This window comes from Entelurus aequoreus, linkage group LG21 (assembly GCF_033978785.1).
Source record: "Entelurus aequoreus isolate RoL-2023_Sb linkage group LG21, RoL_Eaeq_v1.1, whole genome shotgun sequence".
NCBI classification, from domain to species: Eukaryota; Metazoa; Chordata; class Actinopteri; order Syngnathiformes; family Syngnathidae; genus Entelurus; species Entelurus aequoreus.
In genome coordinates this window covers 33,083,450-33,227,628 of record NC_084751.1, presented here as the reverse complement: position 1 = coordinate 33,227,628, position 144,179 = coordinate 33,083,450, and the positions used below count along the sequence as shown (strand labels likewise).

The following is a 144,179-nucleotide window of genomic DNA, read 5'->3' as shown; positions in this document are numbered from 1 at the left end:
AGGTTCCATGTCCATAGCTCCATGTTTCCTGCGCTAAGTCTTTGCCTTAGCTTCAAGTGCGAAGTCTTTTCCTTCTAATAGTTTTCTGTTTTTGGTGCCCTTTTGACTTCTCAAGAATAGATAGATAGTAAACCATGCTCCTACTTGCAAGTCCTGTCCGGAGTGATCCATTTGCCTTCCTGGGAGAACGACCCCGCTGCGAAAACCATGTCCCGACAAATGCAACGAAATTTCGTTCTTATCTGTACTGTAAAGTTCAAATAAGAATGACAATAAAAAGGAAGTCTAAAGTCTAAAATTTTAAAGTCTAATCGCCTCTCATGCTGTGGGGTATGAGGATGATTTTGAGAAAGGTGAGGGATCAGCCCAGGATTACACAAGAAGAGCTTGTCAATGAGCTCGAGGGAGCTGCGGCCTCAGACTCCAATTAAAAACATTGGTTGCATATTTCACCTTCATGCAATGCCCACAACGTCTTGCTCAAGAAGGAACATGTTTAGAACCTTTTGAAGTTTGCCAAGGAACATTTGAAGGATTGAGAGAATCATCAGGAGCATGTGACGTAAGTAAAATGAGGCAACGTTTGGCATCGACTTGACTCGCTGCGTTTAGCGGACAAGTGCTGACTACGACTCCATGAACAGCCTTCAAGAAAAAAAATCACTTATTTCCAAATTTATTTTGCAGATCTTCCACAGTCCTTAAGTAAGACAAAAACATACTTTCCCTTTTCTGGGCTTCTAAATAGTGAAAAACTGCTAGCACGAGGCAGCTACCATGCAGGTTTTGCATTTCACCTATTTCGCCTAGAACAGGGGTCAACAACCCAAAATGTTGAAAGAGCCATATTGGACCAAAAATACAAAAAAAAAATCTGTCTGGAGCCACAAAAAAATTTAAAACCTTACATAAGTGACATAATGAAGGCAACATGAATTGATTACGTGGACCCCGACTTAAACAAGTTGAACAACTTATTCGGGTGTTACCATTTAGTGGTCAATTGTACGGAATATGTACTGTACTGTGCAATTTACTAATAAAAGTTTCAATCAGTCAATCAAAAACACATGACATAAGTGTCTATATTAGCTATATCAGCCTACTATCAAAATGACTATGTGTCGCAGGCTGACACAAATCTTCGTTGTCAGAAATCTTGAAATGTAATATTTATTCTACACATTTTTACAACATTAGAAACCATTAGTAAAACACGGGCTTGTCAGAGGGTGAGATAACTCCTGGAAATGACTGTCTTAGAATGGCCAAAGGTATAAATGTGTGTGTCCAAGTTAAAGGGAATGGCGGGCTGTCTTCTTCTAATGGATTTATTACAATCTATACAAGCAGGGTTACGTTTGCTGTGGTCTGGAACAACATGGCACACGAACAACTATCAGAAATGTAGCCAATATTACATACAGATAATGTGTCATGAGAAATGCCGATATAAATTAAATACACAGAGGACATAGGAAATTAAATGAGCTCAAATATACAGTAGCTACAAATTGGGCATAATGATGCAATACGTACATAAAGCTAGTCAGGTCAAGTCAAGTCAACTTTATCTATATAGCACGTTTATGACAACTTTTAAATTGAACCAAAGTGCTTTACAGGTTAAAAAAGCATAGAGCAAAAAAACAAAAACAAAACAAAAAAACAAACAAAGAACATAAACAATGAATGAGCTGAACAAGATAGTGCAAAAGCAATACGGTAAAAGGGGTCGAATAAAAAGTAAAAATTTGCTAAATAAAAATAATAATAATAAAAGTGCGACAAATTGAAAAATAAAACTAAAGCGAAGGGGAGGGGACGGGGGGGGGACTAGAAATGGTGGCCTTAATGGGCGGACTTAGCTCAGGTCAAAGGCCAGCGAGAAGAGGTAGGTCTTAAGAAGGGTAAATAGCATGTTAGCATCAATTAGCTTGCAGTCATGCAGTGACCAAACATGCTTGGTAAGCACTCCAACAAGTCAATAACATCAACAAAGTCCACCTTTGTGCATTCACGCACAGCATAAAAAGTTTGGTGGACAAAATGAGACAAAGAAGGAGTGGCATTAAATATGTCTTTTTGTGGCATCGTTGAAGAAAGTTGGTTCAAGGACCGCCGAAATTAGTAGGACAAAACTGTGCTCGCCAAATACTCTCACAAGTGAAGCATGTTTAATGTAAACAGTGGGCTTTCTAACAATTACGAATGTTTGTGTTATGTTTGTCCTCCTACAGAAACCCTATTAAAACAAAACTATATATTTTTCCCCCATCTTTTTCTATTTTCATACATTTTTGAAAAAGCTCCAAGGAGCCACTAGGGCGGCACTAAAGACGTTTGTTATTATAGCAGCTAACAAAGAAGATCTACGCTTCTGGCGTAGTAAAACAGTGCCTTGCTCACCGTGTCTCAGGCTACTATTGAAGTGATGCGAGCTACAGCACCGGAGCTGCTTCTGCTGTTGTATCACGTGGGAGTTTTGAAAAGTTAATGTGAGCTTTTAAATCATGACTCACATGTGTTTTGTAATAAACTCAAAACGATAATGATAACTCTGCTGCCAATTACATTTTTTTTTCTTACACTTTCTTACACTACATACAGGTTTTGGAGCAGTGGTTTTTAACCTGGGTTCGATCGAACCCTAGGGGTTCGGTAAGTCGGGCTCAGGGGTTCGGCGGACACACCCGACTCATCGTGTAAATAAAAACTTCTCTCTATCGGCGTATTACGGATACACAACAGCAGAAGTCAGACTGATTTGCAGGTGTGTAATTTGTTGTGTGTTTATGCACTGTGTTGGTTTTGTTGTTTGAACAAGGTGATGTTCATGCACGGTTCATTTTGTGCACCAGTAAAAAAACATGGTAACACTTTAGTATGGGGAACATATTCACCATGAATGAGTTGCTTATTAACATGCAAATTAGTAACATATTGGCTCTTAACTAGTCATTATTAAGTACTTATTAATGCCTTATTCAGCATGGCCTTATTATAAGCCTAACCCTCTAACCCTGGCCCTAACCCTCTAACCCTAACCCTAACCAAATAACTCTAAATGAAGTCTTTGTTACTTAGAATATGTTCCTCTAGTGTCCAAAAAACTCTAAACTAAGTCTTTGTTACTATGTTCCCCATACTAAAGTGTTACCAAAAACATATAACTTCGTCTTGAATTTGAAAAAAAAATAAAAAATTAATTTTTCACTAAAGAAGGGTTCGGTGAATGCACATATGAAACTGGTGGGGTTCGGTACCTCCAACAAGGTTAAGAACCACTGTTTTGGAGCAACATATGTTGCCATCCAAGCAACGTTATCATGGACGCCTCTGCTTATTTCAGCAAGACAATGCCAAGCCACGTGTTACAACAGCGTGGCTTCGTAGTAAAAGAGTGCGGGTACTAGACTGGCCTGCCTGTAGTCCAGACCTGTCTCCCATTGAAAATGTGTAGCGCATTATGAAGCCTAAAATACCACAACTAAAACCCTGGACTGTTGAACAACTTAAAGGCCTACTGAAAGCCACTACTACCGACCACGCAGTCTGATAGTTTATATATCAATGATGAAATCTTAACATTGCAACACATGCCAATACGGCCGGGTTAACTTATAAAGTGACATTTTAAAATTCCCGGGAAATATCCGGCTGAAACATCGCGGTATGATGACGTATGCGCGTGACGAAGTCCGAGTAACGGAAGTTATGGTACCCCGTAGAATCCTAAACAAAAAGCTCTGTTTTCATTTAATAATTTAACAGTATTCTGGACATCTTTTGCAATTTTTTTAATGAACAATGAAGGCTGCAAAGAAGACAGTTGTAGGTGGGATCAGTGTATTAGCAGCGGACTACAGCAACACAACCAGGAGGACTTTGTTGGAGCGCTAGCCGAGCTAGCCGCGCTAGCCGCCGACTTCACCTTGACTTCCTACGTCTCCGGGCCGCCAAACGCATCGGGTGAAGTCCTTCATCCTTCTGCCGATTGCTGGAACGCAGGTGAGCACGGGTGTTGATGAGCAAATGAGGGCTGGCTGGCGTAGGTGGAGAGCTAATGTTTTTAGCATAGCTCTGTGCAGTCCGGTTGCTAAGTTATCTTCAATGGCGTCGTTAGCACAGCATTGTTAACCTTCGCCAGCCTGGAAAGCATTAACCGTGTATTTACATGTCCACGGTTTAATAGTATTGTTGATTTTCTATCTATACTTCCAGTCAGGGGTTTATTTCTTTTGTTTCTATATGCAGTTAAAGCAAGATGCTATCACGTTAGCTCGTAGCTAAAGCATTTCGCCGATGTATTGTCGTGGAGATAAAAGGCACTGAATGTCCATTTCGCGTTCTCGACTCTCATTTTCAAGAGGATATAGTATCCGAGGTGGTTTAAAATACAAATCTGTGATCTACAATAGAAAAAGGAGAGTGTGGAATCCAATGAGCCAGCTTGTACCTAAGTTACGGTCAGAGCGAAAAAAGATACGTCCATTGCTGCCTCTCAAGTCCTTCACTGTAACGTTCCTCATCTACGAATCTTTCATCCTCGCTCAAATTAATGGGGTAATCATCACTTTCTCGGTCCGAATCTCTCTCGCTCCATTGTAAACAATGGGGAATTGTGAGGAATACTAGCTCCTGTGACGTCACGCTACTTCCGGTACAGGCAAGGCTTTTTTTTATCAGCTAGCAAAAGTTGCGAACTTTATCTTCGATTTTCTCTACTAAATCCTTTCAGCAAAAATATGGCAATATCGCGAAATGATCAAGTATGACACATAGAATGGATCTGCTATTCCCGTTTAAATTAAAAAAAATCATTTCAGTAGGCCTTTAGCTGTAAGCTGTAAAGCTGTACATACTGGGGCGGCGTGGCGAAGTTGGTAGAGTGGCCGTGCCAGCAATCGGAGGGTTGCTGGTTACTGGGGTTCAATTCCCACCTTCTACCATCCTAGTCATGTCTGTTGTGTCCTTGGGCAAGACACTTCACCCTTGCTCCTGATGGCTGCTGGTTAGCGCCTTGCATGGCAGCTCCCGCCATCAGTGTGTGAATGTGTGTGTGAATGGGTGAATGTGGAAATAGTGTCAAAGCGCTTTGAGTACCTTGAAGGTAGAAAAGCGCTATACAAGTAAAACCCATTGATTTATTTATTTATCAAGCAAGAATGGGAAAGAATTCCACCTGAAAAGCCTCAAAAATGTGTCTCCTCAGTTCCCAAACATTTACTGAGTGTTGTTAAAAGGAAAGGCCATGTAACACAGTGGTAAAAATGCCCCTGTGCCAACTTTTTTGCAATGTGTTGCTGCCATAAATTCTAAGTTAATGATTATTTGCAAAACAAAAATAAGTCTCTCAGTTCGAATATTAAATATCTTGTCTTTGCAGTCTATTCAATTGAATATAAGTTAAAAGGGGTTTACAAATCATTGTATTCTGTTTTTATTTACCATTTACACAACGTGCCAACTTCATTGGTTTTGGGTTTTGTAATTTAATAGTCACAGGAAGCAGCACACTAAGAATCAGTCTAGAAAGTACAATGATCCAGCACTGAAGGAGGGACCCAGGTGGAACTTATTCATGAGAATCAGGTGTGCTGACAGGACATGGAACAGAAAGTAAAGGTGCTTTAAAACAGGAAATACTGACAAAACAAGAGCACCAGACCTGGAAGGGATTAGAAAACACAGGAAGTAGAAACTAGAAATAACACTGGACAGGAATTAAAACACCAAAACACAGGACAACCCAAACATGACCAAACTGGATCATATCAGTACATTGTTTGATTTCTTTACTTAATCCATTGCATAATTTAATTCCACATACAGATATGCTAAATGTTTTAAGTGTTGTATGTGCATACGAATTATTTAAATTACATTTTTCTCTAAGGTTACATTTTTCCTATTTTGTTGAGATATCGATTAGCCACCATCGCCAATATATAATGTGCAGCTCTAATGGTACTTTCTAACAATATGCCCTGCAAAATAGAGCTGACAAAATATAAGATAAAAACAGTAGATTTAGGGAGAAAAATATTAAAAAGCTAATGAAATTATCCGTCCATGAAGCTAGTTAATTTTACTTGATAAGACATCCAACATTAGGATGTGTATATCATATCATTAAATGATCAAACAAAATGTATGGTGTTTAGTGGTGCAAGGACAAATTGTGAAGCAAAATCTAGTGGAAATTGATAGAGTATATGAAACTAAATTCTTGGGAATAATAATTGATCATAAATTATGTTGGAAACCGCATATTGAATTTATAAAGGGAAACATATCCAAATCCATTGCTATTCTTTAAGTAAAACACATGCTGAATAAGAAATGTCTGCATATTATTATTTTATTTTTCCGTATTTAACATGTGTTGAAGTTTGGGGAAATGTTTATAGAACAAACATAGACCCAATAATTAAATTCAAAAAAGGGTCATTAGAATAATACACAACACGTGCTACTATGAACATACCAATCCATTATTTATAAGTTCTAATGTGTTAAAATTTTCAGATATAGTGTTTTTAAAAACAATGGAAATTATGTTTGGAGTAAAGAACAACAGCCTTCCAGCTTGTATTCTTAGGTTATTTCAATCAAGAGGAGAAAACCATAATTTATGGGGGTATTGATTTTTGAAATAGGTAAAGTAAGAACGAATATAAAATACAAATGTATTTCAGTTTTAGGAGTTAAATGGTGGAACAAGCTCAGTGATGAGCTGGAGACATGTTGTTCTTTGTTAAGGTTTAAGAAAACCTTGAAAGGTGAAATAATTGAAAATTATAAAATATAGTAACAATTACTTTTATCCCACTGATATCTTTTTTTTAACGTTGATGTTCCAGGCAATCTAATTTTCAGTGAATGTATAGGATAGGCAAATATAAGCTTTGGCTTCAGCCTATTTCTTTTTCGGTCATTCTTTCTCTTTTCTTTTCTTTTTGTGTGTAAATGTGTATGATTGTTAAATATGTCTAATCTGTACTGTTAAACTGCACTGCAAAAACTGAAATCTAAGTAAGATTAAATATCTCAAATAAGGGTGATGTTTGATTATTTTGTGTCTAATAAGATAATTCTTCTCACTAAGCAGGTTTTATGTTAGAGTCTTTTACTTGTTTTAAGGGTTTTGGTCCTAAATGATCTCAGTAAGATATTACAGCTTGTTGCTGAGATGTTATGACCTATATTGAGTAAAACATGCTTGAAACTAGAACATCAACTGTTGCAAAGCTGTGGCATCAACACTCCCGAGTATACAACTGCTTTTTTAAAGTAAGAATTTCTTATTTCAAGCATGAAAAAAAAAATCATGATTTTGACACAATTGTGTCTCATAATTAAAACAGATGACAGCCAAATTGACTTTGCTGTTTTATTTTCAATGAAACAATAGAAAATACGTACTCCTATAGTCGTACAGTTGGCACAGTACAGTAAACTGACAGTTAGTATTTAAACATTTAACATGTGACATTTCAAACAATTTTTGAACAGAAATAGTTCATGCACATTCAGATAAATTCTTCAAAATTACAATAAAAAAAAAATTTGGCCGGGGGCCGGGCTGCATATATGCACACTAATTGACTGAAAGAGCACGCACTTGGCGCAATGATGTCATGTTATCGATGGAAAAATGCATTTTTAGACCATAAGATTTGCCTGAGCGGCTAGGAAACCCCGAGAGTAACAAGCAGTTGCCTTGTTGAAGTTCCATTAAAAACAATAAATTAGTTTTTAGTATAATTTTGCTGGTTTCAAGAAATGTAATGCCGAGCGCATATCATTATGTCAAGATAATGGCACTAGCATTTACTTAATTTAAGAATATTTTTCAACATATTGAGCAAAAAGGTCTCTTTTTTTTTCTACCAAGAAAAATGCACTTGTTATTAGTGAGAATATACTTATTTTAAGGTATTTTGGGGTTCATTGAGGTTAGCTAATTTTGCTTGTTTTGGAAAGTCTTGACAAGCCAAATTTTCTTGTTCTATTGGCAGATCATTTTGCTTAGTTAAAAAAAAATACCTCTAATTTTTTTTTCTTGTTTTTGAACACTGACTTTTTGCAGTGTGGTCACACAAAATGGTTTGATTATATGACCAAAATAAACTTATTTCATTCATTCATTCAACTTATATCTAGAAATGAACAGGACTGGAAATAAGTACTTTATTCTGAAAACAAGCATTTTTCAACTTTGCAATTCATAAATTAAGCATGTTGCAGAGCCTTTAAACAGGATTGTCTATGTGGGGGAAACCAAAATATCTTATCTAAATAGTAATTGTCTCCATTTTAAAACTAGAATTGACTGAATATGATTATTCATGCTAACATTAAGTTTATGATGTAAAGTCAATAACTAAAAAAAGGTAAATAGCTCTTAAAACTAAGGACGTTTCTAGAAATACATTTTTAATCTTGGCAAGTGGCAAATAATTTGCAGCGTGGTAAATGACCGTGTTGTTTTTGTTATGCTGAGGGCGCCAATGACAAGGTTTGTCTCGGGGCCCTCAGAGGACCGAATGCTTTAACTGGATCCCGGGGTTCTACGGATACGTTGCCACAGTTGATCAGTGAGAGAGCGTACACAGCAGGAGGTCGATCGATGCTGTTTGAGTAGCACTAGAGGCCGATCTGATAGGACAATCGTTGGGTGTGTGTCAGGAAGGAGCAGGCTGTCACAAAGCAAAACAAACAAGTGAAGGAGGTGAAGGCAAAGCAAGCGGGTTGCCATCACAGATAGAATGCAGGTGCAAATATTTTCCTACGGAGGAGGGTATTACCCAAGATGTCAGAGTGCTACATATTGCAAACATAACTGAAAATTGAGACCCCATGTAGGTTAATGTAAAGTTTAAATGCATATAAAGCTTTAATGATTCCTGATTACAAGCATGATTGACTATAATATTTTCATACTATTTCCATTTTGTCGTAGCTTGCACCGAACCTCGCAGTTAAGACTGGAGTGTGAAAACGACCTGTTGGAAGAGTGGGAATGAACACATTGGCAGTTCACAGTCCTAGACAACTCTAACATCCAGGTTCAGATCTACAGGATGAAGTGTGGAATTTGAACTACACACCACACTGGTAAGTGAGTGTGACTTAAAAGCCAACCTTGGAAAAAAAAAAAAAAAAGAAAAAAAAAAAAGCACGTTTGACGAAGCTGACCCTCTCTTGGTCGTTCTTATAAACAGACAATAGCAGTATTTACACTAAATGTTTCTGGTCAAAATAAAGAGGCTATTGGCAAAATATACTTATACTGGTAACACGCAGTGTATATATAGGCCAAACGTTTGGACACACCTTCTCATTTCAATGCGTGTTCTTTATTTTCATGACTATCTACTAAAGATGTCCGATAATGGCTTTTTTGCCGATATCCGATATTCCGATATTGTCCAACTCTTAATTACCGATTCCGATATCAACCGATACCGATATATACAGTCGTGGAATTAACACATTATTATGCCTAATTTTGTTGTGATGCCTCGCTGGATGCATTAGAATAGAATAGAATAGAATGGACTTTATTGTCATTGTATTTGCATATAACGAGATTAAGGACTCCAATTTAAGGTTCGGTAGTGGGAACAAATATGGGGTAAAAATAAATTACACAACAGGTAATAAAGAAAAAACTAACAATGGAAATAAACAGACTACTATCCAATAAAAATAATAAGCAATCCTGTACAAATACGAAACACTATAGAAATACAAAATATTGTACAATATACAGTACAAGACAAGAGTACCGGAGTAAAAAATAACAATCAGTGTCGGATGTATTGCACTCGAAGGGTAATATTGCACAGTAGGGTATTAGGGTAGGATATTGTATAGGGGTGAATTATTATTATAAGTTAGATTTCAGGGTGGTGACAGCTCTGGGAAAGAAGCTGTCTCTGAGCCTACAATGTAACAAGGTTTTCCAAAATAAATCAACTCAAGTTATGGAAAAAAAAAAGTGCCAACATGGCACTGCCATATTTATTATTGAAGTCACAAAGTGCATTATTTTTTTTAACATGCCTCAAAACAGCAGCTTGGAATTTGGGACATGCTCTCCCTGAGATAATCCTGATACCCACTACAACTATGGGAAATACTATACTTTGGCTTTCACAAAGTGCATTATTTTTTTATTTTTTTTAAACATGCCTCAAAACAACAGCTACAAAAACAATGAAGGCACACAGCTTCAGTCCAGAGTATACTAGAGTAATAAAGTAAACAATAACATAGTCCTCCTTTAGTGCAAGACTGCCTGGCACACTGTATAACAGGGAATTATAAACTGGGCTCAATCTGAACAGTCGATATGGGCATCTACATCAACTATATGATTTGCCTGAGAAGCAGGACAGGACAAAATAAATTAATAAATATACTTTTTGAAACCGATACCGATCATTTCCGATATTACATTTTAAAGCATTCATCGGCAGGCCGATATTATAGGACATCTCTACTATTTACATTGTAGATTGTCACTGAAGGCATCAAAACTATGACACCTGTGAAGTGAAAACCATTTCAGGTGACTACTTCTTGAAGCTCATCAAGAGAATGCCAAGAGTGTGCAAAACAGTAATCAGAGCAAAGGGTGGCTATTTTGAAGAAACTAGGATATAATACATGTTTTCAGTTATTTAATTTTTTTTGTTAAGTACATAACTGCACATGTGTTCATTCATAGTTTTGATGCCTTCAATGACAAGCTACAATGTAAATAGTCATGAATATAATATATATGCCTGACATTACTACATTATCTTTCATTTGCGAATACATTCAGTCGTTATTGCACAATCTTTTCCTTTTTTGGCTTGAATATTGCGTGTTTCATTTTAATGTAATGACTCGGACATGCTATAAAGAAATAAGGACATTGGAACAGTGGTTGGCAAGTCTTCCCACACACTGCAAAAACTGAAATCTAAGTAAGATTAAATATCTCAAAATAGGGTGATAATTCCTTATTTTCTGTCTAATAAGATAATTCTTCTCACTAAGCAGATTTTATGTTAGAGTCTTTTACTTGTTTTAAGGGTTTTGGTCCTAAATGATCTCAGTAAGATATTACAGCTTGTTGCTGAGATGTTATAACCTAAATTGAGTAAAACATGCTTGAAACTAGAACATCAACTGTTGTAAAGCTGTGTCATCAACACTCACAAGTATAAAACTGCTTTTTTAAAGTAATAATTTCTTATTTCAAGCATGAAAAAAAAATCGTGATTTTGTAACAATTGTGTCTCATAATTAAAACAGATGACAGCCAAATGGACTTTGCTGTTTTATTTTCAATGAAACAATAGAAAATACGTACTAGTATACTAGTACAGTTGGCACAGTACAGTAAACTGACAGTTAATATTTAAACATTTAACATTTGACAATTTTGAACAGAAATAGTTCATGCACATTCAGATAAATTCCTCCAAATTACAATCAAACATTTTTTGGCCCGGGGCCGGGCTGTATATATGCGCACTAATTGACTGAAAGAGCACGGACTTGGCGCGATAATGTCATGTTATCGATGGAAAAAGGCATTTTTAGACAATATGATTTGCCTGAGCGGCTAGGAAACCCCGAGAGTAACAAGCGGTTGCCTTGTTGACTTTCCATTAAGAACAATAAATCAGTTTTTAGTATAAGTTTGCTGGTTTCAAGAAATGTAATGCCGAGCGCATATCATTATGTCAAGATAATGGCACTAGCATTTACTTAATTTAAGAATATTTTTCAACATATTGAGCAAAAAGGTATTTTATTTTTCTACCAAGAAAAGTGCACTTGTTATTAGTGAGAATATACTTATTTTAAGGTATTTTGGGGTTCATTGAGGTTAGCTAATTTGACTTGTTTTGGAAAGTCTTGACAAGCCAAATTTTCTTGTTCCATTGGCAGATAATTTTGCTTAGTTCAAATAAAATACACCTCATTTTTGTTTAGTTTTTTTTTGTTTTTGAACACTGACTTTTTGCAGTGCAGTCAAGCTGTCCCGGTTCTAACCGCTTTTCTCTCGGATTGGATTTCGCATGTTGGACCAATCCAGGGTGTAGTCCACCAAATGATCTGAGATAGGTTCTCAGAATCAGAATCAGAAATACTTTATTAATCCCTGAGGGAGATTCAGATTTTCAGCAAAATCGCATTCAAGAGCAGACATACACTACCGTTCAAAAGTTTGGGGTGACATTGAAATGTCCTTATTTTTTAAGGAAAAGCACTGTACTTTTCAATGAAGATAACTTTAAACTAGTCTTAACTTTAAAGAAATACACTCTATACATTGCTAATGTGGTAAATGACTATTCTAGCTGCAAATGTCTGGTTTTTGGTGCAATATCTACATAGGTGTATAGAGGCCCATTTCCAGCAACTATCACTCCAGTGTTCTAATGGTACAATGTGTTTGCTCATTGGCTCAGAAGGCTAATTGATGATTAGAAAACCCTTGTGCAATCATGTTCACACATCTGAAAACAGTTTAGCTCGTTACAGAAGCTACAAAACTGACCTTCCTTTGAGCAGATTGAGTTTCTGGAGCATCACATTTGTGGGGTCAATTAAACGCTCAAAATGGCCAGAAAAAGAGAACTTTCATCTGAAACTCGACAGTCTATTCTTGTTCTTAGAAATGAAGGCTATTCCACAAAATTGTTTGGGTGACCCCAAACTTTTGAACGGTAGTGTACATTACTGGGAGGCAGAACAGGAACGCTGGAGGGGCTGCCAACTTCCGGCGCCGCTTAGAAAGGTGGGAAAAATGTCAACGCTGGGTGGGGGGATGAGTCAAAAAAAAGTTCGGTCTCAGACTGGGCTCTTGGGCAGGGCGTCCAGACTGAGGCTAAGAAAAAAAACTTGATAGCCATAGGTACACATATACATGTTACATAGAACCTACAAAACTTGCAACAGAGGGGGTTTATGGGAGGGGGCGCGCAACGGTGGCAGGCTGCTGCTATCTAAAGCGCTGCTCAGCCGTCCATCACCCCTAAGGCATGGGGTGGGGGGGGGTGGGGGGGGTGTATGCCCATCATCCAGGGTGTAGATGTTGTGTCTACAGGCCTGGAGTCGCTCTGCAGGCGTTACGAGCAAAGTTTAACTCCCAGGTGTTGTATGAAGGAGGGACTGAGGTGTCCTTGGGGGATGTTTTCAAATCAGCCTTCTTCTGTTATGAGCAGCGTCACGGCCGTTTGAGGGAGTCGAAACGTACAAAACCCAAAACCAGTGAAGTTGGCACGTTGTGTAATTCGTAAATAAAAACAGAATACAATGATTTGCAAATCCTTTTCAACTTATATTCAATTGAATAGACTGCGAAGACAAGATTTTTAATGTTCGAACTAAGAAATTATTATTTTTGCAAATAATCATTAACACATTGCAAAAAAATTGCCACTGTGTTACATGGCCTTTCCTTTAAACAACTCTCAGTAAACGTTTGGGAACTGAGGAGACCAATTTTTGAAGCTTTTCAGGTGGAATTCTTTCCCATTCTTGCTTGATGTACAGCTTAAGTTGTTCAACAGTCAGTTGTGTGGTATTTTAGGCTTCATAATGCGCCACACATTTTCAATGGGAGACAGGTCTGGACTACAGGCAGGCCAGTCTAGTACCCATGAATTGATTTACGTGGACCCCGACTTAAACAAATTGAAAAACTTATGCGGGTGTTACCATTTAGTGGTCAATTGTACGGAATATGTACTGAACTGTGCAATCTACTACTAAAAGTTTCAATCAATTAATCAATCAATACCCGCACTCTTTTACTACGAAGCCACAATGTTGTACCACGTGACTTGGCATTGTCTCGCTGAAATAAGCAGGGGCGTCCATGATAACGTTGCTTGGATGGCAACATATGTTGCTCCAAAACCTGTATGTACTTTTCAGCATTAATGGTGCCTTCACGGATGTGTAAGTTACCCATGTCTTGGGCACTAATACACCCCCATACCATCACATATGCTGGCTTTTCAACTCTGCACCTATAACAATCCGGATGGTTCTTTTCCTCTTTGGTCCAGAGGACACGACGTCCAGTTTCCCAAAACAATTTGAAATGTGAACTTGTCAGACCACAGAACACTTTTCCACTTTTGATGATTTCTTTCTTTAATTCAATGTATATCATCCACTTCTTCTTCTCAGCACTGTCTTTCACACTCACTTTCTTCCTTTCCATGGTTGGAAAAAACAAAGTCCGTCTTTAGCTACAAGCCAATGCTAGCAAGTAAAACCAGATGTTTGGATGTTGACCTTACAGGGTTCCCTGGGACATTGTCTACACCAACTAACATAACAATTAACCGAGAGACAGCTCACATCCGGAAAAACTCGTAAGCTGGTATTTGTATCCTGCGGTACCACTGTGTGTTACAAAACCCAAAACTAGTGAAGTTGGCACGTTGTGTAAATCGAAAATAAAAACAGAATACAATGATTTGCAAATCCTTTTCAACCTATATTCAATTGAATAGACTGCAAAGACAAGATATTTAATGTTCGAATTGAGAAACTGAATTTACAACGCCGCTGTAGCACGTGGCTTGGCATTGTCTTGCTGAAATAAGCAGGGGCGTCCATGATAACGTTGCTTGGATGGCAACATATGTTGCTCCAAAACCTGTATGTACCTCTCAGCATTAATGGTGCCTTCACAGATGTGTAAGTTACCCATGTCTTGGGCACTAATACACCCCCATACCATCACAGATGCTGGCTTTTGAACTTTGCGCCTATAACAATCCGGATGGTTCTTTTCCTCTTTGGTCCTGAGGACACAACGTCCACAGTTTCCAAAAACAATTTGAAATTTGGACTCGTCAGACCACAGAACGCTTTTCCACTTTGCATCAGTCCATCTTAGATGAGCTCGGGCCCAGCGAAGCCAGTGGCGTTTCTGGGTGTTGTTGATAAATGGCTTTCGCTTTGCATAGTAGAGTTTTAACTTGCACTTACAGATGTAGCGACAAACTGTAGTTACTGACAGTGGTTTTCTGAAGTGTTCCTGAGCCCATGTGGTGATATCCTTTACACACTGATTTCACTTTTTGATGCAGTACCGCCTGAGGGATCGAAGGTCACGGGCTTAGCCGCTTACATTCAGTGATTTCCCCAGATTCTCTGAACCTTTTGACGATATTACAGACCGTAGATGGTGAAATCCCTAAATTCCTTGCAATAGCTGGTTGAGAAATGTTGTTCTTAAACTGTTGGACAATTTGCTCACTCATTTGTTCACAAAGTGGTGACCCTCGCCCCATCTTTGTTTGTGAATGACTGAGCATTTCATGGAAGCTGCTTTTATACCCAATCATGGCACCCACCTGTTCCCAATTGCCCTGTTCACCTGTGATATGTTCCAAATAAGTGTATGATGAGCACTCCTTAACTTTCTCAGTCTTTTTTGCCACTTGTGCCAGTTTTTTTGAAACATGTTGCCGGCATCAAATTCCAAATGAGCTAATATTTGCAAAAAATAACGTTTTCCAGTTCGAACGTTAAATATCTTGTCTTTGCAGTCTATTCAATTGAATATAAGTTGAAAAGGATTTGCAAATGATTGTATTCTGTTTTTATTTACCATTTACACAACGTACCAACTTCACTGGTTTTGGGGTTTTGTAAAAAACTGTAGCAGCAAATATGCTGTAAACATATGCTCTCAAAGGGAAGCAAATGTGATCCAATAAGAAAAACATATAATTTTTTTCTTATGCTGTCTATGATGTATTTTTTTTAATGTATTTATTTTGCTATCTAATCATCTTAAGAGTCTGATTTTTTTGACATTGTTCTGTGTTTTAATCAAGCTTTTGAATAGATTAAATTGATATGAACCCTTATTTCATCATTATTAAGTATTGACTGCTTTGATATAAATATTATTTTTCTTCTAATTTTTCTATATTTTCTTCTTTTTTTTAAAAATTCCTTTGTAACGTGCCTCTGGTGTTTTCTCACTGGCATTTCCTGGCTCGAGTTTTCATCAACGGCCATATTATTTCAGCTGCAGTGTGTGTGCGTGTGTGTGTGTGTGTGTGTGTGTGTGTGTGTGTGTGTGTGTGTGTGTGTGTGTGTGTGTGTGTGTGTGTGTGTGTGTGTGTGTGTGTGTGTGTGTGTGTGTGTGGGTGGGTGTGTGTTCTTGTATTTCTACCCTTCTTGAGACATCAACAAAGAAAAGTACCTTCTATATGAGGACCAAAATCATGGTCCTAATACAGAAAACCATTGCATCTAATAGAGAGCCAAATACAAGAGTCTGTGAACATTGCTCCAAAGTTAGGATTTTTTGTTGATTTAATGTGCATACAAAAGTAAACATTGACAGGTGCAAAGGCAGCATTATATGATAAAAGAAGACGGCAGCTAAAGAAGGACTTCCCTATTCATCCCCGAAAAAACCCGCCAGGTGAACAACTGATTGTACGACTTCCGGTGCTGACGTAAGACAACCCGCGTCCCATATGTGACCATAGGATGAACAAATACACTACGGTACTAAGACTATAGTGGCCAATAAAAGTTAGCTTCTACAGCTGGGTTGCCCAAAGTGCGGCACAGGGGCCATCTGTGGTCCGTGACTCGTTTGTCATCTGCCTTAAGCACATTACAAAAAAACAAAAAATAGACAACGTCTCATTTGGACCCCTGGTGGTGAAATCTATCAAAATTAGGGTGGTCCCAAAAAAGGAGGGATTTTTCAAATTGTCAAATGTCAGTTTTAAAAGTGCTCCCCCTCTGGTCAACATATGAAATAACAAGTGTGTGTAGAAATTTGAATTGCTCCCCCTCTGGCCAACATATGTAATAACAAGTGTAAGAAATGGAAATGCACCCCCCTTGGACAAAATTAATAAAAATAATAAAATAAATATGTATATAGAGACATGCTGTAATAACTTGAAGTAAATAATGAAGAACCAATTACAATTAAAAAAAAAGCTTACATTTTTTATATTTGCATAGTTTGTATAAATTATCAATGTTGTAAATACAAATATTTATATATCTAGAAAAGGTGGTCCTAAAGAGGAAGGAATTTTTCGGAGGTCTCAAGAAGGTAACAAATACAAGAATGTGTGTGTGTGTGTGTGTGTGTGTGTGTGTGTGTGTGTGTGTGTGTGTGTGTGTGTGTGTGTGTGTGTGTGTGTGTGTGTGTGTTTGTGAGAAACATCTGTACTCACCCTGCTTTTATTGTGACAAGCACTACGATGTTTTGTATGGGTGGTTCTAGTCATGGGCCACATGGGTAATTCTCTAGGGGGCGCTGCAAGGATAAAAGGGGGGAAAAAAGATTAATAATCTTAACCTTTTGGACTTTGGGGCCCAACTTTTCCACTACAGGGCCCACTCAAATATTAACACAACATTTGTAATCTTACTCTTGATTTTAATAATATTCAATAATTATATCTAACCTACTTACAGTTTAACGGTGCTAAAATACATAAATGATAACTAAATTAATAGTAAACTAGATGAGGCAATTCCTGAAGGAATTGCGTGTGAATGCGGAAGTTGAACTGAAATACTGACAGAACGTAGTATGAATGTAAGAATAGTTTGAATGTTGGAATGGTTTGAATGTTGAAAAGCTGACCATGAACTGAAATGCTAATGGAATGTAGGATGCATGTAAAAATGGTTTAAATGTTGAAATCATCTAAATGCTGAAAACAGTTTGAATGTTGGAATGGTTTGAATGGTGAAGAGTTTGAATTTGCAGGGAAATCGGAATTTGGTTTGGAACTTGAGAAAGTGTTAGTTTGAATGTCCAGGATGAGTGGAATGTGTTGATGTTGGAATGGTTTGAATAGGTTGAAAAATGTGGGAATTGTGCAACTTGGAAAAATGCCCCATTTATTTCAATGGGAACTTCCTGGAAATTTGGGAATTTGGAGAAAAGCGGGATTTTTTTGAAAATGATTAGGAGCATGAATGTCCTGAATGAGATGAAATGGTTGGTGTTGAAATTGTTTAAATCAGTCAAGAAATGTTGAATTAGTAACAGTTTTTAATTGAGAAATTCCTGGAATTTCTTGAAAACCAGGAATTTTTCTAGTTCCTCAACCAATTTGGTTTTTTTTCCTGAATACGAGAAGTGTTTTGATGGTGGAATGGTTGAAATGGGTTGAAAAATGTGAAAGGAGTAGTCGAACTTAAGGGTGGAATTAGGTCACCAAAAAATGGGAATACCTGGAAATTTGTTGAATGTAGAAAAATGGTAGTTTGAATGTCCAGGATGAGTTGAATGTGTTGATGTTGGAATGGTTTGAATAGGTTGAAAAATGTGGGAATTGTGCAACTTGGAAAAATGCCCCATTTATTTCAATGGGAACTTCCTGGAAATTTGGGAATTTGGAGAAAAGCGGGATTTTTTTGAAAATGATTAGGAGCATGAATGTCCTGAATGAGATGAAATGGTTGGTGTTGAAATTGTTTAAATCAGTCAAGAAATGTTGAATTAGTAACAGTTTTTAATTGAGAAATTCCTGGAATTTCTTGAAAACCAGGAATTTTTCTAGTTCCTCAACCAATTTGTTTTTTTTTTCCTGAATACGAGAAGTGTTTTGATGGTGGAATGGTTGAAATGGGTTGAAAAATGTGAAAGGAGTAGTCGAACTTAAGGGTGGAATTAGGTCACCAAAAAATGGGAATACCTGGAAATTTGTTGAATGTAGAAAAATGGTAGTTTGAATGTCCAGGATGAGTTGAATGTGTTGATGTTGGAATGGTTTGAATAGGTTGAAAAATGTGGGAATTGTGCAACTTGGAAAAATGCCCCATTTATTTCAATGGGAACTTCCTGGAAATTTGGGAATTTGGAGAAAAGCGGGATTTTTTTGAAAATGATTAGGAGCATGAATGTCCTGAATGAGATGAAATGGTTGGTGTTGAAATTGTTTAAATCAGTCAAGAAATGTTGAATTAGTAACAGTTTTTAATTGAGAAATTCCTGGAATTTCTTGAAAACCAGGAATTTTTCTAGTTCCTCAACCAATTTGGTTTTTTTTCCTGAATACGAGAAGTGTTTTGATGGTGGAATGGTTGAAATGGGTTGAAAAATGTGAAAGGAGTAGTCGAACTTAAGGGTGGAATTAGGTCACCAAAAAATGGGAATACCTGGAAATTTGTTGAATGTAGAAAAATGGTAGTTTGAATGTCCAGGATGAGTTGAATGTGTTGATGTTGGAATGGTTTGAATAGGTTGAAAAATGTGGGAATTGTGCAACTTGGAAAAATGCCCCATTTATTTCAATGGGAACTTCCTGGAAATTTGGGAATTTGGAGAAAAGCGGGATTTTTTTGAAAATGATTAGGAGCATGAATGTCCTGAATGAGATGAAATGGTTGGTGTTGAAATTGTTTCAATCAGTCAAGAAATGTTGAATTAGTAACAGTTTTTAATTGAGAAATTCCTGGAATTTCTTGAAAACCAGGAATTTTTCTAGTTCCTCAACCAATTTGTTTTTTTTTTCCTGAATACGAGAAGTGTTTTGATGGTGGAATGGTTGAAATGGGTTGAAAAATGTGAAAGGAGTAGTCGAACTTAAGGGTGGAATTAGGTCACCAAAAAATGGGAATACCTGGAAATTTGTTGAATGTAGAAAAATGGTAGTTTGAATGTCCAGGATGAGTTGAATGTGTTGATGTTGGAATGGTTTGAATAGGTTGAAAAATGTGGGAATTGTGCAACTTGGAAAAATGCCCCATTTATTTCAATGGGAACTTCCTGGAAATTTGGGAATTTGGAGAAAAGCGGGATTTTTTTGAAAATGATTAGGAGCATGAATGTCCTGAATGAGATGAAATGGTTGGTGTTGAAATTGTTTAAATCAGTCAAGAAATGTTGAATTAGTAACAGTTTTTAATTGAGAAATTCCTGGAATTTCTTGAAAACCAGGAATTTTTCTAGTTCCTCAACCAATTTGGTTCTTTTTCCTGAATACGAGAAGTGTTTTGATGGTGGAATGGTTGAAATGGGTTGAAAAATGTGAAAGGAGTAGTCGAACTTAAGGGTGGAATTAGGTCACCAAAAAATGGGAATACCTGGAAATTTGTTGAATGTAGAAAAATGGTAGTTTGAATGTCCAGGATGAGTTGAATGTGTTGATGTTGGAATGGTTTGAATAGGTTGAAAAATGTGGGAATTGTGCAACTTGGAAAAATGCCCCATTTATTTCAATGGGAACTTCCTGGAAATTTGGGAATTTGGAGAAAAGCGGGATTTTTTTGAAAATGATTAGGAGCATGAATGTCCTGAATGAGATGAAATGGTTGGTGTTGAAATTGTTTAAATCAGTCAAGAAATGTTGAATTAGTAACAGTTTTTAATTGAGAAATTCCTGGAATTTCTTGAAAACCAGGAATTTTTCTAGTTCCTCAACCAATTTGTTTTTTTTTTCCTGAATACGAGAAGTGTTTTGATGGTGGAATGGTTGAAATGGGTTGAAAAATGTGAAAGGAGTAGTCGAACTTAAGGGTGGAATTAGGTCACCAAAAAATGGGAATACCTGGAAATTTGTTGAATGTAGAAAAATGGTAGTTTGAATGTCCAGGATGAGTTGAATGTGTTGATGTTGGAATGGTTTGAATAGGTTGAAAAATGTGGGAATTGTGCAACTTGGAAAAATGCCCCATTTATTTCAATGGGAACTTCCTGGAAATTTGGGAATTTGGAGAAAAGCGGGATTTTTTTGAAAATGATTAGGAGCATGAATGTCCTGAATGAGATGAAATGGTTGGTGTTGAAATTGTTTCAATCAGTCAAGAAATGTTGAATTAGTAACAGTTTTTAATTGAGAAATTCCTGGAATTTCTTGAAAACCAGGAATTTTTCTAGTTCCTCAACCAATTTGGTTTTTTTTCCTGAATACGAGAAGTGTTTTGATGGTGGAATGGTTGAAATGGGTTGAAAAATGTGAAAGGAGTAGTCGAACTTAAGGGTGGAATTAGGTCACCAAAAAATGGGAATACCTGGAAATTTGTTGAATGTAGAAAAATGGTAGTTTGAATGTCCAGGATGAGTTGAATGTGTTGATGTTGGAATGGTTTGAATAGGTTGAAAAATGTGGGAATTGTGCAACTTGGAAAAATGCCCCATTTATTTCAATGGGAACTTCCTGGAAATTTGGGAATTTGGAGAAAAGCGGGATTTTTTTGAAAATGATTAGGAGCATGAATGTCCTGAATGAGATGAAATGGTTGGTGTTGAAATTGTTTCAATCAGTCAAGAAATGTTGAATTAGTAACAGTTTTTAATTGAGAAATTCCTGGAATTTCTTGAAAACCAGGAATTTTTCTAGTTCCTCAACCAATTTGTTTTTTTTTTCCTGAATACGAGAAGTGTTTTGATGGTGGAATGGTTGAAATGGGTTGAAAAATGTGAAAGGAGTAGTCGAACTTAAGGGTGGAATTAGGTCACCAAAAAATGGGAATACCTGGAAATTTGTTGAATGTAGAAAAATGGTAGTTTGAATGTCCAGGATGAGTTGAATGTGTTGATGTTGGAATGGTTTGAATAGGTTGAAAAATGTGGGAATTGTGCAACTTGGAAAAATGCCCCATTTATTTCAATGGGAACTTCCTGGAAATTTGGGAATTTGGAGAAAAGCGGGATTTTTTTGAAAATGATTAGGAGCATGAATGTCCTGAATGAGATGAAATGGTTGGTGTTGAAATTGTTTAAATCAGTCAAGAAATGTTGAATTAGTAACAGTTTTTAATTGAGAAATTCCTGGAATTTCTTGAAAACCAGGAATTTTTCTAGTTCCTCAACCAATTTGTTTTTTTTTCCTGAATACGAGAAGTGTTTTGATGGTGGAATGGTTGAAATGGGTTGAAAAATGTGAAAGGAGTAGTCGAACTTAAGGGTGGAATTAGGTCACCAAAAAATGGGAATACCTGGAAATTTGTTGAATGTAGAAAAATGGTAGTTTGAATGTCCAGGATGAGTTGAATGTGTTGATGTTGGAATGGTTTGAATAGGTTGAAAAATGTGGGAATTGTGCAACTTGGAAAAATGCCCCATTTATTTCAATGGGAACTTCCTGGAAATTTGGGAATTTGGAGAAAAGCGGGATTTTTTTGAAAATGATTAGGAGCATGAATGTCCTGAATGAGATGAAATGGTTGGTGTTGAAATTGTTTCAATCAGTCAAGAAATGTTGAATTAGTAACAGTTTTTAATTGAGAAATTCCTGGAATTTCTTGAAAACCAGGAATTTTTCTAGTTCCTCAACCAATTTGTTTTTTTTTTCCTGAATACGAGAAGTGTTTTGATGGTGGAATGGTTGAAATGGGTTGAAAAATGTGAAAGGAGTAGTCGAACTTAAGGGTGGAATTAGGTCACCAAAAAATGGGAATACCTGGAAATTTGTTGAATGTAGAAAAATGGTAGTTTGAATGTCCAGGATGAGTTGAATGTGTTGATGTTGGAATGGTTTGAATAGGTTGAAAAATGTGGGAATTGTGCAACTTGGAAAAATGCCCCATTTATTTCAATGGGAACTTCCTGGAAATTTGGGAATTTGGAGAAAAGCGGGATTTTTTTGAAAATGATTAGGAGCATGAATGTCCTGAATGAGATGAAATGGTTGGTGTTGAAATTGTTTAAATCAGTCAAGAAATGTTGAATTAGTAACAGTTTTTAATTGAGAAATTCCTGGAATTTCTTGAAAACCAGGAATTTTTCTAGTTCCTCAACCAATTTGTTTTTTTTTCCTGAATATGAGAAGTGTTTTGATGGTGGAATGGTTGAAATGGGTTGAAAAATGTGAAAGGAGTAGTCGAACTTAAGGGTGGAATTAGGTCACCAAAAAATGGGAATACCTGGAAATTTGTTGAATGTGGAAAAATGGTAGTTTGAATGTCCAGGATGAGTTGAATGTGTTGAAGGTGGAATGGTTTGAATGGGTTGAAGAATGTGGAAGTTGAAAAATGGGCTATTCATTTTGAATGGGGAAACCGGGAATTTTTCCAGTTCGGAAAAAAACTTTTTTGTCCTGATTAAGAGGACTGTTTGGACGGTAGAACGGTTGAGGTGGGTTGAAAAATGTGAAAGTAGTCGAACTTAAGGGTGGAAATAGGTTACCAAAAAACGGGAATCCCTGGAAATGTGTTGAATGTAGAAAAATAGTAATTTGAATGTCCAGGATGAGTTGAATGTGTTGAAGGTGGAATGGTTTGAATAGGTTGAAGAATGTGGGAATTGTGGAAGTTGAAAAATGGCCAATTCATTTTGAATGGGGAAAATGCAAAAATAAAAAAAAATAAAAAAAGGAATTATCGGAAATCCGGGATTTTTTTTTGGAATTGTTAAAGTAGAGCACACAATTCCTGAACAGGCTGAATATTTTGAAGTTGGAACAGTTTGAATCAGATGAAAAATGTGGGGATTGTGGAACTTTGAAAAATGTCCCATTTCAGAAAACATTGGGAATTTCGGGAAAAGCGGGAATTTTTTTGAAAATGCTAGAAAACTTCAATGGCCTGAATGAGTTGAAATGGTTGGTGTTGGAATTTTTCTAATCGGTGGAGAAATGTTGAAGTAGTAACATTTTTAATTGAGAAATGGTATTACAGAATTCCTGGAATTTCGGGAAAACCGGGAATTTTTCCAGTTCGGAAAAGAACTTCGATTTTTTTGTCCTGATTAAGAGGAATGTTTGGACGGTAGAACGGTTGAAGTGGGTTGAAAAATGTGAAAGGAGTAGTCGAACTTAAGGGTGGAAATAGGTTACCAAAAAATGGGAATCCCTGGAAATGTGTTGAATGTGGAAAAATGGTAGTTTGAATGTCCAGGATGAGTTGAATGTGTTGAAGGTGGAATGGTTTGAATGGGTTGAAGAATGTGGGAATTGTGGAAGTTGAAAAATGGCCAATTCATTTTGAATGGGGAAAATGCCAAAAAAAAAAAAAAAAAGGAATTATGGGAAATCCGGGATTTTTTTTTTAGAATTGTTAAAGTACAGCACGCAATTCCTGAACAGGCTGAATATTTTGAAGTGGAAACAGTTTGAATCAGATGAAAAATGTGGGAATTGTGTAACTTTGAAAAATGTCCCATTGATATCAATGGGAATTTCAGAAAACATTGTGAATTTCGGAAAAATTTGGAATTTGGAAATTTGGAATTTTTTTTTAAATGGTAAAAAACTTGAATGACCTGAATGAGTTGAAATGGTTGGTGTTGGAGTAGTAACATTTTTAATTGAGAAATGATATTACGGAATTCCTGGAATTTCGGGAATTTTTCCAGTTCGTAAAATAAGTTTGCTTTTTGTCCTGATTAAGAGGAATGTTTGGACTGTAGAACGGTTGAAGTGGGTTGAAAAATGTGGAAGGAGTAGTCGCCGGAAAAAAGGGTCAAAAAAGGGGTTTGAAAAAACAGGAATTCTGGGAATTCCTGGAACTTTTTTTTAACTTGAAAAAGTGATCGTTTGAATATCCAGTATGGTAGAATGTGTTGAAGGTGGAATGGTTTGAATCGGTTGAAAAATGTGGAAATGGTGGAAGTTTGAAAAATGGCCAATTCATTTTGAATGGGAAAAATGTTAAGTTAAAGTTAAAGTGCCAATGATTGTCTCACACACACACACACACACACACACACACACACACACACACACACACACACACACACACACACACACACACACACACACACACACACACACACACACACACACACACACACACACACACACACACACACACACACACACACACACACACACACACACACACACACACACACACACACACACAAATGTGGAAGGTAGAGCGCGTCAAAATCAAAATCTGGAGAAGAAGAAGAAGTTGAAGAAGTTTAATAAGAAGATGAATTTTGCTTTAAAGCATTCACACAATAATGATAATATAATAATAATAATAATAATAGATTTTATTTGTAAAAAGCACTTCACATTGAGTAAACAACCTCAAAGTGCTACAGTGTATTAAATTTTTTTTTTTTAATTAAAAAATAAAATAAATAAAAAAACTACAACAGCCAAATAGTTAAAACTAGCATGCATACATCTAAAAAAAAAAAAAAAAGTTTTTTTTTTTTTTTTTTTTTTTTTTAAAGATGGGTTTTTAAGCCTTTTTTAAAAGCATCCACAGTCTGTGGTGCCCTCAGGTGGTCAGGGAGAGCATTCCACAGACTGGGAGCGGTCTCCCATTGTTCATAGCTTTGTCCTCGGAGGTTGGAGGAGGTTAGCCTGTCCGGAGCGGAGGTGTCATGTGGAGGATTTGGGGGTGAGTAGTTCTTTGAGGTAGAGGGGGGCATTTCCATGGAGGCATATATGTTTCTTACCTAAACTGTCAATAAAATTAAAGTGCAGTCACCACTTCAGTCCTATTTTTTGTGCCTAATAAACTTCCGTACGAGTTCAGCTTCACACTTCTTCTGTTTGTCTGATAGTGTCGTTACTGCCACAAGTGGTGGAAATGTGTATTACAACTGAGTAATACACTTGGGCCCATACGAACCACAGTTGAGAAACAGATATTTTTTGGCAGCCCTATGGTTAAGAAACACGGATTAGCAAGGTTAAAGAAGGTCAATTATAACAGAAATTGCTTCGAAATAATATGTATTTCATTTAAAAAATAAAAAAAAATCGATTGAAAACAAGTTTAGTACAGTGCGCCACTGAAGCTAGAACTACTACTGGCTATGTATTGAGCCGGATTTTGATTGATTGATGGAGACTGCATGGAGAGGCAAATGGGGTCAGTTTTGAAAGGGATATTTTGAAGGTCAGTGTTTTTCATTCATACACCATCCTTATTTGTTTGGCTGATTGCAAAAATAAAAAATTACAAAAAAAAATCTAAAGAAGCTTGTCTTCATTTGACATGCACGTTTGTTCTTTGACGGTTTCTGAATCATCACCTGCTCGGTAGGTCGGGAGTTCGAACCAAAGACTATAAAAATGGGACCCATTACCTCCCTGCTTGGCACCCGGCATCAAGGGTTGGAATTGGGGGTTAAATCACCAAAAATTATTCCCGAGCGCGGCCACCGCTGCTGCTCACTGCTCCCCTCACCTCCCAGGGGATGGACAAGGGGATGGGTCAAATGCAGAGGACACATTTCACCACACCTAGTGTGTGTGTGACAATCATTGGTACTTTAACTTTAACTTTAATTAAGCGAGTGAGACCTGAGAGAAAAGGGTCTGACTATGAGCTATAAAGTAGACATAAATCAAATATATTTTTACTACAAAAGGACATATTTACACACATGCTGCATTGCAGCTGAACTGTACCTTGAAGGGAAATAACATCCATGTTGTCAATTTTCTCTTTGAAACGCAGTCGCCCTCTGCTGGACATTATGAAGAATGCCCATATAATACAGGCAAGCTAAAAAAAACAAGAATACTGTAATAATAATAACGAGTGAGTATACACATGAAAAACAACAGTATGATTTAAGTCAGTGTCGGTGTAGGATTTGGTCATTTCATTTTCTTTTCATGAATGGAAATTGAAAACAAAAAAACAAAAAACGATGGGTTTGTTTTATTTTGAAATACAAAAAAAAAAAACCCACAACGTTGTTATTGTTTTTTGATTTGTCGAAGAGCAATAACTAGATCATAAAAACGGTTTGATGATTATTTTATATTTAATACAATCCCTAACATACAGAAACGGAAAACAGAAAATATGTATTTTTTTCCCCATAGTCCGACACCGGAACCGGAAGTTGTGATATGAAGACAAGGCAGTGTCATGCCAAATGTCTTCCCCCCTACCTTTTTTTAGATGTATGCGTACTAGCCCTAGCTATTAGGCTGTTCTAGTTTGGGTTTTTTTATCTTTTAATTTTGTATTTTTTATACACTGTAGCACTTTGAGTCTGTTTGCTCAATATAAAGTGCTTTTTACAAATAAAATCTATTATCATTATTATTTTAACGGTGTGGTTTTATTTTGAAGGCCGGACATCAACAGCGGCAGGATGCGTTAAACCTTTTTGGCTTGTTACGTGTTGAATTGATTGTGCAACAGTAGCCAGTTTAACTGCGTTTTTGAACGCCACTCACATTTGTTTGGCCCAAAACTCTGCAGGCTGATTAGCAATTAATAGTTGGGTTTTTTTGGTAAATATAAGGTTCAGGATATTAGGTTGTGTTGTGTCAGGATAATTTGTTTGTGTAGTAGTTACTTAAAACATTTTTTTTTTAAAATAAAATAAAAATATTTAAAAAAGCCACTGGATGACAAAAGGAATACTCAATGCCCGTAAAAAGAAAAACAATCTCTACAAACTGTTCATCAAAGTAAAAACAAAAGAAGTCAAACAAAGATGTAAGAGGTACAAAAAAACCAAAATAATGATATTATAAGAACAAGCAAATAAAATGATTTTTTGAATAGCTGAATCCAGGGATCGGCTATTCAAAAAATCAGATTTGCTTGCAGTCATGCAGTGACCAAATATGTCTGATTAGCGCTCCACACAAGTCAATAACATCAACAAAGCTCACCTTTGTGGATTCACGCACAGCATAAAAAGTTTGATGGACAATAGAGACAAAGAAGGAGTGGCATCAAACACGTCTTTCTGTGGCAGCATCAAGGAAAGTTGTACATGTAAACAAACTACGGTGCGTTCAAGGATTTCCGAAATTAGGACAAAATGGCACGCGCCAAATACTCTCATCAGTGAAGCATGTTTAATGTAAACAGTGGGATTTCTAACAATTAGAAAGGTTTGTGTTATGTTTGTTCTCCAACAGAAACCATATTTTAAAAAAAAAATCATTTAAAAAAAAATTTTTTTTTTCATTTTCATACATTTTTGAAAAAGCTCCAGGAGCCACTAGGGCAGCGCTAAAGAGCCGTAATCAAACAAGGATCTTCAAAGTTGACATATCCTGATTACTTTATTGATGAAAATTGTGAAGATATGAGTAATGTAGTGAATAAGTTCAATATTTTTTGTTGTAAATGTTGGTCCTAAGTTGGCTGTCGATATCAGACATTGGAGTCGCAAAATCAACTATTAAACAGAATTCTTCCACTCAGCTACAATTGAGCAGGAAGTGACAAACATTGTGCGGAAGTGTCAAAGTAAGAGCTCCACTGACACGCTTTCTACCTCTAACAACCAAAAAGCTGTGAAAACTATGATGCTGTGCTCCAAATTTGGATTATTTACGGAACTTGTGTGAGCCTATGGCTTTACACATTGCTACATACATATACATTATGTATATATACATATATATATATCAAACCCCGGCCGGGTCATACCAAAGACTATAAAAATGGGACCCATTACCTCCCTGCTTGGCACTCCGCATCAAGGGTTGGAATTGGGGGTTAAATCACCAAAAAATGATTCCCGGGCGCGGCTACGCTGCTGCCCACTGCTCCCCTCACCTCCCAGGGGGTGATCAAGGGGATGGGTCAAATGCAGAGGACAAATTTCACCACACCTAGTGTGTGTGTGACAATCATTGGTACTTTAATTTAATTTAAATTTAATATACACATACATACATATATACATATATATTTTGCATTCTACTTTAGTTGCTTTATTGAGTTTCCAACCCCCTAGCGCTGTGTTGTACTATTTTTGTACTGTTTCTGTACTTGTTTTGATTATTATTGTTTCTTTGTTTGTTTAAAAATTTTGAATATTATAAAGGTTTATAAAAAATAAAAAAAATAGTGCTCCACTGACTGCCATGATATCAACATGACATTGGTTCAAAAAGTTATACTGAATATTGTAAAACCCTTCATTTATATATGTAACCTGTCATTCCAGACTGGCCGCTTTCCAAGTAAAATGAAAATGGCTTAGGTAACTCCGCTCTTCAAAAGTGTTAAACAGGTTTTTACTAATTACAGACCCATTTCTCTTTTGTCTCAGTTCTAAAAAACGTTTAAAAAACTATTTAATTCTTGACTTGAAACATTTCTTAAGAAACATCATATAATCAATGAGGGCCAGTATACTTTTAGGTCCAAAAGAACAACCTCAATGGCGATAACTGAAGCTATTAAAGAAATGACTAATGCACTGGAGCATAAAAACTATGCAGTTGGTATCTTTATTCATCTAAAAAAAGCCTTTGTTATCATTAATCATTAAATCCTACTGGATAAGATGGAAGGAGATGGAATTAGGGGGCTGGCTGGAGACTGGTTAGAAAGTTAGGGAGGGTAGTTTGTAAAAATGGGTCAATATGTATCAGATACTCTTGACATTGCTTGTGGTGTTCCCCAAGGGTCCGTGTTGAGGCCAAAACTGTTTAATGTGTAAAATAAAGATTTTTTAATACATCAAAGTACTGAAATGTATACTATTTGCAGACAACACAAATATATTCTACAGTAGTGATGACTATAATGAGCTCATAAATACAGTAAACAGGAAAGTAAACATAACAAAAAAAATGGATGGACACAAATAAATTATCCTTGAATATAAATAAAACTAAGATAGTGATGCTTGGTCATCGCAACATAAAGTCTGAACAGAAAATAAATGAGAATACATTTTTGGGAGAAATAATTGATAGCAAACTATCATGGAAAACCTCATGTCTGACACATTAAAACAAAAATCTCCAAAAGCCTCTCAGTTATAAACAAAGCCAAACTACACCTTAATGAAAATGCACTCCGTACTTTATATTGCACCTTGGTACTCCTATACCTTACATATTGTGTTGAAGTGTGGGGGAATACTTACCACAACACAATTAATCCTCTGATCTGTGCTCTGTCTTATAATGTTTCCTTACCATTATTGGTATATTGTCCATTACCATCGTTGGTATTGTTCTTTCTTCCTACATTGTTGCTACAAATTATTGTTAGTGTAATAATTATTGATACCTGTGGTGACGCCACCATGATAAAACATTGGTATAATAATCCTTTAACAAAGTAACACTGAAGCTCAATGTAGTAATCACTGCGGGGTGGGATTAAATACATTTTCTTCTTCCCGCTCCCTTACAGGCAAAACTATATCATCATGTTTACATACTGTGCATTCTCTTCTGCATTATACATTATTATATGTTGTCTACCTTGTACTTTTTGAATTGCCTGAAATAAAAGAAAAAAAAAACCTTATAAATATTGAATTTACAGTAAAAAAAATGTAATAAAAGTTACACTCGACACAAGAAAGTAATTGTGTACATGTATTTTATTGACGGACAAACTTATTTATTGTGAAAATGTTTAGTGTGTAGCTTTTAACAAAGTGCGTGTGTAGTTCGTAAAATGTGAAATAACTACGTCAAAACTCGGGGTGTCCCGATAGAACTGTTTCACCTCCGATATCCTACAGATATTGGAGCTTTGAGTGTTGGTCGATATCGATCCGATATCAGCACAAATCATACATACCTTTATTATTAACCCTCCAGAATGGACCTATGCTGCCTTTCAATTGAAGTTGAGTGGTAATATTATTTTTTTCGGGTGACACCGAGTGGCCACAATAATTCATTTAGTCAAGCTTATGACACAGTAAGTTGAATGATGCGGACACGTTTGTTACTGGACACTTTCTAATGCCTTGGAGACTTTGTATGTGTAATTAATATGCAGCTAGAAGTATTTGATACTTAATATTGACTTCATATTTTAGACTGCAATATTGTACAACTAAGGACACTTATTACACATGTCTAGCTTGCGTGCTAGTGTGTGCTTAGCTACTGTATAGCTCCTAGTAGCCTGTAGTACCATGTTGACCTTTTGTGAATGATTTCAGCAAATCCTATTTTTGCCGATATTGTATTGGATCAAGACACCCCTCGTCAAGACGAGCTAATTCGTTATTTTAAGTGCTCGCATGTGTGTCAACATACGCTCATTGGAAAGTGTTATAGCTTGCGTTCTCCACAGACTATACTCTGGTATATTCTGTCTGTCAAAGGTACGTAGCTGTTCTGCTGATAGTCCAACACATAAAGAGGATCCGCTATTGCTGAGGGGTTAAAGCCGCTCTCAACCAGTTGAAACTTCTGCTGCTTTAAAGTGCTCGTCGTTTCCATGACGACCTGAGGGGACAAAGACAAAATGCTGTCAGCGTGTTGACAATGTACAGTGTACTGTTTCAAAAGTTGTAGAACAGGTTTTTGCGTACTTTTATTCATTCTTCACTTTTGGCCGGAAAAGAAAACATGACCAAAATACAGTGGTACTGTACTTGTACTTCGGTCAGACCAAGGACAGAAATGTACAAAAACTGAAGCAATTTTTACCATACAAAATAATGCAAATCTATTTAATCTGTTCCAAAATGATGTAGTCTGATGAGACAAAGCTTGAAGTCCTTATAACAGATATCGGGATTGCGGGGGTAGCCCAGCTGCATTTGGCGGTAGGCGGGGTACGCCCTTGACAAGTCGCCACCTCATCGAGGGCCAACACAGATAGACAGACAACATTCACACTCCTTATCAATGTTTTAGGTGTTCTTTACGAATTTAACCCTTAAAATGCATACATTAGAGATGTCCGATAGTATCGGCAGTCCGGTATTATCGGCCGATAAATGCTTTAAAATGTAATATCGGAAATTATCGGTATCGGTTTCAAAAAGTAAATTTTATGACTTTTTAAAACGCCGCTGTGTACACGGACGTAGGGAGAAGTACAGAGCGCCAATAAACCTTAAAGGCACTGCCTTTGTGTGCCGGCCCAATCACATAATATCTACGGCTTTTCACACACACAAGTGAATGCAATGCATACTTGGTCAACAGTCATACAGAACTTTAACACTGCTACAAATATGCGCCACACTGTGAACCCACACCAAACAAGAATGACAAACACATTTCGGGAGAACATCCGCACCGTAACACAACATAAACACAACAGAACAAATACCCAGAACCCCTTGCAGCACTAACTCTTCCGGGACGCTAAAATATCCACCCCCCCCCCACCTCAACCCCGCCCACCTCAACCTCCTCATGCTCTCTCAGGGAGTTTTTCAGCATGTCTCAAATTCCATGCTGCTGTTTTGAGGCATGTTAAAAAAAATAATGCACTTTGTGACTTCAATAATAAATATGGCAGTGCCATGTTGGCATTTTTTTCTATAACTTGAGTTGATGTATTTTGGAAAACCTTGTTACATTGTTTAATGCATCCAGCGGGGCATCACAACAAAATTAGGCATAATAATGTGTTAATTCCACGACTGTATATATCGGTATCGGTTGATATCGGAATCGGTAATTAAGAGTTGGACAATATCGGAATATCGGCAAAAAAGCCATTATCGGACATCTCTAGCATGCATCTAACAAATTATGCTCAATATGCACTGATTTTCTAAACCAATTATCAAATTATAGTATAGGTATTATAAAAACAAACATTTCTTTATTGTCCGCTGCCTGCACTTATTGTTCACAATTTGCAGACATATTTTATGGTTGAAAAGTGTTTGTCGATCATAAACTTTTGTTTATGTTCCAACACATTTACGAACTGTTGAGAGTCACCTATAGCGCTAGTCCTCTCCAAGGTTTCCCATAGTCATTCACATTGACGTCCCACTGGGGTGAGTTTTTCCTTGCCCGTATGTGGGCTCTGTACCGAGGATGTCGTTGTGGCTTGTGCAGCCCTTTGAGACACTTGTGATTTAGGGCTATATAAATAAACATTGATTGATTGATTGATTGATTGATAGTTTAACACCCCGCTTTCGTTGAGAACTGTGGAGGTAGATGTTGTCAGCGCTGCCTGCAGGAGCAAAGGTCACCGCCTCTGTCCATGGTGCTGAGGACAGAGCACCATCAGACGGGGGCGTGGCAGTGCTGACGGCGAGACACAGCTGGCAGGTGATTAGATTTCACAGGTGGTACGTGTTAATCTAACCATCTGTTGTCTTTAACAGTAAGCGGCCGGGAGCAGGAGGAGAGAGAGGATACGGACTTGACTGAAAGGTCACGTTCTGCTGGAGAAAGACTTTTGATAACTATACTGTATGTACATTAAAAGTTTGTTAAAACGGCACGCTTGGCTCCTGTGAAGTGTCTGTCAGTGGGACCGCTAGGAAGCGACTTCCACAAGAAAATTTAGGAACTGTGGAGCGCTGAATGTTTCTGGGTCTTTGCTTAGAGCACTGGTGTCAAACTCAAGGCCCGGGGGCCAGATCTGGCCCGCGACATCATTTCATCTGGCCTGCAAACACCTGTATATGATATGTGTCAATAAAGTACGTAATATTTTCTCACTAAATGTAATAGATTTTTTTCATTTTGACAGAAAAAAAAAATGTACTGCTTGAAATTGCATACCTTTAATTGTATCCAATATTGCAACAAATATTACAGTATATTATCATACTTTCTAAACAGGTTTTTGTTTAAATAAAAATACCTAACTTTACAGAAAACTACCCGTTAAATTAATACAAATTACAATCAATTTTTCGTTGCTCTTTACAGCATATTAGTAAATTAATAAAAAACTACAACTGTTTCTAGCGTTAAAAGTCTGTTGACTGAGCTGCCAGTTTTTGACTATAAAATATGCGGTTGTTGTTTTTAACAGTGTATTACTGTAAATAGAAATATGGTACATTTGTTTTTACGGTAGAAAAACTGGCAGCTAAGTTGCCAAAATAAAAACTTGTACCGTTTTTCCATTAACAATATATTGTTGTAAAAACTTTAACACAAAAAGTCTGGCAACTAAGCTGCCAGCTTTTTCCGTAACTGTCCATTTTAAAAGCAAGGACAGGGAAAGTGCTGATAAGAATAAAGAATACATTTTAGCAATATATTTATGTAAATAATAAATAACAGCAAAAACAACAAAGCTGAGCTTGAGCTTTTAAACAAAAAAGACTAAAGTGTAATACATTGGATTGTATTAAAAACTTAAAATAGATCGGTCTAAGTTACACTTATTAAAGATAAAAAACTTCAATCTAACTGGGATTAACTACGGACAAAATGTGATTGATCGCATTTAATATTTGAATGTGGGATCTGAGCCGAGTATGTCGTCGAGGATTGTGCAGCCCTTTGAGACATTTGTGATTAAGGGCTATATATGTAAACGTTGATTGATTGATTGATTGATTGATTGATAATCATTTTACAACCCTATTATTATGTTATCATTATTATTTAATTATTTAATTGGCAGAATTTGCGAGAATTGGCAAAAAAAATCGCAAAATTCTGGAGGGCCTGTAAATTTGAAAGAAGACAAACAGCAAATTGAAACGATTTGTTATAAAAGGCCAACAAAGAATGCATATTTTGCATTCTCTGATTCTTACCTGAAGTCTTATAAAAAGGGGTTGAGCGTAAGTGGGTAAATCCGTCACCACATGCTTAAAAAGTTTGTTCCCATCAAAAGTGAGGCCTGTTCTTAAAATCATGGCAGCCATTCCTGCTCTTCCTTCATGTCCTGTTAAAAAAACAAAAATATGGTTTAGTGTTCTTATTATCGCTCTCCGGCGTAAATGTTTTAATAATCCTCAAACGATCTTGTGACTTCTGTCCCGTTTCACTCAGTGTCCTATTTAGCAAATAACTACTCCTCGTTATTGTTATTGTTATTTGATTGGGTTTTTGATGCCCCCATTAAACCTCCAGATGAATGAGCAGTAATAGAAAGGGCAAATCTACTCTGGCAATATAAGGCATACAGTTCTGATGTATTACGGGGCTGAGCTACAGAACAGGACAGGAAAAAGAATCCCTTCTGGGTTTGCAAATAAACAGATAAGCAATCCAACATTTCTGGTTGTGTTTTTTTTGACATAGCTATACAATGTACCGTATTTTCCGGATCTTAGGGCGCACCGGATATAAGACGCACTGCCGATGAATGGTCTATTTTCGATCTTTTTTCATATATTAGGTGCACCGGATTATAGGGCGCATTAAAGGAGTCATATTATAATTTTTTTTTCTAAATGGAAACACTTCCTTGTTGTCTACATAACATGTAATGGTGGTTCTTTGGTCAGAATGTTGCATAGATTATGTTTGACAGTCAAGCCGCTTTCTGACAGTCGCTTCAGGATGCGCCGTAAAATACACATTACCGTAAAATATCAAATCATATTATTCAGCTCATTCACGTAAGAGACTAGACGTATAAGATTTCATGGGATTTAGCGATTAGGAGTGACAGATTGTTTGATAAACGTACAGCATGTTCTATATGTTATAGTTATTTGAATGACTCTTACCAGAATATGTTACGTTAACATACCAGGCACGTTCTCAGTTGGTTATTTATGCCTCATATAACGTACACTTATTCAGCTTGTTGTTCACTATTCTTTATTTATTTAAAATTGCCTTTCATATGTCTATTCTTGGTGTTGGGTTTTATCAAATAAATTTCCCCAAAAAATGTGATTTATACTCCAGTGCGACTTATGTTTTTTTCCTTCTTTATGATGCATTTTCGGCCGGTGCGACTTATAGTCCGAAAAATACGGTATATTGGGTGAACCGAGTGTAATGTTCAAGTTTAGAGGGATTTGATGATTAAAAAAACATATTTAGAAGGTCATTAACAATTTATTTATAATCCAAATATGAAAATATTCCTTTAGTAATAATTATTCCTACTTTCCGGAAATTTGTTAGCACCAATTAAGTGTGATAAACAAATGACGACTAATACTTAGACACATTTTTAGATTGGTTTCATGTCAGATGTAAACTATATTTTCATAAATAATGAGTGATGAGTGAATATTAATTTATGATTGGAACTGTACCTGGTACTGCCACGCCATACACATTGACTTCCTGAACAAAATCCAGTAAACCGAGAGTCTCTGCCACCTCTGTTGTTGCTACATTTTCACCTTTCCACCTGAATAAAAAAAACCAACAAAAAAACAATTTCAATAAACAGAAAAAGCCATTCAATAACTGAAAAGGTGATAAAATACAGTCAAACTAGTCGAAAGAGGCCACAAAAATGTACCCCACAGAGAAAAGTAGGGTTATAAACCTTGTCTATAGCAGCCACTTATTTTGCATCTTGGAACACTTTTTTTTTTTTGAACTACGTATAGCGTCCAACGGTCCAATAATATTAGTTTAGTTTAGTTTATTATTTCTTTGGTCAGTGGTCAACAAAATAAACAGTTTTACATTCATAAATTGACAATTTTACAGATCGAAAGGCTTTAGGCTGAAGATATCGGTATCGGCGATATTAGCCCTGTATCTACTTAGTATCGAATCTGTCATGATCCCACATGACAGTTTTGGTCCCTGTCACATTGTGTTTTGTATTTTTCTGTTTCAGTGCTCCTTCCTTCCTTGTTGCCCACTTCCTTTGGAAACGCTGATGAGGCACACATGTCCTTTGTTGCGAATAAAGACGCTGTATATATGCCAGTCCTGCTCTTTGGATCATTTTAGCATTTCTTGGTGTTTTCATGTTTTTGCCTGACTTCAAATGTTATGTTTACCTGTGGTAGACTGTTCATACCACACTGGTGCTGCCTGCTTTTGCTGCTTCTAAAACAATTGAATTAGCATTTTACTTGCACCTCGTACCCTGTCTCTGCCCCCTGGGCTCACGCCAACAACAGCCATGCGAGTTCCTCACAGGATCGATACCAAAATCCCCAGCAAATACATTTGCGGTACCGTAAGTACTACACTTACACTTACATGTCATATTTGCCTACACCAGTAGTTCTTAAACTTTTTTCACCAAGTACCTGCTCAGTGGCCTTGGGGTTAGAGTGTACGCCCTGAGACTGGAAGGTCGTGAGTTCAAACCCCGGGTCATACCAAAAACTATAAAAATGGGACCCATTGCCTCCCTGCTTGGCACTCAGCATCAAGGGTTGGAATTGGGGGTTAAATCACCAAATGATTCCCGAGCGTGGCCACCGTTGCTCCTCACTGCTCCCCTCAACTCCCAGGGGGTGAACATGGGGATGGGTGAAATGCAGAGGGTAATTTCACCACACCTAGTGTGCGTGTGACTATCGTTGGGACTTTATCTTAACTTAACTTTACCTCAGAAAAATGTGGCTTTCCATATACCACCATTATGACTACCATTAATATACAGTAGCGTAGTAGGCCTAAGTTTTCATTAAAAACAAGGCAGAGGTTTTATTTAACAAGTATGTTAAAATTTTTGAACAGTAACACTGTGATTGAATACTTAAGTGATTATTTGGCGTACCACTCGATGCGTACCAGTTTGACAATCACTGGCCTATGCCAACGGGCACTACTCTCCCTCGTTTGTTCTAAAACTTTCAACCAATCAGCAAGCAGCAGGTCTTTACTCTCGCCGTTTTAGTACCATTAATAACATCTCATCCCTCGTGTTTACCAATTTAACACTTTCCATGTCCGCTTTTGCGGTTTCACTTGAATGGTCGCTACAGACAGCTTCAACTAAATACATCAGCTAAGAAATAAACGGGTGATGAGAAATAATGAATCAATATTTTCTATTATTTGTATTGTATGCTACTGTACCTAAAGGTGTCTCCCACTCTGTCTTTGAAAGAGATGAAGCCCTCGTGGTCCTCAGCCATCAGGTCCCCTGTGTTCATGTAGACGTCTCCCTTCACAAACACGTTCCTTATCAGCTTGTTCTCGGTCAGCTGCTTGCTTCCGGCGTAGCCAAAGAAAGGGCTGAGGGCGCTTACTTTTGAGAGTAATAGCCCCGTCTCACCTGAGGAATCAAAAGAAAATGAATAATATGGTTGTTAGCAATATTTACACTACTCACAAAAAAAGTTAGGGGTATTCATCTTTTGGGGACATTTCAAGATGTAGCCGCAATGCACTAGCACCTTCAAGGTCAAATTTAATCAAACTTGAGCTCAACTTTTGAATTAATATTGCAGTACTTTTTGCAAAAACGTAACAAATAGCTGAACGGCAAAATTCGAAACAGGTTTGTGATCCATGACTAAAACTAGAGATGTCCGATAATATTGGACTGCCGATATTATCGGCCGATAAATGCTTTAAAATGTAATATCGGAAATTATCGGTATCGGTTTCAAAATTTTCGGTATCGGTTTCAAAATTATCGGTATCGGTTTCAAAAAGTAAAACGTATGACTTTTTAAAACGCCGCTGTGTTCACGGACGTAGGGAGAAGTACAGAGCACCAATAAACCTTAAAGGCACTGCCTTTGCGTGCCGGCCCAGTCACATAATATCTACGGCTTTTCACACACACAAGTGAATGCAAGGCGTACTTGGTCAACAGCCATACAGGTCACACTGAGGGTTGCCGTATAAACAACTTTAACACTGTTACAAATATACGTCACACTGTGAACCCACACCAAACAAGAATGACAAACACATTTCGGGAGAACATCCGCACCGTAACACAACATAAACACAACAGAATAAATACCCAGAACCCCTTGCAGCACTAACTCTTCCGGGACGCTACAATATACACCCCCCGCTACCCCTTACCCCCTCAAAATTAAGAATTGGACAATATCGGAATATCGGATATCGGCAAAAAAGCCATTATCGGACATCTCTAACTAAAACACACTCCTTCCAGGCTTTTTTTGTGATTGTTGATGTGACGGTTAAAACACCTGCCGCCACACACTGCTCTGCGCTCCGCTGAGCGCGCCTCTGGACACGCCCACGGGCGTTCGTCTCCTGCCGCGCAGCTCCACGCACTCTGTAATCGTCGCACCTGACGCTGATGAAGACTCCACTGCCTTCTTAAGCCAGCACGTCCTGCGTTCCAGTGCCAGAACGTAGCTACTTGTACCTGTACAGTAAGCCCTACACGTCTCGCCTATGTGCTTCCTCGTTCTCAGTGTTTCCCCTCCTCTGTGCTCATTGTGTCTCGTCCTGTGTCGTCATCCCGCAGCTCCTCTTCGTTCCCTGGTTTTGAGCTGTGTGTCTCGTCTCCCTGGATTCCCTCTGGACTTCTTGCTGCCTCCCTGGATCTCGACCTTTTGCCTGCCCCCGGACTACGACGCCTCGCTCCAGCCCTTGACCTCTTGCCTGCCCACGGACCTCCGAGCCTGCCTTGCCCTCTCTGGACTTTCGCATCTTTCACAACACGCACCATCAACACCTCCCGGTAACACTCACCAAGTAATTGCTTCACATAGTCACACACCCCGTATTTGGGTTAATTTCACACGTCACTCTCTTGTGTTCATAAACACGCAGCAAGCTCAACAACGTCCCTGTCTCAGTGCCGTCTCTTTCCTCACTGTACCGTTACAGTTGAGGCCTAAAATACTTGAATTTGCGTCAGTTATCCACAAGGTTGCCTACAAAGTTGTGATGTTTTGAGGCCTTTCAGAGTGGGAATTTCACAATTTGTTGACATAACTGTCAAGGCAATTATTATGACAAATACATCTGGGTTAAAGCCTAACAATTCACGTTAATCAGTTACAGACTTACACTCGCTAACGCCCATGAACAGACGCATGCACACACACCATTTGAAACGCAAACAAATAAGAATGTCCAGTATTCCACATTTATACGTAAATTCTAACTAGTGCTGTCAAATTATGATTTTTTTTCCCTTTTTTAACAACTTTAGTGATATTATATTTATTTATACAATTATTTGTGTTGGTGTTTATTTGAAGGTATATAACAATACATGGTCTAAGAGGGAACAGTGATAGATAAGAGCCACGCTCACATGAACGTTCACTGGGATTAGGTGAGGGCAGAGAGAGAGAAGGGGCTGAAATTCAGCAACATATGTTGAAGACTTATGGTAAAAGGATGTCCCGATCAACACTTTCGGCCTCAAATCCTGATCTGATTTATTGGCCTCAAATCCGATCCGATACTTTGACAATAGATTATGGAACTGAATTTTTTTTACAGCAAGTAACCAAAGTAAACAAAACAATACATTATCAAAAAAAGTATCCTACTACTGTATTTTCCGGACTATAAGGCACATTTAAAATCCTTTTTTTTCTTCTCAAAACTCGACAGTGCGCCTTATAACCCGGTGCGCCTAATGTAGGGAATCATTTTGGTTTTGCTTACCGACCTCAAAGCTATTTTATTTGGTACATGGTGAAATGTGAAGTGTGACCAGTAGATGGCAGTCAAACATAAGAGATACGTGTAGACTGCAATATGATGGTAGTCACACACAAGAGATAGGTGTAGACTGCAATATGACTCAAGGAAACAACACCAACATTTTATATGTTCCATTGTAAATATATAACATTACACACGACGCTCAAAAATCTATAAAAATGTTTTAGTACGACTTTGGTAAGCTATGAAGCCGCACCGCTTGATGGATTGTACTGTGCTTCAACATACAAGTATTTTTATGGTGTGTGTATAAGGTAAGACAAATAATCTGCCGTTTTGTTTTGCAATATTATGCAAAATCAACTTTTCTGACCTTCTGATACCTGCTGATCTGTGTTTGGGATCTGCATAAGTCCTGAAAAATTGCGCGCATCCGCCTTTGTAGTCCGTGGGGACACCGTAGTCGATAAGCTTCTTCTTTTTCTCTATCTTCTTGTTATGTGACATTCATCCTCCGCTGTTGCCATTTCTAATATAAAGTAGTGTAAAGTTCTTACTTATATCTGTCAGTAAACTTGCCACGAAAGTGCTAAAACATACCGGTGTAGTGAGTTTACATTATTCACCGAAGGAACTTTAGTTATTAGAGAGTTACGGTCGGACGTTTTTTTTACGGGACACATTTCCGGCGGATGAGCCACGGATGAGGAGATGCTGCTCCGTTATTGATTTAAGTAAAGTCTGAATGTCATTAAAACAGTTAGCTCCATCTTTTGACACTTTTTCCACTGCCGTCCTTGCACGCTACAACAAAGATGACTGGGAGAAGACGCTGTCGAAGGTGAGCCACGTAAATAAGACTGCCCACAAATCGGCGCATCCTGAAACAAATGTCAGAAAGCGGCTTGAAGATGATCTGTAAAACATAATCTTTGCAACATTTTGACCAAAGAACCACCATTGCATGTTATGTAGACCACAAGGAAGTGTTTTCCATTTAGAAAAAAAAAGAAGAAAAAAAAAAGACTTCTTTAATGCGCCCTATAATCCGGTGCGCCTTATATATGAAAAACGATCAAAAATAGACCATTCATCGGCAGTGCGCCCTATCGTCCAGAAAATACGGTAAATTTCAAATTTGCAAGTATTGTTGTAACTCTGATGATGTATTAATAAATGTGTGGCACTGTTTGCTACGTACATTTTTTCAACTAAATAAAGTGGTTAGTGCACAGTACCTAATCAAAAACTACAATTGGCGCCTATTTAAATCATTTGGATTTTGCCCTAAAAGCCTTCCTGTATCCAGAAATTTACTTCTTGACTTTGTAAACAATAACAAAAACGACCAAAACACCGGGACACAGCTGTGGTAAACATTTTTTCAAACATAATTTTGGGACATTAAACAAATACATATTTTTGAATACATGTCATTTATTTCCTAAAAACTTGGTACTAGTTTTAGCAACCCTTCCGCCTGGTTTTATTTAAAAGAGAAATTTGCTAGCGAGCAGACCAGTAGGAGTCTTTTCACTCATCTTTACAATGGCATATGAATTTATGGGGCACTCTTACCCTTCTTCACACGCTGACAGAAACCAAACTGATCTTTCATTGGCTGGTCTTTCTTCATGTCATACTTCACCAGATCATACTTGAACAGGAGCTGTGCAAAAGAAAATGGTATTATATTAGGCTGCGACATAATCTAAATATGTCATTCTTGGTATGATGGAACACATTTAAGTCTACATCCTTCAGACTCATGCCAACTAGGGATGGGCAATATGGCCTAAAATCTACATTGTGGTATTCTATAGCCTCCTGCGACATGTGTATGTATATATGTGTGCGTATATAATGAAAAAGGAGGATTACCTCCAAATTCTTTAGGACAACCTAAAATCATCAGCCCGGAGGTTGGGTCTTGGGCACAGTTGGGTGTTCCAACAGGACAATGACCCCAAACACACGTCAAAAGTGGTAAAGGAATGGCTAAATCAAGCTAGAATTAAGGTTTTAGAATGGTCTTCCCAAAGTCCTGACTTAAATGTGTGGACAATGCTGAAGAAACAAGTCCATGTCAGAAAACCAACAAATTTAGCTGAACTGCACCAATTTTGTCAAGAGGAGTGGTCAAAAATTCAACCAGAAGCTTGCCAGAAGCTTGAGGATGGCTACCAAAAGCACCTTATTCCAGTGAAACTTGCCAAGGGACATGTAACCAAATATTAACGTTGCTGTATGTATACTTTTGACCCAGCAGATTTGCTCACATTTTCAGTACCCCCATAATATATTCATAAAAGAACCAAACCTCATAAAGGTTTTTTGTGACCAACAAGTATGTGCTCCAATCACTCTATCACAAAAAAAATAAGAGTTGTACAAATTATTGGAAACTCAAGACAGCCATGACATTATGTTCTTTACAAGTGTATGTAAACTTTTGATGCGACTGTATATATATATACAGGTATATATATATATATTTTTTTGTATATATATATATGTGTATATATATATGTATGTATATATATACTGTGTATGTATATACACAGTATATGTATGTATATATATATACATATATATATAAATAAATATATAAGTATACATAGATAGATAGATAGATAGATAGATAGATAGATAGATAGATAGATAGATAGATAGATAGATAGATAGATAGATAGATAGATAGATAGATAGATAGATAGATAGATAGATGGATAGATAGAGTATATAATCGAGTATGTAAATAGTAATAGAAGCATTTTAAAACGAGTAACACAAGCTTCCAATTTAGCTGCTGACGTATGGGGTGACATATTGCGTCTTTTCCAGTTGTATTATTTTATCAAAACTATAATTGATCTACTTGCTAATTTACTGTTAATAGCTGGTTACTTTCTGTTGTAAGATGTTTCTATCTAAACCAGGAGTGTCAAACTTAGGTACAGGTCTTAACCAAACGCAAAATGAGTTTGCTAAATATAAAAATGAGAAAAATAGTTTTAATTAAAATAAACTGCTGTTCTAAATGTGTCCACTGGATGTTGCAATAGCAATTTCTGTGTATCCTCTGCTGCAAGAGTGTGCATGACTTCAGAGGGGGCGGAGCTATCTATGTGCAGTGTTTGGACACTATGTACTTACTTACTATTACCCCAATGGGAGAATTTAAAAACTCTGCCAGACTCAATTCCACCTATTTGACTGATGAATATTATCACATAATTTATTCAGAAAGTATAACTAACCATAAATGAAGATAGAATACCATTAACCGCAACATGTAAAGTGTAAAAAAACAAAAACCATTATGATTTGTATATTTTTAGAATGTGCTTGGTCTATTTCTAAACAAAGAAAACTATCTGAAGTTGAAGCTATATTTATTTTTAAGTTATCATGCCATGATTTTACGAGTCCCGCTCACTAGATTTTCCACCATTTGGCCCCTAAGATCAAATGCGTTCGACACCCCGATCTACACTTATGTTTAAATGTAATAAAGTTGGGCCTTTTATTAATTAAATAAAAATTATAATGAGTGACCACCTTCCTTAAAAAATCTGAAAGGGGTTCCAACTGTTTAAGACTAATGTCCACACATATTCAATCCATATTTGATTAGAGGACACGCCTACCTTTGAAATACTAAACAGAAACCATTGTGTTTAACAGTAACTTATGGCCCAGAAAAGACGGTCTAAGAATAGCTGCGGTTAGAGGATTTAAAGCTAAATACATCCTTGTAACCTCCCTGGCTCAGCTTTAGTGGTGGTAATACCTATAGCTTTGTTGTCCATGACTTCCACATTGACCTTTCTTGCTTTATCAACAGATAGTATGTACTAAATATGCCATGATGTCCAGTTCAAATTAATAAATGTGCTTCCTTATGATATAATCCCTTTTTAAAGAAAATGTCTTAAGTATTGTGTCCTGCAGAGAGTCCATTACGCATAGTTGAAATACTGATATGATACAGTGCTACCTCGTGATACGAGTTTAATTGGTTCGTACTTTGAAAAACCTGTACTGCGCAACACTGTTGCAAATTGAAATTAATTTAATCTGTGCTTTTTAGATGAGAAATATCGTATGAAAAACAATACAATAAAATGTAGTACAAACAAAAAACAGTCGTTGTATGAAATAATGTAATAGTAATGTACTTGGGGAGCGGACTTCTGCGGTACCTCTTTTCAGCTGCTTCTTTGTCAAACACACTATCAGCAGCTTCTCTATATTTTCATGGGTAAATGTCTGCCGTTTAGATATTTTAACAACCTTGGCTGGCGTTATCTGCTTCAGTATGGTGCAGACTAGAGATGTCCGATAATATCGGCCTGCCGATATTATCGGCCGATAAATGCTTTAAAATGTAATATCGGAAATTATCGGTATCGGTTTCAACCTCCCGATATTCCCGGTAGACTCCCAAATTTCAGTGCCCCTCCCGAAAATCTCCCGGGGCAACCATTCTCCCAATTTCCACCCGGACAACATTATTGGGGGCGTGCCTTAAAGGCACTGCCTTTAGCGTCCTCTACGACCTGTCGTCACATCCGCTTTTCCTCCATACAAACAGCGTGCCGGCACAGTCACATAATATATGCGACTTTTACACACACATAAGTGAATGCCTAGCATACTTGATCAATAGCCATACAGGTCACACTGAGGGTGTCCGTATAAACAACTTTAACACTGTTACAAATATGTGACACACTGTGAACCCACACCAAACAAGAATGACAAACACATTTCGGGAGAACATCCGAACCGTAACACAACATAAACACAACAGAAGAAACACCCAGAACCCCTTGCAGCACTAACTCTTCCGGGACGCTACAATGTACACCCCCCCCCCGCTACCACCAAACCCCGCCCCCCCAACCCCCTCAGTTACATTGTTTAATGCATCCAGCGGGGCATCACAACAAAATGAGGCATAATAATGTGTTAATTCCACGACTGTATATATCGGTATCGGTTGATATCGGAATCGGTAATTAAGAGTTGGACAATATCAGAATATCTGCAAAAAAGCCATTATCGGACATCTCGAGTGCAGACCATAGGCGCCGATCCCGTGGGTGCTTCGGGGCGCAAGCACCCACGGACAATGCCCAGCACCCACGTGGGATTTACGGCAACTTTCAATCTTTAAAATAATTTTTGGAAAATCAATCTTCTTGTTGTTAAATTTTTGGCGAGTTTGGTGTGTTTTACATAATAAAAAAGTCTCAACTCTTATAGTCTATAATTAACAAAGTTCAACCAAGATTTCATTGTCCCCGATAATGAACTAATGACACAATTATCTTGACTTTGAACACAGTGCACATGAGCGAATGAAGCGCATACTTAGTCAACAGCCATACATGTCACACTAAGGGTGGCCGTATGAACACCGCCAACACTGTCATAAAGATGTGCCATATAGTGGAAACACACTAAACAACAACGACAAACACATTTTGGAAGAATATTTGCACCGCAACACAACATAACACTACAGAACAAATTCCCACAATTCCCTGCAGCACCAACTCTACCGGGACGCTACAATATAAACAAACGCCCTTGGTGGATCTACACTTAACATCCACTGTAATGATACCACGTACAATAGCATATCTAGTTAATACTATGATTACATCGATATTTTTTAACATCACAAAATCTTCTTTCGTTTTTTTCAAATGTATATTATGTTTATAAACTCAGGAAATATGTCCCTAGGCACATGAGGACTTTGAATATGACCAATGTATGATCCTGTAACTACTTGGTATCGGATTGATACCCAAATTTGTGGTATCATCTAAAACTAATTTTAAGTATCAAACAACAGAAGAATCAGTGATTATTACATTTTAACAGAAGTATATTATATATATATATATATATATATATATATATATATATATATATATATATATATATATATATATATATATGTATGTATATGTATATATAATATACAATATATGTAATATAATATAATATAATGTATATTATATATAATATAATATATAATATATATATTTATATAATAAGGCTCTTTCAACATTTTGGGATGCCGACCCCTGCTCTACACCAACTAACCAACTAGTGGTGGGGAGGCTTGGAATGTTGCTCGCACCTAAAGCATAACAATAAGCCTCAGAGACAGCTCGTATCCTGAAAAACTCGTAAGCTGGGGCATTTGTATCCCGAGGTACCACTGTATAGTACAATGTGAATTAAAAATTCCCTGGATCTGTACCAAAATGTAAAGAGTTCCTCTTTGCAATACTTAGTGGAAATGCGTAAACTAGACCATCATCTATTTTATCACATTTGCAATAGATGTAGGAATCCACTCACCCTGTAGAAGAAGTTTGAACGTCCCACTGTGCCAATCTTTCCAATGTGGTTCATGAAACACAGGTTCCCCTCTGTGGAGCCGTACACCTCACACATTTGAATTTTCCCGAAGCGTCTGTGGAACTCTTTCCAGACATCCTGACGCAATCCATTCCCGACTCCCATCCGCACTCTGTGTACTTTGTCCAGCTCTGTCTTTTGGTGACAAAACGAGTAAGAGTAAAAACTTGTTATTCAATTATGTCACAGGTTTTCAATACAGTTTGCATTCAGCATTCGTATCCCCACAAATAAATGCATTTAAAAAATAAATCATTTAAGTACCGCTCATTCAACCTAGGTCGGTAATAATTCATACTATACGAGGGGTGTAACGATTGTCGACAAAAATCGCAAATGCTATTTGTTGCCGACACATTTATTTTCTCGAAAATAGTTGTCGCTCGTGTTTTTTCTGAACAGAAACGAAACATAAGCAAAACATAAGCGAGTGAGCGCAACCGGTGGCCGGCAAGCAACCTGACAGAGATGTGGGAGGATTTGAAGCGAGCTCATTAGCTGGATAGGTAACAACACGGTGACGTTCAGTTCAAATTCAGTTTATTTCGAACATGCATACGATACAATGTAATTCATCACACATGTCCAGTTGCTTCATTACAGCACGTCCGAAAAGGAGAAGGAAGAAGCAGAGCTTATTTAATCTTACACCTTTTCATACCATACCTTGTTCTCTGTAACAGAACAGTGAACTAATAAATAATAAATAAATAATTTACCTCAGTAAGCAAACAAATATTAAATACATAAATAATCTTTCTCTTAATAAAAAATAAAAACAAATGGTGCCTGTTCTGTGTACTTTGTGAACACTTGTAGTTTGAACAGTCTCTTAAACTGAATCATATTGGTGCTCTGTTTGATTTCTTTGGTTAATCCATTCCATAATTTAATTCCACATACGGATATGCTAAAGGTTTTAAGTGTTGTACGAGCATACAAATGTATTAAATTAGATTTTCCTGTAAGGTTATATTTCTCCTCTTTTGTTGAGAATTGTTGTACATTCTTGGGTAGCAGCTTATAGTTTGCTTTGTACATAATTTTAGCTGTAGTGTTAAAAAAAAACCTCCAGCTAAACTTTATATAGTATACAGTACGTGTGTGCAGTTTTCTAGTCACATCATCATCATCACAAAATACTCTTAATCTTATAAAAGTTAGCCGGTAGATATCTTTGGTGTCGTTTTGTTGTTTGTATTTATTGCTGCCATTTCGACTGTCCTTTGTTCACATAAATATTTTTTTTATACTTTGGTCCATTCTAAAGCAAGGGAAAGCCAAGTGCTGGTAAAAACAAAGTTTGATAATCAATTTTAATTTTATTTTTGTAGTAGCCTAATCAGCAGCACACTTACATTATTAATAGGTATTTCTAAATGAATACATAATTGTATTGCCTTTATTGTTTGTTTACACATACCTAAAGATATCTCAATATGAATTTAAAAGCTGATGACTAGAGTAGAGCCACTAAAGAGGTGTACGCTTCATGAGCCTGTGTGTCATGTCATGTTATATACCAGGGATGTCAAACTCATTTGAGCTCAAGGGCCGCATGGAGGAAAATCTGTGCACACGTGGGCCGGACTATTAAAATCATGGCATTGAAACTAAAAAATGAAGACAACTTCAAATTGTTTTCTTTGTCTTACTTTGGCCAAAACTAGAACAAACGCATTCTGAAAATATTACAATAAAAATACAGAAAAAAATACCAACAGCGGTTAAGTTTAGATCCATGAAGGAAAGAAGAAAGTGAATGAATGTTTATAACTAAATACATTTACATATGCATAAAAATGTTTTCTTTTGTATTATTTTTTTTATGAATTAAGCAACGTTTATGACAACCTATTTCCAAAACACAATATAGAATGTGAGATAACAGGATAATGCATATATTTATCATTTGTTTTCAAAACGGTTAGAAAAAAGTGGGACCCCAAAAATTTACTGTGGGACTCCATTTTTATGACTTGATGGGATCCCAGGGACCCCATTTTGAACATTCCTAGCGCCAACACTGATGGAGTATTGGTGCGTGCAAAACAGCAGCAGGCGGCTCTGGCCTGCGGGCCGGTTCTAATACTAATCAAATATAGATAATTCATTCGTGGGCTGGATCTGGCCCGCGGGCCTTGACTTTGACACATCTGCTATATACCCATGTGTAATGTGCACGCTTTGTTGATGACCTTATGTTGACTTGTTTTTTATGCTGATATTTATTAAAGTTATCTTGTAATGTTATGTATGACGCCGTCCTAAGACAGCGTCATACATAACATTACAAGATAGATAACATTACCTGCCTTAGGACAACAGAAGCAAATTTGTTATTGTAGCTAATTCTGGCATATTTATTGTGATTATTTTGCTCATATGTTGATCACCATGCATTTTCCTAATTAAATACGTTATTCAATTAAACGCAAGTCAATGCGACTTGTCGATGATCTTAACATTAGTCCACTAATCGGATTTTGAAGAGTACACCTACTGTAATTAGTGGCTCTACTTTAGCAATAAAAATAGTAGTTAGTTGCAGCCCAACTGTAATTCATACATGCATGCATTCATTAGTGTTACAGGTGTGGCGATAGACTCAGCTCACGAGACGAGACACAATATTACTTTGAAACTGGTGGAATGGGACAAAAATTTGGGGATCATGATGGGGGGGCAGTACATCTAAGAAGGACAGCTCCAGACTGGAGAAACTGATCAGGCGGGCCGGTTCTACGATCAGAATAAAACTGGACTCACTGGTGATGGTGGCAGAGAAGAGGACTGTGGGAAAACTAGTGAGTCACCCTCTGCATACCGTTATCAGTAGCCAGAGGAGCCTCATTGTTGCTTTTTATTTTATTTTATTGTAATATTTTTCTATTTTGTTTCCATTTATACCCCCATTATTTACTTTTTTTTTTTTTTAATTTGATCTCAATTTTGTACACTGCTGCTGGAATTTAAATTTTCCTGAGGGAACTCTCCTGAAGGAATCAATAAAGTACTATCTATCTATCTATTCTTTTTATATTTAAATATGTGCTTGTAAAACTGTAGGAAATGTTCGTCACAGTAATGTCAACTCATCACCGAGTAAGCATGCATGGGTCAAAAAGAAAAACATCAGAGCTAAACAATTTCCCAATGACTGATAATCAATCACAAAGGATGGTAGTGCCATGGCCAAGTTTTCACCCACTCAACCAAATAAGAGAGGGACAGTGAACAAAGGGGACCTTCAGTCCTGCATCAATAACAACAAAAGCTCTGCCATCATATTATGTGTGTGTGCATGTCTATGTGTTCACTGTGCAAGGAGGCGAACACTAAAACAAAGACCTAGTTTTCTTTTGGTTGGCAATGCACAGCCTGATTCACTAATGAGGGACTGTGGACTTGTAAACTGTCACAGATCGCTATACAGCAGTGCAGTACATTTGTTTTCTTGGTGGGCAAAACTTTTGCTCAGTGTGCAATACGGGTGTTAAAATAGTGCTTTTGTTTTATTAATTATCTATACATCGTGCAACCGTTTAGTGTGCAATATGTATTACTTGATACTCATTTTTAGTTTTTCATTAAGTTTTATTTTTGTTACTGTATGTAAAAAATCAGTACTGCAACCACATAACTTTTCCATTCTGGGATAAATTAAAGTACCGGGTATCTTAGTAATGACAAAACATATAAAGTTAAAGTAATAAGTAATAAGTGGCTACTCTGCACTTCTAATACTGTAAAAAATAGTATGTGGTTTAATGGTTAAACAGAAGAATTAACCTGCAGAGAAATTAAATACTGGTAATATTCTGAATAATCAAATATACAGTGGTCCCATGGACTTTGGTCTAGTCATTATAGTGGTACTAACATATTAGTAATAGTTCGGGATGTAATGATAAACAGTGTTTCCCACACATTCATTTATTTGTGGTGGCCCGCCACGAAAGAATTAAGGCCGCCACAAAAATGTTTTTTTTTTTGTTTTTTTAATTTATTTATTTTTTTGTCCTGTCCAGCTTCTCAGGCAAATCATATAGTTGATGTAGATGCCCATATCGGCTGCTCAGATTTACTTTACAAAAGAGAAGTGTAGGATCAAGATTTTTGGAGCTCTTTGTTCAGTGGATCAGATGTTTGATGAAGCTTTGTGTCTATCTACCACCACTACTGTTTTCTGTTTATTTGTTACTGACTGTGGTAGGACACCTCTGCCTCTGTTTCACTTTATGTTGCTGGTAAATAATATGGTTGTAGTAGTAGGCTAAAGTTAAATTATTTAGTATGCACTAATAAAGTGGCAGAGCTTTAAGAGACATTTTAGCTTTTATATTTTTATAAGATATATTTTTTGTAAGAACCACAATGAATAAATATATTTCAGTGAATAACTTATTGTTCAAATCTGTATACAAATATGTACACTACCGTTCAAAAGTTTGGGGTCACCAAAACAATTTTGTGGAATAGCCTTCATTTCTAAGAACAAGAATAGACTGTCGAGTTTCAGATGAAAGTTCTCTTTTTCCGGCCATTTTGAGCGTTTAATCGACCCCACAAATGTGATGCTCCAGAAACTCAATTTGCTCAAAGGAAGGTCAGTTTTGTAGCTTCTGTAACGAGCTAAACTGTTTTCAGATGTGTGAACATGATTGCACAAGGGTTTTCTAATCATCAATTAGCCTTCTGAGCCAATGAGCAAACACATTGTACCATTAGAACACTGCAGTGATAGTTGCTGGAAATGGGCCTCTATACACCTATGTAGATATTGCACCAAAAACCAGACATTTGCAGCTAGAATAGTCATTTACCACATTAGCAATGTATAGAGTGTATTTCTTTAAAGTTAAGACTAGTTTAAAGTTATCTTCATTGAAAAGTACAGTGCTTTTCCTTCAAAAATAAGGACATTTCAATGTGACCCCAAACTTTTGAACGGTAGTGTACATAAAGTGTTGTAATTATATTGTAAAATGGATGGATGGATGGATGGATGGATGGACGTTTAAAACAAAACTGTTATTATTAATGAGTAAGTATACATTTTTTTAGCCTTTTTAGAGAAAATCATATCATTGTAGTAAATTATGCAAATTACTCGATGATGTCATGGTGACCACGCCCATAGCCACGCTCATAGCCACGCCCCCACCGCCACAGGTATCTTGGCAATTTATGGGAAACACTGATAAACCTTAGTTATCCGAAAAGTAATCACAGCACTTCACTTTTGCAGACATTTTGTTATGTTGCAAGCCTTATTTCGAAATGGAAATGAATCAATTTGTGTCCTCATAATTTTATACACAATACCCCATAATGACAATGTGAAAAAGTTTTCCATCCATCCATCCATTTTCTACCGCTTGTCCCTTTTGGGGTCATGGGGGGTCGCTTGAGCCTATCTCAGCTGCATTCGGGTGGTAGGCGGGGTACACCCTGGACAAGTCGCCACCTCATCGCAGGGCCAACACAGATAGACAGACCACATTCACACTCACATTCACACACTAGGGCCAATTTAGTGTTGTCAATCAACTTATCCCCAGGTGGATGTCTTTGGAGGTGGGAGGAAGCCGGAGTTCCCCGGAGGGAAAACGTTTTTATGGAGCTTTATCAAATGTACTTAAAAAAAACAACAACTAAGAAATCACATGAACACAAGTATTCACAGCCTTTGCTCAATACTTTGTTGATGCAATTACAGCCTCAAGTCTTTTTGAAAACGATGGCACAATCTTGGCACACCTATCTTTGGGCAGTTTCTCTTTGTAGCACCTCTCAAGCTCCAACAGGTTGGACGGGAAGTGTCGGTGTGCAAGCCATTTTCAGATCTCTCCAGAGATATTCAATCGGATTCAAGTCTGGGCTTTGGGTGGGCCACTCAAGGACATTTACAGAGATGTCCTAAAGCCATTTTTTTACTATCTTGGCTGTGTGCTGAGGGTCATTGTCCTGCTGAAAGATTAACCGTTGCCCCAGTCTGAGTTCAAGAGCGCTTTCATCCAAGATGTCTCTGTGTATTGCTGCATTCATCTTTCCCTCTATCCTGACTAGTCTCCAAGTTCCTGCGGCTGAAAAACATCCCCGCAGCATGATGCTGCCACCACAATGCTTCCCTGTAGGGATGGTACTGTCCTGGTGATAAGCGGTGCCTAGTTTCCTCCAAACATTAACGCCAAACACTTCAAGCTTTGTCTTATCAGACTAAAGAATATTGTTTGTTATGGTCTGAGAGTCTTTCAGGTGCATTTTTGCAAACTCTAGGCGGGCTGCCATGTACTTTTTACGAAGGAATGGCTTCCGTCTGGCCAATCGACTATACAGGTGATTGGTGGATCGCTGCAGAGATGGTAGTCCTTCTGGAAGGTTCTCCTCTCCCCACAGAGGAATGCTGCAGCTCTGACAGATGGTCACCCCCTTGACTTGGGCCCTTCTCCCCCGATCGCAGTTTAGAGTCCTGGTGGTTCCAAACTTCCATTCTTCCATTTACGAATGATTGAGGCCACTATGCTAATTGGGATCTTAAAGGCAGCAGATATTTTTTGTACCCTTCCCCAGATTTGTGCCTCGAGACAATCCTGTCTCGGATTTTCAGAGCATTCCTTACACTTTATGCTTGGTTTGTGCTCTACCATGCCTTGTGGGACCTTATATAATCACGAATAACCAAACCATATCCAATCAAGTGAATTTACCACAGGTGGACTCCAATTAAACTGTAGGAATATCTCAAGGATAATCAATTGACACAGAATGTTCCTCGGCCTGGGGCTGATAACAAATTTTGCTCAACAATATATTGATTTACAAATTATTGCAGATTAACAATATTATTGCCATTCATTTTTGAGATCAGATTAACCACTGATATAATGATAATACATAATTCATGTACATCCTTTCAAATGCATTAAACTTGCGTTCTTTGTATATTTTAACGTTGTATTTGGAATTTAACCTTTTAAATCTCCAAGTTCAATAAAACAAACAAATAATAACCATAATACATATAAATATATGTAAAACAAAGTAAAACAGAATAATAAAAACAAAAACTTTTTTTTCCTCATTGTCAATTAGTTCTATTTATTTTCACTTTATTCCCTCTTTTCTTTCTGGTTCATTATCTTCTGTATGCCAAAATGTTCTTTTGCTTTCTAAATTCCTGCTAGAATTGATTTACTTCTATTCTGCCTTCTACCTAATAAAGGGAACTCCTTCTTGAACCTTGTCGACCTTCTCTGCATTGCGGGATTCACACAAGTTTCATTTATTTTTGAAAACCTCATAAAAACATTTACACACATCCTGCTGTATATTTGTCAAAGATAGGTTGTTTAAATCAGCCGATTCCAAATATTTATAAGTAAAATCGACCAATATAGGTCATATTTACTAACCGTCATTTTATTTATGGTAGGTTCTATTGACAGTTTAACAATATAATTTAAATGAAGTACACAATAATAGTACACAATAACTTAACAAAAACAACTATTGATTTAAATCCTTCATTTTTTTGTCGTCAAAGTCCTCCTGTGTCCAGGGATAGTGTCGATCTTATACTGATACACACATGTGAAATGTCTATCGTATACTGATACTACCTTTGGTATCCAACACTACCGATTTATGGATCCATCTTGCCCGTACGTGTGTTCCTGGCAGCAGATGCTAAACAACAATAGAGCAGCCCAACAGTTTATCCTCTCTCGAACTCTTATTAATATACTTGCTAATTTCCTGTTAAGAACTGATTACTTTCTGCTGTCACGTGCTTCCATCTACACTTCTTAAACTTTATTAAGCACTTATTTCTTGGGTTGTTTTAAGTTACTTTAGCAGCTGGCTTAGCTATTAGCTCGCCTGCTTCTGCATGTTCGTCTTCTGTGTGTATAATGTTTAGCCTCAATCTCCAGTGATATTAATTATTATAGTATGTATGTATGTAGTTTGTTTGCCATAATGGAGGATTACTAAGGAGAGCGGCTCCACAAGTTCTATCGAGATACAGTTAGCTGCTAATTCCCTCTGTGGCAGCTTAATTCTTCCAGTAAAAGCATAAAAGTACGAATCAACGTTTAAAAATGTGGACAGTTCTGGGTGAATCGTAATGCAACACCCTGTACCCATCAATGCCCAACACTACTTTTAAGTGAAATACAATGCTGAACTGCAGGATAGTTTTACCTTTGGTTGGTTGCAGAGGTATCTGCAGAGTTCACCAATATACTGGAAAACTGTCACATTATTCTTTCGACAGTCACTCCAGAACTGTGATGCTGAGAACTTCTTCTTTAGAACGCAGGTCGCACCTGTGTTGAAGACATTGAATCCACCATTAGAATAACAACTTTTCCATGTCATGGTCATGTCCACACAGACACTTTTAAAAATACAAATTTTCCCCATTCTGGTGTTCCATTGAAAACATATTTAACTTGTGTCATGCACATTTCGACAAGTCAGAAACTTGAAAAAGGAGCCACAGTTTGTTTGTTTGGTCATGCATCATCACGCCTGTTTCACGTTCATATTCACAATTCGTCTGCATTTTTAACAATAAATTTGTCGCAGACAAAGTAACACATTGATAATACTCGATGGCTATTTCCGGACAAAAACGAACAAGTGCGACTGGTGACCAGCAGCAACGGAAAGAGAAAAACATCTCAACGGAAAGAGAAAGGCATCTGTTGCCACTGGCAACAACCCCGAGAGCAGGCCTGGGCCAAATTTAGAAAAAAAAATGTGTCTGGGGGCCGGTATATCCATCCATCTATCTATATATAAATATATACAGTCGTGGCCAAACGTTTACATACACTTGTAAAGAACATAATGTCATGGCTGTCTTGAGTTTCCAATCATTTCTACAACTCTTATTTTTTTGTGATAGAGTGATTGGAGCACATACTTGTTGGTAAAAAAACAAAACATGAATGAAGTTTGGTTCTTTTATGAATGTATTATGGTCTACTGAAAATGTGACCAAATCTGCTGGGTCAAAAGTATACATACAACAATGTTAATATTTGGTTACATGTCCTTTGGCAAGTTTACTGTAATAAGGCATGCATACATGCATATATATATATATATATATATCCTTTGGCAAGTTTCACTGTAATAAGGCATGCATGCATACATACACATATATACATATATATATATATATACACACACACACACACACACACACACACACACACACACACACATACATACATACACACATACATACATACATACATACATACATACATACATACATACATACATACATACATACATACATACATACATACATACATACATACATACATACATACATATATATATATATATATATATACATATATATATATATATATATATATATATATATATATATATATATATATATATATATATATATATATATATATATATATATATATATATATATATATATATATATATATATATATATATATATATATATGCATGCATGCATGCATGCATGCATGATTACAGTGAAACTTGCCAAAGGACATGTAACCAAATATTAACATTGCTGTATGTATACTTTTGACCCAGCAGATTTGTTTTTTGTTTTGTTTTCTTTACCAACAAGTATGTGCTCCAATCACTATCACAAAAAAATAAGAGTTGTAGAAATGATTGGAAACTCAAGACAGCCATGATAACATAGAGCACTATATATATATATATATATATATATATATATATATATATATATATATATATATATATATATATATATATATATACATATATATATACACATATATATATATATATATATATATATATATATATATATATATATATATATATATATATATATATACATATATATATACACATATATATATATATATATATATATATATATATATATATATATATATATATATATATATATATATATATATATATAGATGTGGGGAAGTAAGGGAACTTGTCAAACTTAAGAACAAATAGGCCACCCTAAGAGTACTCTGGAGCACTCGTAGATTTTGTTCTTACCTACGAATACAAAAATCTCCTTAAAAACTTCGTAAGTGGGCCTAAGAACAAAATTTGTTCTTAAGAACGGTTGCTGAATGGGGCCCACTGTCCTCAATCTCTTATGATCTCTCTTCATCTTCCAGTGTTGCCAACTCCTCATTAGGGATAGTAGCTATTGGCTGTCATAAAAGTTGCTAGAAGTTGATGTTATCACCTAATTTAAATAATTGATTACAATGGAGCTGTAGGAGAGCGGAATAAGGTGGTAAGAGACATACAAAGTGAGTTAAAAAACTTAAATTATAATAACTGTACATTAATTTTCTTCAGTTGATTGTTAGTTTAGTTGTATTTTTAATGACACCTTGACTGAGCGATATTGTCAAGCTAATAATGGCAAAGTGTATACAAGTTCGAGAGCACAGTGCTCAAGCAGCTGCAGTGCCTTTCCCCATATCCTGTGCCACTTAGTTTGAGTACTTTGGGACAATGACCTCTCTGTGGTTCATCAGATCAACAACTCTGGGCATTGACCACCACCACTCAGGGATATTGAACTTTAGAATCAACAAAAACATGTGGTTGAAATGCGTACCTTTACTAGGACAAGGGTACTATTTACTGGGTGTTGTGAAGCAACATAATTGACATTCCAGGGATTGATTGATTGATTGAGACTTTTATTAGTAGGTTGCACAGTGAAGTACATATTCCGTACAATTAAGGCTGCAACTAACGATTATTTTTCAATCGATTCATCTATAGATTATTTTTTCGATTAATCGGTTAATCTATAGATTATTTTTTTCGATTAATCTATAGATTATTTTTCCTTTTACCGATTATTTTTTTATTCAAAATGAAGATGAAAAAATAAATATAGGCCGTTTTTTCAAAAGGCATGGCTTTTATTTACAAACAAAAAAGAAGTTTGGCCACTCAGTCAACATTGACAACAACATGACTAAATATTCAGTAACAATGTAAACATTTAAAACTTTTAACATTTAACAAAATTAAAAGTAGCTTATTTGCTTTTTAATGTGCAAATATAAAAGTCAACATCCAGTGCAAATCTTAATATTCTGCAATAGTATAAGCATTTCAAAAGTAAAAGTATTGCTTATTTTGCTTTAAAATGTGCAAAAATAAAGATAAACATCCAATACAAAAAAGTGCAAAACGAAATATTCTGTAACAACAGTGTAAACATTTCAACAAAAGTGAAAGTATTGCTTATTTGCTAAAATGTGCAAAAATAAAGATAAACATCCAATACAAAAAAGTGCCAATCTAAATATTCTGGAGCACTGTAAACATTAAGTATTGCTTTTAAAATGTGCAAAATAAACATCCAGTCCAACACAGTACACAATAACCAATTCTACTCATTCCAGTGAGTGACTAACAGTTGTAATGAAGAAAGGTTAGCATGTCTACATGCTTTGGTTCTTTTCTTGTTTACAATATTCCCAGCAGCTGAAAATAGGCGCTCAGAAGGGGTCGATGTGGCTGGAACTGAGAGCTAATTAGCCTTCACCTCAAGCCAGGATTGCGAGTGAGCTGAGCTGCAGTTTAAGTTTCTAGAAGGTCAACGGGCTCATAGTGATGTTACTAGTAGTTGACTGGGAGGTGTTTATTATCATTTGGGGAGAGTCCGCTGCCTGATGCTCACCTGCTAAACACCTATCTGCTCCACACTGAAGCGCTAACTACATGCGCTCTGAATACGCACTGCTGATTGGCTGATAATGCTTCGTGTGTACCAATCAGATGGTTGTGTGGGTGGGACAATGCTGCGTGTGTACCAATCAGATGGTTGTGTGGGTGGGACAATGCTGCGTGCTGAGACAGAGGCAGACGGAGCAAAGCAGCTTGTTAAGACTTTAGCTTTAGCTTAGAAACTCGTTCGGTACACCCCCGTACCGAACCAAAAGCCCCGTACCGAAACGGTTCAATACAAAACACGTACCGTTACACCCCTAGCAGATACAAATAACACATTCATGTTTTTGTGTAATGATGACAACGTATGCTCGCGCGGACGAATGACTAGTTGATGGTTTTCTTTTAAAATGTTCGTTCATAGCCGTTGTGCTGCTATGATAGGCCATTTCCGCTCGACACAGTGTGCATACAACAACATTATTAGGCCGTTTATTGAAATACTCCCACACTTTTGACCACTTTTGGCATGCTTTTCCCCCCTCGCTCGCACCGCTCGCATAGTCTTCTTTGATCGTCTGCTTTGCGCTTCGCCATGACGGTAGTGTGACGTCATTATGCGACGCGTCGACGCACAAAAACGGCGTCGACGTATTTACGTAACCGATGACGTCGACTACGTCGACGCGTCGTTTCAGCCTTACGTACAATTGACCACTAAATGGTAACACCCGAATAAGTTTTTCAACTTGTTTAAGTCGGGGTCCACTTAAATTGATGCAGTCCACAGGAGCATACTTCATCAAAGGAATGCATGTATGAATGTGTACATTGGGCACGAACGTGTAGTCCTAGAAGAACTTCAAAATATTGTCACCGACTAATAGCAACACAGAGGGATTTGCTGTTTTATATCAACGTTAGTCAGTATAAATCTAATTTGTTTGTACAAGTCTAAAACCATCATGAGAATAATTTTCATTAGCCTGTCAATCCGATCATCCATTGTATGTACAGATACCTTTATAAATGCATATTAGACATAAAGTCATGGATTTTTTTTTTGTGCAAATTTTGTCCATTCATACATCCATTTTCTACCACTTGTCCCTTTCGGGGCCTTTCTCAGCTGCATTCGGGCGGAAGGCATGTACACCCTGGACAAGTCACCACCTCATCGCAGGGCCAACAGTGTGTAAAAATTAAAAAAATAACATGTACATAAGTATTTATCGCTTTTCCAGAATACTTTGTTGATGCAGTTTTGGCAGCAATTACAGCCTCAAGTCTTTTTGAATACAATGCCACAAGCTTGGCACACCTATCTTTGGGCAATTTCGCCCGTTACTCTTTGCAGCGCCTCTTGAGCTCTATCAGGTTGGATGGGAAGCGTTGGTTTTCATCAAGCATGTCTCTGTATATTGCTGCATTCATCTTTCCCTCTATCTTGACTAGTCTCCCAGTTCTTGACGATGCTATTGACCTGGGGATGAGCAGTGCCTGGTTTCCTCCAAACATGACACATGGCGTTCACCCTAAAGAGTTCAATCAATGTCTCATCAGACCAAAGAATGTTGCTTCTTATCGTCTGAGTCTTTCAGGTGCATTTCGGCAAACTTTTTACTAAAAAAAGGCTTCTATCTGGCCACTATACCATATGGGCCTGATTGATGGTTTGCCACAGAGGTGGTTGGCCTTCTGGAAGGTTCTCCTCTCTCAACAGAGACCCCGACTCAACAAGTCTCTGACAGAGTGACCATCGGATTCTTGGTCGCCTCCCTGACTAGACTAAGATAAATTCAGCTATGTACAGCGACATCCTGGATAAAAATCAACACTTCTCATCCAATCTGATGGAGCTTTGAGAGGTGCTGCAAAGAGGAATGGGCGAAACTGTCCAAAGATAAGTGTGCCAAGCTTTTGGCATCTTATCCAAAAAGACTTGAGGCTGTAATTGCTGCCAAATATGCATCAACAGAGCATTGAGCATACTTATTTATGTACATATCATTTAAAAATGTTTTTACATTTTTAATACATTTGCAAAATTGGAAAAAAAAACATTTTTCACATTGTCATTATGGGGTATTGTCTGTAGAATTTTGAGGACAAACGTTAATGTATTCTATTTTGGAATAAGGCTGTATCAAAACAATATGTGAAACAATACTACTCAACTATGTAACAATATCAAGATTGTACAATAATGACTTGTGTAAAAAAATATGAACATACATATTAGCCATTTCACTTCTGCTACCCTCAGACATACTGATATAAAAATGCTGAGAATAACAACTGTGTGCCAGCCTTGTACAAGGCCAAAGGACAAAGACAAAGATGCAATAACAATTCTTCACAATGGTGTTCAGTCTTCTGCTCCAATTCAAAAGACCCTTGTTAAGCTACGAGTCAAAATGAAAGGTAGGTCATCAATCAGAGTGTTACACGTTTTGGCCAGTGGACATTGTGTGCCACCCACTTGACTGATTGACAAGAAATTGACTACTGCGTAAAAAAAACATTCAGAGGCAGTAAGAGCAGAGTAGGGTAGGGTATAAAAATTGTACTCAAGTAAGAGTATTATTTTGGAGCCGAATACGGCCCACCAGCGTTCAAAATCCGGCCCGTGGGAAGTCTCAAGTTTGTTTTTTTGATTTGTCCTTTTTAATGTATTTTCTATCCCCTGGTTACTTTCGGGGTCTCCTAGCCGCTCAGGCAAATCCTATAGTCAAAAAATGCATTTTACCATCGATAACGCTGCAGTGTCGGGCGAGCGTGCGGCAAGTGCGCACTCTTTTAGTCAATTAGTGCGTGAGGAATATATACAAACCCCGTTTCCATATGAGTTGGGAAATTGTGTTAGATGTAAATATAAACGGAATACAATGATTTGCAAATCATTTTCAACCCATATTCAGTTGAATATGCTACAAAGACAACATATTTGATGTTCAAACTGATAAACATTTTTTTTTGTTGCAAATAATCATTAACTTTAGAATTTGATGCCAGCAACACATGACAAAGAAGTTGGAAAAGGTGGCAATAAATACTGATAAAGTTGAGGAATGCTCATCAAACACTTATTTGGAACATCCCACAGGTGAACAGGCAAATTGGGAACAGGTGGGTGCCATGATTGGGTATAAAAGTAGATTCCATGAAATGCTCAGTCATTCACAAACAAGGATGGGGCGAGGGTCACCACTTTGTCAACAAATGCGTGAGCAAATTGTTGAACAGTTTAAGAAAAACCTTTCTCAACCAGCTATTGCAAGGAATTTAGGGATTTCACCATCTACGGTCCGTAATATCATCAAAGGGTTCAGAGAATCTGGAGAAATCACTGCACGTAAGCAGCTAAGCCCGTGACCTTCGATACCTCAGGCTGTACTGCATCAACAAGCGACATCAGTGTGTAAAGGATATCACCACATGGGCTCAGGAACACTTCAGAAACCCACTGTCAGTACCTACAGTTGGTCGCTACATCTGTAAGTGCAAGTTAAAACTCTCCTATGCAAGGCGAAAACTGTTTATCAACAACACCCAAAAACGTCATCGGCTTCGCTGGGCCTGAGCTCATCTAAGATGGACTGATAAAAAGTGGAAAAGTGTTCTGTGGTCTGACGAGTCCACATTTCAAATTGTTTTTGGAAACTGTGGACGTCGTGTCCTCCGGACCAAAGAGGAAAAGAACCATCCAGGTTGTTATAGGCGCAAAGTTGAAAAGCCAGCATCTGTGATGGTATGGGGGTGTATTAGTGCCCAAGGCATGGGTAACTTACACATCTGTGAAGGCGCCATTAATGCTGAAAGGTACATACAGGTTATGGAGCAACATGTTGCCATCCAAGCAACGTTACCATGGACGCCCCTGCTTATTTCAACAAGGCAATGCCAAGCCACGTGTTACATCAACGTGGCTTCATAGTAAAAGAGTGCGGGTACTAGACTGGCCTGCCTGTACTCCAGACCTGTCTCCCATTGAAAATGTGTGGCGCATTATGAAGCTTAAATTACCACAACGGAGACCCCCAGACTGTTGAACAACTTAAGCTGTACATCAAGCAAGAATGGGAAAGAATTCCACCTGAGAAGCTTAAGAAATGTGTCTCCTCAGTTCCCAAATGTTTACTGAGTGTTGTTAAAAGGAAAGGCCATGTAACACAGTGGTGAACATGCCCTTTCCCAACTACTTTGGCACGTGTTGCAGCCATGAAATTCTAAGTTCATTATTATTTGCAAAAAAAAATAAAGTTTATGAGTTTGAACATCAAATATCTTGTCTATGTAGTGCATTCAATTGAATATGGGTTGAAAAGGATTTGCAAAAAATTGTATTCCGTTTATATTTACATCCAACACAATTTCCCAACTCATACGGAAACGGGGTTTGTATATACTGTATATATATATATATATACTGTATATACTGTATATATATATATATATATATATATATATATATATATATATATATATATATATATATATATATATATATATATATATATATATATATACATATATACACACACATACTAGGGTTGTACAGTATACCGGTATTAGTATAGTACCGCGATACTAATGAATCATTTTCGGTACTATACCGCCTCCAAAAAGATTCCGTTCCGCATCCCCAAATCTCCCGCGCCCCCGTCGTCGTCACGTCATGACATTGCTGGTTTACGAGCAGAGGAGCATGTTGCGCGGCACACAATCACGGAGTACTTACAAGCAGACACAGTGTGTAGACAGAAAAGGGAAAACGGACGCATTTTGGCTTAAAAACTAACGATAAGGTGTTTCAAGTTATAACAATGAAACGCCCTCAGGAAGAGGTGCTTTAAGACATGGCTAGTTAAATAGCGGCTTAAGTCCAGCCCCAGTCGGCAGTGTTGTAGCTACTTCTAAATCTCTAATCCTCGCCTCCATGGCGACAAATAAAAGTTTCTTACAAGTATCATCCCTGCAGGATGAGGAATAGCTAAACATGCTTCATTACACACCGTAGCTCACCGGCTTCACAATGTAAACAAATGCCATGGGTGGATCTACACCTGACATCCACTGTAATGATACCAAGTACAGTAGCGTATCTAGTTGATACTACCATGATTACATCCATATTTTTTAGCATCACAACATCTTCTTTCATTTTTTTTAAAATTTATATTATGTTTATAAACCCAGGAAATATGTCCTTGGACACATGAGGACTTTGAATATGACCAAAGTATGATTCTGTAACTACTTGGTATCGGATTGATACCCAAATCTGTGGTATCATCCAAAACTAATGTAAAGCATCCAAACAACAGAGGAATAAGTGATTATTACATTTTAACAGAAGTGTAGATTGAACATGTTAAGAGAAAATAACCAGATATTAACAGTTAATGAACAAGTAGATTAATAATTCATTTTCTGCCACTTTTCCTTAATAATTTTGACAAAATAATAGAATGGAAAATGACACAATATGTTACTGCATATGTCAGCAGCTAAATTAGGAGCATTTGTTTGCTTACTTACTACTAAAAGACAAGTTGTCTTGTATGTTCACTATTTTATTTAAGGACAAACTTGCAATAAGAAACATATGTTTAATGTACCTTAAGATTTTTTTGTTAAAATAAAGCCAATAATGCAATTTTTTGTGGTCCCCATTATTTAGAAAAGTACCAAAAAGTACCGAAAAGTATCAAAATAATTTTGGTATCGGTACCAAAAGTATCTTGACAACACTAATACATATATATACACACACACAGCCCGGCCCCCGGCCCAATTTTTTTAACCCAATGCAGCCCGAGTCAAAAAGTTTGGGGACCCCTGCTTTAGAGTAATGTGACTCAACTAAAAGTAAAAAGTAGTCATCCAAAACATTACTTGATTAAGTATTAAGTGAAAAAACTACCCAAGTAATGAGTAACTGGAGAGTACCTTCTCTTTTTATTTGATGGTACTCACACTACAATTGTAGTTGGTTTGTGCGTGAGAGAGACAGAGAGACCCTTCTACAAAACGTCACTTATGACGTTAAAACAGGACTAATGCTGGCATACAGTATGTGTGGCTAAAACATAAAAAAACCATCTACAACTTACGGCAGCACAGAGGACAGTGCATGATATCAATGTTCTTTTTGATAGTTTGTAAGTAAACATTGAAGAGTTGTGCTGCCTCGTCTGACATCATGTAGCTTTTAACAGTGTGTAGTTTGAGTGCGGTCATGTGACCGCCAGGCTTCGTTTCGTTGGTGAAATGGAGTCAAACGTCACTCGTGCTTGTGTTGGATTAGTGCAGTGTTTTTCAATCTTTTTTGAGCCGAGGCACATTTTTTCATTAAAAATATCCGGAGGCACACCACAAGCAGAAATCATAAAAAAATGAAACTCAGTTGACAGTAAAAAGTCGTTGTCGCAATTGTTGGATATGACTTTAAACCATAACCAACCATTCATCAATATAGCTCTTGTCTCAAAGTAGGTGTACAGTCACCACCTATCACGTCAAGCCGTGATTTATTTTGAGTTTTTTGCTGTTTTCCGGTGTGTATTGTTTTAGTTCTTGTCTTGCGCTCCTATATTGGTGGCTTTTCCTGTTTTGTTGGTATTTTCCTGTAGCAGTTTCATGTCTTCCTTAAACGCTATTCCCTGCATCTGCTTTGTTTTAGCAATCAAGAATATTTTAGTTGTTTTTATCCTTCTTTGTGGGGACATTGTTGATTGTCATGTCATGTTTGGATGTACATTGTGGACGTCTTTGCTCCACAGTAAGTCTTTGCTGCCGTCCAGCATTGTGTTTTTGTTTACTTTGTAGCCAGTTCAGTTTTAGTTTCGTTCTGCTAAGCCTTCCCTAAGCTTCAATGCCTTTTCTTAGGGGCACTCACTTTTTGTTTATTTTTGGTTTAAGCATTGGACACTTTTTTACCTGCACACTGCCTCCCGCTGTTTCCGACATCTACAAAGCAATTAGCTACCGGCTGCCACCTACTGATATGGAAGAGTATTAAAATCACTATTTCCACATTCACACATACGTTCACACACTGCTGGCGGGAGCTGCCATGCAAGGCGCTAACCACGATCCACCAGGAGCAAGGGTGAAGTGTCTTGCTCAAGGACACAATGGACGTGACTAGGTTGGTAGAAGGTGGGGATCGAACCAGGAACCCTCAGGTTGCTGGCACGGCCACTCTCCCAACCCCGCCACGCCATCCCATGTATTACACGGTTACTCTGCAGAGCTCTAGACAGCACCGACACTCAACAACACATAATTTGCAGACTATAATTACTGGTTTGCAAAATAATATTTTTAACCCAAATAGGTGAAATTAGATAATCTTCCACGGCACACCAGACTGTATTTTACGGCACACTAGCCACGGCACACTAGTGGTTGAAAAACACTGGATTAGTGAAACAAAACCATGTGACAGTGCCCGGTGAAAAAGTCTCTTACAAGCCAAATGCATGTCTTTGCAAACTCCAATTCCATCCATCCACTTTCTACCTCTTGTCCCTTTCGAGGTCACAGGGGGTGCTGGAGCTTATCTCAGGGCGGTAGGCGGGGTACACCCTGGACAAGTCGCCACCTCATCGCAGGGCCAACACAGATAGACAACATTCACACTCACATACACACACTAGGGCCAATTTAGTGTTGCCAATCAACCTATCAGCAGGTGCAAGCTCTAATAGAAATAAATATGATGAGTGTTTCCCACACATTCATTTATTTGTGGCGGCCCGCCACGAAACAATTACGTCCGCCACGAATAATGTTTTTTTCTTTATTTATTTTTTTATTTATTTATTTTTTGTCCTGTCCAGCTTCTCAGGCAAATCATATAGTTGATGTAGATGCCCATATAGGCTGTTCAGATTTACTTTACAAAAGAGAAGTGTAGGATACTTCTCTTGTTGCCTTATTTGTATTTGACCACTACTGTTTTCTGTTTATTTGTTACTGACTGTGGTAGGACACCTCTGCCTCTGTTTCACTTTATGTTGCTGGTAAATAATATGGTTGTAGTAGTAGGCTAAAGTACAATTATTTAGTATGCACTAATTAAAGGGGCAGAGCTTTAAGAGACATTTTAGCTTTTATATTTTATAAGATATATTTTTTGTAAGAACCACAATTAATAAATATATTTCAGTGAATAACTTATTGTTCAAATCTGTATATAAATATGTACATAAAGTGTTGTAATTATATTGTTAAATGGATGGATTGATGGATGGACGTTTAAAACAAAACTGTTATTATTAATTAGTAAGTATACATTTTTTGAGCCTTTTTAGAGAAAATCATATCATTGTAGTAAATTATGCAAATTACTCGATGATGTCATGGTGACCACGCCCATAGCCACGCCCCCACCACCACAGGTATCTTGGCAGTTAATGGGAAACACTGGATGATATACTGTAAATAAATGTAGTGATCAAAATGAAACAGAATGTAGTGGAGTAAAAGAAGTGTTTGTTCTTTACACAAATAGTCAAGTAAAAGTAAAAAAGTATGTTTCATTAAAACTACTCTGACAAGTACAATTTATCCAACAAGTTACTTTAATTAATGTTGCGCGTTACCGGCCATGTCTGTGTATGAGCATACTTACTTTTTTCCTCACCTTCTCCTCCTATTTGTATCCTTTTCAGAGGATATACACATCTTATCACAAAGACTTCTGTGTGTAATCATTCAATTACACCAAGCCTTCAGGCATATTTTCCTGGTTATTTATTTTTTTGTTCAGTTATTCTACTATAAATGATATGGAATAAGAGTAAAACATGCCTGCACATTCCTTCTTTGTTTCTCTGCTCAATCTAAATTTTTTAAATGTGCTCTTACGTTCTGTTTTTATGTTGCAATTTGTGTTGTTTGCATGTGTCAGACAGTCAACTTCTTTCTTTCCCTGGCATCTTCCTCAGCTGTCTCTCGTCATGTGATTAGACTGCGTATACTTCGTTACTACTCCTCCTCCGTTTCTAGGTTCGATCCTTGTCAGGGATTACGTGATTTGTTGTTTTTTTTGTTTCTTCTAAAATTGTGTCCTTTGAAAATTACTTTTTCTTGGATTGTTTGATGATGAAGTATTTTTGAGTTATCCTGACTAATCGCTAGTTTAGCGATTAGCATGCCTTCTTGTCTTCTTCTGCTTGTTCTTACTCTGTGTGTAACATGTTTAGCCTTGTCCCCCAGTCTTCCAATGAAATGCAATTCATTGCTAGCCGGCTCTGTCAGCCAGGGTACCAAAAATAAATAAAGTATTAGCCAAAAGGGGATAATTTCTTGTGTTCGGCAAGGAAAAGGCACTAGAAGGGCTAGGACTGCACAATTAATCAATTTGATATCAAAATCCAATTAATCAATTATGACCATCCATCCATCCATTTTCTACCGGTTGTCCCTTTCGGGGTCGCGGGGGGTCACTGGAGCCTATCTCAGCTGCATTCGGGCAGAAGGCGGAATGTTTAAAAAAAAGAACATTGTTGAATCAACATTATTCTCTATTATGTCTTGCACCCCCAAGCTCAGTTCCTCCACTCCAGTCCAGTCTGCATAGACCAGGGGTGGCCAACCAGTCAGAGACCAAGAGCCACATTTTTCACTTTGTTACCGCAAAGAGCCACATCATACACATGGGCACAAATGAACATCACCCCATCCATTACTCTCACACACACATGCACATACGCCATACTTGCCAACCTTGAGACCTCCAATATCGGGAGGTGGGGGGGCGTGGGTGGGGCGGGGGCGTGGTTAGGGGCGTGGTTAAGAGGAGAGTATATTTACAGCTAGAATTCACCAACTCAAGTATTTCATATATATATATATATATATATATATATATATATATATATATATATATATATATATATATATATATATTTATTTTATTATATATATAAATAAAAGAAATACTTGAATTTTAGTGTTCATTTATTTACACATATACACACACACACACACAACACTCATCTACTCATTGTTGTACTTGAAAGTACAATGCTTTGTTAAGGGTTGAATTGTCCATCCTCTTTCTATTCTCTGTCACTATTTTTCTAACCATGCTGAACACCCTCTCTGATGATACATTGCTGTGTGGCACGCACAAAAGTGCTTTCATCAAATGCACGAGAGTGTGGAATCTTCCATCTCTCCCTAGCATGGCCCAAAACCGGTCAATCCTTGCTTCCTGGGGAAGATCTTCCCTGGCAAACAATTGGTACTCCAGTACTTGTACCCGGAGGCTGGTCAGGTCCAATCGCAGCTGCGGCAGACTTTTTTTTTTGGGGCGTGGCCTCCAGCTCGGGCTGAATACCGGGAGTTTGTCGGGAGAAAATCTCTGTCGGGAGATTGTCGGGAGAGGCGCTGAATATCGGGATTCTCCCGCTAAAAACGGGAGGGTTGGCAAGTATGACATACGCACACACACACGTCAGTGTTTATTAAGTTAAAGTTAAAGTAACACTGATAGTCACACACACTAGGTATGGTGAAATGATCCTCTGAATTTGACCCATCCCCTTGTTCCTCATTTTGGTGATTTAGTACCGTATTTTTTGGACTATAAGTCGCAGTTTTTTTCATAGTTTGGCCGGGGGTGCGACTTCTACTCAGGAGCGACTTATGTGTGAAATTATTAACACATTACCGTAAAATATTAAATAATATGATTTAGCTCCTTCACGAAGAGACTAGACGTATAAGATTTCATGGGATTTAGTCATTAGGAGTGACAGATTGTTTGGTAAACGTATAGCATGTTCTATATGTTATAGTTATTTGAATGACTCTTACCATAATATGTTACGTTAACATACCAGGCACGTTCTCAGTTGGTTATTTATGCGTCATATAACGTACACTTATTCAGCCTGTTGTTCACTATTCTTTATTTATTTTAAATTGCCTTTCAAATGTCTATTCTTGGTGTTGGGTTTTATCAAATAAATTTCCGCAAAAAAGGCGACTTATACTCCAGTGCGACTTATATGTTTTTTTCCTTCTTTATTATGCATTTTCGGCCGGTGCGACTTATACTCCGGAGCGACTTATAGTTCGAAAAATACGGTATACATTTTTTTATTTGTGGCTACAAATTAACTCACCCAATGTACATTTGGCGCTTCTGGGTTCACCATTGTTCATAAACAAATAATAATGAAACTGTGGATGATGTATTATAAATCCACTCCACCACACACCTGCTTTGCCAGGAAAGAAGACACAGCAGAAGGCGTCTGCGGTGCCAATTTTGTGACTTTGGTCACAAAAAACGTCTTTTTCCAAACACGCCCGCCCTGGAATATACGTGCCGACTTTTTTATTTCTTGTTTCTTGTGTATTTATTTTACAACAAATTGCACAACGGACAGAAAGGAGAACGAAAGGAGCTTTTGAAATGCTGTAACTATTGTGGGGCATCTTTGTGCTAAAGAACGCTAATCAGTGGAATTATTTTGGAATGTTTTAACTTAGCCGTAGTCTTTAAACTTTATGCATTTTATTTTTGTTTATTAGTTTTTACAGACTTCATGTCATTACACAAAGCTACAAGAAATGGATGGACTCTTAAACGTATTTACGAAAGAGTATGAAGCCGGACTCAAAGCGGCGACTTCAGCTGCTTACTACTCTGACTTTGTTAGATAAATGTGGGAAAAAAGGTAATGAAGATGACTAACAATAACTTTCAGGAACCTAAATAATATCGATTTCACCTCTTTCAATCATCATCTCCAGCTTCTTCTCCCACCTACATCCTCCTCAGTCTCCAGCCTTGTGGATTTTTTCCAGTAACAGTCAATCCTCCATCCTGGACTTTCATGCACCATTGAAAAAACATACAGTCTCCTTCTCCCGATCTTCCCCATGGTACACAGAGGAGCTGAGGCAAATGAAAAGGTCAGGCCGTGTCCTGGAGCGAGCCAACGTAAAATCCGGCTTGACGGTGCACAAGTTGGCCTACTGGGAACATCAACGGTCTTACGCAAAAGCCCTTTTCTGTCCGTGTCCAGGTCAGAACACTATTCCACAATCATCAATATTAACCCAGGTAACTCCAAGCAACTCTTCTCTACAGTCGGTCACATTCTCAAACCTCAGATCACTCCACACTACACTCATGCAGACAATAACTGCAACAAGTTCCTTTAATTTTTCACCTCCAAAATTGACAATATCTGCTCATTTGTCATACAAATGCATAGTCCCATTCAAGACATCCCAGCAACTTTCAGCACACAAAATTTCTCAAACTTCATTTCTACATTGCAGCAGGAGGTCGAGAAGATCATCTGCAGATCCACACCATCCATATGCTCCCTTGATTCCCTCCCTTCTCTTCTGCTCAAAACACACAACCTCTCCATTACCTCTCATAAAAAAATAATTAATCATACTCTCCAAACAATCAACGCTCCCTTAAAACAGCTCGGATAAAACCCTTGCTTAAAAAAACAACCTTAGACCCGATCACTTTGTCAAATTACCGACCCATTTAAAATCTCCCATTCATTTCCAAAATTCTAGGAAAGGTTGCTTCCATTCAGCTTCACAACCACCTCATATCGAATCACCTTTATGGAAAATTCCAATCCGGTTTCCACCCCTCCCACAGCACAGAAACAGCTTTTATCAGAGTCACCAGTGATCTGCTGAAGGCCTCTGACTCCGTCTCCAGCACTTCATCGGCCTCTCTGACACTGCCCTTCACTGGTCCTACACCTACCTCACTAACAGGACCGACCACGTGGTCCTGGGGGATGCTACATCTCGTCCTCACACTGTCACCTGTGGGGTCCCCCAGGGCTCCGTACTCGGTCCAACCCTTTTCACCATCTACGTGCTTCCCCTCGGGTGTGTCGTCAGCAGACATGGAATTAATTTCCACTGCTATGCTGACGACACACAACTCTACCTTAAGGTCTCCCCTTCTGGGTCCCCCTCCCACTTTTGCTCGTCTCAGCTCCGGCCTGGAGGAGATAAACGCATGGATGAGTCCAAACTTCCTGCAGCTGAACGGCTCAAAAACAGAAGCCATCCAAACTGGTACTTCTCAACAACTCAGTTCTTCCCACATAGCCTCAGTTTAATTTTTTGGCCACAACTTTCCCTTAAGTTTGACCCCCACCTCTCCATCTCCAAACTCTGCCCCTTCCTCTCCTTTTTAGCTGCAGAGAAGCTTGTCCATGCCTTTGTCAGGTTGGATTACTGTAACACACTCCTCATCGGGATCTCTGGCATCAGCCTCCAAAAGCTCCAGTATGTTCAGAACAGTGCTGCCAGAGTCCTGATAAGGGTGCGGAAGTATGAGCACATCACCCTTATCCTCCGCACCCTTCATTGGCTCCCCGTCACCGCCCGCATTGAGTACAAAGTCCTCCTGCACACCCACCACTGTCTGCACGGTGATGCCCCCACTTACCTCACCGACCTCCTCACACCACACACCTCAACTAGGACCCGGTCAGGCCAACCACACTGTCTGCTCGCGCCCAGGAACAGAGCTTTTGAAGCTGCCGCTCCCCGTCTGTGGAACACCCTTCCTTATCACCTCAGGGCCCGACAGATGGTGGACGCTTTTAAAAAAAGGGCTAAATACCTACCTTTTTAAAAAAGCATATATCTAATTTTAACATAGTTTTTTTTTTTGTCTTGTTTTAATGCGTTCGATGTTTTTAGTTTGTAGCACTTTGATATTTGTTATTCAAATGTTAAGTGCCATACAAATAAAATATAGTATTATTATTATTATTATTATTATTATTATTATTATTGTGTTTATTTACTACATTATTTATCTATTATTTATATATTGTCATCTACAGATAAAATGGACCAAAATTAATCGCCCTACCCTCATGAATTCCTCATTTACCGATTTTCTGACTGTTGGACATTGCGTATAAAAGCCTGACTTTTTTTAAGAACAATTCGGTACTTAATTTTTTAAATCATAACGTTTTGTATATGATTGCTTTGTATTTCAATCACTTACTTTTTAGTAAAATATCTCTGACCAAGTATTGTCTGTTTATTCACATGGTATCAGTATAGAAATATCAAAGCTGCCAATTGTAAAACTTTAGTCTCACGATGCGTTCCAAAATGTGGGCCCTTTTTTAACGCCAATGTATAAAATGGTAAATGGTAAATGGGTTGTACTTGTATAGCGCTTTTCTACCTTTTTAAGGAACTCAAAGCGCTTAGACACTATTTCCACATTCACCCATTCACACACACATTCACACACTGATGGTGTATACATTTAGACTGATGTCCTCACCTTTAGCGTCTCTCACTAACTTATTTGTCATTATTTCCCTATCTTGATTATATTTCGTACACTGTATTAATTCTAGGTGGGGGAAATAATCTATATTTAGATGCATTGCATTTCGGACATGAGCGATTGTAAAATTGATCAGTAAACACCAACAATTGAATATTTATTTACTGTTAAAAAAAAGTAATTAAAACAGTTCTAAATGCGGCTGACTGCAGCGAGCCACCACACCAAGAGATCCAACTGACTGCTTTATTTTAGGGCACTTAGGTTCCAGTTTTGCACATATTTCCATTAATAAATGCAAATAGGAATTCAACTTTTTCTTATTACAAATGCACTGTTTTTAAAGTGCATTTAAGTGATGAATGCTTATTTAGTGAAACGAAAAAACATTTAAAGCTGCATCAATTTACACAAATTAAAGACGCATTAATAATAGATTTTTAATCGAATCCTAGCTCCTGAATTGTAATCGTAATCAAATCGTGAGGTGCCCAAAGATTCATACCTCTATAATACATGCTCTACATTTTCTATTTGATTACAAAAATCACACAGTCCTGTGTTATGTTGAGGTGGGAATCTTTGGTCACCTCACAATACGATTACGATTACGATTCAGGAGCTACGATTCGATTAAAAATCAATTATTGATGCCTCTGTAAGTTATGTGTATTGATGCAGTTTTACATTTCTTTTCGTCTCACTAAATAAACGTTTATCACTCGCAACTTTAAAAAAACAGTGCATTTGTAATGGGAAATGAATTCTTACATTCACTAATTAATGGAAATGTGTGCAAAACTGGAACATACAAACTATGATAAAGGAGCTGGTCGGATCTCTCGGTGACATGGCTCACTGCAGTCAGGCAAATTTTAGAACGGTCTGCATTACTTATTTTACAATAAATAAATAGATTATCGATTATTGACGTTTGCTACTCGATTTGGTAATTGTCCATATCCGAATTGCGATGCATCTAAAAATCTATTATTTCCCCCACCTCTAGTGTTATGTTTCATATTAATTTCAAAGAGCTATTTCGATTTTTATATCATACCCTCAGTGATATCTTCCTATTTCCTAGTTCCATTATCTCCTCTTATTACTCCCACACTCCTCTAGGCTTTGTAATACCGCTTACCTTTTCTTTCTTTATTCCAATTATCCTGCCATTTTTTGTATTGACTTAACCACACATTTACCACACTTCCAGCTTTATTCATACTAAAGATTTTCTGAACTATTTCCTATATTGAATCCTGTCTTGTTTCTGAAGCTATGTTTTTTATGCTGATTAAATGCACTGCTGCAGTTTGAGCACACAACTTGACTTACTTTATTTACCTCTGTCTATTTAACTGCCATGTAACTTGCTATTAATTCCCCTGTAAAAAAACGATAACTTGTCACTAATTATTTCATTCAAAACTATGTTTTCTTGTGGAATGATTGCTGAAGCTCCTTTATTATTTAAAGTTTTATATGCATCTGTATATATTTTTACATATTCTGAATACTTTTCCTCGATAGTTTTTTTTATCTGATAATGCTTTAAACTTATATTCTTAAATAATTGGATTTTAGCGTCTGGGATGTTATTTTTCTGCAGGAATTGGTATTTTGTTATCAATTTGATCTTTTTTTTAATACATGGCGGTGCCTTTCGTGGTTGGTTAGATTCGGGCTCAAGGGACTGATGAGATTGGTCTGCTCAGTCAGCAAGGGCCAAAGTTTATCATCATGAAAAAAATATATATAGATTAGTGGATGGGGAAATATAAGTGTGAGAAATGTCAAATGTGTGGCGTGAGAAAGGGTTAAATTGCGGGACTGTCACACTTAAAGCATGAGGCTTGGCAGCCCTGAAATATACTAAACCACTCCTCCATATATCATCAGCCTGATTTGTATAAACTACCCTGAACTGTGAAATGTGGTGGAAACACAAACCACACACTTCAACAGGAACCTATAGATCTAGGAACCAGAGGTGGGAAAGGGCCTATAGATGGCCTTTGAGCAAAGTTCGGAATCTTTTTGCACACGCTGCGGAACGCCTCTCTGGGTTTAATATAGACAAGCTTTAACCTGGTTTTTAAAAGTTAGCCAGCCAGCCACTTTTGCTGAGATTTGCAATTTCCCATTTCATTTTTTCGACATGTATTCATTTTCTCGCTTTTGCTACAGGATCAGCACGTTCACACGTTGTAGAAAAATTATTAAAGGGGATCTGAAATTTGGGGGGGAATTTTGCCTATCACTCACAATCCTTAAGTAAGAGAATAACGTGATAGAATATACAAACAATGATAGCTAATGTTGGTTGCTAAACGTTGCTAAATTCCAAAAAAAAAAAAAAAAGTCTGCGGGCTATAGAGCGTTTTCTATTCGGGCTCCAATACTCTGGAATGCCCTCCTAGTAACAGTTAGAGATGCTACCTCAATAGAAGCATTTAAGTCCCCTCTTAAAACTAATTTGTATACACTAGCCTTTAAATAGACCCCCATTTTAGACCAGTTGATCTGCCGTCTCTTTTCTGCTCTGCCCCCTTCTCCTACGTGGAGAGGTTATTAGGTGACCACAGATGACGCGCTAGCTGTTCAAAGTCGGGACCCGGGGTGGACCACTTGTCTCCACTCAAGAAGATCCCCTACTGCCCCCACTATGGACTGGACTCTCACACTATTAACTAGATCCACTCGACGTCCATTGCACCGGTTGCCCAGGAAGGGGGGGGGGGGGGGTGCGGGGGGGGGGGGTTCTCCACATCTGCGGTCCCCTCCAAGGTTTCTCATTGTATCCCATTGGGTTGAGTTTGTTCTTGCCCTGATGTGGGCTCTGAGCCGAGGATGTCGTTGTGGCTTGTGCAGCCCTTTGAGACACTTGTGATTTAGGGCTATATAAATAAACTTTGATTAATTGATTGATTGCTCGCACAAGCAAACAATATACAGGCTACGACATTGCTGACACACCAACAGTTGCTGTTACAGTGCATCCGGAAAGTATTCACACCGTTTCTCTTTTGCCACATTTTGTTATGTTACAGCCTTATTCCAAAATAGAATACATTAATTTTTTGTCCTTATATTCTACAGAGAATACCTCATAATGACAGTGTTTTTTTAAATTTACAAATGTATTTAAAAAAAAAGGGAAAAAAAGTCACATTTACATAACTATTCACAGCCTTTGCTCAATAGGATGTATTCACGTGAAGTCATGTCCAGCTCATTAAGTATGCGAGGCTGGAAGTGGTGGGTCAGCGAGCGTCTGCTGTCATAGCATTAGAGGCGGCATTTTGCCTTTCTTGAAGAAAAAATGCCCTATGCTTGCATTGTTTTTGGATGCTGTAACCGTTCAAATCGCAAAAAGGATAAAAGTGTCTTCAGATTTCTTCGACACGTAATCAAGAAGGGCAAAAGATGTTGAGATTTTACAAAAGACGACAGAAAAGTGGCACACACTCCAGACCAAGCAGAGTCGAAAAACGCACTAGTTTGCAGTGATCACTTCGTTAAAGGTTTGTTTGATATACTTTTAATGTTTATTTTTTCATATTTAAGTATTATATTATTTGTATTTTGTCTTGTTTTGTAGATGTTAAAACCACCAACAAATGTAGATGAATTGCCGTAGTAGAGGTGATTATTATTATTTTATGGTATGGAGACACATAATTAGCAGCTAGCTGGTCAGCCCGGGGACTAAAAATAAATTAGGTGTCAGCCATGGGGGATCGGCATTTGTGAATGGCATTAAAAAACATTAATTGGCAATGGCAATCATACTTATTCACGAAAATTTGCCAATATTGATGGGAGACCGATCGATAAACACATCCCTTGTTTCCCTTAGTTCCTGACTTCATCTGAACTACAAAACCCAAAACCAGTGAAGTTGGCACGTTGTGTCAATCGTAAATAAAAACAGAATACAATGATTTGCTAATCCTTTTCAACCTATATTCAATTGAATAGACTGCAAAGACAAGATACTTAACGTTCGAACTGGAAAACTTTATTTATTGCAAATATTAGCTCATTTGGAATTTGATGCCTGCAACATTTTGCAAAGCTGGCACAAGTGGCAAACAGACTGAGATGGATGGGACGAGGGTCACCACTTTGTGAACAAATGCTTGAGCAAATTGTCCAACAGTTTAAGAACAACATTTCCCAACGCGCTATTGCAAGGAATTTATGGATTTCACCATCTACGGTCCGTAATATCATCAAAAGGTTCAGAGAATCTGGAGAAATCACTGCACGTAAGCGATGATATCACGGCTCTTCGATCCCTCAGGCGGTACTGCATCAAAAAGCGACATCAGTGTGTAAAGGATATCACCACATGGGCTCAGGAACACTTCAGAAAACCACTGTTAGCAACTACAGTTCATCGCTACATCTGTAAGTGAAAGTTGAAACTCTACTATGCAAAGCGAAAGCCATTTATCAACAACACCCAGAAAGGCCGGACTGATGCAAAGTGGAAAAGTGTTCTGTGGTTTGACGAGTCCACATTTTAAATTTTTTTGGAAACTGTGGACGTCGTGTCCTCAAGAACAGAGAGGAAAAGAACCATCCGGATTGTTACAGGCGCAAAATTCAAAAGCCAGCATCTATGATGATATGGGGGTGTATTAGTGCCCAAGGCATGGGTAACTTACACATCTGTGAAGCCACCATTAATGCTGAAAGGTACATACAGGTTTTGGAGCAACATATGTTGCCATCTAAGCAAGTTATCATGGACGCCCCTGCTTATTTCAGCAAGACAATGCCAAGCCACATGTTACAACAGCGTGGCTTCATAGTAAAAGAGTGCGGGTACTAGACTGGCCTGCCTGTAGTCCAGACCTGTCTCCCATTGAAAATGTGTAGCGCAATATGAAGCCTAAAATACCACAACTGAGACCCCGGACTGTTGAACAACCTAAGCTGTACATCAAGCAAGAATGGGAAAGAATTCCACCTGAAAAGCTCCAAAAATTGGTCTCCTCAGTTCCCAAACGTTTACTGAGTGTTGTTAAAAGGAAAGGCCATGTAACACAGTGGTAAAAATGCCCCTGTGCCAACTTTTTTGCAAAGTGTTGCTGCCATTAAATTCTAGGTTAATGATTATTTGCAAAAAAAAAATTTGTTTCTCAGTTCAAACATTAAATATCTTGTCTTTGCAGTTTATTCAATTGAAAATAAGTTGAAAAGGATTTGTAAATCATTATATTCTGTTTTTATTTACGAATTACACAACGTGCCAACTTCACTGGTTTTGGGTTTTGTACATTTTATTATCTGCTCACTTAAAGTAAGAACCCATCCTTGTGCAAAAATGATGTCCTCCACCCCGCAGAGTTTTTTCCCACTCAAACTATATTTTGAAACAAGTAAACTCACCAAGCTCAATGGTTCCCCCTATACCAACCAGTGAAGCTGCACTGTGGTAAAGAGGCAGAGGGATGTACACAACATCATTGTGGGTCACTCCGAATGCCCAGAACCCTCCTGATGCCTTCAAGCTTTGGAGGTGAGTGATCACTGCTGCTTTAGGAAGCCCTTGGGGGAAAAAACACATAAAAATATGACCATAATATCAAACACACACTGTTGAATTCCTTAACAACGGTTTAGAGATAGGATTTAAGGCTCTTTAAAGGGAGCCAGTCTTTGAGGAACCAATCAAAACACTCGTTCGTTATTATAGTTAATTTTATTTAATTAGGAAACAATCACTTGCAGCAGTTATAAGATAAACTGTAGATCAAAATATGTTAAATTTACACCAATATCCCAGCAGGCACAAGAGATAAAAACAACGTTGAGATTTACGTCATGACGTTGAGCAACTCAAACATAACTTTGAAACAACATGCTTTTTGACGGCGTTTGTTCAATGTCAGGTTGTGACGTTGATTTGACCTTTGAAATTTGGTCATTTCCCAACCAACAACTTGGATCCAGTGTTAGACATCAATTTACAAATGCAACTATTTTGCAACGTTGTTTCAAAGTCAGTTTTAAAGGACATGTATGTATAATCAACACTGTGTAAATGTCTTGCGCCTGCTGGGATTACTCTATAGGTCAAAAGAATTCTGAAAAATTTAAAATTTTTTACTGTTGTTGTGTTTTTATTATAAACATCCCATCAGGTTGTGCCATATGCCCATGCTTTGACAGTAACATCACTTCTTTGAATTTTTGGGAATCGTAGCACAAGAGCATTTCAACAAAACAGAAAAATACATAAGTAAGTAATAGTTAAATGTATATTAAAAGTATACATTTTTAAAAAAGGACATACAAATGTTATTACAAATTTGTACTACCCTATATGGTGTGTGTACACTTCAAATACTTTACATGACTTTACATGGACCACAATAGTGAATCCAAATGCTGCTACATTTCTAGTCCATTCGCAAGTCGGGTGAGGCGTACAACTGTGTGTAAATTAGGAGTGTAACGGTACACAAACATTTTGGTTCGGTACGTACCTCAGTTTAGAGGTCACGGTTCGGTTAATTTTCGGTACAGTAAGAAAACACCAAAATATAAATTTTTGGGTTGTATATTTACCAAATTTGCAAAATCTTCCACCAAAAATATTTTTCTTGGTGGAATATTTGATGTGAAGTAATCGGAACCTTGGAAAGGTCAATAATTCATAATAACATTGATTTTGATTCAATATTATGTTTTGAGCAATGACAGTTTGAAAGAAAAAAAAACAGCTTTGTTTTATTAGTCAACATTGCAACTTTTTCTAAGTTACATTTAACCTTTAAGCTTTTTTATTTCACTTTTGTTATGTTTTTGTTTATTTTAATAGTATTTTTAGAATGTGCCGTGGGCCTTTAAAACATTAGCTGTGGGCCGCAAATGGCCTCCGGGGCACACTTTTGACACCCCTGCTATAGATAATAAAAAATTTAATCTGATAAATCTATGGATAAAAAGCAGAACCTGGCGACGCATGCGCGTTTATCATAACTCTCTCGCTCTCTCTGTCTCTGCCCCTCCCTCACGAATGCTGCAGAGCGCACAATTTGTTTCGTTTTTAACCCCTTCTTAACCCTGAACGTACATTGAAAATACACGCAACCCTTACTCAAAATGCCTGACATTTGAGGCATTTAAGAAACTCTGCCCTGACAGCTCCGCAAAAGAGGACATGTCCGGTGAAAAGAGGACGTATGGTCAGTCTATCGTAGCCCGTTAGCTGCTAGCATGCCGTGTGTTGTGCCTCGGTGTGCATTGTTTACACAACGCCCGTTACGCTACTTAATATGTCCATGTGGAAACTCGTTCGGTACACCTCCGAACCGAACCGGAACCCCAGTACCGAAACGGTTCAATACAAATACACGTACCGTTACACCCCTAGTGTAATAAAAAAATGGCTTGCAACTGCCAATCGGTTCTCTTCGTTCACTTAAAAGAGCTGTTGTAAATACTCGAATCGTTCGCAAACGTCACATCTCTATAACAGTGCTGCCTTGTTGGAGATAATGCAGACTAAGGCCAATGTTTCGCGTGCATTCATTTATTTGTGGTGACCCACCACAGATACATTTAGATCCCTACAAACACAATATTATTAATAAATAGAAAAATCCCGCAGAAATTTTGATGGGCCTGCTATCTGTGCCCTGGACCTCTGGCCGGGGGTCGCCGGAAGCCGCCGCACTTATTAGATGGTGCCGAGTGTCTGAATCTGTGAGTTTTAGGTGTAACGGAAAAAATGAGCCACAGAGCTAGCCTAAGTTAGTAGCATGTTTACATAAAAATGCTAACAAGTAGCATGTGTGCTAACGATAGCATGATAACAGTCAGCATGTTTCATATACCAAGTTATATAACTCAAAGTTGTATGGCTGTGGAAGTAGGAAAAAAAAGTGTAAAATTTGATGAAAAAGTTAGCAAGCCTATGTTAGCTTACTAGCATGCTATCGTTTGCATGCTAACAGTTAACAAGTGTCACATATCAAGTTATATGACTCTGGGCTAAACGGTAACAAAAGTAGCTCAAAAAATTAGCATGCTAATGTTTGCATGCTAGCAAGCTAACGTGGGCATGATAATAGTTAGCTTGTTTTACAGACCAAGTTATATGACTCTAAGGTGTATGGCTGGAGAATTAGAGAAAAAAAAGTAAATTTAGCAAAAAAAAGTTGGCACTTTAATGTTAGCATGCTAACGTTTGCATGCTAACTGTTTACGCAAAAGCCCATTCACTGCTGCTTAGCAGCACGTGAATGGGCTCTTGCATTGCAGAAGGCCCATAATTATTTTAGTATAAAGTTTTGAATTTTTTTTCTTTACATTATGCTATTTTGCTCTTCTTTTGCTTTTTACTTTTCCTGTTCAATTGTATTTTCAGAAAGTGTCATTAAAAAGCTAAATCATTGACTGATTGATTGATTGAAACTTGTATACCGTATTTTTCGGACTATAAGTCGCAGTTTTTTTCATAGTTTGGCCGGGGGTGCGACTTATACTAAGGAGCGACTTATGTGTGAAATTATTAACACATTACTGTAAAATATCAAATAATATTATTTAGCTCATTCACGTAAGAGACTAGACGTATAAGATTTCATCGGATTTAGCGATTAGGAGTGACAGATTGTTTGGTAAACGTATAGCATGTTCTATATGTTATAGTTATTTGAATGACTCTTACCATAATATGTTACGTTAACATACCAGGCACATTCTCAGTTGGTTATTTATGCGTCATATAACGTACTTATTCAGCCTGTTGTTCACTATTCTTTATTTATTTTAAATTGCCTTTCAAATGTCTATTCTTGGTGTTGGGTTTTATCAAATAAATTCCCCCAAAAAATGCGACTTATACTCCAGTGCGACTTATATAGGTTTTTTTCCTTTATTATGCATTTTCGGTCGGTGCGATTTATACTCCGAAAAATACGGTAAGTAGATTGCACAGTACAGTACATATTCCGTACAATAGACCACTTAATGGTAACACCCGAATAAGTTTCCACGTTAATCAAATCATGGAAATTAAAGGCCTACTGAAATTAACTGGACATTCACAGTGACTTTTATCTCCACGACAATACATCGTTGACGCACTTTAGCTACGGAGCTAATGTGATAGCATCGGGCTCAAATGCAGATAGAAACAAAATTTTAAAAAACCCTGACTGGAAGGATAGACAGAAGATCAACAATACTATTAAACCATGAACATGTAAATACACGGTTAATAATTTCCAGCTTGGCGAAGCTTAACAATTGAAGCTAACTACGGAGCGGCAGCGGGCGTTGTAGCTTTCGACGACACCCCGGCCGCCATCAGAGTCGGCAAGAAACATATTTCCCCAAAGTTACGTACGTGACATGCACATAGCGACACGCACGTACGGGCAAGCGATCAAATGTTTGGAAGCCAAAGCTGTACTCAAGTTAGTGCGTCTGCTATCCAGCTCAAACACAACACAACCTCCTGATTGTGTTGCTGTAGTCCGCTGCTAATACACCGATCGCACCTACAACTTTCTTATTTGCAGTCTCCATTGTCCATTAAACAAATTGCAAAAGATTCACCAACACAGATGTCCAGAATATTGTGGAATTGTTCGATGAAAACAGAGCAGTTTGTATGGTGACACATTGGGTACGAATACTTCCGTTGCCGTCATGACGTCACGCGCATAAGTCATCATACATAGACGTTTCCAACCGGAAGTTTAGCGGGAAATTTAAAATTGCACTTTATAAGTTAACCCGGCCGTATTGGCATGTGTTGCAATGTTAAGATTTCATCATTGATATATAAACTATCAGACTGCGTGGTCGGTAGTAGTGGGTTTCAGTAGGCCTTTAAACTAATCCAATCTTTGTAAACCATAAAAAAATAAAAACATTTTAAAAGATAATATGCTGAAATTTTGAGTCAATTTGAAAGCTTTTTTGGAAAACTTGCAAGCTATACAGAGCAACACATCACCTTAATTCCAATTGTTTGTTTCAAACAAACCCCTCGCGACCTCAAAAGGGACAAGCGGTAGAAAATGAATGGATGGATGGATGTTTCAAACAAATCAGAGGATTTAAGTTCACCCTATAATGATAATTTTAATAACAAAAGGCTGGTTGATACTTCTGTGTAATTATGCATGACATCTATGAATTTTCACAATGTTACACAAGAATTAACCTCACCACTCACCAGTCGTTCCAGAGGTGAAGATGTAAAGAGTTGGAGTTTTGAGGGAGGTGGCGGCGCGTAAAATTGCTGGCACGGGTTTGTCGGAGGCAGCATCGACGTGTGCCAACAGGCTGTGCACCTGTGTGTTCCTGCACTGCCCACTCATGGACCACACCTGAATGTTGTCCTCCACTAAGGTGCTAATGATGCCATCAACACATTCAACATCTGTAAAGAAGAAAATGTCACCATTATAAGAATATCAACTGTATATTATTCCCTGTCCGTCTTAACACTATTTATATTAATGTTAGACAACAATGAGAGCAAGGTAGATATTGTAAAGAATATTTTGCATTCTTACAACCCCCTAAGCACATGACAATTAAAAAGTGGTAGTAGACTTATGGCTGTGTCTAAGGTCCAATACTTCCATCAGTACTTTGGAATCTAGAGACAGACAACTTGCGGCCTGCGGGCCAGATGAAGCCCTTGCCATTGATTAATCTGACCCACGGATTCATTTCCAATTGAAAAAACCCTGAAAAATAATATTTAAAAAAAAAACATTGTATCTTTCTGATACATGTCTTGCTGGGATCGACCTCCGAACTTTTGCTTTCAAGTTTAGCATTAACTCAGCACTAGTGTTGTCCCGACACCATGTATTTCGATACTTTTCGTTACTTTGACTTTTCTAAATAAAGGGGACCATAAAAATTTGCATTATTGGCTTTATTTTTAACAAAAAGTCTTACGGTACGTTGAACATATGTTTCTTATCGCTAGTTTGTCCTTAAATAAAATAGTGAACATACAAGACAACTTGTCTTTTAGTAGTAAGTAAGCAAACAAAGTCTCTTAATTTAGCCGCTGACATATGCAGTAACATATTGTGTCATTTATCATTTTACTATTTTGTCAACATTATTAAGGACAAGTGGTACAAAATGAATTATTAATCTACTTGTTTATTTAATGTTAATATCTGCTTACTTTTTCTTTTAACATGTTCTATCTACACTTCTGTTAAAATGTAATAATCACCTATTCTTCTGTTGTTGTGATGCTTTACATTAGTTTTGGATGATACCACAAATGTAGGTATTGATCCGATACCAGGTCGTTACAGGATCTTGCATTGGTCATATTCATAATCTTCATGTGTCCAGGGACATATTTCCTGAGTTTATAAACATTTTTTTTTACAAACAAAAGAAGATTTGTGATGCTAAAAAGAATCGATGTAATCATAGTAGTATCGACTAGATACGCTCCTGTACAGACTAATTAGTTAAGCACAATGTTTGCAATAACACTCATTGTCTCTCCATAATTGCCATTGTTCACTGATAATGAAGGAAGCTAAGAAGTTTGTTAGGTGTTTTACCATCTCACATTACACAAGTAAAAATTAATGTGGGGGGAAAAAAACAATCAAAGTTTTGTATTTCAGCCAAGAGGGATTTGGAGCACTTTTTATTGACCTTAAAAACAAGCCCATGTGTTGAGTTTATTTGGCGACCTTATTAAAAAATAGACTTAAACTTTAGGTACCACTAAAACACAAATCATAACAATAACTTCTATGCTGTCATAATTGTTTATTTCAGGTCATGCTTTTTCACGTCATATCTAATGCTAAATACTTGAGTACTGCATCCAAGAGCCACAAATGTGTTTTGCAGTGAAACTTGTATTAGAAATATTTTTTCCTGTCACTGAAATGTTGTGATTCACCTGTTTTGTATTCTTCTGAGGTGAAAATAAGATTAAAATTGAGTCTTCTTAAGCGGTCATTTAGTTCACTAAAACAGTTCAGTGAGTTCAATGTCATAGGTTGGCCTGGCCCTTGGTCGCAGACGGTCAGTGTTTGATTGGCCCTGTCCGTCAAGTGTACACTGTGTACTTTAGTTCCTGAAGACGCAGAAGTTGACTGTTTCGTGCTGTCACAAATCAAATACTGTCATTGTACACTTGCCAGAAATGAGAACCGCAATACTTACTTTTTTTTCTTCTCTCCTTTTTCATTGTGAATTGCAAAAATATCTGTTAGGGACATTCCGATGAGTGTTTTATGCTGCAGATTCCCATACCGTTCATCCATAAGTAAGATCGGTCGATACCAATATGGATACGAATGACATGTAATAACTCAAAATTGTTATACCGTATTTTTCGGACTATAAGTCACAGTTTTTTTCAGGAGTGACGTGTGAAATTATTAAACACATTACCGTAAAATATCAAATAATATTATTTAGCTCATTCACGTAAGAGACTAGACGTATAAGATTTCATGGGATTTAGCGATTAGGAGTGACAGATTGTTTGGTAAACGTATAGCATGTTCTATATGTTATAGTTATTTGAATGACTCTTACCATAATATGTTACGTTAACATACCAGGCACGTTCTCAGTTGGTTATTTATGCCTCATATAACGTACAATTATTCAGTCTGTTGTTCACTATTCTTTATTTATTTTAAATTGCCTTTCAAATGTCTATTCTTGGTGTTGGGTTTTATCAAATAAATGTCCCCAAAAAATGTGACTTATACTCCAGTGCGACTTATATATGTTTTTTTCCTTCTTTATTATGCATTTTCGGCCGGTGCGCCTTATACTCCGGAGCAACTTATACCCTGAAAAATATATGGTATTTTTGGTGAGTACCAAGAGGGACAAGCGGTAGAAAATGCATTGGATGAATGGACTATATACAGTGTAACAAATTCAACACAATATTTAAATAGTACCTTATTCTCTTTTATTACAGTACACAATGACTAAACAAAAGTAAAAACTACAATCTATCACTCCTTTGAATTTAGATTTTTGTATTCAAAATCCTCTTTTCTCCAGGGACTTATTGTCTGAATTTGTAAACAATAACAAAAATTAGAAAACAAATATTTAAAAAATATATATATAAAATCGACCTAATCACTCCAGTCTCGATCATATACTGATACGGCACTTGGTATCGACATCAGCAATTTATGGATCGATTTGCCCTCATTTTGCATGTCGTGTACTGACTGACAATGATGACCCACCAACAGTTATATTAAACTCTCTCTAACTCTTAATAATCGACTTGTTAATTTCCTGTAAATAACTGCTTACTGTCTGCTGTAACAAGGTTTCATCCACACTTCTTAAACTTTACTAAAGACTTATTTATACTGTTGTTTAACACTAGCTTAGTGGTTAGCTTAGCTATTAGCATGCCTGCTCCTGGCTTGCTCTCAGTGTGTAACATGTTTAGCTTCGTCCTCTAGTAATAATGAGACTTGATGAGGATCGATCAGCACATTCGTAATATTTGTGAGCACACCTTCCCTCCACCACAACTGGTCGTTTGTACAATAATTTTAAAAATGTACTACTTTTTCTTGCTTGGGTAAAGGGCAGGGGTCAGCAACCCGCGGCTCTTTAGTGCCGCCCTTCCTGGAGCATTTTTAAAGAAGGATTGAAAATGGAAAAAATAATCTTTTTGTTTTAGTATGTTTTTTGTTTGAGGACAAACATGACAAAAAACTTCCCAATTGTTAGAAAGCCCACTGTTTAATATGTTTGTGTGTATGCTTCACTGATGAGAGTATTTGGTGAACATCGTTTTGTCCTACTAATTTCGTGAACATCGTTTTGTCCTACTAATTTCGGCGGTTCTTGAACTCACCATAGTGTGGACTGTGACACAACAGTTTGTTTACATGTAAAATCTTCCACTCCTTCTGTGTCTCATTTTGTCCACCAAAAGTTTTATGCTGTGCGTTAATGCACAAAAGTGAGCTTTGTTGATGTTATTGACTTGTTGGAGTGCTAATCAGGCATATTTGGTCAGTGCATGACTGCAAGCTAATCCATGCTAACATCCTATATAGGCTAGCTGTATGTACACATTGCATCATTATGCCTCATTTGTAGGTATATTTGAGCTCATTTAATTTCCTATACTTTTATCCTCTTTGTATATAATTTAGTTTTGCATGTCTCATGACACATTATCTGTATGTAACATTGGCTGCATTTCTGATAGTTGTGCCATGTTGTTCCAGACCACAGCAAACATTACCTAGCTTGCCAAAGATTGTAATAAATCTTTTAAAGACAGCCTGCCGTTTCCTTTACCTTGGACACACACATCTATACCTTTGGCCATTAAAAGCCAATAATTTCCAGGAGTTATCTCACCTGAGTAGCCTCTGATTTACTAATGATTTCTAATGTTGTAAAAATGTGTAGCATAAATATTACATTTCAACATTTCTGTCAACAAAGATTTGCTTCAGCCTGCGAAACATAGTCATTTTGATAGTAGGATATTATAGCTAATATAGACACTTACGTCATGTGTTGCCTTCATTATAAGACTTATATACGGCTTTTCATTTTTTGCGGCTCCAGACAGATTGGTTTTTTGTATTTTTGGTCCAATATGGCTCTTTCAACGTTTTGGGTTGCCAACCCCTGGTATAGGGTTTTTTTCTTTCTTGCTTCGGTATAATAATAAACTTTTGTTTGTTTGTTTGGGTACTGACAGTTCACTGGATTATGTCATACTTCTCAGTGCAAACGCACTCAAAAGACACACACATTACTCAAAACGATGTATTCAAACCCACATGTCCTCCACTTGCAAATCTTGTTTGCAAAGCTTAAAAACAGTAAGTTGATCTACAACAGTGTGCAAAACTGATATAGTTTATTACCACAAATAACTAATATTCTCTATTCACGCTGTTCCATGGATCCTCCCGCTCACAAGAGCGTTGTGAGGTCAGTATTCTTAACCAACATCATGCTTACTTGGTTGAGTAACGGTCACATGGCTGGAGCATAGTAATTCCTATTAACACAATTCTTCTGGTGAAACCAGGACAGCAGCAACCCAATGTTCAGTTAAGTTTACTTTAGTTAGTTAGTCTGTGCCACTTCTGTACCATTGTAGAACACGTACTGTATCCATTGTTGAACACGCAGTATTTATATTTAGAGCAGGGGTGTCCAAAGTGCGGCCCGGGGGCCATTTGCAGCCCGCAGCTAATTGTTTAGTGTCCCGCCACACATTCTGGAAATGCTATTGCAAAAATAAAAAATAAACTTTACAAAAAGTGGAATGAGGTGAAATCTAACTAGAAAAAGTTTCAATGTTGACACAAAGCTGCCATGCAGGCTGCTATTTTTATTTTGTCTATTTTTATTTTTATTTTTTTGCCATTGCTTAAAAAAAAACAACTCAATGTTATAATGAATTATTGACTTATTCAAGGCTCCAATTATTTCAAATATTTCACTTTAAAATGTTTTATGTGGAATATATTGCATATATTATGTGGTTGCCATACAAAAACATCGTTTTCTTTGACAAAAGAGCATAAAACAAACAAAATAATAGTTCAAACGTAAAATTGACAGATATATCTGAAGTTGATCTCGTAACTTAAGTGTTGAAAGTAAAAAAACCTAATACAAATGTATCACTTTGAGTGGGGCACCTTTTGTATCCTAAATATATTTAATGGGATTTTATTTATCTTTTCCCTGTGATTACTCAAAAATAACAATTAATTAATATCAATGGTGTCTTGCATTATTTATGTTTTTAAGGCTCTAATTACTTCACATCAAACATTGCTTTCTGAATGTTTTGGGCAGTGGGGGAAATACTGCATATTTCAGTTTTATTATAAAAAACAAAGTTGTCTTGACAGAAAAGGCATAAAACCTTTTTTATTTTTTTTATTTTATATCAACCTGAAGTTGATATACTGTAGAGATTTACTGTAAGCGTTAAATAAAAAAAATAAAAAAAATTATTTGACTTGTTTTTAACATTTTAATGACTTAGACACTTTATGGTCCCCGGGAGCGCTTAAGGTAAAAAAAAAAAATCGATATATTTTGTTATGATTTGAAAATGAAAACTATCAAGATGGCCCCCGGCGGACTTTAATTTTTCCGTATGCGGCCCTCAGTAGAAAAAGTTTGGACACCCCTGATTTAGAGGTACATGAATGTACTATATAGTATTATATAGTTTGTGTTCAGTTTTTTTTAATCCTTTAACATTTGTTCCTTTTTTTATGTTTCTTGACCAAATTACCTGTAAAATCTGTCAGCTACACTTGAAACTTGAGTTTCCCTCAGGATCAATAAAGTATCTATTAATCTTAAACGTGGTAGAGATTTAAGATATCATAGAACAGATGGTGTTCTCTTGATCTGCAGGAGTTCCGTTCATTTCTTGTATTGATAGTTTTCTTGCACTTCCGAGTCTCATTTACAAGTATGCATTCAGTGCAGTTTGTCCAAAGGATGTTGCCGTAGTCCGAGAGTTGTATACAGCCCCAATGTGCTCCAAATATTGGGACTTCACTACAAGGCGGATTTATTATTCTTCATAGCATATTCTGATATGTTTGGCCTAAATTAAGTGTTCAGTTAAGTGTACTTCATGTATTACAGTGCAGTCTTTTTGTTTTTTCCTATTATTATATCGTGGCGATCTATAAAGATAAGAGTGAACCATGCAAAAAAGAACACTAGTTTTAGCGCTATCTTTAGTATGACAATCAAGTTGACCAACATTTGGCAGAACAACTTTTTCAAGCACTTAATTTTCAACCTTTTGCTTCATCAATAACACCTCTCTACTTTGGTTTAGTCTTAGACGCTAACAATATCAAAAGACAAGACGTGAGGTGAACCACTACCAGCATGCCACTTAAAGCGGCCAAAACTAACTTTCTTACCTATTTGTACCCGTTTTTGTGTATTTGTAATCTGCATAAATCCTAAAAATTTGAAATCAAACCGTGGAGGCATTGCGGAGATATTTATAAAACAATATTGCCTTCCTTGATAGTTTCTCTAAACGAGCCGTTTGGAATTTGAACTGACATGTGACGTTTTCTGCCCTGTGACGTCAGCGGCTAACTCCATATATGGTATAAATTTACCCAAAGTGGTTTGCGCGAGTCCGCCCTTATAGTCCGCGCTATAATCAATAAGCGCCTTCTATTTCTCCATTATACTAGCAATTAGGGCTGGGCGATATTGCCTTTTTTTAATATCTCGATATTTTTAGGGCATGTCACGATACACGATATATATCTCGATATTTTGCCTTAGCCTTGAATGAACACTTGATGCATATAATCACACCAGTATGATGATTCTATGTGTCTACATTAAAACATTCCTGTTCATACTTCATTAATATAAGCTCATTTTAAACTTTCATGCAGAGAGGGAAACCACAACTAAGTCAATTGACCAAAACTGTATTTATTAAACAGTTATTAAGCAGTGGCACAAACGTTCATGTCATTTCAAACCAGAAAGTGCAAGATTGTCAGAGACATTTTAAAACAAGCTATGAGTGCACTTTTGTGCATGATGTCACTAAGATGACATATCAAAACAACACTAAATTAAAGTGCACTTTTTGTACAGAACGCCACTACAATAGTTTAAAACAAATAAAGTGCACTTTTGTGCATGATGTCACACAAGATATTTCAATAACTGTCAAATAAAAATTAGCTGCATAATAGAAAATCAAATAGTGTATGTCCTTCGCTATGTGGTAGGTTCCTGCGGACATTATCTTCTTCTGTTGTTGACTAGTTTTTTCATACGGTGTTGTTTTGGAAATGGTTGCCTCAGCATTTTGTTGGTGTGGCAGCGAACGGAGATGTTGACATGCGGAGTTTCAAGCATTCTTCATTCTCCAGCGGGTGACTTTTCAAATGATGCTACATATTAGCAGTAACGCTACTTTTTGTAGCAACACTTTTGCCCCACACTTGACAAATTACGGTTGTCTGTTCGACATATTTCCGCTTGAAGCCAACCCACAGCCAGATGATGGACCCCGTGCTGTTTTTCTTGGGAACTAATTCTTCCTTCATTTGTTACCAGATTTGCACCTTCTTTCTCTCGTATTACCACTCGCACCACAGCTAACGTTACTCATCCCGCTACCTCTCTGCTCCGCGAGGGCGTACATGTATGTGATGTATGTAAGAAGGTGCGCTTGTTTTAAGTCTCTGTGAGAAGGAGAGACAAGAAAGAGTGAGAAACGCCTGTAGTGTAATGCCCGCAGCTAAAAGCAACTGTGTGAGAACGTATACTCGAATATCACGATATAGTCATTTTCTGTATCGCACAGAGACAAACCCGCGATATATCGAGTATATCGCTATATCGCCCAGCCCTACTAGCAATACTAATAACACGGAATGCTAACAACAGGGCTAATGGTGATAGCTGCGAATGTCAAGTTGACAGACTTGTGGCAGAACAATTTATGCCTGTGGTTTCACATGGAAGCCCAGTTCTGACTTAGAGGAATTACCCAGGATGTGATGAAGTATTTCCACTTAGTGGTGATGTCGTAGTAGCCGGGCAACCGCCATAGCAATGACGCTTGGAGGATGCTTTGGGCTACCAGTGAGTACCGTACTGTAATCTACAGTAGGACACACTCGAGGCTACTATATTGGGTGAAACAAGTGTAAAGGTGACTATATGGGTGTTATTTCATGTTTAAAGGGCTATAATTATGTTAAAAAAACGTTTTTAAAAGGTTGCAAACTATTTTTTAAGCTTTTATTATTAAAATAGTTGCAGAAGTTCACCACATTCAGGCCTGGAACTAACTCGGAATAAATGAGGGACAACTGTACTTCCATTAAGCTAAATGTACACGTCTTGTTCTTTGATGAGCCCTGCAAAGTGTTTGCCTGTAAGTATTTGTACTAATTACACATTAGCGGTTTGATTGTTATGTGTATCTTAGTTGTGTATTTGATTGTCCTATTCGGAGGTGTTGACATCGCCCAATAGAATTGCCAATGCTAACCAGTAACATGTAGCAAATCTGATGTAAATTAGCATCGAGCTAGCACTTTTCTTTTAATGCCTTTCATTTATGTTGGAATGTCACATACAAGTTATTTTGCATCTCATGTAAGCAATATTAACATTTGTACTTCTGCATGTCCAGTTCTATGATAAAAATACTTTAAAAAGCATGAGTCTTTATTGACAACCTGTTATATATCTGCTAAACTAGCAAGAGACTTTAGCGGAAGCGGAACATTTAGGCTACTGTACAACATTTCTCAAAAGTAATTTTTAAAATAAGCCGTTAAACAGTTCTTCACCCGATTTAAGTAATTCTAGCAATCTGGTTAATTGTTTTCTCAATCTTGATACTATACGTGACAATAATTTAGGGTTACTAACCGGTCACTTCAAAAACAGAATTTGGGACGGCGTGATAAGTGGATTATGTTTTACAGATCATCTTCAAGCCACTTTCTGACAGTCGCTTCAGGATGCACCGTTTTGTGGGCGGTCTTATTTACGTGGCTCACCTTCGACAGCATCTTTTCTCCGTCATCTTTGTTGTAGCGGTGTAGCGTGCAAGGACGCGAGTGGAAGAAGTGTCAAAAGATGGAGCTAACTGTTTTAATGACATTTAGACTTTACTTAAATCAATAACGGAGCAGCATCTCATCATCCGTGACTCACTAGTGCAACAACAACGCCGGAAATGTGTCCTATGAAAAACCGTCCGACCGGAACTCTCTACTAACTAGTTTCTTGGGTGAATAATGTAAACTCACTACACCGGTATGTTTTAGCGCTTTCATGGCGAGTTTACTGACAAATATAAGTAAGAACTTTACACTACTTTATATTAGAAATGGCAACAGCAGAGGATGAATGTCCCATAACAAGAAGATAGAGAAAAAGAAGAAGCTTATCGACTACAAAAGCGGACGCGCGCAAATTTTCAGGATTTATGGAGATCCCAAATACAGATCAGCAGGTACCAGAAGGTAAGAAAATTTGCTTTTGCATAATATTGTGAAACAAAACGGCAGATATGTCTTACCTTATCCACACACCATAGCAATACTCGTAAGTTGAAGCACAGTACAATCCATCAAGCGGTGCGGCTTCATAGATTACCAAAGTCGTACTAAAACATTTTGATAGATTTTTGAGCGCCGTGTGTAATGTTCTATATTTTCAATGGAACGTATCAAATTTTGGAGTTGTTTACTTGAGTCATATTGCAGTCTACACGTATCTCTTATGTGTGACTGCCATCATATTGCAGTCTACATGAATCTCTTATGTGTGACTGCCATCTACTGGTCACACTTATAATTTCACCATGTACCAAATAAAATAGCTTCCAGGTCGGTAAGCACAACCAAAATTATTCCGTACATTAGGCGCACCGGGTTATAAGGTGCACTGTCGAGTTTAAAATTCCCCACAACAGATAACGCTGTAGTGCTGCTTACCTGTTGTGTATCTGCTCGCTCCAAGTAGCCAAAAGCTTACAATGTTTACCCTTTGTAAATGACTTGACAAAATATGAGACAAGACCAACCGTATGTGCTTACTGGCGGACATCTAGATGTTATCTGTCTGTCCAGCTTTGCACAAGTAGCACTGCTTGTAACGGAGCGTTTATACCGTAGTTTAGATGCATGCTGATATTACCTGATACTTGTTTCTTTTGCTAATATCAAACTAATATCAATATTGGGACCCCTACAAAGATCACTTAAATACTGACAACAAAGTCATACAATCGCAATCTGATACAATGTTGTTTTTTTAAACATCGCAATTCATGCCATTTTTAAATTTAAAGTGGAGTGGTAATTGGGTTTTTTTTGGCGACACCGAGTGGCCGTAAATAGACCTGGGCTGATATTTGATAAGTCAATTAATCAAACGATAAATGAAAATTAACTTGGTAAGTTTGCCAGCCTCGATACCCGCTATGTGCATGAGTGTTTATGGGCTGCAAGAGGCAGAGTGGTCACTCTTTGCAGCAGCTACGGGCCTTTGTACCATATGTACATAAACAGTAATAATGATAACCGCTGTAAAACTCCTGACATTTAGTAGGGCTGGGCGATATGGACGAAAAAGTATATCTCGATATATTTTTACTTAAACCCGATATTCGATATACATCTCAATATATTTTCCGGTGAAAATATACATATATATTAATTTTTGAGCGAAATTCACTGAAATTGAAGTGAATGACAACTGTACTGTAAACAGTCAGTGGCACTTTTATTAACCTAGTTAGTCAAGATGGGTATTAACAGCACAGAAAAGAAACTGTTTAAGTAGCACAGAATTACATAACATAAATAAAATATTTTTGGTTGTGATTTTGAATCAAGTGCAACATTTTGCTAACAAGGTATATTTGATTTGTATTATTTGTTTGTTGGTATAAAAGCAGCTTCCATGAAATGCTCAGTCATTCACAAAAAAGGATGGGGCGAGGGTCACCACTCTGTCAACAAATATGTGACCAAATTGTTGAACCGTTTTAAGAACAACATCTCACAATGAGCTGTTGCAAGGAATTTAGGGATTTCACCAAATACGGTCCGTAATATTATCAAAAGGTTCAGAGAATCTGGAGAAATCACTGCACGTAAGAGGCAAACCCGTGACTTTCGATCCCTTAGGCGGTACTGCATCAAAAAACGGCATCAGTGTGTAAAGGATATCACCTTATGGGCTCAGGAACATTTCAGAAAACCACTGTCAGTAACTACAGTTAACATCTGTAAATGCAAGGTAAAAATTATACTATGCAAAGTGAAAGCCATTTATCAACAACACCCAGAAACGCAGCCGGCTTCGCTGGGCCCGAGCTCATCGAAGATGGACTGATGCAAAGTGGAAAAGTGTTCTGTGGACATTTTAAATAGTTTTGGAAACTGCGGACGTCGTGTTCTCCGGACCAAAGAGGAAAATAACAATCCGGATTGATATAGGCGCAAAGTTCAAAAACCAGCATCTGTGATGGTATGGGGGTGTATTAGTGCCCAAGGCATGGGTAACTTGTACATCTGTGAAGGCACCATTAATGCTGAAAGGTACATACAGGTTTTGGAGCAACATATGTTGCCATCCAAGCAACGTCTTTTTCATAGACGCCCCTGTTTATTTCAGCAAGACAATGCCAAGCCACATTCTGCACGTGTTACAACAGCGTGGCTTTAAAGTAAAAGAGTACAGGAACTAGTCTGGCCTGCTTGTAATCCAGACCTGTCTCCCATTGAAAATGTGTGGCGCAATATAAAGCGTAAAATACCACAACAGAGACCCCGGACTGTTGAACAACTAAAGCTGTACATCAAGCAAGAATAAGAAAGAGAATTCCACCTGAAAAGCTTCAAAAATTGGTCTCCTCCGTTCCCAAACGTTTACTGAGTGTTGTTCAAAGGAAAGGCCATGTAACACAGTGGTAAACACGCCCCTGTGCCATTTTTTTTGCAATATGTTGCTGCCATTAAATTCTGTTAATGATAACCGTATTTTTCAGGCTATAAGTCAGTTTTTTTCATAGTTTGGCCGGGGGTGTGACTTATGCTCAGGAGCGACTTGTGTGAAATTATTAACACATTACAGTGAAATATCAAATAATATTATTCAGCTCATTCACGTAAGAGACTAGACGTATAAGATTTCATCGGATTTAACGATTAGGAGTGACAGATTGTTTGGTAAACGTATAGCATGTTCTATATGTTATAGTTATTTGAATGACTCTTACCATAATATGTTACGTTAACATACCAGGCACGTTCTCAGTTGGTTATTTATGCCTCATATAACGTACACTTATTCAGCCTGTTGTTCACTATTCTTTATTTACTTTAAATTGCCTTTCAAATGTCTATTCTTGGTGTTGGGTTTTATCAAATAAATTTCCCCAAAAAATGCGACTTATACTCCAGTGCGATTTATACACTACCGTTCAAAAGTTTGGGGTCACATTGAAATGTCCTTATTTTTGAAGGAAAAGCACTGTACTTTTCAATGAAGATAACTTTAAACTAGTCTTAACTTTAAAGAAATACACTCCATACATTGCTAATGTGGTAAATGACTATTCTAGCTGCAAATGTCTGGTTTTTGGTGCAATATCTACAAAGGTGTATAGAGGCCCATTTCCAGCAACTATCACTCCAGTGTTCTAATGGTACAATGTGTTTGCTCATTGGCTCAGAAGGCTAATTGATGATTAGAAAACCCTTGTGCAATCATGTTCACACATCTGAAAACAGTTTAGCTCATTACAGAAGCTACAAAACTGACCTTCCTTTGAGCATATTGAGTTTCTGGAGCATCACATCTGTGGGGTCAATTAAACGCTCAAAATGGCCAGAAAAAGAGAACTTTCATCTGAAACTCGACAGTCTATTCTTGTTGTTAGAAATGAAGGCTATTCCACAAAATTGTTTGGGTGACCCCAAACTTTTGAACGGTAGTGTATGTTTTTTTCCTTCTTTATTATGCATTTTCGGCCGGTGCGATTTATACTCCGAAAAATACGGTATTTACAAAAAAAATAAGTTTCTCAGTTCGAATATTAAATATCTTGTCTTTGCAGTCTATTCAATTGAATATAAGTTGAAAAGGATTTGCAAATCATTGTATTCTGTTTTTATTTACAAAATACACAACGTGCCAACTTCACTGGCTTTGGGTTTTGTGGTTTATTTACAAGTTTGAATGCATAAAAAATGACATTTGTGTTCTTTTCCCTCATAAGAATTAAAAAAAATATAGGCACTTTATGCTAATGACAGTGAGTTGGATGCGGACACATTTGTTACTGTATAATTTATAATACTCCTCAAATGACAATTTGATACTTATTTAAACTGACAAATTGTTTCCAAATAATGACCTAATTTCCACAACCACAATGACATAAGATGATTGATTTACCTGCGCCAACTATCATGGTTTTGGCTCCACAGCAGCTGAAGCAATGAAGCAAAGATCTCGACTTGATGTTGGTGTTGAGAAACGCAACCGAGCAGCCGAGCTTCGCCAAGGCGAACCAGACGCAGATGAAGTCGGGCTCGTTGTTCATGAGCAAGGCAACGCAGTCGCCTTTCCTCACGTCGAGTTTGTGGAGGAAAACATTGGCCAACCTGTTGCTTCGCAGCTCCACGTCCTTATAAGTGAAGGTGCGTCCTTCGAATATCACAAAAGCCTTGTTGGGGATGCGGTGAGCCTGCTGGATGAACCTGTCCAGCACGGTGCACACCCTGGAAGTCAGCTTGAACAGCTCCAGCCGCACGCCGTATCGAACCACACTCCACAGGAAGACGAAATCTTTCCAAAAGTACGGAAAACAAAGTGACTGCAAAAAATGAAGCGAGAAAAGAGCCATGGCCAGGGCTGAGAACCAGCCCAAACAGAGCATGGTATCTGTTGGCGGCAGGACGGGGGAAGACGCCTCGTCCCTTACTCGTCCGCACCTACGTACTCATCGTGACAAACAAACTGTCAACGTGACGTCACACGGCTACAAGTGGTCAAAGCGTGATGTTGGGTCGCCATACCGGAAATACTGTGGTCAAAATAAAAGTACCGCTATTCTGCGTAGGCGTCATAAACGCGTATTAATAAATGATGAATTACGAGATAGTTTGCATGCTTGCGAAGAAATACATGATGTAATAGTTGTGTTGAACCGCTATATTTGACGCTGATGCGTTTTATAAAAATATAACTACTTCCGGTTGTACCTACAATGAGAAGGCAACTTGTCGGTTTAACTCCCAGAAGTAAACAACGTAAAGAAACAGCATGTAGGAGACATGAACACGTTCGAACAGTGGCGTAAAAGTCATTTTCATCGCCGTTATGGCTGCCCTCAGAGCGCCGCTTGTAACAATGAATGATAAATAAATTTGCCTATGCATTTGAATATTATATACATTTTTATCCATCCATCCATCCATTTTTCTACCACTTGTCCCTTTCGGGGCCGCTGGGGGTGCTGGAGCCTATCTCAGCTGCATTCGGGCAAAAGGCGGGAAACACCCTGGACAAGTCGCCATCTCATCACAGGGCCAATACAGATAGACCAGTGGTTCTTAACCTTGTTGGAGGTACCGAACCCCACAAGTTTCATATGCGCATTCACAACCCTTTAGTGATAAATAAAATGTTAGTTTTTTTTCAAATTCAAGACAAAGTTATACGTTTTTGGTAACACTTTAGTATGGGGAACATATTCTAAGTAACAAAGACTTAATTTAGAGTTTTTTGGACATAGGGGAACATATTGTAAGTAACAAAGACTTTATTTAGAGTTATTTGGTTAGGGTTAGGGTTAGAGGGTCAGGGTTAGAGGGTTAGGGTTATAATAAGGCATTAATAAGTACTTAATAATGACTAGTTAAGAGCCAATATGTTACTAATTTGCATGTTGATAAGCAACTAATTAATGGTAAATATGTTCCCCATACTAAAGTGTTACCATGTTTTATTACTGGTTCACAAAATGAACCGTGCATGAACATCACCTTGTTCAAACAACAAAACCAATACAGTGCATAAACTCACAACAAATTACACACCTGCAAATCAGTGTAACTCCTGCTGTTGCCATATCCGTAATACACCGATAGGGAGAAGTTTTTATTTACACGATGAGTCGGGTGTGTCTTGACCTCCGCCAAACCCCTGAACCCCGACTCACCGAACCCCTAGGGTTCGATCGAACCCAGGTTAAGAACCACTGAGATAGACAGACAACATTCACACTCACATTCACACTATAGGGCCAAATCTAATTTAAAACATTTGTATGCACGTACAACACTTAGAACCTTTAGCATATCAGTATGTGGAATTAAATTATGGAATGGATTAAGTAAAGAAGTTAAACATTGTACAGATATGATCCAGTTTAAGAGGTTGTTCAAATTAATAGTGCTTACAAAGTACAAAGAAGAAGAACTATGAGAAATACTTTCAACCTTATTAAAAATAAGAAATTCTTCATCTCCGTATGTTCTATAATGACTGACTGAACTAATTACATATTACAAAACTGTTGTATTGCTCATTCACGGATGTCATTTTACTATGAAAAGGTCAGTAAATGAATGTATATATTTGTAAACCCTCTGAAGTGGGAAAGGGGTAGGATTAAATAAGCTTTGCTTCTTCCTACTCCTTTTCGGACATGATGTAAACAGAAATGATATGAAATTGTGTGCTGTATTAAACTGTACGTGTGTTCATGTTCGAAATAAACTAAAAGAAAGAAAGAAAGATTTTTGTGTTGCTAATCAACCTATCCCAAGGTTGCATGTTTTTTGGAGGTAGGAGGAAGCCGGAGTACCCGGAGGGAACCCATGCAGCCACGGGGAGCACATATACAAACTCCACACAGAAAGATCCTGATCCCAAGGTTGAAATCAGGACCTAAAAAATAAAATCTATAGATTTTACAGTTAAAAAAGAATTGCGCCAGTCCCTCCGTGATCTTGACTGTGTTGAAACTTTTAAGAAACATTTGAAAACTTCTCTTTTTTGTAAAGCTTTTAGTTAATGCACCTTTTAACTATCAATTGCAATCCACTTTGTATGCTTTTTATGATGTTGCCCCTGTTGTTTTAAATGAATTGTTTTACTTCACCTATGTTTTGTACAGCGCTTTGGGATTTTATCTGTGAAAAGCGCTTTATAAATAAAATGTACTTACTTACTTACTGTAAAAGTTACGGTGGTTTCTACAACATATTCATGGCGATGGAAAAACGGTAGCACTTTTTTATATTCTGGCAACTCAGCTGCCAGTTTTCAGATTGAAAAATATGGTAGCGTTTATCCAACAGTAATACATCGTAAAAACGACAACCATAGATTTTATGGTAAAACAAACAAACAACTGGTAGCTCAGTCGCAAGAATTTTACCGTAAAAAACAGTAATATAGTTTTTTAAATTCATAAAAATTAGCAATAAAAAAACTGTAAACTAAAAAAACATATTTGAATTTTTACAATTTGATGGATAACTTGCTTTGAAATCATAAGTCAAGCAGATATTTAAGTATTTATTTTTAGTTGAATTTATCATTATCATTTAACAAAAAAATCTGCTTGGAAAGTATGATAATATAATATTTTTTGCAATAGGATGATAATAAAGTTTAAATGTATGCAATTTCAAGCAGTATATTATATATATTCTGTCAAAATGGAATGAAAGCATACGTTTAGTAAGAAAAGTTAAGTTACATTATTAAAGCATAATTATTTCCAGGCGTTCGCGACCCACATAAAAGAAGTGGGGGGCCAGATCTGTTTTGATGCCTGTGCTCTAGAACAGTGGTCCCCAACCATCGGGCCGTACAAGAAATTAAATATATATATATATATATATATATATATATATATATATATATATATATATATATATATATATTTTTTTTAAAATTTTTATTTATTTATTTATTTTTTTTATTTTTTATTTTATTTTTTTTTAATTAAATCAATATAAAAAAACACAATATATCAATATAGATCAATACAGTCTGCAGGGATACAGTCCGTAAGCACACATGATTGTATTTCTTTATGACAAAAAAAAAAAAAAACATACCCCACCCCGGTCCGTGGGACAAATTTTCAAGCGTCCTTTTTTCCGCAGCTACAAAAAGGTTGGGGACCACTGCTCTAGAATAATCATGTTTATTTTTCTCTATGTCTTATTCATTCATTCATTCAAACTTTTTTTGTATTATTATCGTATTTTGTGTGCTATTATTCAGATTTTAGTTTGTGCAAAACATGGAATGGAAACCCGGCCGTTTTTCATAATAATGACTTTTTAATCTCATAAATTATAATTTTGTATTAAGACTTCATCAAAATTATAATTTTGAATTTGTAATCTTATCATTCAGACTTTCTATTGATTTTGTATCTCATAAATGGGGCAGTCTACCAAATTAGTTCAAAGTGCTGTCCCATTACCAAAATAAGGATTTGACAAAACAATAGTATTCAGACGATTGTTAATGAGATTATATTATGATCTGTTTAAACCCAGGGCATTAACTGAGATAGTGATAAGATACATAAATACAAAATCATCATTTATGGGGTATTTTGTATTAAGAGGTAGCTGTCCCAAATTATGATTCCTAAATTTCAGTTTATGAAAATACTGTCAAGACTTGGTCTTTGGCGTGGTTTGCTCTCCCGTGGTGCAAAAGAATTGGAACGGACGTGGCGTGCAGGTAAAGACATATTTAATTATTACTATAAACTCAAACAAAAGGTACAAACAAAAGGCGCTCACAGCGGAGGTAAAAAAAAACTTGACTAGAAAACAAAAGGCGCGCACAATGGCGGAGAACTATGAACATTAAACAAACAAAAACTTACGTGACAAGAGATGAAACAAGAACTAACGTGACAAGAAACTGTGGACATGGCATGAATGGGTGATGTCGCCAGGACGAACAACAGAAACAGAAAAGCCTATATAGTGACATGAAAAGTGAAAACAGGTGCGTGACTAACTGTGAACAGGTGCATGACATGACTGTGAAAACGTGAGACAGGTGTGTGTGAGTCCAAACGTGGAACAGGTGAAACTAATGGTTGCTATGGTGACAAACAAAACCAGGAAGTGAAACCAGGAACTAAGGAAGTGTCCAAAAAACAAAACAGCACATGGCCAAACAAAAACATGAACACAGACATGACAGAACCCCCCCCTTACGGACAGATCCCAGATGGCCAAAAACAAAAAACAGGATCAAGAGTCATGGGAGGGGGGGAGGGGGACATGGCGGTGGGTCGCCAGACCAGGTGTCCCCGAATCCACCGGGGCAGAGTCAGGTGGCGACGGCGGGTAGACCGCCGCTGAACCTGACGAGGTGGGCGACCTGGGAATGGCCACATTCGTGGCAGACGAGGAGGTCGGCGCACCTGGCGTGGCGGACGCCCATGGAATGGCCACATCCTTGGCCGACGAGGAGGTGGGCGCGTTGTCGTGGCAGGCGGCGAAGCTTGGCGTGGTGCGTCAGGCGGCGAAGCTTGGCGTGGTGCGTCAGGCGGCGAAGCTTGGCGTGGGGGGTCTTTGTCTTGGCGTGGGTGGTCTTGGCCTTGGCGGTCTTGGTCTTGGCAGCGTGGGTCATGGTCTTGGACTTGGCGTGATTGGTCTTGGTGTGGTTGGTCTTTGTCTTGGACTTGGCGTGGCGGTGCTTGGACTTGGTCTTGGTCTTGGTCACATGGCGGGTCTTGGTCACTTGGCGGTTCTTGGTCACTTGGCGGTTCTTGGTCACTTGGCCGTTCTTGGTCACTTGGCGGTTCTTGGTCTTGGCTTTGGTCTTGGCGTGGGGCAGCCACGGGCGGCACTTGGCGGCGTGGGGAAGCCACGGGCGGCGCTTGGCGGCGTGGGGCAGCCACGGGCGGCGCTTGGCGGCGTGGGGCAGCCACGGGCGGCGCTTGGCGGCGTGGGGCAGCCACGGGCGGCGCTTGGCGGCGTGGGGCAGCCACGGGCGGCGCTTGGCGGCGTGGGGCAGCCACGGGCGGCGCTTGGCGGCGTGGGGCAGCCACGGGCGGCGCTTGGCGGCGTGGGGCAGGTACTGGCGGCGCTTGGCGTGGAGCAGGTACTGGCGGCGCTTGGCGTGGAGCAGGTACTGGCGGCGCTTGGCGTGGAGCAGGTACTGGCGGCGCTTGGCGTGGAGCAGGTACTGGCGGCGCTTGGCGTGGAGCAGGTACTGGCGGCGCTTGGCGTGGAGCAGGTACTGGCGGCGCTTGGCGTGGAGCAGGTACTGGTGGCGCTTGGCGTGGAGCAGGTACTGGTGGCGCTTGGCGTGGAGCAGGTACTGGTGGCGCTTGGCGTGGAGCAGGTACTGGAGCAGGTGGATCTTGGCATGGTCGAAAAACTGGTGGTGGTGGTCGTGCTGGTGGCTGTGGCTTGGCAGGTCGAAAGACAGGTGGTGGGGGTCGTGCTGGAGGCTGTGGCTTGGCGTGGCGAAAGACAGGTGGTGGTGGTGGCCGAGCTGGAGGCTGTGGCTTGGCATGGCGAAAGACAGGTGGTGGGGGTCGTGCTGGAGGCTGTGGCTTGGCGTGACGAAAGACAGGTGGTGGGGGTCGTGCTGGTGGCTGTGGCTTGGCGTGACGATGCTGACCCACCCCACCTGAACAATTCCCAGCCCTAGCCCCCCCCTCAAGGAGCGGATCCCAGACGCGCTCCCCGCGGTCTGGAACCGTCTTTTGGGGTGGGCGGAGGGGGTTCAGGAGGAGGGCAGAATCCTCCCCTCTAAATTGTCCAAAAGGTCTTTCGTTCCCCCCCACCTGGGCTTTTGTGGGTGAAAAAAAAATTTCTGACTTGGGCGTGGCATGAGTCCTGGGGGGCGGGGCATGAAAATTGGGTGACTGGGATTGAACCGGTAAAGAATTTGGGAAAACAATCTCCAGGTCTGTGGAGTGCTCCTTGAGCTGCCAGGCTGTCTGATTTCCATTTCCGCCCGGAGGGGGAGTAGCCTGCAGGAGCGCAGCGTGCTGTCCGCTCACCTTCCCTGACATCCTCGGTCTGGAGCGCCGCTTCCGGGACAGGGATGACGCGCCAACGTCCCCGGGCCAAAGGGAGCTGATCGGCACCAGCTTGCCGGTCGGACCCCACATGAGATCCCTGCGCTCCATGGGGGAATGGCGGAGTGTCTCTTCCTCCATCGCGCGGAGGACCTCCCACGTTGCCTCGTCAAAATTGTCCAAATTTTTTGCGGGAGAGCTCTTATGCTGGCGACATCTGTCAAGACTTGGTCTTTGGCGTGGTTTGCTCTCCCGTGGTGCAAAAGAATTGGAACGGACGTGGCGTGCAGGTAAAGACATATTTAATTATTACTATAAACTCAAACAAAAGGTACAAACAAAAGGCGCTCACAGCGGAGGTAAAAAAAAACTTGACTAGAAAACAAAAGGCGCGCACAATGGCGGAGAACTATGAACATTAAACAAACAAAAACTTACGTGACAAGAGATGAAACAAGAACTAACGTGACAAGGAACTGTGGACATGGCATGAATGTGTGATGTCGCCAGGACGAACAACAGAAACAGAAAAGCCTATATAGTGACATGAAAAGTGAAAACAGGTGCGTGACTAACTGTGAACAGGTGCATGACATGACTGTGAAAACGTGAGACAGGTGTGTGTGAGTCCAAACGTGGAACAGGTGAAACTAATGGTTGCTATGGTGACAAACAAAACCAGGAAGTGAAACCAGGAACTAAGGAAGTGTCCAAAAAACAAAACAGCACATGGCCAAACAAAAACATGAACACAGACATGACAAATACCACTTAAAACATTTATTAGATTTTTTTTATTTTTTTATTTGTGTAATTTAATATATATATATATATATATTGAATTAATTTAAATATATGTTGAAATATTTAGATTTATTTTGGATTTATTTTTTTAATTAAAAAAACTAATCTAAAGATGTTGAAATATTTAGATTTATTTTGGGTTTATTTTTTTAATTTAAAAAACTAAAAAAAAAAAATCATGTGCCGAGTTTTTATGTCAGTACTGATAAAAAAATTTTTAGAGGCGGGGCTGATTTTAGATTTAGGCCACACCTACATGGCTGCATGGTAAGTAACTTAAAGGCCTACTGAAACCCACTACTACCGACCACGTAGTCTGATAGTTTATATATCAATGATGAAATCTTAACATTGCAACACATACCAATACGGCCGGGTTAACTTATAAAGTGCAATTTTAAATTTCCCGCCACACTTGCGGTTGAAACCGTCTAGATATGATGACGTATGTGCGTGACATAAACGGTTGATAGAAGTTTTGTTACCCCATTGAATACAAAACAAAAAAGCTCTGTTTTCATTTCAAAATTCCACAGTATTCTGGACATCTGTGTTGGTGAATCTTTTGCAATTTGTTTAATGAACAATGGAGACTGCAAAGAAGAAAGTTGTAGGTGGGATCGGTGTATTAGCGGCGGCCTACAGCAACACAGCCAGGAGGTCAGAGATGATTAGCAGACGCGCTAGCCAAACGACCTCACCTTAACTTCCTCCGTCTCGCCGACCACATCTATGATCGGGTGAAGTCCTTCGTTGCACCGTCGATCGCTGGAACGCAGGTGAGCACGGGTGTTGATGAGCAGATGAAGGCTGGCTGGCGTAGGTTGATAGCTAATGTTTTTATCATAGCTCTGTGAGGTCCGGTTGCTAAGTTAGCTTCAATGGCGTCGTTAGCAACAGCATTGTTAACCTTCGCCAGGCTGGAAAGCATTAACCGTGTAGTTACATGTCCATGGTTTAATAGTATTGTTGATCTTCTGTCTATCCTTCCATTCAGGGATTTATTTATTTTGTTTCTATATGCAGTTAAGCACGATGCTATCACGTTAGCTCCGTAGCTAAAGTGTTTCGTCGATGTATTGTCGTGGAGACAGTCACTGTGAATGTCCATTTTGCGTTCTCGACTCTCATTTTCAAGAGGATATAGTATCCGAGGTGGTTTAAAATACAAATCCGTTATCCACAATAGAAAAAGGAGAGAGTGTGGAATCCAATGAACCCTTGTACTCTTTCATAATGATTGTGAACGATAGGCAAAATTCAAACCGTATCGTGCTAATTTCTTAAGATATTATGATTGTTTCTTATTAGGGCCATAAATATTTCAACTGCTCACTCTTTACGATCACTTGAATTGGTATTTTCTTCAGTTATGTCGATTAAGGCCATTGATGTTGAAATGTATAAGTTACGCATCCATATTGGCTATCTGTGTGTTTAACAATCTATCTTTCAAGGTGAATCAAATAAGACTTCATAGTTTACGGTAGTAACAGAAATGGTTGAAGACAACTGAGCTCAGCCGGTTTACTTTCCCCGCAGTCCTTTAAAGAACCTTCGACTTCTTCAAATGAGTATACTGAACAATTTGAAGGTCATAAAATACAAAATGTGATTCTACCACAGGAATAACCAAACCTTTCTCCTCAATTTGACATACTTGGATGGCATTTGGACTATTTTCATGACTGTCGAACAACATGTGTTTTATGCCCAACATTTTTTCTAGCAGTTGTGAGAAAACCAGCTTTGCAAGAAAACAAGCTTGTCTTTTGGAGTTCACTCACAAAACAAGTTGAGATGGACTCAAACACGTCTCTCAGGTTACTTACCCCTAAAAAGGAACTGAAATAATAACTGAATTACTCTTTAATAAATTTATTTAATGGAGGGATGTCAAAGTTAACACAAGTAATGTTATTTTCTTTGAGGGTACCATTTTTTAAACATGCTTGCATAATGTGTGATTGTTGGTCCACATAGTACGTGAAAACACGCTGCAGTCAACGTTGAGCCACAAGCGGAAACAAACGAGCAGAAATGGACAAAGAGTGCACTTTGAATGGTAAGGCTAGCCCCGAAACCTGCAGATGGGTCTCCCGGGAAAACCATCTTTGCAAGAAAACAAGCTTGTCTTTTGGAGTTCACTCACAAAACAAGTTGAGATTGACTCAAACACGTCTCTCAGGTTACTTACCCCTAAAAAGGAACTGAAATAATAACTGAATTACCCCGTAATACATTTATTTAATTGAGGGGTGTCAAAGTTAACACAAGTTAATGTTATTTTCTTTGAGGGTACCATTTTTTAAACATGCTTGCATAATGTGTGAGTGATTGTTGGTCCACACATTTCGTGAAAACACGCTGCAGCCAACGTTGAGCCACAAGCGGAAACAAACAAATGAGCAGAAATAAACAAAGAGTGCATTTTGAATGGTAAGGCTAGCCCAGAAACAAACAGGTGGGTCTCCCTACAAGACCATAGTACTGTAAGGCTGCAGCTATCAATTATTTTAGTAGTCGCATAATCTATCGACTAGTTTGTTAAATTCATAGAGAAATCGGGGGGTTGATTCTTTGTCGGGTCCTCACAATCATCAATAAAATATTATTCATTTAGCCCTTAATCAAAAATGTCTCAAAGGGCTGCACAAATCAAAACACAATCTTCTGATACCACATAAGGGCAAGAAAAAACTCAATCCAATGTGAACAACAATAAGCCCTGGAAGGGGCCGCACTCCTGGGTGACCGGTGCAACGGACGCCAAGTAGATACGGTTAATAACGTGAGAGTCCAGTCCATAGTGACGCCTCTAGTATGTAAAGTTAAAGTAAAGTACCAATGATTGTCACATACACACTAGGTGTAGTGAAATGTGTCCTATGCATTTGACCCATCCCATTGTTCACCCCTGTTACAGGTTGGCATTCCAGAGTACTGGAGCCCGAATAGAAAACGCTCTAAAGCCTGCAGACATTTTTGGGTTCTGGAAATCACTAATAAGCCAGAATTCTTAGAATGCAGATTTCTGGCCGGGACATACAGTGTATGGTACAATACAATCAGCAAGATAGGATAGAGCTAGACTTGTTTATTTTATACGTTAGTAGTAAAGTCACACCTTAAGTGCAAAACAAAAGCCAGTGCATGTGAGCAAAATTGGACAAATTTTAGCGATATTACGGAGATGAAAGAAGGCTGTTTTAGTAACACTCTTAATGTGTGACTCCAATGAGAGAGTTGGGTTGAAGATAATACCGAGATTCTTTACCGAGTTGCTTAGTAGAATGGTAGGTTGTCAAATGTTAAAGTGGTATTATATATTATAAGGTGGTGTGAGTCTCACACTGGGGTTGTTTTTGCTGATGTCATCAAAGCAGGCATTGTGCACCCTCGGTGTTGTAGTGCTGCTCTAAATGCCTTTCCACATATTGTCATTGGAGGCAAAGTGACCCTGGGTCTTTTATGCATATAGTAGCAGGCTTAAGCCTTCTCGATGCCTGTGGCTAACCCCCTTCTAGCTGCCCTGAGAGCTGATGCTTTGCTTGTCCTAAAGGCATCATCCTTAGCCATTAGCAGTGCTCTGAACTCTGCATTCAACCAGGGCTTCTTGTTCGGGTAGACAAGTGATTGTCTTGGTGGTGGAGACATCATCAGCACTGTTGTCCCAACCATTATTGGTGCTTAATTTGCAGGGAGGTTATAGGGTCATGAAGCTCCTGCAGTGCCTCGCTAGCATTAGCATTACTTGGCACTCAGTGGGATGTACACAGTGGTCTTGAACACGGCTGTTAATACGCAAGGCAGATAAGTCCGTGCCGACACCGTAGTCGATAAGCTTCTTCTTTTTCTCTATCTTCTTATGGGACATTCATCCTCTGATGTTGCCATTTTTAATATAAAGTAGTGTTTTGTTGTTACTTATATCTGTCAGTAAACTCACCATGAAAGCGCTAAAACATACCGGTGTAGTGAGTTTACATTATTCACCCAAGGAACTTTAGTTATTAATCCGGTCGGACAATTTTTCATGGGACACATTTCCGGTGTTGTTTCTGGATGAGGAGATGCGGCTCTGTTATTGATTTAAGTAAAGTCTGAATGTAATTAAAACAGTTAGCTCCATCTTTTGACACTTCTTCCACCCCCATCCTTGCACGCTACACCGCTACAACAAAGATGACGGGGAGAAGACGCTGCCGGAGGTGAGCCACGTAAATAAGACCACCCACAAAACGGTGCATCCGGAAGCGACTGTCAGAAAGCGGCTTGAAGATTATCTGTAAAACATAATCTATGGAACATTTTGACCAAAGAACCACCATTACATGTTATGTAGACCAAAAAAAATAAATCATATGACTCCTTTAATGCGCCCTATAATCCGGTGCGCCAAATATATGAAAAAAGATAAAAAATAGACCATTCATCGGCAGTGCGCCTTATAATCCGGTGCGCCCTATGGTGCGGAAAATACGGTTGTTGTCACGTAATTGTGAAAGCTTTTTGTTGAGGTATTCTTTTTTTATTTGCCATCTTGTTGCAGATCGTGCACAGGAAAAAAGATGTAACGGCTTTCTTAGTCCTGGCTAGATTTAAAGGAAAATACAATTCTAAAAACCTGAGAGGATTAAGAACTATTCGTAAGTATATGCTGTACACAAAGTACAACGAAGACCTTGAACATAATTATTTAAGTGCATGTAAGCTTATCTATTGACCCGTACATTTTTATCATGATTACAATTGATTGATTGATTACAATTGTACTGTACTGCAAAAAAAAACAAAAACTGTCAACTTGAATACTTACTAATATTATATACAACAATGTTATGCATTTGAAACTGACTGTGATACCTAGTGTGACCAGCAGAGGTCCACATATCCTCAATAATGTTCAGCCAGATGCCAAGAAGAAGACAACTCTTCCTACAGATTTTGATAAGCGCATTTGACGTGTCTGAGACTTCTGTTCCCTACTTTTTGGCACTTTTTTAAAACAAAAAGGTAACCTTATGGTTGACAACTGTTTTACTTGAATCTTTAATATAGAAAATGGGAAAATTATTCATGGAACATACAACATTTCTTTTGGAGAGGTTGTCTGCTAGCCAAATGTTAAGACATGTCCTAATTACTATAGCAGATAATACAATTGGCACATTTAGCAACCTAGAAATGGTTATTCGTATTATTTTGCTGCGAGGAAAAACTATATAGACTATTGGATTACAGTTATAGTTTTCAATTATTTAAATACAAAAACCCTAAACTTAATAATATAGGATCGATTAAATTTATTTCGGATAAGCTCAGTTTGTTGTCAAACTATTCATCTTTTAATTAGTAATGATTCTTATTATGTTTACGTTTGTTTTCTTTAACAGGTTTTGTTTGTATGTGATTGTATTTATTTTTTTATATCGATATGTACAAAACCCAAAACCAGTGAAGTTGGCACGTTGTGTAAATCGTAAATAAAAACAGAATACAATGATTTGCAAATCCTTTTCAACTTATGTTCATTTGAATTCACTGCAAAGACAAGATATTGAATGTTCGAACTGAGAAACGGTATTTGTTGCAAATATTAGCTCATTTGGAATTTGATGCGTGCACCATGTTTCAAAAAAGCTGGCACAAGTGGCAAAAAAGACTGAGAAAGTTGAGGAATGCTCATCTAACACTTATTTGGAACATCCCACAGGTGAACAGGCTAATTGGGAACAGGTGGGTGGCATGATTGGGAATAAAAAGCAGCTTCCATGAAATGCTCAGTCATTCAGAAACAAGGATGGGGCGATGGTCACCACTTTGTGAACAAATGCGTGAGCAAATTGTCGAACAGTTTAAGAACAATATTTCTCAACGAACTATTGCAAGGAATTTAGGGATTTCACTGTCTAAGGTCCGTAATATTATCAAAAGGTTCAGAGAATCTGGAGAAATCCCTGCACTGCACGAAAACCAACATTGAATGCCCGTGAACTTTGATCCCTCAGGTGGTACTGCATCAAAAAGTGACATCAGTGTGTAAAGGATATCACCACATGGGCTCAGGAACACTTCAGAAAACCACTGTCAGCAACTTCAGTTTGTCGCTACATCTGTAAGTGCAAGTTAAAACTCTACTATGCAAAGCGAAAGCCATTTATCAACAACACCCAGAAACGCCGCCGGCTTCACTGGACCCGAGCTCATCTAAGATGGACTGATGCAAAGTGGAAAAGTGTTCTGTGGTCTGACGAGTCCACATTTCAAATTGTTTTTGGAAACTGGACGTCGTGTTTTACGAGCGGTATAGCTCGGTTGGTAAAGTGGCCGTGCCAGCAACTTGAGGGTTCCAGGTTCGATCCCCGCTTCCGCCATCCTAGTCACTGCCGTTGTGTCCTTGGGCAAGACACTTTACCCACCTGCTCCCAGTGCCACCCACACTGTTTTAAATGTAACTTAGATATTGGATTTCACTATGTAAAAGTGCTTTGAGTCACCAGAGAAAAGCGCTATATAATTCACTTCACTTTTGTATGTCAGCAAACTTGCCTTTGTGCATAAATATTTCCCCATGTTTTAATCATCTACATTTGTTAACATACACGCCCAAATCCATGTCAAACTGTACTTTCGGGTGAACTCGGCATCTCAAATGGGTTAGCAAAAATTACAATTATATACATGGCATCCATTTATTTCCACATTTAATTGAACTAATAATGTCAAATCAGACAAACTATAACATTATTCATTTTTGTTTTACTTTAAAAAACAAATTATGAAAAAACACATTTTCCAGTGGTCGTTTTAAACTAACATACACATACACATCAAACTACTCATTCGACCCCTGGCCTTTAAACACTTGACTTGACACACATTTCAAAATAAAAGTTCCAATCCAGTATATTACTTAATAAAAGCAATTCTGCTGGTGTAGGAAAAGAGCAAGTCAAATGACGATAGAATAATAATTTTGGTAATATAACTTGCAGATGAATGGCGGGGGGGATTCTGAGATGTTTGTTGCTGATTGGCCCAGAGGGATCACATGACGGAGCAGCCTCTGGTGGCCATATCTTCATCCTGCACCAAAAGCAAATCAGTCATTTATTTTACATTACTGTTTCAAAACAATGTTTTCATTGAGTTTATCAATTTGTCACTTTGGTAAAAATGTACATTCATAGTTAATTATTATGAACGTTTGAAGGTAAAAGGAGGAGAAAAAGATTAGCATTTTGTCAGTGTTGATGGAGTTATATTGTGCATTTAATAGTCAAGTGTTTTGTTAAAGGGCCCGTTATGCAAAACCAACTTTTCTTCTTGCTATGCCGTGTCCTGCAAATTTGACAACAAGCGAACAAAGGCGTCCTCAGTGCAATGTAGTATATTTGCCAACAAGCTCGTGGCTAATGTCCCTTCACAGTGAGAGTCACTAATCCTTGCCTTAATTTAAAAATATTATAAAAGTTTGTAATCAATGACAAAAAATTGCAAAAAACTATTTCTGATAATAAAAAATATCGATCTAACCACTGTAGTATCGACCATATACCGATACAATACTTGGTATTGTTACTGTCTATATTTGTATTGTTTCGCCCACCCCTGTTTACATTTAAGGGCTTAGCTTTGCGGTTAGCATGGCTTATTCTATCCTTTGTGTATAGTGTACCATGTTCAGTTAATCCTCCTCCTCCAGTGATAATAATACTTGTAAGAAACAATGCCATGGAGGCAAAGATTGCTGACTTAAAAGCGGCTCTGCGCCGTGCAAAGAGCTGCCAGCTTGTTAGCGAGGAAGCTCTATAGAACACCTTTGTTTGCTTTTTGCTGTTAAATTTGCACAACATAGCAAAAATGTGTCATCAAATGGTAGTCAAAATTGAATTCCACACAAAACAGAACTTATTTTGTTAGGATCTAATGTGTACTAACTTGATGCTGGTAGAAGCGCTCTTCCTTCTCTCCATTATTATCTTCCTCGTCGTTACCTTCATCTGTTGTCATCTTGTAAGTCATGCTTTTCTCTGCTACTTCCTAAAACCAATGCAAATCAAATAACTCATCAGCAGAATACACGCACAGACATGTTGGGTGTAGCCACGCAAATTATTCCTAAAATAGTTGTGCATAATAATTAAGAGTGACTTTGACTTACAGAATATCTATACAGTAAACCCTTGTGTATCACTGGTACAGTCGCTCCTCGTTTATCGCTATAATTGACCCAAGTAGGATTCTTACTGATAAATCAAATGTTTGCATAGTTAGAGCATAAAAACCTGTTCACAACCTATTAATTTTTTAATTATTATTACAGCGCTCTACAAATTAACACCCATAAAGTCACCTTTACAATATTTTCAATCAATACTTAATATTACAAAATAAGACACATACTGTAATACATTAGGACATAAGACAGAGTACTGTACAATAATGTAGATTATCTCGCACACATGCAGTTCTTAAATAAAAATATTAATTCCAAACCACTGACCAGTGAAAATACAGCAACCTGTTCGATGTTGATGATCTGCTCTGCATTACAGTACACAACCTTACATTTGTTTACCTAAGTTTAATTTAGCCCCTTTATGCCTAAAAGTTTTCAATTTAGAGCTTACAGCAAATTTTGACTAATAACAGTTTGTAGTCAAACTCAGAAAAGCGAGGAATAGTAATATGATTTTTTAATAATCACATTTTGAAAAATCGAGATAGATTGCAGACACATAATTTGAAGCGTTAAGTGGTAAATTATTTTCTGCAAAGTAAAAATTATTATTGATGAATCGATATTTTTATAGCTAGAGCCCATGTGTCAAAGTCAAGGCCCACGGGCCAGATTCGGCCCGCGAATGAATTATCTATGGCCCCTGGGATGATATTTGATTAGTTTTAGAACCGGTCTGCAGGCCACAGCCGCCTGCTGCTGTTTTGCACGCACCAATACTCCTCAGTGTTGGCGCAAGGAATTAAGTCATAAAAATGGGGTCCCACTAGGGGTGTAACGGTACGTGTAGTTGTATTGAACCGTTTCGGTACGGGAGCTTCGGTTCGGTCCGGAGGTGTACCGAACGAGTTTCCACACGGACATATTAAGTAGCGTAACCCACGTTGTGTAAACAATGCACACCGAGGCACAACATACGGCATGCTAGCAGCTAACGGGCTACGATAGACTGACCATACGTCCTCTTTTCACCGGACATGTCCTCTTTTGCGGAGCTGTCTGGGCGGAGTTTCTTAAATGCCTCAAATGTCCGGCATTTTGAGTTAGGGTTGCGTGTATTTTCAATGTACGTTGAGGGTTAAGAAAGGGTTAAAAACAAAACAAATTGTGCGTGCAGCAGCATTCGTGAGGGAGGAGCAGAGACAGAGAGCGAGAGAGTTATGATAAACGCGCATGCGTCTCCAGGCTCTGCTTTTTATCCATAGATTTATCAGATTTAATTTTTTATTATCTATAGCAGGAGTGTCAAAAGTGTGCCCCGGAGGCCTTTTGCGGCCCACAGCTAATGTTTTAAAGGCCCATGGCACATTCTAAAAATACTATTAAAATAAACAAAAACATAACAAAAGTGAAATAAAAAATAATAAAGGTTAAATGTATTTTAGAAAAAGTTGCAATGTTGACTAAGCTGGGGTTTTTTTTCTTTCAAACTGTCATTGCTCAAAACATAATATTGAATCAAAATCAATGTTATCATGAATTATTGACCAATCCAAGGTTCCGATTACTTCACATCAAATATTCCGCTAAGAAAAATATTTTTGCAAATTTGGTAAATAAATAACCCCAAAATTTATATTTTGTTGTTTTCTTACTGTGCCGAAAATGAACCGAACCGTGACCTCTAAGCCGATGTACGTACCGAACCGGAATTTGTGTGTACTGTTACACCCCTAGGTCCCACAGTAAATGTTTAGGGTACCACTTTTTTGTAACCGTTTCGAAAACAAATGATAAATGTATGCATTATCCTGTTATATCTCACATTCTATATTGTGTTTTGGAAAAAGGTTGTCAGAAATGTCAATTAATTAAAACAAATACAAATGAAAACAAATTTTTATGCATATGTACATTTATTCAGTTATAAACATTCATTCACCTTCTTCTTTCCTTCATGGATTTAAACTTTACCGCTGCCAGTATTTTTTTCTATATTTTTATTGTAATATTTTCAGAATGTGTTTGTTCTATTTTTGGCCAAAGTAAGACAAAGAAAACAATCTGAAGTTGTCTTTATTTTTTAGTTTTAGTGCCATGATTTTAATAGTCTGGCCCGCATGTGCACAGATTTACCTCCATGCGGCCCCTGAGCTAGAGCATCAACACTTTTTTTTAACATTATAAGAACCCTGTAGGTATTAAATAACACTCACATACCGTATTTTTCGGATTATAAGACACTCCGGCCGAAAATGCATAATAAAGAAGGAAAAAAACACATATAAGTCGCACTACAGTATAAGTCGCATTTTTTGGGGAAATATATTTGATAAAATCCAACACCAAGAATAGACATTTGAAAGTCAATTTAAAATAAAGAATAGTGAACAACAGGCTGAATAAGTGTACGTTATATGACGCATAAATAACCAACTGAGAACGTGCCTGGTATGTTAACGTAACATATTATAGTAAGAGTCATTCAAATAACTATAACATATAGAACATGCTATACGTTTACCAAACAATCCGTCACTCCTAATCGCTAAATCCAATGAAATCTTCTTCCTCGGTGTCGCTTCTAAACAACTCTGCCAACTCCAAAGGTAGACAATGCGCCGCTTCCTCTTCTATCGGTACGTCTAGTCTCTTACGTGAATGAGATAAATAATATTATTTGATATTTTACGGTAATGTGTTAATAATTTCACACATAAATCGCTCCAGAGTATAAATCGCACCCCCGGCCATACTATGAAAAAAACTGCGATTTATAATCCGAAAAATACGGTACTCACCTTAACACTCGTAATGGTAGGACTGGATGCTGCCTGAGGCTAAGCCAATCAGTGGCCACGATACTGAACAGCACGTATACAGAAGTATACAATTTGAGACCATACCAGATTCTAAATCGATTATTATTTTTTTTTTAAACAATGAAAACTTTTTAAAATACATTTCCGCACCTCATCGCTGTACATTTACATCATTCCTCAGCAGCCAAGAGCTTTTGTAACCTATGACCTGTTTTGAAAATGTTCTAAAACTATTTTTATCCAAATTATATACTGAAAGAATCTTGTTGAATCTAGAATCGTGTTGAATTGAATCATCAACAGAAGAATTGAAAGTTGTGTTAAGATTCCCGTCCCTCTAATAATGCAGGTTTGGTGTTTTTCGTTCTTTTAGACATGTTTTGTTTGAAAATGCCACTAAAACATTTTTTAGAAAACATGTAAATGCGACTGAGAAATGTTTTAAGTATAAAAATGTCTAAATGAACCAAAAATACCAATACGACTTGTATTGTTTCGCCCGCCCATGTTTACATTCAAAACACTAAAAAAAAGTTCTCACTCTTTTTTGTTTCTGGGGGGCTCTCTAGTCAAGTTATCAAGACGTTAAGGAACAAGTGGTAGAAAATGGATGGATGATTAGACAGCACAATAAAGGCACAGGACCGCTTTAGGCCTGGTACTATAATGGAATAATGAAACATTAGGGTCTCACCTCTCCCTGGCAGTTGACCAAAACCACATGAACATCCTGACCTGAACCCCAGCATGGATGGTTTTTCCAAACCAGGTCTGTAGGAAGTTTGGTGCTCACACCAGCATCAGATGCCCAAACCTGATGAGGAAAGTAATCCTTTAAGTTAGCTTAGAAATGTGATGCTGGAAACACAATTCTATTATTTACATTAATGTGCAGCAAACGGTTGATTTCAAACAGTTGGGCTACAAAGAACCGATGGGGTGACATTAGAGCTTCTGTGATGGGTCACGGGTAGAGGACGCTTCCATTGTGAGATATTCACCCAGTTCTTATTTAAACAGGCAGTTGCATTTGCTTTAGCCCCCCTAAATGTTAGGAGATGTTGATTATTGGTCCTGCTAACCACAGGCACTTGTTTAGGGATACCATATAGAATTTCTACAATAAAACAGTTGTCCAAAGCAACTGGGTAAAAATATAATATATAAAACTCTTGTTTGAGCTGCACATTAGGAGTGTTACAGCCTTCTTTCATCATTGTAATATTGCTAAAATTGTTCCCATTTTGTCCACCAATGACACTGAGATCATTACACATGCTTTTGTTACCTCTTGTCTTGATTACTGTAACGTATTATTTTTGGGTCGCCCCATGTCTGGCATTAAAAGATTGCAGTTTTATTCAACTATGCACTGGCTCCTGGTACACATAAGTTACAACTTTATGGTTCTGTTACTTACGTACAAAGTACTCAACAATCTAGCACCATCTTAGCTTGCTGATTTATTGTACCCTATTTTTCGCCCCAAAATCTATGTTACAAAAATGCCGGCTTATTAGTGATTCCCAAAGCCCAAAAAAAGTCTGCAGGCTCCAGAGCGTTTTCTATTCGGGCTCCAGTAATCTGGAATGTCCTACCAGGAACAGTAAGAGATGTTACTCCAGTAGAAGCATTCAAGTCCCACCTTAAAACTCATTTATTATCTAGCTTTTAAATAGATCCTTTTTAAAACAGTTGACGCTAAAATACGTGTCCTAATGTACAAAACCCAAAACAAGCAAAGCCGGCAGCGTTTCCGGGTGTTGTTGATAAATGGCTTTTGCTTTGCAGAGTAGAGTTTTAACTTTCACTTACAGATATAGCGACCAACTGTAGTTACTGACAGTGGTTTTCTGAAGTGTTCCTGAGCCCTTGTGGTGATATCCTTTACACACCAATGTCACTTTTTGATGCAGTACTGCCTGAGGGATCGAAGGTCCGTAATATCATCGCTTACGTGCAGTGATTTCTCCAGATTCTCAGAACCATCTATGCCAGCTTTTTTGAAACATGTTGCAGGCATCAAATTCCAAATTAGCTAATATTTGCAAAAAATAACAACGTTTTCCAGTTCCAACGTTAGGTGTCTTGTCTTTGCAGTCTATTCAATTGAATATATGTTGAAAACGATTTGCAAATCATTGTATTCTCTATTTATTTACGATTTACCCAACGTGGCAACTTCACTAGTTTTGGGTTTCGTACCAATTCTTCTGAATGCTTGCTCATTAGATCTCACGTCGGTCATTGGACCCACACATGTTCAATAAAAGACTATTTGACCATCAGTTCAGGACCTTAATTTCAACTGACCCCCTACACCAGACATTACAAATTATTTACGGATTTTTAAGGCCTTAATGGGGTCCTATTATGTAAATCCAACTTTGTTTTTACATGTTGGTACCTCCGTGTATTTATAATATCCAGAAATTTGAATCCAAAGAAACAATGGAGACGTGTCGGAGATTGAATTAAACACTTTCTCCTTGATAGTGAGACGACAGCGACGTATTTTGGTGGAGGTTTATTCAGTTGTACAACAAAGTTGTAGTTCCTTATTTTTCTTTAACCTCTTGTTTGGGGCAGACTTGCTCATACATGCACATGCATGCTAAAATCCTCCGCTGTAGAAATAGAAAATAGCCTATAGACAAAAAAATAAATTCCTTGGATTTACACGAGTCACAGGAATGACCACCTAAAAACGGAATAATCACATCCCATCTTTTAAATGGGTCCTATTATGCACAACCAACTTGTCTTACCTGATGGCACCTGGTTTTGTTTTTTTGGGAATGTGTCCCGGAAATTTCAAATCAAACTATGAAGGATTGGTGGAGATATTTATAAAACAATCTTTGTCTTCTTTCAAACTTGCTCTTAACGAGTTCAGAATTTGGGACGATTGTGACATTTTGCCTTAGTTATGTCATCGTATATCGTCATACATGGTAGAGGTTTACTTGAAGAGCTTTGCACGAGTCCGCCATTTGTATCCAGTTGTAGTACAAAGTTGTAGTCTCTTAGGCCATGTCCACACGAACAAGGATAGTTTCAAAAATGCATATCCAAGGTTAAAATGATCTACATCCACACAAGTGTAGATTCCAAACTATATCTACACACAAACGCATACACCTGCTGGAATGCACATGCTGTCCAATCAGAAGCCTGGAAAAGCAGCCACAGCTGACTTGGTTATTTTTACTGCACTTACATAGACCCTGAGAACATTATATGAATCTTTTTTTAAGTGCCTAAAGTGTGCATAGGTACGTGCCTGTGCTGCTGAAAACCAACACTCGTGGAATTATAACATGTTTAATCAGCAACATGGTGATATATGACATGTATAGTGAAGTGTGCATTATTTTTCAAATCAGCGCACACTAACAAGGAGCCTATAACGCATATAATCATCAATATAGTTTATGTGCAATGAAGTGTACATTGTCTCTAACATTAGTACACACTAGTGTTGTCCCGATACCAATATTTTGGTACCGGTACCAAAATATATTTTGGTACTTTTCGATACTTTTCTAAATAAAGCGGACCGCAAAAAATTGCATTATTGGCTTTATTTTAACAAAAAATCTACGGTACATTACTTAAATAAAATAGTGAACATACAAGACAACTTGTTTTTTAGTAGTAAGTAAGCAAACAAAGGGTCCTAATTTAGCTGCTGACATATGCAGTAACATATTGTGTCATTTTCCGTTCTATTATTTTGTCAACATTATTAAGGACAAGTGGTAGAAAATGAATTATTAATCAATTTGTTCATTTACTCTTAATATCTGCTTACTTCCTTTTTTAACATGTTCTATCTACACTTCTGTTAAAATGTAATAATCACCGTTACTTGTTAGAGGCGGTATAGTACCGAATATGATTCATTATTCACTCACCGCGTGAGATCATTTAATTAATTCTGGTGGCTGTTTACATCCCACCCGGCGCGGACGTGTGTGACGCTCAGCGCACGCTTGCAGGACAGATCTTACATGTGGAACGGTCTTTTCCGGACTCTCTTGTTATCGTGCTTGGTGACTTTAACAAGGGAAATTTGAGCCAGGAATTACCAAAGTATAGACAGTTTATTAAATGCCCGACCAAAGAGGAGAACACTTTGGATCACTGCTACACTACATTAAGCAAGGCTTTTCATGCAGTCCCGCGCGCTGCTCTTGGACTATCACACCCAAGCTCCGACAGTTGCGCAAGAAGAAGGAGGCTGCGTGGAGAAGCGGGGACCGGAGTACCTACAGAGAAGCGAAGTACCACTTCAACAGGGAAGTGGAGAAAGCTAAATCTGTGTACTCTAACCGTCTACAGGAAGAGTTCCGCTCCAATGATTCTGCGGCCGTTTGGAGAGGTCTAAGGGCCCTTACGAACTATAAGCCCAAACCCTCCCAGGCCCTGAATGACCGGACTCTCGCTGAGGGCCTCAACACACATTACTGTCGTCATGAATGGCCTTCAGCTCATCAAAGCCCTGCTCCCCCCACCATCACCCTCCCCACCAATGCCAGCACTTCATTAAAGGAGTTAAAGGACTCAAAGGACTCCAAGGACATCACAGGACTCCAAGAACATCATAGGACTGTAAAGACCCTCTCCATCCGAGAGGAGGATATACGCCGGCAGTTCTTGAAGCTGAATACGCGGAAAGCCCCCGGGCCGGATGGTGTCTCCCCCTCCACTCTCAGACACTGTGCGGATCAGCTGGCTCCAGCTGGCTCCTGTCTTCACTGACATTTTTAACACCTCTCTGGAGCTATGCCGCGTGCCGTCCTTCTTTAAGACCTCCACCATTGTCCCTGTCCCCAAGAAAGCACGCATCACAGGACTAAATGACTACAGGCCGGTTGCGCTGACGTCTGTGGTCATGAAGTCATTTGAGCGCTTGGTCCTGCCCCACCTCAAGGACATCACCGACCCCCTCCTGGACCCACTGAATTTCGCCTATAGAGCCAACAGGTCTGTGGATGATGCAGTGAACCTGGCCCTCCTATTCATCCTGGAGGATCTGGACTCCGCAGGAACCTACGCTAGGATCCTGTTTGTGGACTTCAGCTCTGCCTTCAACACCATCCTCCCTGGACCGTTACGAGACAAGCTCTACCAGTTCAGCGTGCCCGACTCCCTCTGCAGTTGGATCAATGACTTCCTGACAGACCGAAGACAGCACGTGCGGCTGGGGAAGATTGTCTCGGACAGTCGAACCACGAACACTGGTACTTCTCAGGGCTGTGTACTCTCCCCCTGGCTCTTCTCCCTGTATACAAACTGCTGCACCTCCAGTCACCAGTCCGTAAAACTGCTCAAGTTTGCGGATGACACCACCCTCATCGGGCTCATCTCAGATGGCGATGAGTCCGCCTACAGGAGAGAGTTGGACCGGCTGGCGTCCTGGTGCAGCCTCAACAACCTGGAGCTGAACGCCCATAAAACAGTGGAGATGATCATGGACTTCAGGAAAGTCACAACCCCACCAACCCCCCTCACCCTGATTGACTCTCCCACCCCCGTCCCCATTGTGGACTCCTTCCGTTTCTTGGGCACCACCATCACCCAAGACCTCAAGTGGGAGCCGACCATCAGCTCCCTCATCAAGAAGGCGCAGCAGAGGATGTACTTCCTGCGGTAGCTGAGGAAACTTAAGGTGCCGACCGAGATGCTGGTGCAGTTTTACTCAGCCATCATAGAGTCCATCCTGACCTCCTCCATCACAGTGTGGTACCCCGGCGCCACAGTCCAGGATAAGCATCGACTGCAGCGCATCGTACTTGCTGCTGAGAAGGTGATTGGCTGCAAGCTCCCATCCCTCCAGGACTTGTTCTCCTTCAGGACCAGGAGGCGTGTGGGTCGGATCACAGCTGACTCTTCTCACCCTGGACACAAACTATTCTCCCCTCTTCCCTCAGGCAGGAGACTACACTCCATCCAGACCCACACCTCCCGCCACCTGAACAGTTTTTTCCCCTCGGCCATCAGGCACATGAACAATAACTCCTAACAGTAGCTCCTTGAATTCCTTCTAAGTCTATAACAAGATCTGATAGCTCAGTTACAGCTCTTTTTATTACCAAATATGTGTTATATGTGTTTTATGTTGCACGATTGCACCAAGAAAAATTCCTAGTTTGTGAACACGTTCTCAAACAATGGCAATAAAACTATTCTGATTCTGATTCTGATTAGTATCGCGGTACTATACCAATACCGGTATACCGTACAACCCTATTACACACTAATAAAGATGAAGCTACATAATTTTCTTTTTTAGTCACTCAGGCGCATAATTCCAGCTCTATCGATTCGACACAAATGCAACCAACACATGTAAGTTAACTTTATGATCTGTCGTTAAATAAGGATTAAATCATAAAATTATGTTGCACCTTTTTTTATGACACAAAGCAAAAAGTCTTCCTTATCAAAGTTGTCCCACATTCAAAACAGCGGGCTGTCATTGGTGCTGGCGGGAGTGTCGCAAAGCCCATTTTAATGGGTCTTTGTTGTTGAGTGAAAATAGCAGCATGTTCAAACATGGAGTTAGTCCATTTATGCGTGTTTAAAGCCAGCAAGACAGGGTTGTTGAGCTTTGAAAATGACAACGCACATCCGTGAAGTCATCAGAAGAGTCAATGTCTGAGCTGTGTATACACATGCTGAGCGGCGAGTTTTGGAACTCCTCACCTTGGCCAGCATTTTCAAAAGTCTGCATTTTTACAGACAAAAGTATGTATTAGAGGCCTAAAAATAAGTATGCATTTATTTATTATCCATGCTCGTGTGGACATGGCCTAAGTTCTTTCTTTTTCTCTATCTAGTTGTGAGGCAGACTGGCTCGTATATAAGTGGGGGCCACCGTAGCCCCCACTCCCTCCCCTCTGTTGCAAGTCTCTAGTTGTATGTTGTAATATGTATATTTGCTCTGCTATGGAGGTTTTTTCCCACTCAAGACTGGGCCCCCTTGGGAACCCAGTCTAGATTGTATTTTTGTACTCATCCTCTCCCAGCGTTTACCTTTTTACCATCTTTTACGGGGCGCCTTGTGGCGACCCATCAGCGTTCCTGTTCTGTAACCCTGTACACGATTTGTTTGTCTAATCTTGAACGGGTTTGTGATGAAAACAAAGTTTTGTTGTACTTGTTCAATGACAATAAAGACCATACCATACTATACTATATGCACATGCATGCTGAAATCCTCCACTGTAGCATATAGTTCTAACATACTGTATCTGTAAAGTAGACTCAATTTGGAAATAGCTGACGGGGCGGAGACGTAGTTGAAGGGGGCTTGGCCTGGGGAAGGGCTTCGGCACGTAAGTAAGTAAGACCTTCCACAAAACGGCGCATTCGGAAGAGACTGAAAGCGGCCTGAAGGTGGTCTGTAATCTATGCAACATTTTAAATGATAAATAAATGGTGGACTTTGACCAAAATTCACCATTACATGTTTATTAGACCACAATGAAGTGATTTAAATGGCAAAAACACAATCATAATATGACCCCTTTAAAACCCAAAGTTGTATTTTAGACATTTTAATGACACGCAGGGACCCTCTGTCACTCATTGTCCCAGCAGAATCCATGCAATTTGTGAATATCAATCCATGGCCACTCAGTAGAATATTCAGGTTTCAGATATCCAGACCACTTAATTGTGGCTTTTGTAATTTTGACTGTTTAGAAGGGAGATTTTAAAAAATCTTACCGTGATTTTCTGACCAGCCTTCATGATATGTCTGGGTGAGAACTTAAAGTGGCCGGTCGCATTTCCAATAGTTTTAATTACATGGAAGCCCACCATGGCCTGGTCCTAACAAGAAAACAGTTAAGTGTATTTAAATGAACATCGTTATGAGACTTTTCTCCTAACATGAACTCTCACCTCAAGACCAGAGTTATGGAAGCGTATAAACTTGCCATTCGTATCGATTTCATCAATACTTATGGGTCCTGTGGCTGAGGAGGGATGAGCAATGGACACAGGACTGCTGGCTTCCTGTTCCTCAACACTAACAAGCTTCCTCTTTCCGTGGGTTGTACGAACACTGCGGCCGCTAGAAGAGACTGGCGACGCGGCTACACTCAAGAAAGGGCTGGGGGAGAGATTTAATCTGCAATAGAAAGAGGCAGAGGGTCACTGCATGAATTCATAGACTTTTTCGTGGTCAGGAGCTCCTCACCTTTCTTCTTCTCCCTCTAGAAGTTTGCGGTACGCATTGATCTCCAGGTCCAGAGCCAATTTAACATCTAACAGCTGTTCATATTCATTCAACTGTTTCTGCATCTTTGCTTGGATCTCAGCCACTTCATGGTCTTTTTCCGCCAGTAGTTTGCGGCTCGTGTCTTTCTCCTGAGCCAGTGCCGCCTCAAGGTCCACGATGCGATCACGCCAGCTGCGACTCTAAAGGAGGACGTCACAGAGTGATAGCAATGTAGGAAGTTCTAGCTAAAAATGAGATAACCATCGTGCTAAAGATGGGATTCCATTCTTACGCCAGAAATGAGATAACCACGGGGGGATTCCATTCTTATGGGGCGGTGTGGCTCAAATGGTAGAGCGGCTGTCCAGAAACCTAAGGGTTCCTGGTGCGAATACAGCTTCCGCCATTCTAGTCACTGCCTTGCTCACAGTGCCACCACACTGGTGTATGAATGCAAGGTGGTGGTCAGAGGCACAAACTGGCAGCCACGTTTGTTTCAGTCTACCCGAGGGCAAATGTGGCTACAAATGTAGCTTACCACCACCTGTTTGATGTACAGTGGGTTCTCAGTGTAAACATGCTTTGAGTCACAAGAAAAAAGCGCTATACAAATATAGTTGTTAATGACTGCTGTTGGCGATGACAGAGGTGTCGCTTTTTTGCATCTTAACAGCTGTTTTTTTTACACCACGAAAGGAAACTATTCTTGCCTGGGCATGCGTCTCTCCTCCGAGATTTAAAGTTACAGTATAAATTGTTGGCACCAGCGCTCAGACGAGATCTGGCCAATCTAAATCCATGAGCTCGAACTGATGAAGTCTACTCAGATGAGAGGTGAAACGCCTTCTAAGACCAACTGAACATTCCAGTTAGGATCGTTTTAATGCCCACAATCCATATCTACAATTAGTCGGTCTCTCCAGAATTTTGCGATGTCGCAATCACACAAATTCAAACAATTCCTGCAAATTAATGCACGGGCATTTGGCTTTGCATCTTTGTCCAAAGCCTGCAAATTCCCTGAATATTTTGGCTAATCAGCATTTTTTCTCCTCTATAAATTGTCTCTGAGGGGCGTTCAAATGCGCACGTCAACTGTTTAATCAAAACTTGTTTTGTGTAGACAAAGCAGGAACAACAACATGTAACAGTATATCAACTCTTTATTGATCAAACTACACAATACCGCGCTAGTTCAGACCTACTTCCTGTTCTTGTCTACACTGCTAAGCATTTTGCGTAATGTAGTATACAAACATTTAGTTGCTAGTTTACATGTATTTATATAATTACCTAACATTTATTTATCCATGGTGGCGTGTGATTATACTCTCATGGTTTCTCATTTACTAAAAAAAAATTGTGCTATAGATCCCTCAACAGTTCACAAATGGTCTTAAGTTGGAACATGAATTCATGTTTAAGACGAACACTTTTCAGGTTAAAACATACGCGGAGAATGTCTGCAACTTGTAGAACAGACAGTGGACCAAAGGAAGCGTTTGGTGGTGTTTCTTTCTGCAATTATAATTATTACTATTACTAGTTACTGCGATGAGGTGGCAACTTGTCCAGGGTGTACACCGCCTTCCGCCCGATTGTAGCTGAGATAGGCTCCAGTGCCCCCCGCGACCCCGAAGGGAATAAGCGGTAGAAAATGGATGGATGGACTATTACTAGTTATAAGTAATTTAAAAGTACAATAATTTTAACAATGATATCTGAGAATGTGCTTTTACTGTCATCTAGTGTCTACCTTTAAGTATATGCGGTATAAAACGAGTAAAACAAGGGTGTCTAACGTACGGCCCGCGAACAGGTTTTATCTGGCACGCGGGATGAGTTTGCTAAGTATAAAAATGAGCCGAAATTTTTGAATGAAAAAATTGCTGTTCTAAATGTGTCCACTGGATGTCGCAATAGCAATTCTTTGTATCTTTGTAGATTATACTACATATGTAAAACAAATAAACCACCTGATGTTAGTGCACCAGTTGAGGAAAATTAACAAACTACATAAATACCATCCTGTAATTTGTTTTTGATATTATTTTTTTTATCTTGATAGATTGAAAATTAACACCAATGAGCACATAATTTATCCAGAAAGTATAAATAACGACAAAAAAAGATAGAATACTATTAAGTGCAACATGTAAGTGTAAAAGAAACCCAACAACTTTATAGTTTGTACATTTGCAGAATGTGCTTGCTCTATTTTTAAACAAAGAAAACAATCTGAAGTCGTCTTTATTTTTAAGTTATCGTGCTGTGATTTTACCAGTCCGGCCCACTTGGGAGTAGATTTTTCTCCATGTGGCCCCCGATCTAAAATGAGTTTGACACCCCTGGAGTAAAACATCAACACAGTATTTGTGCAGTATAACTTTTTTAGTTTAAGTTTACAAGTAGGGATGTCCGATAATGGCTTTTTTGCAGATATCCGATATTCCGATATTGTCCAACTCTTAATTACCGATACCGATATCAACCGATACCGATATATATATCGTCGTGGAATTAACACTGGAATTTAAATTATGCCTAATTTTGTTGTGATGCCCCGCTGGATGCATTAAACAATGTAACAAGGTTTTCCAAAATAAATCAACTCAAGTTATTGAAAAAAATGCCAACATGGCACTGCCATATTTATCATTGAAGTCACAAAGTGCATTATTTTTTTTTAACATGCCTCAAAACAGCAGCTTGGAATGTGGGACATGCTCTCCCTGAAATAATCCTGATACCCACTACAACTATGGGAAACACTGTAACTTTGACTTTCACAAAGTGCTTTTTTAAAAAAATTTTTTAAACATGCCTCAAAACAACAGCTACAAAAACAATGAAGGCACACAGCTTTAGTCCAGAGTATACTATAAACTGGGCTCAATCTGCCCTGTTCTTAACATATTCGTATGAGTAACAAAAATGTGCAAATAAAAACAAGGCACAAAAATAAAAAACTGCTTCAGTCTAGACTAGTAGATAACACAGCCATCCTTTAAAGTGCATGAACATTAATAAAACTGCTTCAGTCTATACTAGTAGAAAATACAGCCATCCTTTAAAGTGCATGGGGAAAAAAGGCACAAAACATAAATAAAACAACTTCACTCAGTCCAGACTATTAGTCTATTTGTGCAACAGATGAAGGTCAAAAAGTGGGCTAATTCTTTTTCTCCTTGTCATTACGTGTGAGAGGTAGATTTTTCTGAATGAAAACAAGCATCTGCAAGGGGTTGTGGGTATTTGTTATGTTGTGTTTATGTTGTGTTACGGTGCGGATGTTCTCCCGAAATGTGTTTGTCATTCTTGTTTGGTGTGGGGTCACAGTGTGGCGCATATTTGTAACAGTGTTAAAACTTGCTTATACGGTCACCCTCAGTGTGCCCTGTATGGCTGTTGATCAACTATGCATGCATTCACTAGTGCGTGTGTCAAGCCGTAGATATTATGTGACTGGGCCAGTACGCAAAGGCAGTGCCTAAAAGGTTTATTGGCGCTCTGTACTTCTTCCTACGTCTGTGTACACAGCTCCGTTTTAGAAAGTCACACATTTTACTTTTGTAAACCGATACCGATAATGTCCGATATTACTTTTTAAAGCATTTATCGGCCGATATTATCGGACATCCCTAGTTACAAGGAACACTTCGAATCAGAAGTTCATTCATTGTTTTTGAAAAATCTTTTGCTGCAATTTTCTGAAAGACCTTTGGTTAATTCAAGCTTTTATATTGCAACAATCTTAAATAAAGCCAGCAAAATCCTAGAGGGACTGATTCATATTTCCAAACATTGCAAGTGAGTTGTACTAAAATAGATCTGTCACTGTTAACACGTTTGTGTGCGGTCTGTTATGCAGGAAACATGTTTTACCTCCTTTCTGTTTCTCATTCAAGAATATGTATGTAGAAGAATTGGGAACATAATTTAACCTCCTTCTGTAGTGCTGCCAGCTGGGAGCTGAGACTCTCGATCCTTAAAGTCGCCTTTTTCAGATTCTCTCGGGCAATGATGGCTGTTGCTTCCTTCTTCTCAGACATACAACGCAGTTCCTCAATCTTAACACACAAAAAGAAATGCATCAACTTGCTTCTTATTTGCACACTTTGAAGAGGAACTTTGCAGCAAGGTAGTTGCTTCCTGACAGGCAGAGAACATTTTTTCATACAACTTTTCAATGACAGAACTGATAACCGAAGTAAGTGCCTCATTACTGCCATTAATCATTGATAACTTTTTTGACTCAAAGCCCATATTATAATTAACTGTGTATCTAAAAAGTGTCCATACGTTGGAGATGTAGCTCTTCTCCATGCTGTCTTTGTAGATCTTTAACTGCTCCTCATTCTGTCTTCTCATGGCAGCCAAGGCCTGAGTCAACTTATACTCGTACTCCTTTCGCCCAGAGTCCATCTCGTACTGCTGACGTGACTTCTTCACTTCCTGTAACAACAAACGAGCTCACTGTTGTGTTGACATCTTATTTCCTAAAATACACCAAAGACAAAGTCAGTACTATGAATTATATATGTATGTTTTATAAGAGGTTTCTGTGTTTCATTACAACAATTTGAATGCAGAAAATTGTCACTGCACAAATACTTTTGGACATTGCTGTAACGAGTTGTATGTTAAGTGTTTTTTAAAGTTATTTATTGGTATTTTCCCACACTGCCTTTGTACATGCCCACCGTAAGTAGGCAAAAGTGCTTAAGTCTGGACTGAAGGCGAGCTCATTACTAGCGGACTTTGCCGTGACACCTTTTTTTTTCAGTTGCATGAAAGTTGTGGAGAGTGTTTTACTAACAGTTGTGAATGTCATTGAAAGCCACGAAAAAGAACACTTTAAATTTGGAAAGGCAGTGCTAGTCATGTGAACGTATGTTGCCATGGTGATGTAGTGTGTAAATGGGCACTCCAAAAGCTTCTTCCTGGCTGGATGTCAATCAATCAATTCAATCAATCAATCAATTCCTTTATTGTCATTGTCATAATAACACTTAAAGTCATACATGTCAATGAGATTTTGTTTGAGCTTTGTCCAGCGGCATAGAAACTGCATTGAATAATCCGTAGATTAAACTTGTTTCACTTACAAACCCCGTTTTCATATGAGTTGGCAAATTGTGTTAGATGTAAATATAAACGGAATACAATGATTTGCAAATCCTTTTCAACCCATATTCAATTGAATGCACTACAAAGACAAGATATTTGATGTTCAAACTCATAAACTTTTTTTTTTTTTTTTCAAATAATAATTAACTTAGAATTTCATAGCTGCAACATGTGCCAAAGTAGTTGGGAAAGGGCATGTTCACCACTGTGTTACATGGCCTTTCCTTTTAACAACACTCAGTAAACGTTTGGGAACTGAGGAGACACATTTTTTAAGCTTCTCAGGTGGAATTCTTTCCCATTCTTGCTTGATGTACAGTTTAAGTTGTTCAACAGTCCGAGGGTCTCCGTTGTGGTATTTTAGGCTTCATAATGTGCCACACATTTTCAATGGGAGACAGGTCTGGACTACAGGCAGGCCAGTCTAGTACCCGCACTCTTTTACTATGAAGCCACGTTGATGTAACACGTGGCTTGGCATTGTCTTGCTGAAATAAGCAGGGGCGTCCATGGTAACATTGCTTGAATGGCAACATATGTTGCTCCAAAACCTGTATGTACCTTTCAGCATTAATGGTGCCTTCACAGATGTGTAAGTTACCCATGTCTTGGGCACTAATACACCCCCATACCATCACAGATGCTGGCTTTTCAACTTTGCGCCTATAACAATCCGGATGGTTCTTTTCCTCTTTGGTCCGGAGGACACGACGTCCACAGTTTCCAAAAAATATTTGAAATGTGGACTCGTCAGACCACAGAACACTTTTCCACTTTGTATCAGTCCATCTTAGATAAGCTCAGGCCCAACGAAGCCGACGGCGTTTCTGGGTGTTGTTGATAAACGGTTTTCGTCTTGCATAGGAGAGTTTTAACTTGCACTTACAGATGTAGCAACCAACTGTAGTTACTGACAGTGGGTTTCTGAAGTGTTCCTGAGCCCATGTGGTGATATCCTTTACACACTGATGTCGCTTGTTGATGCAGTACAGCCTGAGGGATCGAAGGTCACGGGCTTAGCTGCTTACGTGCAGTGATTTCTCCAGATTCTCTGAACCCTTTGATGATATTACGGACCGTAGATGGTGAAATCCCTAAATTCCTTGCAATAGCTGGTTGAGAAAGGTTTTTCTTAAACTGTTCGACAATTTGCTCACGCATTTGTTGACAAAGTGGTGACCCTCGCCACATCCTTGTTTGTGAATGACTGAGCATTTCATGGAATCTACTTTTATACCCAATCATGGGACCCACCTGTTCCCAATTTGCCTGTTCACCTGTGGGATGTTCCAAATAAGTGTTTGATGAGCATTCCTCAACTTTATCAGTATTTATTGCCACATTTCCCGACTTCTTTGTCACGTGTTGCTGGCATCAAATTCTAAAGTTAATGATTATTTGCACAAAAAAAAAATGCTTATCAGTTTGAACATCAAATATGTTGTCTTTGTAGCATATTCAACTGAATATGGGTTGAAAATGATTTGCAAATCATTGTATTCCCTTTATATTTACATCTAACACAACTTCCCAACTCATATGGAAACGGGGTTTGTACTATAACCACCCTGATTTTATTTGGGATGTTTCCTCCACGTCAGAGTGGGTTAACAGTTGTCAATGAAATCAATTGATTTTAAGACGCTACATTAAATATGTCCATCCATCCATAGTCTTTCGCTTATCCAAAGACGGGTCGATGGGGCAGCAGCCTAAGCCGAGAAACCCAGACTTCCTTCTCTCCAGCTACTTTGCCAAGCTCTTCTCGGGGGATCCCGAGGCGTTCCCAGGCCATAGTGTCTCTAAAGTATCATGGGTCTTCACTTTGGCGTCCTACCAGTCGGACAGACATTAAACACCTCCCTAGGGAAGCATCCGGGTGAGATTCCGACCAGATTCCCAAACCATGTTGTCTGGCTCCTCTCAATGTGGAGGAGCAGCTGCTTTACTGAGCTCCTCCCGAATGACAGAGTTTCTGACCTGACGAAAAAAAAACTCATTTCGGCCGCTTGTACTCGTGACCTTGTCCTTTCAGTCATAACCTAAAGCTCATGACCATAGGTGAGGATGGTATCATTGATTACTGCAGACGCCGCACTGATACGTCCGTCGATCTCACGTTCCACTCTTCCCTCACTCGTGAACAAGACCCTAGGGTACTTGAACTCCTCCACCTACGGCAGGATCTTGTCCCCAAACCGGAGTTAACACTCCACCCTTTTCTGGGCGAGAACCGTGGACTCGGACTTGGAAGTGCTGATTATATATGTATTTTCATCTAAATAGTCATATAGTTCAATGATCACGGTCCAGATGAAATCGTATGTATTAAAACTTCCAGGATTGTTCACACATAGCAGATACTTTTAACGCTCCCAATGAGTTGAGATTATCTGTACTGTGCTGTAGGTTAGGTTAAGCAAATCAAGCGCTCCTTTTTCCTCGCTTTATACTTATTGTGACAAGTTAACCCAAAAAGCAATTGAAAGTTGAATCAACTGGATAACTAATAAATTAATGTTGGAAATGGGAAAGTGTATATTTTGGAGTTACAGTAAAATACAGATTTTGTGTGAATATTTTAGGGAGGGGCAAGGTGTGCCTGAGGGAGCAGCAGAGAGTTTGCATAGATTAGAGGAGACCCTGCACTCGCAGGAACTCTGCGTGAAGAAATTAAAAGGAATATGCTTGGCATGTAGATGAAAAACTAAGGATCAACCTGAGACCAATACTTACCTTGGTATCGATACTGGTGATATTTAGATAAATAAACCCACCAGTAGTTCAAGCCCACGACTGAACTGACACATGCACATCCACACATAGAATAATAATAACCATGTACAGACATATAATAATAATAATAACCATGTAAAAACAGGAAAAATAATAACTATGTACATGGCTAAAGCTGATATACTCACCTGCTCATGCATGTTCTTTTGAAAGTTTATCTCCTCGAACAAACTCTGGCAGCGGTTTTCCAAATCGACCCGAAGGAGCATCTCCTCAGTAAGGTGCTTTTTTGTCTTAGTGAGACCTGAGTCCAACTGCCCAAAAAGAGTTGAAACAAATCAAAGTTTATTCAAATAGCACTTTTCATACACAGGCAAATGGAAACTTAAAAGTGCTTTACACACACACACACACACGCACGCACGCACGCACATTCACATAAACACACACAAAAAGACAGAAGCAAACACACACATGCACACACATACTATACACAGCACTACTGACAATTACAAAACATTGCATGGCACTGAGGACTGAAGAAAAATACCACATTTGATGCATCCACAATGGGGAATAACTCAAATTAACAGCATCTAATATATAGTATGAAACGTGTTATAAAATAAATGTTGAAAAGAAAAATATTACTTAATAAATGAATAAAATCATAACATTAAGAGAATAATAGTAGTGAAATAAAATCATAAATTAACTGTTAGAATAATTGTATCTAAGTTATCACAAAACTTCCCGGCGAGAAGACAAAAGCTGTCTTTGAACCTACCAAGAAGAAGGCTTGTAAACTCCACTGTGTAGGATGGGAAGCAATATGAAGGTGTTCTGTTTCTTTCATGTATTGTAATCAACAGTAAGATATTGTCTTGACCCAAGAACTACAAAGCGGAGAGGAAGCAGGGCCTGACTGCCCTCAGGGCGACCTTTTCTTTGAACTGTTTTAATCAAAGGCGATAGCTGTTTACGACCCCCGTCCCTTTGAAACAGCTGTTGCCATGTAATCAGGGAAAGTCCAAATAAAAGAGGAGGCGTACAATCTTTCGCCAGAGCGTGATGGAGACTGTACAAGAGTACAGCCCAGACACGCTCTCCTCAATTGAGCCAAATTTAATTCTGTCTCTGTTTAATCCCTTTCTTCTTAATTGTTTGATAGATGTCATCAGTATTTGAACATGACATTAACATAATAAAACAATTTAAATCCCACAAAGAATTAAACATAATCAGTAAAAAGCCTGATTTATAAAAATGTGTACTTGGTTGGTTGAAGTTAAAGGCCTACTGAAATGAATTTTTTTAATTTAAACGGGGATAGCAGATCCATTCTATGTGTCATACTTGATCATTTCGCGATATTGCCATATTTTTGCTGAAAGGATTTAGTATAGAACAACGACGATAAAGTTCGCAACTTTTGGTCTCTGATAAAAAAAAGCCTTGCCCCTACCGGAAGTAACGTGACGTAGTCAATTGTTCGCCTCCTCATATTTTCCTATTGTTTTCAATGCAGCTAAAGCGATTCGGACCGTGAAAGCGACGATTACCCCATTAATTTGAGCGAGGATGAAAGATTTGTGGATGAGGAACGTTAGAGTGACGGACTAGAATGCAGTGCAAGACATATCTTTTTTCGCTCTGACCGTAACTTAGGTACAAGCTGGCTCATTGGATTTCACACTCTCTCCTTTTTCTATTGTGGATCACGGATTTGTATTTTAAACCACCTCGGATACTATATCCTCTTGAAAATGAGAGTCGAGAACGCGAAATGGACATTCACAGTGACTTTTATCTCCACGACAATACATCGACGAAACACTTTAGCTACGGAGCTAACGTGATAGCATCGTGCTTAACTGCATATAGAAACACAATAAATAAATCCCTGACTGGAAGGATAGACAGAAGATCAACAATACTATTAAACCATGGACATGTAAGTACACGGTTAATGCTTTCCAGCCTGGCGAAGGTTAACAATGCTGTTGCTAACGACGCCATTGAAGCTAACTTAGCTAGGGAGCTAACGTGATAGCATCGGGCTCAAATGCAGATAGAAACAAAATACATAAACCCCTGACTGGAAGGATAGACGGAAAATCAACAATACTATTAAACCATGAACATGTAAATACACGGTTAATGCTTTCCAGCTGGCGAAGCTTAAAAATGCTGTTGCTAACGACGCCATTGAAGCTAACTTAGTAACGGGACCTCACAGAGCTATGATAAAAACATTAGCGCTCCACCTACGCCAGCCAGCCCTCATCTGCTCATCAACACCCGTGCTCACTTGCGTTCCAGTGATCGACGGAAGGACGAAGGACTTCACCACGATCATCCGTGTGGTCGGTGGCTAGCGTCGGCTAGCGCGTCTGCTATCCGAGTCAAAGTCTTCCTGGTTGTGTTGCTGTAGTCCGCCGCTAATACACCGATCCCACCTACAACTTTCTTCTTTGCAGTCTTCATTGTTCATTAAACAAATTGCAAAAGATTCACCAACACAGATGTTCAGAATACTGTGGAATTTTGAGATGAAAACAGAGCTATTTTGTATTGGATACAATGGGGTACCGATACTTCTGTTTCACTGGTTACGTCACGCGCATACGTCATCATACAAAGACGTTTTCAACCGGAAGTTTAGCGGGAAATTTAAAATTGCACTTTATAAGTTAACCCGGCCGTATTGGCATGTGTTGCAATGTTAAGATTTCATCATTGATGTATAAACTATCAGACTGCGTGGTCGGTAGTAGTGGGTTTCAGTAGGCCTTTAACAATCCCCGAGGGGAAATTAAGATTTTCCATTTCTCCCTACAATATGCTTGAAAGGGAGTAGGAAGAAGCATCGCTTATTTAATCCTACCCCTTTTTCCCTTAATAGCAGTTCACTTCCTGTTTTCAATTTGTAGCAGTTATAGCAATGTTTTTTACATACAACATTTCTCTTCATAGTTAAGTCAGTTACGATTCACATAACAAAATAATCATAAATCTTATTTTCAATCATTATTTTTGTTATTTTACCTTATACATCGTTAACACTTTGTGTTTGAACAACCACTTTAAGTTATTAAGTTAGTACATTGTTTGACTTCTTTGCTTTATCCAGGGGTGTCCAAACTTTTTCCACTGCGGGCCGTACATGGAAAAATTTAAGCATGCGGGGGCCATTTTGATATTTTTCATTTTCAAACCTTAACAAAATATATGGATTTTTTTTTAACCTTTAGGGCTCCTGGGGACTACAAAGGGTCTCAGTCATTAAACTGTTAAAAATAAGTCAAATTATTATTATTATTTTTTATTTAACGCTTACAGTAAATCTTTATATCAACTTGAGGTTGATATAAAGTAAAAAAAAAAAAAAGGTTTCTGTCAAAGACAACTTTGTTTTTTATAGTAAAACTGGAATTGAATTTAATATTTTTGAGTAAATCACAGTGAAAAGTTAAATAAAATCCTACTAAATATATTTGGGATCCAAAAGGTTTCCCACTCATAAAGTGATACATTTTTATTAGTTTTTTTTTTACTTTTAACACTTAAATTACGAGATCAACTTCAGATATATCTGTCGATTTTACGTTTGAACTATTATTTTGTTTGTTTTATGCTCTTTTGTCAAATAAAAATTTGATGTTTTTATATGGCAACCACACAATATATGCAATATTTTTTCCACATAAAACATTTTAAAGTGATATTTTTTAAGTAATAATTCATTATAACATAGATTTTTATTGGGTTTTTTTTTTAGCAATGGCAAAAAAAAGAAAAATAAACAAAGACAAAATAAAAAAAACAGCCTGCATGGCAGCTTTGTGTCAACATTGCAACTTTTTCTTATTAGATTTCACCTCATTCCACCTATTTTAAATGTTTTTTTAAATTTTTGCAATACTATCAATTTTTAAATTTTTGCAGAATGTGTGGCGGGCCGGTAAACAATTAGCTGCGGCCCGCAAATGGCCCCCGGGCCGCACTTTGGACACCCCTGGCTTAATCCATCCAATAATTTAATTCCACACACTGATATGCTAAAGGTCTTAAGTGTCGTACGTGCATACAAATGTTTCAAATTACATTTTTCTCTGAGGTTATATTTCTCCTCTTTTGTAGAGAATTGTTGTACATGCTTGGGTCGCAAGTTTTGTTTGCATTGTACATAATTGTAGCTGTTTTTAAATTCAATTTATCATTGAATTTCAATATTTTAGATTTTATAAATTAAGTGGTTTGTATGTTCTCTATATGCAACATTATGTATTATTCTAACTCATCTTTTTTGTAACACTTATTGAATGAAGTGTACTTTTGTAGTTGTTTCCCCATATTTCTGCACAATAACTCAGATATGGTAACACTAGCGAGCAGTAGAGAATATGAAGTACATTTTGGTCTAAAACATATTTTGCTTTATTCGTTATAGAAATATTTCTTGCCACCTTTTGTTGTATATTTTTTTATATGAGATTTCCAGTTCATGGATGGATGGATTTTATCATCAATCATTACACCTAGAAATTAGATTTCTGTTACTCTTTCAAGGTCTACTCTTGTCTATTTGTATTTGTGTTTGACTTTCCCTTCTACTGTGACCGAATAGCATTATTTTAGTTTTACTGAGATTCAAGGATAGTTTGTTTTGGTCAAACCATCTTTAATTTATTCATTTGTTCATTAATTTCTTCCGTTATTATTTGTATTCTGTTATTATTTGTGTTCCCTTTTAAACAAAAAGCACTTGTGTCCTTGGCAAATAAAACTACCTTTAAGTCCATGTACTTTACAACTGTCCTTTATATAAAGATTGGAACAATTTTGGTCCCAGTATTGATCCTTGGGGTACGCCGCAAGATATCTCCAGCGCTGTTGACATACTTTCACCTATTTTCAGAAATCGCTTCCTGTTAGTTAAGTAATTTATTTTCCAGTTCAAGACTAGCCCTTTGATTCCATATGGTTTTAATTTGTTTATTAAGATATTATGATTAATTGTGTCGAATACATTAGTTAGATCCATAAACACTGCCCCTGCACACTGTTTACCATCTATTGAATTGCTTATTTCCTCTGTTATTTCCATTAATGCCATTGGTGTTGAGATGTTTGCTCTACAGCCGTATTGGTTCTCTGCAAGTGGTCCACATTTATTAATGAATTAGTCAATTAGGTTGTTACATTTTTTTTCGATGATTTTAGAAAATTGTGGAAGTAAAGAAACAGGTCTATAATTTGTAAACTGGTGTTTGTCTCCGGTTTGATACATTTGAACAACTTTGGCCATTTTCATTTTGTTTGGGAATTTGCCTGTTTGAAGTGGTAGATTGCTGATATACGTTAAAGGCTGTGACATTTCTTCAATAACTTTTATTCTGGTTTTAATATCTATTTGGTGACAGTTAAGGTATTGGATTTACATTTTTTTACATTTTTAATTATTTCTTCCTTTGTTATATTATTGAGGAGCATCGAGTTGGGATTTCTGTCTATGGTGTCATTCATGTCCTCAACTGACCCAGGATCTGGAATCATTTCCTCTAGATATGGTCCAAACATTTTTTTAAAAGCTTTCAACTGCTTGTCACTTTTTTACATTTTCGTTCAACAAATATTGGGGTTAATCCCTCTGAGCACCATTTTTAATAATATTATTTAGGATGCCCGATGCTGCTCTCGTATTGTTTTTGTTCCTGTCTAATGAATGACTATAATGTTATTTTCTACATGTTCGTAATATGTTGGTTAGCTTGTTTTTATACGTTTTGTACTTATTTTCTGCTTCTATAGATCTGTGTGTTCTAAATATTCTATACAATGTATTCTTTTTGCTAGCATTTAGCAATCTATTTTTCATCCATGGTCTTCCTTTGCTTCTTACCGAGTTGTTTCAATGGACAATGATTGTCATAAAGCATAATGAAAGTATTTTAAAAATACAATAAGCATCATCAACATCATTTTCAGAGTACACATTGTACCAACTTTAATCACTAACATCATTCTTAAAAGCAATCATACTTTTATTCGAAATGTCTTTTTGTCTTGTAGTTTCCGTCATAGATTGTGAAAACCGGTAGATGATCACTTATATCACTTTTTAAAATAGAAATAAAAAAATATTTGTCCTATGGCTCTCTGGCAGGCTGTTCCACAGGTGGGGCCGTAGTGGTTAAATGCCGCCTCACCGTGGGTCTTTGTTCTGGTATTTGGTGAAGATAAAAGTTTGGTGTCAAAGGACCTCAGGATCAGCGAAGATTGATACGGTAAAAGCAGGTCAAATGTACTGTATAAGAAGGCGGAAGGCCATTAAGACATTTAAACTATAATTAGAACTTTAAAATCTACCGTGAAGTGGATAGGTAGCCAATATAGCAACTTTAAAACTGGTGTAATGTGCTTCCGCCCTTTGGTCCTTGTCTCCATGCGTCGCTGAGTTTTGTAATAGTTGTAGAGTTCTAATATTTAAATTTCAAACTTTATTGATCCACAAGGGAAATTGTTCTAAGTTCATATTGTACCAGAGAGCATTACAATAATTTAAAAGACAGGAAATAAAAGCATGCATTTGCACATCTGTGTGGGCCCAGGGGAGAACTCTGGCTTTGTCCCTAAAATGAAAATAAAATTATTTTTGTAATATTTTGATATGTGGGATTAAGTCAGCTTGAAGTCAAAAATCATTGTCATAATTTTTTATAGACTGTGTTGGTTTAAAATCTTGTAATTTTGGCAAATGTTTCTAACTCTGGCCTTTTTTTCTTTTTTGTCATCCATCTTGAAGTCTGAAACTGCAGAAGATACTTGATGCTATGTGCGGAGTAGCAATTCACAAACTTCCATTTTACGTCTGGACCGTTGCATTAATGCCACTTAATTGAAGTAAAAAAGGGGGGAAAAAGGAATGTATTGAACCTCTTGTATTTGGTCTTGCATGCTGGCCAAAGAGGTCTCCAGGCCACCCTTTGCAGACAAAGCTGTAGCAAGCATGGCATCTTTTGTGTTGCACTGGGCTTCCAAGTCTTTGAGCCGAGCCTCCGCTCCTGCTGCCTCGGAGTCCCTCTTACAGTAGCTTCAAGAAAAAAATCAGAAAATATATTATTTTATATCTTCCGTGCGCACACATCTCTATGTACAAATGAAGTGGCCAGGTATCAAAAACACTGCCCTCTGGTGGCAAAGAGTAGTGCACGCACAAGTGTGTGACAACTGCAAATAGAACAGAAAACATAACTTACGAGTCAATACTAACAAAGATTGTTTTATAGATTTTATACCAAACATTTACTGAAAAATGAATTTATTAGGTTCCATAAATTAACTGAGCGTATGAAGATGTAAATAAAACAAGCTGTGGACAACTCAAACCCATCGAATCGTTCACCCGAAGGCAGTGGGGGTACAACTCAAGACTCGTTTACTCAGTTATCAATGTTCATTCGTTTGCGAATGTCACGACTGTGATCTTATCTTCCACCCAAAAGAGCGTTCCAAAGACTCGACTTGTTCGCGAGTATCAGATTTCTATCCTCATTGTTCACCTAAAAGAGCTGTTCCCAAGACCTGACTCTCTTTTCTATTCTTCTCATCAATCGCCTGAAAGAACCCTTCAAAAGACTTGTTTGCGAATGTCATCTTTTTTTCTCATCGGTCACGTTAAAGAGCCGTTTAAAAGACTTGAATCGTTTGCAGACGTCACGGCTCCATTCTCATTCTTGACCTGAAAAAACCCGTTCCAAAGGCCCAACTCGTTCGCGAACGTCGCATCTACGCTTATTGTTTATTTCAAAGAGCTGTTCAAAAGGCTTGACTCGTTCACGAACATCATATTTCTATTCTCATTGATCACATAAAAGAGGTTTATTAAGGTTTGACTGGTTTGAAAACGTCACTTGTCCCACTTTTAATACCTTAAGAATAGAGATGTCCGATAATATCGGACTGCCGATAAATGCTTTAAATGTAATATCGGAAATTATCGGTATCGGTTTCAAAAAGTAAAATGTATGACTTTTTAAATCGCCGCTGTGTACACGGACGGACGTAGAGAGATGTACAGAGCACCAATAAACCTTAAAGGCACTGCCTTTGCGTGCCGGCCCAGTCACATAATATCTATGGCTTTTCACACACACAAGTGAATGCAAGGCATACTTAGTCAACAGCCATACAGGTCACACTGAGGGTGGCCGTATAAACAACTTTAACACTGTTACAAATATGCGCCACACTGTGAACCCACACCAAACAAGAATGACAAACACATTTCGGGAGAACATCCGCACCGTAACACAACATAAACACAACAGAACAAATACCCAGAACTCCTTGCAGCACTAACTCTTCCGGGACGCTACAATATACACCCCCGCTACCACCAAACCCCGCCCACCTCAACCCAACCCCGCCCACCTCAACCTCCTCATGCTCTCTCAGGGAGAGCATGTCCCAAATTCCAAGCTGCTGTTTTGAGGCATGTTAAAAAAAATAATGCACTTTGTGACTTCAATAATAAATATGGCAGTGCCATGTTGGCATTTTTTTCCATAACTTAAATTGATTTATTTTGGAAAACCTTGTTACATTGTTTGATGCATCCAGCGGGGCATCACAACAAAATTAGGCATGATAATGTGTTAATTCCACGACTGTATATATCAGTATCGGTTGATATCGGAATCGGTAATTAAGAGTTGGACAATATCGGAATATTGGCTATCGGCAAAAAAGCCATTATCGGACATCTCTACTTAAAACCTTTTGTGTACCGGTCTGTTCTTTTAAATTATTAATTAAAATTATTTGGTTTTTGGTGGAAAAAAACTAGAGAATAGTAACTGTCGTATGCAACTGGAAATGATTGTTTGCTTACATTATTTGTAAATTGTTTGGAGATAAATTTTTTTTGATGGAATCAAACAAAAAAAATTCTTTTGAAATAAAAAAAATGCAAACAAAAAATGGATTTGAAATTTAAACATTTTTCTAAAATTGCTTAATTTTAAACCAACATGCTTGTTTTGTTGACAAATCCAAATAGTTCTCATTTGTTTTGTTTGCTTTTCCAAAAGTGGGCAGAGCCTCCTCAGAACAATGTCAGAAGCCTTTTAATAAGTCAGTCTGTTTTTCTTCTAAGACCAATTGGAAGTTTTCCAGGATTTAATCATGTTTTACTAAGTCATTTGTTTAAGATGTGGGGTAAATCTGTACCATAATATAGATCACAACTTCATTTGTCGTATCAATTACTAGTTTTGTCATTAGGGGCTTTCAGGTACCAGGGTATGGTGTGTAGAGAGCAGCGATTCTCAAACTGTGGTACGTGTACCACTAGTCAGAGCCGTGTAGAGAGAGAACAAAGCCTACTCGGTTTTAAAGTTGGTAGCAAACATGGCACCCTGTACTTATGTGAGGAGCTTTTGACCAATCAGAGTTTGTATGGTCAGAGGATTGCTCGAAAGCCCCTCATGTGGCTACAAGGCGCCATGTTTGCTACCAACTTTGAAACCGTGTGGGCCATACTCAACTCTATACGCTCTGCCACTAGTGGTACACAGGCTCCATCTAGTGGTAGCCTACGCCAAATAATCACTTGGTTAAAGTACAGTGTTTTATTTTCCTATACTCAAACAGTATTACTGTTTAAAGTGTTTGTGAAATGTACTCGTTAAATCAATACTTACGCCTACTACACGACTGCATTTTAAATTTGCCACTGGGTTTCAAAGTTGGTAGCAAACATGGCGCCCCTATAGTTATGTGTGTATGGTCAGAGGATTGCTCAAAAGCTCCTCATGTTTGCTACAAGGCGCCATGTTTGCTACCAACTTTGAAACCGTGTGGGCCATGCTCACTGTATACCACAGGTGTCAAACTCAAGGCCCGCCACTTTTTTTTATATGGCCCTCGAAAGCCTGGAAAGTATCAATAAAGAACTGTAACTTTTCTTACTAAATATATTATTTATTTCTATTTTGGGAGAAAGAAAAAAAAGTCCATGTAATCGCAAATTATGTTAACTTAAATATTGTCTGATTACGCAAACATATAAATACTAATAATAATGATTTCAAAGCAAGTTATCCATCAAATTGTGCAATGTAAACATAGCAATAGATTTCATGGAAAAATTGTGAAATGTTCTCTAGTTTTTACAGCATTTTTCTCTAAATGGAAAAAAACTGTACTTTTTTTTACTGTAATAAACTGCGGTGCCGTTTTGGCATTTACAGTAATACACCGAAAAATCTACAATTGTTGATTTGCGGTAAAAAAACAAATGAGCTGGCAGCTCAGGTGCCAAAATTTTCATGTAAAATTACATTTTTTATTTGCAGTAAAAAAAACTAATTTACATTTTACAGTAAAATTCTGGCAACTGAGCTGCCTTTTTTTAATACCATAAAAAGAGCAGTACTGTATTTCTGTTTACAGTAATATACACAACATTTTGAGGTGAAATTATTGCAACTTTCCATATTTTTTTGACATTTTAGTTTTTTTAAATATCTACTAATAAAATGCAAAAAAAAAATTATGCAAAAATAGTATTCACTGTTAGAAGTGGCCCTCTGGGGCCAAACATAAATGCGATGTAGCCCTCAGTGAAAACGACTTTGACACCTCTGCTCTATACGCTCTGCCACTAGTGGTACGCAGGACTCCATCTAAAGTTATTTAGATGGAGCCCTGGTTAAAGTACAGTGTTTTATTTTCCTATATTCAGTGTTACTGTTTAAACTGTGTGTAAAATATACTTGTTTAATCAATACTTACTCCTACTACACGACTGCATTTTAAATTGACTGTGATACATTTTTCTGAGGTGTTACTTATTTGAGAATATTTGAGAACCACTGGTATGAAGTATATTTTATTATTATTTTTGTAACATGTAAATCTAGTTCCCGATTTAGTGGGGGTGAGACTTGTTGTGCAATAGCCATGTGCGAGGTTCTGCGCCTGCGTATTTTGATACGTACTAATGAGTCACTCACTGAAGTGAATCGAGTGAGTGACTCACAAGTACTCGAGTCAGTAAAAAGAATCGTGTTTACCATCACTAACGTGGGGCTGAAGATGTTGAAGATGACGTGCATCAACAGAGTTCACCTCCACCTTATCTGCTGATAGCAGTTTTGATAGCATTAAATGGCGCGCTGGTACTGGTACGTATTACATCCTGTTATCAATGTAGAGATGTGTTATTGACGAGGCAGGAGTTGAAGATGAAGTGCATCAAAAAGTTGTTATGCCAAATGTTGGTCAACTTGATTGCCGTGTTGTTAGCATTGTTTTCACCCTCAACCCGGAAATAGAAGTCTTGCTTGGCGGATAATATCATCATTGATCACCACAAGATTATAGAAAATAAGACATATACTGCACTGTAATACATATAATACAAAAGCAAGACTTTAGCCCCAAAATATGTAAAATATGCTTTAAAAATATTAAAGCGCAGCGTTGCGACTGTACTTTATTCTGCCGTTACAGACAGGTGGTAGCTAACACAAGTTGAACTGTAATAAGTATTAAATGTGAGACAGGCCCCTTCTTTGGCTATTTTTAAGACCCTTCTTAAAACCCATTTTTATTCACTGGCTTTTAACCTAGCATGAGACTTTAAACTGTTTTTAACTTTTTAACTGTTTTTTATCTAACAAATTGTTCTTAGGGTAATTTGTATTTGCTTTTTCAATGTTTATTTTATTTCTGTTTTAAATGTTATTTTTTAGTCTGTCCTTTGCCTCTATTTTTTTGTGGTGTACAGCCCTTTCAGTGTTTCCCACACATTCATTTATTTGTGGCGGCCCGCCACGAAATAATTACTTCCGCCACAAATTTTAAAAAAAATAAATATATATATATATTTTTTTTTTTGTCCTGTCCAGCTCCTCAGGCAAATCATATAGTTGATGTAGGTGCCCAAATAGGCTGTTTAGATTTACTTTACAAAAAAGAAGTGTAGGATACTTCTCTTGTTGCCTTATTTGTATTTGACCACTACTGTTTTCTGTTTATTTGTTACTGACTGTGGCAGGACATCTCTGCCTCTGTTTCACTTTATGTTGCTGGTAAATAATAGATAGATAGATAGTACTTTATTATATGGTTGTAGTAGTAGGCTAAAGTTAAATTATTTAGTAAGCACTAATTAAAGGGGCAGAGCTTTAAGAGACATTTTAGCTTTTATATTTTATAAGTTATATTTTTTGTAAGAACCACAATTAATAAATATATTTCAGTGAATAACTTATTGTTCAAATCTGTATATAAATATGTACATAAAGTGTTGTAATTATATTGTAAAATGGATGGATAGACGTTTAAAACAAAACTGTTATTATTAATTAGTACGTATACATTTTTTGAGCCTCTTTAGAGAAAATCATATCATTGTAGTAAATTATGCAAATGACTCAATGATGTCATGGTGACCACGCCCACAGCCACGCCCCCACCGCCACAGGTATCTTAGCAGTTTATGGGAAACATTGCCTTTGTTCTTCAACTGTGGTTGTTTTTAAAGGGCTTTATAAATAAAATTGGTATGGTATGGTATTAGTTTAAAAATAAAACCTACATAAATATGGCCCATGCATCCTTTGATTTTTCAGTGTGAGGCCATCAGTGGAAAATGTTTGGACATCCCTGGCATAAGAAGACACTCTTTCCTTTCCATCAAGAGAAATCAGGCCGATATTATCGGCCGATAAATGCTTTAAAATGTAATATCGGAAATTATCGGTATCGGTTTCAAAAAGTAAAATTAATGACATTTTAAAACGCTGCTGTACGGAGCGGTACATATCCGGTAAAACACGGACGTAGGCCCTATGTACTCTGGACATACTCTGGACTGAAGCTGTGTGCCTTCATTGTTTTTGTAGCTGTTGTTTTGAGGCATGTTTAAAAAAATAAAAAAATAATGCACTTTGTGAAAGTCAAAGTATAGTATTTCCCATAGTTGTATTAGGATTATCTCAGGGAGAGCATGTCTCAAATTCCAAGCTGCTGTTTTGAGGCATGTTAAAAAAAATAATG

The 144,179-nt window shown here is 38.1% G+C and overlaps 2 protein-coding genes across 2 annotated transcripts in view; both read right to left on the bottom strand.

Moving 5' to 3' along the window:
* Positions 1-30,241: 30,241 nt before the first annotated feature.
* Positions 30,242-97,153, bottom strand: slc27a6 (solute carrier family 27 member 6). Its single transcript, XM_062031522.1, has 10 exons — positions 96,571-97,153; positions 82,784-82,990; positions 77,977-78,135; positions 54,756-54,880; positions 46,488-46,682; positions 41,682-41,772; positions 37,569-37,767; positions 35,831-35,928; positions 34,370-34,500; positions 30,242-31,121 (listed from the first exon to the last, which is right to left on the bottom strand). Exons 1-10 carry the CDS (start codon positions 97,052-97,054, stop codon positions 30,945-30,947), a joined length of 1,866 nt encoding a protein of 621 aa, XP_061887506.1. The 5' UTR covers positions 97,055-97,153; the 3' UTR covers positions 30,242-30,944.
* A 12,588-nt stretch (positions 97,154-109,741) lies between these two features.
* Positions 109,742-144,179, bottom strand: part of lmnb1 (lamin B1) — a 35,283-nt gene continuing 845 nt past the window's right edge. Inside the window, exons 2-11 of the mRNA XM_062031521.1 lie at positions 138,048-138,204; positions 131,297-131,422; positions 127,545-127,697; positions 127,187-127,312; positions 123,222-123,442; positions 122,924-123,152; positions 122,747-122,851; positions 115,704-115,823; positions 111,947-112,048; positions 109,742-111,091 (exon numbers count right to left, since the gene is read on the bottom strand). Coding sequence (XP_061887505.1) covers positions 111,053-111,091; positions 111,947-112,048; positions 115,704-115,823; positions 122,747-122,851; positions 122,924-123,152; positions 123,222-123,442; positions 127,187-127,312; positions 127,545-127,697; positions 131,297-131,422; positions 138,048-138,204 — 1,378 coding nt within the window. The 3' untranslated portion in view covers positions 109,742-111,052. The remainder of the gene's footprint in view (positions 111,092-111,946; positions 112,049-115,703; positions 115,824-122,746; positions 122,852-122,923; positions 123,153-123,221; positions 123,443-127,186; positions 127,313-127,544; positions 127,698-131,296; positions 131,423-138,047; positions 138,205-144,179) is intronic.

Excerpts from the sequence above, each read along its gene's own strand:
- slc27a6 (XM_062031522.1), bottom strand. The coding sequence starts at position 97,054 with ATGCTCTGTTTGGGCTGGTTCTCAGCCCTGGCCATGGCTCTTTTCTCG. Across the intron at positions 41,773-46,487 it reads GTTCAAACTTCTTCTACAGG|CTCCTGTTCAAGTATGATCT; the intron begins GTGAGTGGATTC and ends TCTTTTGCACAG. Across the intron at positions 34,501-35,830 it reads GTATGGCGTGGCAGTACCAG|GACATGAAGGAAGAGCAGGA; the intron begins GTACAGTTCCAA and ends TTTTTTTAACAG.